The sequence below is a fragment of the Phacochoerus africanus genome, chromosome 2, assembly GCF_016906955.1.
Source record: "Phacochoerus africanus isolate WHEZ1 chromosome 2, ROS_Pafr_v1, whole genome shotgun sequence".
NCBI classification, from domain to species: Eukaryota; Metazoa; Chordata; class Mammalia; order Artiodactyla; family Suidae; genus Phacochoerus; species Phacochoerus africanus.
The window spans coordinates 55092923-55237101 of NC_062545.1; the positions used below are offsets into that span (position 1 = coordinate 55092923).

The window sequence follows — 144179 nt, forward strand, 5'->3', positions numbered from 1 at the left end:
AGACATTGTGTAACAGCTGTCAGATCTTAGATAATTATAGCACTCTCCAATCCACTGTTTCTGCTCATCTGTCCATTTAAAACAAATAGAAATCTGATTTCACTCTGAGTCCAAGGGGCATGCCCTTGAAACACTCTACTCAAGCCATCTGATTCTGCTCTTGAAAAAAAACCCTGATGATATTTTAAAGACCTAAGTGGACAAAACATTGTGTTCAGCACTATTGTGAGCAGAGAAGGACTACAGGCAGAATCTCCTCTCAAAAGAGTTAACAGATTGGAGGTAAGGGCAGGTGTGACACCAAAAACAGAGTAATGGGCATGTGGAGAGAAGAGGGATGGTGGGCAGATGTTTAAGTGGATGTTGTGGGCTGAGTCCAGACTCAAAGTGAGAACAATGGCATCATGGTTTGTGAGAGGTACTTCTGAACTGTCTCAAGGATAAAGGAATAAGCATGCCTTAGCTATAAAACAGAAGCAACCAATTCACAGGGAGAGTTTTAAATGCTGTAGAAAAGTGTCTCATCTTTGGCCCACCACATTATAGATACTTAATAAAAAATACTTCTCTCATTGACTGTTGTTTTTATAAAAGTGACTGTTGAATTCTCATGAGATGGGAGAAAAAAAAAAAAAAACATTCTCATGAGCTGAAAACCCTACAGTTCATTATCTGATGAGGTCATCCCAGAATCTAGAGCACTGCTGATGAAACACTGATTAAACACAATAAGCTCTGGCTCCAATCCTGGTTCTGCCATTCCCTTGGTGTGTCATCTTGGGAAAACTGTCATAACTTTCTAAAATTCTGGTATCTTCTCTGTCAAACAGATAGATTAAATTATCCCTTAATATACTTCCAACTACATTTTCTTCTTTTTCTCTTGGCCCTTACTTTTTTTTTTGAAAAAAATGACATTGTCAGATAGCATGCTTTTTCTTAAATTTGTCATTCTTCAGAATGTGTAACAGACCACATATTTGTCTCATTATTTTTCTTTTGGGTTCCATCTCTATATAGCTAAACACATAGATTGTGGCGAAGTACCTCCACTGAAGAAATGGGTACAACATACATGGGAAGTTAACTACCTTGATATCTTCATGTATGAACAGAAAAAAAGAGTTCAGGACATATATTTCATTTGCATTATGGGCAAATATCCTGTCCACTTAAATGTCACACGTACCAAAATAGATTGTAATGGAACTTCGATGTTTTTCTGTTTATTTTCTATAGTCTTCATTTATATAAGACACTAGATAATATTTTTTCTATTATTTTTAGACATCTCAATTTTCATAGGCTTAGTGGTCTTCTAAGTAGATTATCTACATAGAGTCTAAATTTCTCCATAGCACTGAAACTCCAGAGGGTTCTAGGTATCTATATAAGTCCCACGTGCTAACCAATTGCACCACTGGAACTCTGGGTTCTAGGTATCTAGATAAAAGGGTCAGCACTTTCTTTTTCCGCATTTTACAGATATACCGAAACAAATGACCAGAAAGCATGTATGAAACCGAATATAAGCCCCCAGAAGATCTAGAGAGATGGTTATTTTATACTAAGTGACTGGCACTAACTCTGAATTCACAAAGTGCATTTTAGAAGTTCTGTTGTTGTTTTTAAGTTTTCAGCAATTTTCTATAATATTTGTCAGGAGGCCTATGTCAGCATTATGAGTAGGGAGTTAGATGAATGAAAAACACCTGTTTCAGGTCCATGTAGCCATCACGACCTATTTCAATACTGCAGAGAAGCCCTGTTGTGTCACTGGACTACAGTCTCCCTGGTACACACTATCTCCATCACCACTTTCAGCCTCTGTCCATCAGAACTATTACCTAAATTATACTGTTCTTCAGGAACTTCCTGTCCTTATAGATGTTTTTTCCCTGTGTGACCTTCCATCTCTGTTATTGCCTGTACATTTTGGAACTTACGTCTTTCCAATTGTCTTATTTAATAGCTAACACTTATTGAGTACTATGTGGCAGGCAATATTTAATTTTAACTCTTTTTGATTTCCATAGTTATCCTAGGAAGTACGAAGTGTTACTAATCCATTTTGGATGTAAAAAAAATTTAAGACAGAGAGCTTAGGATTCTAACCTAGCACTCTAGTACCAAAGCCTGGTGTTGTTCTTAACAATGCCGTACTTTTTTTTAAGAATTATCTTCTAAAAATACTCATTTATATTAGCCAGTTTAGCTTTGCAAGTCAAGCTCCTTAACAGATGTTGATGACACATTGGAGATAGAGTTTTTGAAACTCCGGGTAAGTGCCAACAGGTGAAGGATGCTGTCATAAGTTATGATGCTGTCAGTCATTTTCAACTACTGAAAAATTTCCCTCAGTGATATCATTTGAATCTCAGACACTGAATCAACTTTATTGTTTGTTTTCAATAAAGATATAATTATCTATTAAGTAAAGAGGTAACATTTTTTCCCCACATATATATATAATGACTTTATTCTGTTGTGGATGATCTGCTTCTTCACGTTGCTATTTTTTTTTTAATTGAAGTATAGCTTACTCACAATATTATATTAGTTTCAGGTGTACAATATAGTGATCAATATTTTTACAGGTTATAGTCCCTATAAAATTGTTATAAAATATTGCCTATATTCTCTGTGCTAAACATTATACCCCTATAAGTTTTTATTTTATATATAGCTAACATCATACTCAGTGGTGAAAAGCTGAAATCTTTTCCTCTAAGATCAGGAACAAGACAAGAATGTCCACTCTTGCTGCTTTTATTTAACATGGCACTGGAAGTCCTAGCCACAGCAATCAGATAAGAAAAAGAGATAAAAGCTATCCAAATTGGAGGGAAGTAAAACTGTCATCATTTTCAGATGACATAATACCTAAAGACTCCCCCCAAAACTACTAGAATTAACAACTTAATTCAATAAAGGTGTAGGATACAAGATTAACATACAGAAATATGTTGCATTTCCATACACTAATAATGAACTATCTGAAAGAGAAATCAAGAAATGATCCCATTTAAAAATCACATCAAAGGAGTAAAATACCTAGGAATAGCCACTGTGCATGTGTGTGTATCTGTGCATGCGTGCACACACAGGCCGCACCCATGGCATACGGAAGTTCCCAGGCTAGGGGTCAAATCAGAGCTGCAGCTGCTGGCCTATCCCACAGTCACAGAAACACAGGATCTGAGCCACGTCTGTGACCTTCACCACAGTTCACAGCAACACTGGATCCTTAACTCACTGAGCAAGGCCAGGGATCAAACCCACATCTTCATTACTAGTCAGGTTCATTACCACTGAACCACAAAGGGAACTCCATGTAGGAGTAACTTTAACCAAGAAAGTGAAAGGCTTGTACTCTGAAAGCTATGACTGATGAGGAAAATTGAAGATGATTCAAATAAATGGAAAGATATCATATGTTCATGACTGGAAGAATTAATAATGTTAAAATTCCCATATTACCCAAATGATCTAGATTTAATGTAATCACTATCAAAATACTCATGACATTTACATAGAACTTGAACAAATAATCCTAAAATTTATATGGAACCAGAAAAGACCCCAAATAACCAAAGCAATCTTGTGATAAAACAACAGAGCAGGAGGAATCACACACCCTGACTTCAGACTATATTACAAAGCTACAGTAATCAAAATAGTATGGTGCTGACACAAAAACAGACACATAGATCAACGGAACTGAATAGAGAGCCTAGAAATGAACCCACACACATATGGTCAATTAATCTATGACAAAGTAGGCAAGACTATACAATGGAGAAAAGACAATCTCTTCAATAAGAGGTAACATTATGACCAAAATAACTATTAGGTGTATCTTCATCACAAATTTAAATAAAAACAAAATTCGGAGTTCCCGTCGTGGCTCAGTGGTTGACGAATCCGACTAGGAACAATGAGGTTGTGGGTTTGATCCCTGGCCTTGCTCAGTGGGTTGAGGATTTGGCATTGCTGTGAGTTGTTGTGTAGGTTGCAAATGCGGCTCGGATCCTGTGTTGCTATGGCTGTGGTACAGGCCTGTGGCAACAGCTCCCATTAGACCCCTAGCCTGGGAACCTCCATATGCCAAGGGAGCAGCCCAAGGAAAAAAAAAGGCAAAAAGATAAATAAATAAATAAAAACAAAATTCATTGATATGTAACTTCCACCTAGTATAGTGCCCAATATGTAGTAAGAACCCAATAAATAGCTGTTAAATGAATGTAAAAAAAAAATAGAGCAGATTTTCAAGAAATGTAATTTCTCAGGTACTATTTACATACTTTTTCTCATTGGACTCCAATATTAGCAATCACTGATTTTTCTAAATAAACTTCCTCTATATTAAAATAAAACTTACCATTTTTGTCTTGAACTTTGCCAGTCCTCAGCTTCCAACTGGTTACTTCTTTGTTACCCCTTCTGGCATTTTGGAAAATTTGGCTACAAAGTGATATAAAAGAATATATATTCTTGATTTAGGTAAGAATTTTTACTTTATTAAAATCAGTTGTTTCTAGATGACAGATTTCCCCTCTCACTGGTACCTCTATATTTCTTTTTCAAAAAAGCAAATACTCTTTTAGTCTTTTGTGCAGTTGGTTTTTAACAACCACTTCCATGGATAATGGGAAGGTTTTGTAAAATACAAATGCTACACTTCTTTCCACTTGATATCTTTATGGACTATTTTTTTTCTCTTTGGAAAAACTGTTCATCTAGCCCTCTCTCCAAATATGGTGCTTCAGGATGTTAGCAAGTTTCTACTGTATAGAATATGAATATTTCTCATGGAGATCACAGGCAATGACCACTGGTTCATTTATTAGACCCAAGAACTTAGAAAAGGATCAATATTTTCTCCCACTGGGATACACACAATAACCATTTAAAAATATAATTATGGAATTCCTGTTGTGGCTCAGCAGTTAACGAATCTGACTAGCATCCATGAGGATGCAGGTTCGATCCCTGGTCTTGCTCAGTGAGTTAAGGATCCAGTGTTGCCGTGAGCTGTGGTGTAGGTCACAGACACAGCTCAGATCCTGTGTTGCTGTGGCTGTGGTGCAGGGCAGCAGCTATAGCTCCGATTCGACCCCCAGCCTGGAAACCTCCATATGCTGTGGGTGCAGCCCTAAAAAAAACATTAAAAATACAATAAAATAAAAAATAATTATATGATGGTTTCCACACATTCATGTATTTATTATCAGAAAATATCTTTCTACTTTACTTTTTACTTCACACAGACTTAGTGCCCAGCAGGAATTCAGCAAATACTTAGAATTAACAGAGTCATTTTATTTCAATAGACTTAAATCACTAAGAAATAAACTGTTTTCTCTTGTATTTTTGACAAACAATGAGATACATTAACTTATTTATATTACTTAATAATTCAAAATCAAGTTTAATGTAAAAGCTAAGTTCTTTAGATCTTTTGTAAACAGGTGAAGTGTTTTTAATGCTTTCATGTTTCTAAATGCATTGAAAAATACATGCAGATGATCAAGCGAATTTGCCCTTTTCCACAGCTAAAAGATGGATTAACTGTAAATTCATATTTATATACTTTCTTCTATTTTCATAACTTAGTTTTAATCAGAGTTATTCTATGGACACAGTAAGAAATTTAAGACAGTAGAGAAAGCATGATATAAAGTATAAGACTTTTTGTTTTCTTATGACAGCTCCTCTGCTCCACTTCCACAGATGGAATCCTTGTTAACCTTTTCCTCTGACTTGGTTCTCTTTATTGTTTATATACTTCTATTTCTGGATTTATAAACTTTAAACATTATCTATTGATCTTCTGCAATGAAACTTGAAAAAGCTGTCACATTAATCTTCCTTTCTCCTCTTTCTCAGTCAAATTCCCAAATATTTTTTAGCTGTATCTTTATTTTTACTCTTCTAAAGTTCATAATAATCTACAAATCTATCTATATCTATCATCTATCTATCCACTTATCTTTCAAGCTATCTCTACATTCTCTTACATAAATATGTCTTCTGTGCTCAATCTGTAGGATTATTTAAAAAATGAAACTCCAAATGGCATGTACAATGAAACATGTAAACATTATTCCCTGTAGAATCAAATATTATGGAAAAACCCTTAAATGAGAACTCCATATCAATAAAACTTTCCCACTCATAGGAGAAGCTTCCAAGAATCAAGACCTAGTGAATTCTTTAAATGGATTGCTATTTTCTCTATTCTGAGTGACAGTAGCTATCAATATTTCTTAAACCCCACACTCCCCTCACCATGAGATGCTTGTTTTATTTGATTATACTCCTTTCTTGACAAATTAATATTTAAAGTGTAGGATATATGCATAGTAAACTTTCTAAGTCCTTATTTGCCTGCAAATATGTTTGAAAATAAATTTGTGGTATACATTTTTTTTTTTTTTTTGGCTGTGCTCATGCCATATGGAAATTCCTGGGCCAGGGATCAAACCCACACCACAGTATTAACCAGAGCCACAGCAGTGACAACAACAGATCCTTAACCCACTGAAACACCAGGGAACTTCTAAAATTTTTTATTCAAAATCTTCACCTTAAGAATTTTGAAAATTTTGCTCAAATCTCTTTAGCATCCACTGTTAGTGACAAGAAATCTCAAGTCAGTCTGGTTCTATTCTCCTACAGGTAATCTGATTTTTTTCTCTCTGCTTTTATTATTTTCTCTTTATCCTTGGGGTTATGGATTTTTCAATGGGATACCCCTACAAAGGAATTTTTTCTGATGCTGTTTGGCACCTGGTAGACTGAAGACTGAAGACGGAAAACAAAGACGGTTTCTTCTTTTATCTCTTTGATTATGTTCTCCTATCTGCTGTCACTCAGAAATCCTACCTCTAAGACATTGTGTGCTATGCTATGGGAAATTTTGTCTATTCCATCATCCATATTACTAGATCACAGATAAGTAGTCAGATGTGTGCATTTAATAATTTATTCAATCCAGTGATTACTTCTTAATTCAACAATTACATACATATTTTTCAAAACTTTTTTTCTCTACTGCTCCTTTCTAAAAAAGCACTGTGTTTTTATTAACACAGCAGCCTCTTGGGTTTTTCAGGGAATAGACTTTTTAAGAAGTTAACTTCTGGTACCAGAATTCTCTTTGCTTTCTCCAAGGCCAACTGTTCTGTTTGTTCACCTTGGTGCTCCTTTTTCATGCTGTGGATTTCCTTTAAATGTTTGGAGATCTTTGGTGATTAAATCATATTGGATAAAGGACTTTGTTGCTTAGTACAAATGGCTGGAAAGGGTTTTTCAAAGATTAATAATCTATTTTCTTAATGGATCCTTCTTTTGACAAGATGGGCTCACATATGCTTTGTGTGATGGGACAAGGCATTTTGATGAGCAAGTTTTCTTCAAGGCTAAATAATGGGCGATAGAGATGCAGGCTGGGGAATCACCACCTCTGCCTAATTCTAGTAGTATTTTAGTCTTGAGTGGGGTTGCTTATGCCTTTCCTTCCCCTCTTCCCTTTTTCCCCCTCTTCATTTCTTTCTCTTTTTTTTGAAGTTTGGAATGAACTGCTATGCTTTTTTCCTCTGGCCACAAAACTTCTGGTGTATCAGGCTGTAATTTTCTCTGCTCTGATTTCTCCAGAAATGTGTCAAAAATGTCCAGCCCATTGGTGGCACCTTTTCTGTTTTAGAGTGTTATTATGAATTACTTTTTAAAGAAATATTCCTGTTATTTCAATGGAATTTAGTAAGGGGGGGTGGAAGGTAAAAGAGGAGGATGAACTCTTGTACTCAAACTGATATTTTGAGCAGAAGGTCTGGGGTTCAGACAGAAGTACCTACCACTTTGTGTTAAAATAAATGGATTAAGTTAAAAATATATCTTTCATTCTCATTCAGTTGTGGACTTTTTCCAAAGTCCCACTTTCTCTTGAAAGTGCCTGAACGAGGAAAAATAGTTTTAACAAATATATTGAATAAGTTAAACATTTCCAACAACTATTTTATGAACTAATATTTGAGTGCTAGAGGGCAAACTGAAAACAATAAATATTCTCCCAGTGAAGAAACATTTACACGTCTTACCTCATGTCCTAGTTTCAGACGCTGTAAAGGTGAACCCACGGGGGCTGGCTGGGGAAAAAAAGGAAAGCTTGTTTCAGAAGGAACTGTCCAAGCAATTGTAAGAGTTTCTAAATATGCAGAAGGGGAAAATAAATTACTCATTGTAAAGACAAAGAATATGATTAAAAATTTTCATGACAACTCATTATTATTCTTCCTCTCAGAAACTATATTTGACATCTCTAGGCTTAGATTATAGTGGTACCTTCCAAAGAAAAGACCTATTTTCTACACACACCAAAATACAAGCAAAAACTAACTCCCTAAGTGACAATATGATCAGTGCTGTTTACTAGGATCCCATAATTTCCTTAATTAAGTCACTACACCTGAAATTTCCTTTGTTTCCCTTTACTGCTCCTGAAGTAAGTCCAATAATTGGCTTTAAGTATTATTTCTACATTGAGAAAATGAACTTAGTCTTGTGTTGAAGGACCCAATCTCCCTCACAGATTTGCATTTGTGTGGGACACTGATACTTTATTCCCTTCCAAAAGTATTAAACACAGAACTCTATGAAAGGCACAGCTTCAATAAAACTGTGAAACCACGAAAACAATGTAATAAATGCAAGAGGTAGGCTCTGAAAGAAAGAAGAGGCTTGGGAGAGATGGGAATGAGAATTACACAGAAGACTCAACCAACTAAAGGGAAATGTCTACCGTGATCACACACAGTAAAGCATCAATTATTTCCCAGCATTGATGAAGGATCTCTGCATAAGAGGATAACAGCCAGGTAAGGAGGAAAGAGCTGCTTATTCCCTGTCCATAAAGAGCATCAGCAGGATGGTCAGCAGTGAGTGTGAGCGAGTGCACACACACATACTCTTTGTCAAGAGATCAGTTTTACTGAAGATTCTTCTCAATAGTTTGGAGGTCTTCTCTTCCTCCCAGCATTCCCAAGGAAACTGGAAGAGGAAAACCCATCAGTGGGGCCTCAGTCAGTGACCAGAAAGGAGCAATGAAGCTAGGCTTCCGGTGAGCCAGGCTGTGAAGTAGAATGGACTCTAAGTTCTAACTGTCCTATAAATCTCTCTTATCCAAGGCATACATTTTGCAGATGAGAACAATCTAGAGTTCACAATGGCTCTCTTACCCTTTTCCCCAGATTACCAGTGAAAGAAACGGAATAGTCCCATATACAGAGTTGTTATGGCAGAAGGAATGAATTTAAGTGAGCTAGCAAAACCTCTCTTCTTTTTCATGGTGATTAGCCCAGTGTACTGGAATTTCAGACGTAAGGCTTCAAATCCAGAGAGAAGAAAACTGGATTTCTAGGAAGCCCAGCTCAAAGAGACCTATGATTCGAGTCACTTTCAGATGACTAAGGAATCGTTTGCTGATGGCTTTCAACTTTGGAAAGTTAACCTGGAAAATCCTCCTTCGTCCTTCTGGCTTTTTTGGCCATGCCACCATTTTCATGATCGTTGTCTGAAATAACAATAATGATAAAAACAACTTCCATTTTTAAAGGTCAAATATTTGTTAAGAACTGTGAAGGGTTTGCAAACATTACCTCAATTAAACTTTATTAATAACTTTAGGAAAAACATTTTATATAAATGATTCATTTTGCTGTACAGTTGAAACACAACATTGTAAGTCAATGATATTCCAATAAAAATTTTTTTTTAAAAAAAGTACCATGTCTCTTTCTGAAGGGAAGTCACTAAAGGTAAAGGGATTAAACAACTTGTCCAAGCTCACCAGCTGGTACATGGCAGAGCCAAGATTTAGAGTCCCCATGTATACCTCTCATCTCATCCCAAGTGAACACCACACAGAAAAGGTCATTTATTCAAATATGCTCTAGCTTCAGAATTTTGGAGCTTGAGAACTCAGAGAAAGCCCCATCCAAACTCCTCATTTGATAGACAAGGAAATGGGAGCCCATGGAAATGAATGATGGATGGAGACGTGGCAGCAGCTGAATCACAGTTCTGGGCTCTTGAGTCCTAGGGGAGGAGAACCATTTCCAAAACACCATCTTGCTAAATGGGAAAGTACTTAACTAAGTGAAATGACCCTATGGAAGTTTACCAGGAACTTTTAGGGCTTTTTGTTTTAGCTTTCATGGTTGGATATGTTCAGTCCTCAAAATGGAAAAGTGTTTTTCCTTTAATTCAGGAGAGAAAATTTTAAATACTTTGACTAGAATCATCAACACCCGGCAGGGTTCCAAATTCAATTATTTTTCACATACTAAGTGTAGTTCAATTTTAAATTCCATGATTCAGTTCAATGAACGGTTTCTATCCAGATTATTCTGGTGCTTCTCTTTGTTGCTTGCTTCAATAAGCACCTTATCTCATCTCCCTGAAAGTGCTCACTGAAGTGGCCCCTTGAGAGTCTTCATCTTCTCTTCTATTCAGAAAGATGAATTAGCAAACAATCTCTGAAACCCTGATCAATCGCTATTTTCACCATGATTTCCTTCAGGTGTTTTCCTCTAATTTTCACATCAGTACCTTCAGAATTTGTTTATTGTCTCTCCCAGAGTGCTCCTGGATTCTGAAATCACAATCAACAACTTCCTAGAAATGCTGTTTGCAGGACCCAGCATCCAGGACAGCTCTGTAGCATCTCAATAAAGAGGTTTGCTTATTACATGCAACATTACATGTTATTACAACATTACCATATTGTCAGCTGTCTTTGGGACAAATGTGTTGGAAAAAAATACCTCCCTCCCTTGACTTTAAAAAAAAATTGGGGGAGTATAGTTGACTTACATTGTTGTACTGGTTTCAGGTGTACAGCAAAGTGAATCAGTTACACATATACATATATCCATTCTTTTTTCCCTGTCTAGATTATTACAAAACATTGAGTAGATTTCCCTGTGCTATTGAGTAGGTCTTTGTTGGTTATCAATTTTATATACAGTAGTGTGAATATATTATTCCCATCCTCCTAATTTATCCCCCCCCATTTTCCTCTATGGTAATCTTAAATTTGATTTTGAAATCTGTGAGTTTGTGTCTGTTTTATAAATAAGTTATTATGTATCATTTTTATTACATTCCACATAAAAGGGATATTATATGATATCTGTCTTTCTCTGTATGACTTACTTCCCTTAATATGCTGTGACAATCCCTTAGCTTTTGTTTTCTCTAAAGTAATTTTGTGTTCTATGAATATGCCTTTGAAATATACCATTATTCAAATATGTCATCAACATGATGATTTCCTTTATTTTTTATTGCTTATTAATATTTCATAAGGAATTTTTTTTAGGGCCACACCCGCGGCATATGGAGGTTCCCAGGCTAGGGGTCTAATCGGAGCTACCAGCCTATGCCACAGCAACACGAGATCCGAACTGCATCTGCGACCTACATCACAGCTCACGGCAACTCCGGATCCTTAACCCACTGAGCAAGGCCAGGGATCAAACCTGCAATCTCATGGTTCCTAGCCAGATTCATTTCTGCTGCACCACAATGGGAACTAATTTATAAGGAATGTTATTCTTTGGTTTTTATCCCTTGCCCCCAAAAGTCAGTTTTTCATTTAGCTAAGACAAGATCTAAATATAAGATTTTTTTACACTAACTCATGATCGATTACTCTTTACTACATACAGCACAGAAAAAGTAACAGAAGAAAGGTATCTGTTCCAAGCAAAAATTGATAGTGATTCTATACTAAATTATTAAACAATTTTGCCTTTTCTACTTCAGCCTTCAACTAAGTTAGAAACTTGGGGTCCTCCTTAATCCTTCCTTTCCTTCACATTCTTTCCAGCCACAATTATGTTCTGTCAATTCTGTATTCAAAATACCTCCCAAATTCATCTCTTCTCTTCTTTTCCCATCATGATGCAGTTGCTTGCTCTGATTGCTGCATCAATCTCCTTGGGGCTCCCTTGCCTCTAGGTTTGTGCCCTGCCACCCACAGGAGCCAGGGAGACCTCTAGACTGCAATTTAGGTCATATCACTGTCCTTTGCAGTACTTTGATATCTCGGCTTTTGGGTTAAAACAAATTTCAAATGCCTTCAAGACCTGACCTCTGCTGCTTCACCTTCATCATCCTCCCTCATCCTCTGTATCCCAGCCACCCTGAAGAGACCACCTCAACCTCTCTGGGCCTTTGTTTATGTGCTATGACTTCCTTTTGGAGCCTTAGCTCTCTTCTTTTCTCCCAGACCTCCTCTCCTATTTTCATCACTTTCTCTTTTGTCCAACTCCCTCTGAGCTTTCCATCCTTAGGCATCTTTTCCTTTGGGAAGCCTTCCTTATTTCTCCAAGATTGAGGCGGGTGTTTGTCTCAATATTCCCTAACCCCTCTTCTGCCTATGACTGTCATAGGCTTATCATACTTGAGAATCATTGCTCATTGCTTGCCTATCTCCTCCTCTGGACAGAACAGGCTTGTTCACCACCTCCTACTGATTTAAATCAGTAATGTCAGGAATCATGAGAATATAGTCTGACCCTCAAATTATAAAAAAGTTTGCTTTTACTTGAACTGATTAATCAATTCAGCAAAGTAGCAGGATATAAGATTAACATTCAGAAGTCTGTTGCATTTCTGTATACCAGCAATGAAATATTAGAAAAGGAATACAAAAATACGATACCTTTTAAAATTGCACCTCACAAAATCAAATACCTCGGAATACACCTGACCAAGGAAGTAAAGGACCTATATGCCGAGAACTATAAAACTTTCATCAAAGAAATCAAAGAAGATGGAAAGAAATGGAAAGGTAGTCCATGTTCCTGGATTGGGAAAATCAATATTGTAAAAATGGCCATACTACCCAAAGCAATCTACAGATTCAATGCAAGCCCTATCAAATGACCCAGGACATTTTTCACAGAACTAGAACAAACAATCCAAACATTTCTATGGAACCACAAAAGACCCAGAATCGCCAAAGCAATCCTGAGAAACAAAAGCCAAGCAGGAGGCATAACTCTCCCAGGCTTCAAGAAATACTACAAAGCCACAGTCATCAAAATAGTGTGGTACTGGTATCAAAACAGACAGACAGACCAACGGAACAGAACAGAGAATCCGGAAATAAACCCTGACACCTATGGTCAATTAATCTTTGACAAGGGAGGCAAGAACATCAAATGGGAAAAAGAAAGTCTATTCAGCAAGCATTGCTGGGAAACCTGGACAGCTGCATGCAAAGCAATGAAACTAGAACACACCCTCACACCATGCACAAAAATAAACTCCAAATGGCTGAAAGACTTAAATATACGACAGGACACCATCAAACTCCTAGAAGAAAACATAGGCAAAACACTCTCTGACATCAACATCATGAATATTTTCTCAGGTCAGTCTCCCAAAGCAATAGAAATTAGAGCAAAAATAAACCCATGGGACCTCATCAAACTGAAAAGTTTTTGCACAGCAAAGGAAACCAAAAAGAAAACAAAAAGACAGCTCACAGAATGGGAGAAAATAGTTTCAAATGATGCAACTGACAAGGGCTTAATCTCTAGAATATATAAACAACTTATACAACCCAACAGCAAAAAAACCAATCAATCAATGGAAAAATGGGCAAAAGACCTGAATAGACTGTTCTCCAAAGAAGATATACAGATGGCCAACAAACACATGAAAAAATGCTCAACATCGCTGGTTATAAGAGAAATGCAAATCAAAACTACCATGAGATATCACCTCACACCAGTCAGAATGGCCATCATTAATAAATCCACAAATAACAAGTGCTGAAGGGGCTGTGGAGAAAAGGGAACCCTCCTACACTGTTGGTGGGAATTTGTAAACTGGTACAGCTACTATGGAGAACAGTTTGGAGATACCTTAGAAATCTATCCATAGAACTTCCATATGACCCCGCAATCCCACTCTTGGGCATCTATCCGGACAAAACTCTACTTCAAAGAGACACGTGCACCCGCATGTTCATTGCAGCACTATTCACAATAGCCAAGACATGGAAACAACCCAAATGTCCATCGACAGATGACTGGATTCGGAAGATGTGGTATATATACACAATGGGATACTACTCAGCCATAAAAAAGAATGACATAATGCCATTTGCAGCAACATGGATGGAGCTAGAGAATCTCATACTGAGTGAAATGAGCCAGAAAGACAAAGACAAATACCATATGATATCACTTATAACTGGAATCTAATATCCAGCACAAATGAACATCTCCTCAGAAAAGAAAATCATGAGCTTGGAGAAGAGACTTGTGGCTGCCTGATGGGAGGGGGAGGGAGTGGGAGGGATCGGGAGCTTGGGCTTATCAGACACCACTTAGAATAGATTTACAAGGAGATCCTGCTGAATAGCATTGAGAACTTTGTCTAGATACTCATGTTGCAACAGAAGAAAGGGTGGGGGAAAAAATGTAACTGTAATGTATACATGTAAGGATAACCTGACCCCCTTGCTGTACAGTGGGAAAAAAAAAAAAAGTTTGCTTTGAAGGGCCATGAACATACCCATACTAACAAGTCTTTTATTTATTGTGTGTGTGTACACATGGCATACGTATTCACAGATATATTTTATCACTGACTAAAGGCTATACACACTTCTATGAATCTTGAGTTGCAGCAAAGCCTGAAGAATTCCAGGGATTCCTCAAAATTCTAGCACCTTGTTGGTGCTGAAATTTCTCAGGTTTTCTCATACCCTGGGCTCCTGAATCCTGAACACACTAGGTCTGTGCTTTAATGCATTGACCTACATGTGCAACTTAATGCATCTTTGAATCCCACCAAAAAAAATTCTTTACACACAAACTTTAGTACACAACGTGCACTTGGCTGATGACTTTGTACCAGAGATGAAGAGTTTTTATTATAGACACTGTACCAAATCTTTTTCAAACACAAGCCAATGAACACTGCTTTGTCTGCCCCTTTGCCCATGTAGCTGCCACTTTCCCTTTCACCCTCACCACCATGCACAATTCACTTACTGTGCACAATTCACTCACCTGCATGGAGTAGTAGATGAGGGTGGGGGTTTAGAGGATGGGGACTTAGAGGATATGTTTTGTCACTTTCATCTATGTGACCTTGGACAAATTACCTTAACCCTCATTAGGGCCTAAATTTCCCAACTGGAAAATAGGAATAGTAAAAGTACTTATTGCATAAGACTGTTGTAAAGATAAATAAATTAATAGAGAGGAAGTTCTTAAAATATGCCTGGCACATAAAGCACTCAACCAATGTTAGTGGTTTGTATGGTTATCAGTCTTCTAGAGAATGACTCTCTAGTTTAGAAGGAGCAGTATTTTTCTTTGTCATATTTATTAACCTACTGAGGTAGTTATTAAGGGTTACTACAATGTGCATAATCTACAACTGAAAGTGATCGGAGTTTACTTAGGACTCAGATTCAGCACTCTCTCACTGAGATACAAATGTCACTCAAGTGCAGCACTCCTGTGGTGGGTGGGCCCAAGTAGCTGGAATACAGTGTTCAAGTGACTCCCTTCCCTCCCATTTAATGTGCTTCATACATGATCTTCGTAGGTGATTTGCTGCTTGTCACATGAGCTGTTAAGATGAGTCACAACACAGCATCCACATATGTTAACAGAATGGCTTGGTTATTTTTAAGTCAATAGCTAACAAGTTGAGTTTTATAACAAAAACCATGTATATGATTCCACAATTTTAATCAAGTAAATGACAAGCCACCTGTATATGTTGCAGGCAAAGAGTCTACCAAAACTTGTCTACTTTTCCCTTTTCTACTTCTTTCCTATCACTTAGCATTTTTAATTGGAAAATGAAAATGGGTTAGATAGATGGACTTTGCAATTCTAGCTGTGTAGGCGGTGGGTCAGAAAAATCTCAAATTCCACTTCTCTAGTGCATAATACTATATTCACACTAGTGGATAGTCAACAAATATTTCTTGACACTAGAAGTGAAACATAATATGCTATTTAAAAAAAAAAAACTCCCTACAAACAAAAGTCCAGGACCAGATGACTTCACAGGCAAATTCTACCAAATAAATATTTATTGAATTAATACCAAATTTACTTAAAAAGAACCAAATTATTCCAGTAGAAAGAAGCACATCTAGCACCCACATCTTGGTTTCTAATACCATTCTCCAATTAAAGCAACTAGGGCTCCTTAGAGAATGGCTGATTCTAAGATTTGGGCAGGTAATGTTTATATGAGCCTGGAGCATCTGTAGTACAAGAAAGCAAGGAAGTTTTCAAAAATAAGAAGCTCCCAATGATGAGGCTATTTAAAAGGAACGTGGGAGCCAACTGGAAGAGTTCCTAATGGTCAAAGCTGGAACAGTTTAGAGCAAAATAAACAACATAGTTTTTGATTGCAATCAGAAGCATAAAATCAATAACCATGAGTCCGTATCAATATAAATAAATGATTGGCTTAAGAGGAGAATGGAAAAATTTCAAGTGCAGAGTTTATAGTTATGCTAAAGGAGCATAACACCCCAGTCCTTTAGGTGTGGGCTATGCATAGTAACTTCGTCCCAAAGACTACAGTATAGAACGAGAGGAGAAAGAATAATTTGCATTGGAAAAACCTGAAAAACACTACCTCAGCCAGATGATCAAAGTTAATATCAACAGTGACAAGACATACTGATAATATATATCCTTTGTATGATATTATGTGAATGACACCATATCTCTGTGGTCTTCCTCCCAGAAACTCGTAACACCAAACTAATCATAAGAAAAGTATTAGAAAAGTCCCAATTGAGGGACATTCCATAAGCTACCTGATCAGTATTCCTCAAAAGTGTCAAGATCATCAAAAACAAGGAGAAATCTGTGAAACTGTCAAAATCAAGAGGATCCTAAGCAGACATGACTATGGAATGGAATGTGATATGCTGGATGGGCTCATGAAACAGAAAAGGAATATTAGATAAAAACTAAGTACTTTAGTTAAAATATTTAAAATATGGACTTTAGTTAATAAGAGTATATTTATTAATTGTTGGTCATTAATAATGATTTATTAATTTTGACTAATGTACTGTACTAATATTAAATATCAATAATAGATGAAATTAAGTGTGGGGTATATAGGAACTCTCTGTACTATCTAGGCAACCTTTCCATAAATTTAAATTTATTCTGAAAAATTTTAAAGAACCAAATTAATTTTTTACTTCTTTATATAATTCAACTGATGGTCAATAGCTGTGTCACTTTCATTCTTAACCTAAAAACCCAAAAGCTTTAATTAAACTTCTTTTATGCTTTCCCTTAGATGAAAATAATTAATGTTCAGTCATAGCATTCTTTTACATACTGACCTAACTACTTAAAGTTGATAAAGACATTTTTATTTCAATCCCTTATGGTGAAAGTCATCAAAAAGAAGACAGAATAGAAAAGAGGAAAAAACTGGATCTTTGATAAAGCAAATGCAATCTTAACATATTTTAAGTGGAGCTCAAGTGTTTCAATCCAAAAGCAGCTCTGCTGGTGTCTTGGCTGTTCACTCCTGAAGCCAAGTTCCTCCCTGTCCCTTTGGATGAAAATGCAGACAGATTCCAGAGGTCTTCTGGTCATCTTCAGATAATTACATGTCCTCTGATATCTTTAGTAAAACTTTTAAAAAACTATATCATTTCAATAATTATTTTCTCCAGCTCAGTGTAGTGAAAAACTGGTCTTCAACCAAGGTTAAATTCTCTGTTCTAGGGCAAACTTAAACCAGCTACAGGGAAGCAACTAGCATAGGAAAGGGCAGGAATTGCTTCTCCTTGCCATCTCTGCCTTAGTATTTCCCCTCTTCCCTCTTCTCACTCTCCATGCTTTCTGCCCTTATAGGTCAGCAAATATAGGATTAGACTGGCCTTGTCTGGAGCAAGTGCTCCCTGGGCCAGGTAAGTATTTAAAATTTACCCTTAATCTCAGAAGGCACTTAAGGGATCCAGCTTGGGGACACATTTCTGAAGCTCTCTCATTTACCACCCCCTTGATTAAACACTGCCTCTCTACTTTGGTCGCTAATGTCCTTCCTTAGCACTGTGCATCCTCTCAGCCCCTGCCTGCTCAGGCCTCCTCTCCCTTTAAGCAGCTATCTTGAACTAGATCTAATAAAAGTCACCCCCTATCTCTCATTTATGCCCATATCTGACCCAGGGAGACACTCATACATCTTGACTCCAATAAACTCTGGAAGCTTACGTTGTACCAAGGCAATTTTCTCATTTATTCACTCTGCTATCAGAGCAGACTGCCAGAGTCCCACTCCCTTCAGATCTCTTAAGGTGTGAGCCAGACACCAGTCCCCTGGGATGCTCCAGGCCCAGACAATCTGAGTGGATCTGGTCAATTTCCTTGCCCAAGGCTTAGTGTGAGGGATCAGTCTTCCCCCTTCATGCCTATTGCAGAGAGTAGAGGCAAAACTGAGAATCCCATCCTGCTACAGTTCTCTCCACAAGCCCTCCCCTATTCTTAAAGCTTATTTTATTGTCCTAATTTTTTAAAGGCTAACAGTGAGTGTTCTTCTAAGAGTTGTAAAAAATCTGCTTTTTGACCACCGCCTCCTTTTGTGAGTCCTCCCAGTGGCTAGGCACCTCGCTTTGGAGTGTGCTATCACTTGCCCTGAGGTCTCGGCCAAGACTGAGACTCAAACAGTTCCTTTTACACATTCTCTTATATAAGGAGATAAATATAACCAAGGAAATAAGCAGAATATCAAGCATATCAGCCAATCACTACGAAATCTGGACCATAACAAAAGAGGAAGTTAAGAGCTAACATCTAAGTAAGGGATAGAATTTCCTAATCATAAGTGGCACAGTTCTAAAGACTAATCAATTGTCCTTCCAACAGAACAAGTTGTAGGGGTGTAGGTTATCCAGGGAGAAATGGAGAAAGTCTCTGGAGAGATCCAGATTCACACAAAAGAACAGGAGGAAAGGAAAAACAGCAGAAGAGGAAAAACCAAAGAGGAATTATACCCACCAACCTACTCAACTGTTCACAACCTAACCTCATTAAGTCTTTTGTGTTTTAACTACCAACACAGAAGAAGCAACCGAAATGTTAATAATAATCATAAGTAACACTTAGAAAGTTTTTATTGTGCCAGGCATTTCTCTAAGTGGATTTACATGTTCTAACTTACTTAATCCTCGTAACAATCCCATGAGGAGGGCATCATTCATTACTACCCCACTTCAAATTTGACAGATGAAGAAACTGAGTCACAGAGACAGGAAATAAGTTGCACAGGCTTATACACCAAGCAAATGTTGGAGCTCAGATTTTAAATCAATCAGGCCCCAAAGATTACTCTTAATCATGACTCTAATATTACAGATCTTTAAGATTGAAATAACTGAACTCATTTCATTTGTTTTTAAAATTTTCCAGGAATAGTCTATAGCTATGAAAAATTAAGGAAGGAGTTTGCTGGTGGCTCAGTAGGTTAAGGATCTGGCATTGTCACTGCGTTGGCTTGGGTCGTTGCTGTGGTGTACATTCAATCTCAGGCCCTGGAACTTCCACATGCTGTGTGCACAGCAAAAACCAAAAACCAAAATACTGAAAAACCAAAACCAAACAAACAAAAACCCTCTCCAAGTTTCAGCCAGTAGTTTTAGAGCTTATGAAACTATGATCAATTTTCTGGAAAAATACAAAGATGGCTAAGATATAGCATCTGTCTACAAAGAACTTTGAATTTTTGAGGAAATAAAACTGAGATAACCCCCTGCACCACACAATGTCCAATCTCTTCCTCCACTGTGCTGCATGGTCAGTAGGAGGGAGGTGTCTTAGCAGAGGAGAACAGCAAAAGCAAAGTAAGGATGGCAGTAAGGAATGAGCAGGTCTGCAGGACAGTTGGGCTTGAGCATGCAATGAGTTCAAGAGCACGGAGAGGGAGATAAAATCCAAGAGGTAGATGGGGTCTGGACAGAGGCCACTGTGGCCATAAGACTGGAGGACCTGACATGGTGAACCATGGGGAATCACTGAAGATGTATGGGCAGGGAGGCAATTTGCATCTAGAAAAAGTAAATGGGATAAGGTGGAGACTCAGAAGAAAGAGGCACAGTAGAGGCTACTCTGACCAACCCCATTGTTATAATGAACACTGGTTTTAAAAAACAAAAACCAAAAAAACAAATAAACAAAAAAAAAAAAACACCCAGCATCTCAGTAATAGTTAAGCTGTACAAAGACTAAAAGGCAAATGATAAACACATTACAGAGATGTAACATTTGACAGAGGCACGAGACATCTCTAGTGCTAAACTAGAAGCTGCAGAATAAGAACTACTTGCTGTGTACCTAAGATGGGACTATGACTGGTACATATATGTCTTTGAGAATTGTAGCCCTACCCTGATATAGACAAATGGAAGTGGTGGGGCACAATAATTTGAATTTTCATATAAATATTACTTAGAAACAGAAACTTAGCAACAATTATTTGCCCCCTATTCTTTTTTTGTACATGGGTCAGCGTTTGAGGTTCCACAGTTTAATACAGCCAAGGGAAAGACTACATTCTGATGACAGGGACCAAAGGAGAGGCTCACATGCTTGATTATATATAGCACATTTGATGCCTGTGCTTGTTTGTGTTTTCTCCCCACCCACAATGTCTGGGGTCCTTGAGGACAGAGCCAGAGCCCTGCATTTCTTTTGCATCCCTCACATGGCTGGAGGAACAGCATGGGCTTAATAAATGCTTCTTTAAAGTGGAAAATACACCACACAGACAAAAAAGAAGTTAACAGCTAAAAGGACAAGTATGACATTTTAGAGCATGAGTAACACTTATATAAAAGGGTCTTATTCTCTCCTTGCCAGAAAAATGTTCTCAAACTGTCACATACAATGAGGATATTCAGAGGTAAGACCCTTTAATGGATTGGACCTGTGAGAAAATCGCAAGTTCCCTGCTCCCACATCCAACAGAGGTGCGCTTGAGGAGTAGGAAGGGGCGGGGGAGAGAATGAAAAAAAAAAAAAAAAAAAGAGTAGAGAAGAGTAAGACTTCTTTCTCTTCTTTACCTGGTACCCAAGTTGATTGAGGCAGAGGAAAGCAGACATTTGCAACTTTATTGCAGATGCACAGACCATTTAACTGTTTCTCTCCAGTGCTCAGAAACTTCCTCTGCATTGGTTGTCATACTACAATTCAGTTTTTTATAGAGAGAATCATAACACAGATCTGGAGCCTTCCAATATCACAGAAATTGTTAGAATCCTTCCCAAATATGCCCACATATCAACTGTCTTTCAGTGGGATTTTTTTTTTTTTTTTGCTAGTCATGTTGTTGCCAATAAATGATTTCTCATACACATTTACAGAAACATTTCCTGAAAGTGACTGATGTCTTTGAATGATTATTCAATTTGGGAATATGCGTGGAGTGCCTACTTTCTGCCAAGTACTGTGCCAGATGTTGAGAAGCAAAAATTTTTTAAGATTCAGTCCTTCCCTACAAGTAATCCCAGATCAGTGGGGGAGACTGGCACACATCAGATTATTCCATAATGCAGCAAGCATAACATTTGTGATTTCCAAAAGGGTAATCAGGAGAAAAGCCTAATCTGATCTGGGTGGATTGGGGAAGAAAGGCAGCCAGGGAAGGTTTCCAGACCTCATGACGCCTGAACAGATCTTTAAAATGGTGGAGTCTTAAAAAAAAAGAGGTAAATGAAAGGAAGGGATGAGAGCAGAGCTCATTACAAGCAGAGAGAAGATCATAAGCAAAGATTGGCATAAAGGTAAGAAACAACCTTGTATATGTACCCAATTACAAATATTTCAGGGTTCCTGGTACAATAATTATGAGCCGTGCTAAGGAGCTAGGACTTTCTCCCACTAGGAGAGGACAAGGAGTCAATGAGGACTTTTAAGCAAGTTAACGTATGATCCCATTTGTTTTTAAATAAGTCTCTCTAGCAGTCATCAGTGTGTGGAAAGTTGGAAGAAGACAAGAATGAAAGCAGTGAGATTATCCTCAAAGTAGTGGCAGGGGATAAGCACGATGTGGGTGGTGAGTAAAAGGATGGACAACAGAGACTGGAGAAAGGAATGGATATTGGGTATTAATCTGACATTAGGGTAAGGAAGAGGGAAAAGTCAAGACTTCAAGGTGGATGCTAAATCCAAGGCCACAAAAGGAGGTGATGGGAGGGGGAGAGGGCTATTGAGTTAAATACCTGACATGTGTTTGAGGTGCCTCTGAAAGATCTCAGTGGAAATATCCAGCAGACACCTGGATAAATGGATATGGAGTTTGAGATAGATTCTAGATTACAGCATAATTTGGGAGCCACTTAACCACTTCTGCTTGTGACCCACTAAAAATATCCTGCTTGCAAATGCTGTGCAAACTCACTCTCCTTAGTAAAAAAAAGACATATGACTGGCTCACAATGACATTCATACTTGGTTCTCTCAGGGTTTGTGGGACTGTGATACTTTTAAAGAACATAAATTCTGAAAGAAACACCCATTAATAAAAAAAAATAACTTCCTCATGTACTCATGAGAAAAGAATTTGAAGATATAATTACCATGGAACTCACTCTATTTCTCTAAAACTCAGTGTCAGGTGGGGCTACAATGCCTTGACTAACTGACTGCTTAGCTGGATGTTGAGAGAATCAATTGGAATAATATAACCTCAATTAGTTAAAAGGCTTTTGCTGTTGATAGACTTTAAAATACCAAGAAGTTTCATATTTTTGACTTAGGCATCTAGCTATTTATAAATTCTTCATTTCTTTCAGAGACAACATGAGAATATTATATGAAAGAAACTGAAACTAGAAAAAGAAAGAAATCTGCAGCTGTTTTATTTTCATGAACACAGAGGCCTATGCTTCATTAGACAGTGAGTGTGTCCTCGGGGAATCTCCATTAAGTCATTGGTGACACCGACTCTACAACCACAAATAGAGTCTGGTTTCTATAACATCAGAGTATTGAACTAATGCAATCTGAAGGGCAAAATGCCAGGAGCTAAGAGGATTTGAAGGATAGGAAAAAGCATAATTAGATAAGCTGCCAGATTTAAAATATGAACCATCATTATGGCCAAGAATATGAGGGATGCAAATCTAGAATAACCACCTATGTCATTGGGAGTCTGATGACATTGTTGTCCAATGTTAAAGCCACACAGAATGAAGTTAACATCCCTTGGTTCCACTCAATCTCCTCATGTAGAAATATCACCCAACTTCCCACTCTGCAAAATGACCTTACTAATCTAATTTTTCTCAGAGTCTATAGAGTTTTTATCTACTTATTTGATTTTTGCACTTGTTTAATACATCCAGCCACCAGGGTGCCCTCTAAGTTTTCTTTTTGCTGTTGTTGTTGTTTTGCATCAGTGTTTTGTTAGATTCCATTTTAAGCTTGGCCTTGGAGTGGTTCACAAAGGGTGTCCGGCAGAAGGCTCTCTCCTTGTGGAGCAAGGATAAGGGAGGCAAGGTTTGGTGATCAAATAAAAATGGAAACTACTGTATTCTGCATTTCCCCATTGAGGTTCAGAATGAAAATTAGCATGCTAAGGCTATGCAAAAAAGGAACACGGCTCAACCTTTTAAATCTAGCATTAGACTTGTTTGATCACAGACCCTTTCTCCTGGAACAACTATTAACAACCTCAGAAACCAGTGCTCCAGTGGATCTACTCTGGGAAACAGCCCTGGAGGGTGGGCAGAAGATGGATGCCTCACACTTCACGTTTATAATATGAACTGGATACATGTTTTTGTCGTTGTTGTTTTCTTAGGCCTGCATCTGCAGCTTGAGGAAGTTCCCAGGCCATGGGTCGAATCCGAGCTGTAGCTGCCAGCCTACACCACAGCAATGCAGGATCCAAGCTGCGTCTGAGACCTACATCACAGCTCCCGGCCACGGTGGATCCTTCACCCACTAAGTCAGGCCAGGGATCGAACCTGCATCCTCATGGATACTAGTCAGGTTTGTAACCTGCTGAGCCACAATGGGAACCCTGGATACATGTTTTAATACAGTTCTGTCTGTCCTATTGTCTGTATCCAGAGAACAGAGGAATGATAAGAAGCCTGAGCTTCCACCCTTAATGTATGGCATTGAGCATATTACATATTTCACTTCTCTTTTTCTCCTCACGGGTAAGAGTCACTACATATTCAAGTACTCTGGGAAATAATAGAGGTCATTTATTAAGTGCTTGCTGTGTGCCGGTATTATGCTAAATACTTTAAAACATTGCTTTTTGAATTCACATAATGCCCCATTACTGTTGTAAGTTTATACATTTAAACATTTAAAAACTGAGGCTTAGGGAGGGAAGTAACAAAGCCCAAATCAACCCACTAAAAAATATATCAGGAATTTAAAGCCAGTCTGTTGGACTCCAGAACACAAGCTCCTAGCCACTCCTGATACCCAGGCTTAGTAACTCAGGGAAAGGGCAACATAATTATTTAGATATTTCACATATTTCAGTTTGAATTCCTCTAAGATAATTTATCTAAAAAGCTGTTCTCCATCCCTGAGGGAGAGAAGAGCAAAGTTTTTTCTGCCCAACCAGACAGTGTCTGCTTTCCACCCTGTCTCAGAAGAGACCGGTGTCGAGCAGGAGAGGTGCAGGGCAGGCATGGGTGGTAGCTGGCCGTGGCCATGGCGCACCAGGTCTGCAGTGCCACTGTGGCCCCAACATGAAGTAAGCAGTATGTCAATACTGATGCTGCAATTTGTGAGAAAAGCACATTGTTTAAGGAGGCCAAATAAACTACAGGCATTTCATTACAAAGCTGAAAATGTCTTCCATTAGCCCACAATCACTAGCCTGCAAGGACTATAAAAGATTATTCAGTCCATGTCATTTCTCTTTGACACAACAAAGCCATGATCACGAAGGAGAGGCTGGGGTTGGGGAGGGTTTTTTCTAGCAGAGAGAATGGAGCTAATCCATCAAATAATGTTTATTGAATGCCTGCTCTTCTAGGCCTTAAGGTTACTACAGAAAAAGAACCAAGTCATGGAATGTATATTTTTTGGTAGATTGGATTATTGTTCTTAAGAATAGGATTATTGTATCTAATTAGATCCCCATTTATGGTCATGTGACTTGGCCTTGATCCTATGAGAAGAGCATATGTTCTACTTGACTTTTTGACTTTGTGCTTGGCTACATGACATGCTTTGGCTAATGGAATTTGAGCAGATGTGACTGTCACATCTAAGCAGAATTTTTAAATGAAATTTCCTGCCTTGGCTCTGTTTCCTTTTATATTCCTGCCCTTCACCACAAGAACAGTTTATCCTAGAGAAGGAACAGCTTTTCTTCTCCTTCCTTTTTTTTTTTTTTCCACACCGATGGCATGCAGAAATTCTTGAGTCAGGGATCAGACTCACACCATCACAGTGCTCAAAGCCATGGCAATGAAAATATCAGATCTTTAACCACTAGGCCACTAGGGAATTTCAAGAAGGAATAGATTTGCAACTCAAATCCTGAAGAAGCCAGCCTAGCTGAGCCTGGATCTGCTCAGGAGAACTAAATAATGCTGAAGCCTACCCATAGCCATCATGTGACATAAGCAAGTGATAAATGTTTCATTTTACAGGCCACTGGAGTGCTGGGGCCATTTGTTGCTGCAGTAAACATTGACTGATACACATACTATTTGGGGATATAACGATACATAAATATTTAATATGTCAGATAGTAAAAGTTCTATCTGAAAAGTAAAAAGAATAATGATTTGGGAGTGGAGCTTCCTATGTTATTGAGATAGCAAGTGAATGCTTCTCTGTCAGAGTTGCATTTGAGTAGAGACCTGAGGGAAGGGGAGCCAAGAAAAATGCAGATGATTATAAGAAAAAACATTTTAGGCAGAGGGAACATCAAAATTAAAAGCTCTTTGGGGCATAAGGAATATAGGGGATGAGTACACTTTGAATAATTTTCAGATTCTACAGGCTATCCAGCTGTGGATTATTTATGGTATCTGTAAATGTGAAGTGAAAGCTGGAAGCCATTATAGGATGGCTGCATTTGATTTCTGGAAAAATCTTGGAGGTTGTCATCTTATTTTATGAAAACAGGAATCACAACTCTGAAAGGTTAAGATATTTGCCTAAAATCACACAAGCAGGTAGATCTTAGATTAGAACCCATATTTCCTGACTTAAGTAGAGTTCAAGAGCATGTGTGCATGCAGCTTGGCAATTGATGTGTGAAGAGACAGAACAGTCAGCTGTTGAAAGGAAGCAAGTGACACTATCTATAACATTATATGAACAGGCTGACACCAAACTTGAAGTCCCCTATACAAAACTATGTTGGAAACATTGACCACTGACCTAATCATAGCTACTTTTAAGGTAAGTGCACTTTTCTTGTTTCTTTTTCTTTTTCTTTTTTTTTTTGCTTTTTAGGGACACACCCGCAGAATATGGAAGTTCCCAGGCTAGGGGTGGAATCAGAGCTACAGCTGCTGGCCTATGCCATAGCCATAGCTACGTGGGATCTGAGCCGCATCTGCAACCTACACCACAGATCACAGCAACACTGGATCCCCAACCCACTGAGCAAGGCCAGGGATCGAACCCACATCCTCAAGAATACTGTTGGATTCATTTCTGCCGCACCACAAAGGGAACTCCAGTAACTGCACTTTTAAATAATTGAAGAGTTACAAAATATTTAGTTGGCTAGATCTCTACCCCGCCATCAAAATATATTTCTGGAAAATCAATATGAAATTTTAAACTATAAACACACTAGAAAAATATTGTTGATCTTAAAAATAATCTTGCATGGGAAGGTCTTTTAAAATATGATATAAAAGCCTACCTCATAAAAGAAACATTGACAGATTCAGTGATATTTTAAACATATGCATCAAAAAAATTATAGTAAAGGCAGTAAAAATAAAGTATAGAGAAATAGCATTTGCAACTCATTTGACAGGAAAAAAGAGCTACTTTGTTTAACATAAAAGAAATCTTTAAATTGTGGCTAAGAAATAAACAACTCAATAATAAAAAAGGGCAGGAGATAGGAATAGACAATTCATTTAAAAAGGAAATAAACTGCTCAAAAGCAGAAGAAAAAACTGCTCCTTTCCCATAATCAAACAAAAACAATATTAGACATGTAAATACATTTTTTATATCTCAATGACAAAACTTAAAAGCTTGACAAGAGCCATTGTTGGGGAAAATGCAGGGAGCCAGACACCTTCACACATTTTTGGTGGGAGAAGCAAGGAGCAGAATCATTTTGTAGAAACCCTTGGCAATTTCCATAAAAATACATGTTTTTGTGGCCCAGCAAGTGCACACACAAGAACATGAACTTGACTATTCGTTCTCGGACTAAATATTTAGTGAGTACTTTCTGTGTGCCATGTTCTGTGCTGGGAGCTGGAGACTAGGATGACAGGGAAGTGTGGTGAGAGCTATGACTGGATGAGGGTTTTTCATGTAATAGAACTTTGGACTAATGTAATAGAACCCACCTCAACATAAGAATTAGGAAACTGAACCTTAGTTTTGGTTCTGTGGGCAAATTAATGTGATAACTTTGAACCTTAGTTTTTATTTCAGTTAAAACAATAGGATTTGAGTAGATTATGGCTACAGTACCTTTTACCTTTAGAATGTTTGTGATTGAAGGATCCACCCTGAGGCTTAAAGCAGAACCCCTCTTTAGTGACTAGGGGAATGGGTGTCTAGGTCTTGCTGTAACCCCAGACTTCTCAGAAATCACAGGGGCACCGCTTCATAATGCAGCACTTTCTGGATGACTTTTTTAGAGTTATAAATTCTACTTTTACATTATTATGTAAATAATTTAAAACATAACTTATAGTATTTAAAAATATATATTATGCACAAAGCAGAAAAACAACATCTACTTTTTGTTGATTTTTTTTTTTTTATGGCCATACCTGTGGTATATGGAAGTTCCTGGGCCAGGGATTGAATCCGAGTTGAAGCTGCGACCTATTGCACAGCTGCAGCAACACTAGATCCTTTAACCCACTGCACTGGACCAAGGATGTAACCCATACCTCCGCAGTGACCCGAGCCACTGCAGTAGGATCATTAACCCACTACACCACAGTAGGAACTCTACCACATCTATTTTTAAAATAACACAATGTACATCACACATTTTCTGTTATCTGTTAAAGCCTGTTTCACTCACCTTAGTTGTTGCCATAACTGAGTCTGTTCTCAGTGGTAAGGACTATAATACTGGAAACCTTTCAGAAGTGCCATTCGAGTAATATTGCTAGCTACTGGTCATAGAGTTTTAGGCTGCCTTTATTAAGCCTAATTTTTAAAGTTTGATTCTGGCTAATACTTTTTTCCTTGAATATTAGTTCCTGAAGAAAGACTTCTAGCATCTGTTCCCAGCTTAACCTTATTCCAAACTGTTCCCATCCATGGAACAAAGTATATCTTGCCATTTGGCCAGCAGATGGTCACAGTGTTTAGGAAGCAACATTTTTCTACACTGACTGGCTTCTCTCATCATTACAGTCTTCACATGCTTCTTATCAGACAAAGATCCCAGAGCTCAGACCCTTCATGATAGGCCAGGATCCCACAAAGTCCACATGAGCTCCATACAAGTTGTTTTTTTTGTTCTTATGTCTCTTGTAGTTTTCATATCTCTTTTTTTCATATGAATTTTCTTTTTGGTTCAGTAGGCACATCCTCAGTGATAAATTTCTTGCTCCATTAAGTATGATGCATAAAACTTTCCCTGTCTATTAAGATCATTTCCTTTGACACTCTAATTCCCTTTGTGTTCTAGTAGGGAGCTAGTCAAGGAAATAGAAACAAGAAGGCTGCCCTTTCATCTGGGAGCCATGCAAATTTACTCTATCTTTGAGGTTTTAAAGATGTGCTCTGAGTACAGGTTATTATTGTCACCAATTGATCAGAGTATTTTAAAGCTAGAAAAAATAATTTTTAAATAATAAATTCATTGGCTGTTACTGTGACAGCCTTTGTAAGTATCCACAATTGTACTTTAATCATCCTGAAAATTATTTCGGTGATATAAGGAATGTTTGGCTGGGTCAATGCATACACAACCAGAATAATTTCTACCATTTCTTAGTTAGACATTCTGTACACTTAGAAATCAATTTCATATTTTAACAAAATGAAAACTAGTTTTACTCTTTTTTAAATCCCCCCACATATCATTTTTTAAAAAAGTGTTTTATAACATTTATTTTATTTTTTTCAAATTGTTATTTCCCCAATACAATTTTTTTCCTACTGTACAGCATGGTGACCCAGTTACACATACATGTATACATTCCTTTTTCTCACATTATCATGCTCCAGCATAAGTAACCAAGACATAGTTCCCAGAGCTATACAGCAGGATCTCATTGCTAATCCATTCCAAAGGCAATAGTCCACATCTATTAACCCCAAGCTCCCCATCCACCCTACTCCCTACCCCTCCCCCTTGGCAACCACAAGTCTATTCTCCAAGTCCGTGATTTTCTTTTCTGTGGAAAGGTTCATTTGTGCCATAAATTAGATTCCAGATATGAGTCATATCATATGATATTTGTCTTTCTCTTTCTGACTTACCTCACTCAGGATGAGAGTCTCTAGTTCCATCCATGTTGTTGCAAATGGCATTATGTTGTTCTTTTTTAAGGCTGAGTAGTATTCCATTGTGTATATATAACACATCTTCCTAATCCAATCGTCTGTCGATGGACATTTGGCTATTGTGAATAGTGCTGCCATGAACATGTGGGTGCATGTGTCTTTTTTAAGGAAAGTTTTGTCCGGATATATGCCCAAGAGTGGGATTGCTGGGTCATATGGTAGTTCTATGTATAGATTTCTAAGGTACATCCATACTGTGCTCCATAGTGGCTGTACCAGCCTACATTCCCACCAACGGTGCAGGAGGGTTCCCTTTTCTTCACACCCCCTCAGCATTTGTTGTTTGTGGACTTCTTAATGATGGCCATTCTGACTGGTGTGAGGTGGTATCTCATGGTAGTTCTGATTTGCATTTCTCTAATAATCAGGGATGTTGAGCACTTTTTCATGTGCTTGTTGGCCATCTGTATATCTTCTTTGGAGAAATGTCTATTCAGGTCTTTTGCCCATTTTTCCATTGGGTTGTTGGCTTTTTTGCTGTTGAGTTGTATGAGTTGCTTGTATATTCTAGAGGTTAAGCCCTTGTCAGTTGCATCATTTGAAACTATTTTCTCCCATTCTGTGAGCTGTCTTTTTGTTTTCTTTTTGGTTTCCTTTCCTGTGCAAAAGCTTGTCAGTTTGATTAGGTCCCATTGGTTTATTTTTGCTCCTATTTCTGTTGCTTTGGGAGACTGACCTGAGAAAATATTCACTACAATGTCAGAGAATGTTTTGCCTATGTTTTCTTCTAGGAGTTTGATGGTGTCTTGTCTTATATTTAAGTCTTTCAGCCATTTTGAGTTTATTTTTGTGCATGGTATGAGGGTATGTTCTAGTTTCATTAATTTTTTGATTTAAAAAAAGCCACATATCTTTTCTTCATCTTATAAATAAAACTTTCAACATTAAATCAAAATTGTTAACATTTTAAAACATTTCAATTGCTTCTTTAAAACATTATTTGGAAGTATCATAAATGAAGAAAAATAAACTTTATTTCCTCCTCAGACCTTCTCCCACTTACTGTACACTCTCTTTTACCATCATCTGTCACATACTGGCATAATCAGGCAATTCTATTTTAAGATAAAATTATATTCTTTTGTTCTTGTTACCAGTTAAGTGTGTGTCCCTAAACATGATGGCTTGGCTTTACCAATTTTGGAACTTCTATAAATGAAATTTTATATGCATATTCTTTTGTCTATGGTTCCTTTCACTAACACTGTATGAGTATTATTCAGGTTTGTTGTGCGTCACTGACGTTCATTCATTTTCAATGCATTCATTACATTCACTGTGTGATTCTACCAAAACTTTATCCATTCTACTCTTGATAGACATTTATGCTGTTTATAGTTTTGAGGCATTTAAGAGCAATGCTGCTATAAATAGTTTTGAAAAACCTACTCTCGTTTGTATATGCCTGAGTTTCCACATCAAAGTGGAATTGCTGGGCCAAGAGTAGGTTCATTTTCAACTTTACTAGGTCAGGTTGAACTGTTTTGCTATGTGTTTATACCATTTTAACTCTTGCCAGCAGTGTGTTACAGTTCCTGTTTCTCCCCACTCCTCTCAACACTTAGTACTGTCAGACTTTAACTTGAATGTTACAAGGCAGCAGCACTGGTTATAATGGCTGTGATAACCATACCCCTAGCAAGCAGCAAGGCAGTGCGATGGTACCTCTAAGATGGCTCAGCTGTCACCAGGAAACTCGCCCTCCCCCCACCCCCCGACTCCTCTGCAAACTTGCTCCCTACCTCCCACCACCCTGGGCTAGCCTCTGTCCCGATTCTCACTGTTTCTCTGCCCCCATTTCCTTTCTTCTCTCCCACCAACTATTGTTCCTAGAATCTTCTTTTCAATTAAACCTTCTTTTCAATTAACTCCTTAGCCTGACTCCATCTTCTTTCAGCTGCTACTACTTATTATACTAATTATAGGCTTTGTTCTTTGCTTAATTTCAAGAGGTAGAGAAATAGAGCCAATTTCATATCCCTTAAATGTCTCTGGATTAGACCCATCAATCATCATGTTGGGTCAAATATTCAGCATCCTTCTAAGGGGGGTAGCCTCTGCCACAGCCACTTAGGCTATTGTGGTTTTGGATTATGTGACTCATATGATCCCTTCTCTGGTCACAGGCCATTGAATCAAATGTGGTAGTTGACCCAAGGTCAGTCAATCTGTGAACAGCAGTCCATGACCTGGGTCTATGAGAAAAGATGAACCAGGCAAGTTTGATTCTTTCTCTTAGGCATTTTAATAGGGAAAATGGAGTTCTCTCATGGTTTGGCAGGTTAAGTATCTGGTGTTCACTACTATGGCTTGAGTTGCTGTTGTGGAATGGGTTTGGTTTCTGGCCCTAGAACTTCCACAAGCCACATGTATGGTCAAATGTATATGTGTGTGTGCCACATGCCATGTGTGTAGCCAAATATGTGTGTGTATATTTTTATATGTTAAAAACATATATATATGTACATACATATGTGTACGTATACATCTTTTTTTTTTTTTTTTTGGCCATACCTGGGGCATGTGGAAGTTCCCAGGCCAGGGACTGAATCTGAGCTGCAGCAATGCTGCAGCAACACTGAATCCTTAACCACTGCACTACAGTGGGAACTCCTGTATCTTTATTTTAATAGAGAAAATGAATTGAGAATGAGGACTTTATCAGTAGAAACACAGCAAAAGAAAGAGTTTATAAAAGTCATGGTGGTCCACGTGCACGCCAGAGATAATGAGGAAATGGAAATTATAAATAAGCAAAGATTTTGAAACAGAAAGAAGAGAGTAAGGGTGATTGGTGGTAGTAGGTGATTAAGAAGTAATCATTAAACCTTAGAGGAACTGTGACCACGTGACCTATGCCTGTGGTCTCAGGGGCCCTTTGGACCTGGTTGTGGTTCCTGAGAAACCTGACTGTGATCATGTTTCTGGATGCCTATAAGGACTCTCTCTTGCCTTCTGCCTTGTGTCCAGCCCTGTGTTAAACCTTTTCATTGCTTGAGATAAGCTGAGAAAATTTTCTCTGTATATTGCAGGCAAAGAGTTCATCTAGAAAAACTAAATTAGTCATATTTCTTCTCATGTGCGACTTTTAACTGATGTTTCCTCTCAGTAGGCACTTGGCCTTCAATGGAGGCTGACCTTCAAATGCACTGTCACATCACCTCTGCTCTTATAATTCACCTTAGTCTCCCAGGACAGAAAGTTGTTATGTTCAGTTTGTTAAGGGGCCACTGGCTGTTAGGTTTTTACATTTTTATCCATAATTTTTATCAAGAGAAACTATTTTTACTGAAAACACTACTGAGAAGGATGTAGCACTGTGTGTTCCCAAATGGGAGTATTTGCGTCTTCACACTTCTCTACAACAGGCACCCTTGAAGCCAAAGGATAAAAATACAACAGCAAAGATAAGACCCGGTAAAAATAAACACTTACAAACATGTGATCCTGGGGGATAACATCCTTGCTTTTAAACTAATGTACTCCAGACACTGAATAATGATTTTAGATGTAAAACTCCAGCCTCTCCCTGGTTTTAATACGAAATAGGTATTCTACAGGTTGGCTTACTAGGACCTTCTCCAAATATCTTCACCCTGACTACGCGCTCTCACTAGTAACTCTGATGTTATAGATGAATTCGCCACTGAACTTTAATAAATCTGTTGGTGAAAACTATTCAGGAAGAGATTGGATCAGCCAACAAAACAATTAAATAATCACAGAAGCTGTTTCACATTTGAGAAAGCATAAGGAGCTCAGCAAATGAGGCAACAGGGTCATTGAGTTCAAGTGACTTACCTGAGTTTACATCCCTCTAGAGGAGCCAGAACCAAAACCCGGTTATTGTCTCCCTTTTCTCCAGGGCTTTAACCATTTATTCAAAAATCCCATCCCCCCCAAAAAAAACTTACTAAGTCTCTGCCAAACCTTTACCTCTTCCTGTCAGTTTGATTCCCAGGGTATAGAGCCTTTGTGATGTGTCACCTCAATATCAGCATCCTCTAGTCATTGAGAGTAACCATGATGCTATATCTTACGGAAGGCAAGTGAGCTGATGTGAAAACAGGACAAACACAGATCTAGGGAGGCATTCAGATCAGTAAGTACAAGACGCAGAGAAGCATGAATGGGGAAAAAATGCCATCAGGGAAGACGAGGGATGGTATGCACAAGATTTGGCCTACTTCCTAATTTTTCTTAGGCCTTAGATGATATAATTATAGAGGCACATGATTTTGTAAGATGTGGATGATGAAATTAGGAAAGCCAAAATAAATTCTAAGTTTTGTGTTGCAGGAGATATAAAAGGAAATGTGAAAGCAGTCTTAATATAGAAGACCCAAGAAGAGAATAAAGAAAAACAGTTTATACTCATTGGAAGAAAGAGAGTTTTTTTCTTAATGCTTTTTTAAAAAAGTATCTTATTTGAAAAACAGGAATTGTGGCAACCTGGGAAGAGGAGGAAGACGCTTTCTTGTATAAGAAAGAAAAAATTCAATTATTACAAAACTACTCAAAGTAATCTTTTCAAAATGTAAATCTGATAATGTATATTGTCCCCCAAGGTTGTTAAAAGACCAAAATCCTAAATACATATACAAGGCTTTGTCCCACTTGATTCCTACATACTTTTCTAGCCTCCTATTTATATTCCATTAATTTCCTTCCTCCACTTGCCCCCAAACCATGAAGATCATTTTGGCCATCTGTCAATCCATCAATGAAAAAGTTCCTTTTCACCCCAGGGCCTTTGTAAGTGATCTTTCCTCTGCCTTAATATTCCTCCCTCCACCTGAACTCTCACCTTCACCTTGTCAGCTCTCACTCATGCTTCATATCTCAGCCAACACATCAGCTCCTCAGGAAAGGCTAGTTCCCTAGTCCTCCCGACGCTAATGTGAGTCACATGTTTAGGTGCCATGTATATTCCCCTTATACCAGTTACGACACGTTGCATGACCATTTGAATTAGTCTATCTCCCCTACTCAACTGCAGGCTCTGACTGCACAGTCCTCACTTTTCTTTCTGCTCACTAATGTTATCCTAAATGACCATGATAATATCTGCTACATATTTGTTGTGCCAATTAATATTTGCTCCATTAGTATTAAATGCTATGGATCATTTAAAATAGTCTAATAAATAAAACCTGAAATTGTTTTTTTCCCCCATAATACTAGGAATGGAACACAATGTGAGCATTATCAATCTTTTGACCAGCTGTGAGGTTAATGATTCCAGAAGAGCAACCAATAAGAATGAGGTTGGAGGGATTTATTCTTGGAAACCATATGAGAGGCCTCTCTTATAGAATTTATTGTGAAGATTAAATGAATTTAAAGTAAGCAGAATAAGTAAATGCATTATTAAGTGTAATATGTATAAAATCTATAAAATAGTACCTGGGCCCACAGTAAAAACTGACTAAATGTTTTATTGTTACCACTATTGTTTTTAAAATCCAACTTCATGTTTTCATCCCTAGCTTCTCACATAATGGGGCTGGGTGAGTGAGATAGAAAGATGCTAAGAGATTTTAATAAACTTAAGAAAAGCCATTTCAAAACCTAAATAACACGAGGGGTCAAGAGACTGGTTCTGATCTAAGACTGGTTCTGATCACTAATGCCCTGTGTGCTGACATAAATTCTCTGTTAGATAAAACTTTAGTTAGTGTCCTGACCTTCTCTTAGGCCCAGCTATGCACTTCCTAGAAAATTTCCAGTTTTAGCAAGAACTCTGTCAATTCAGTTTAACAAGCTAAATGACAATAAAATCATAGTAAGCAAAGCAATAATAAAAATACAACATATAAAATTTGAGGGCTTTAACTAAAGCAGTAGTTAGAGAGAAATTTATAGCTTTAAATGGTTATATCATAAAGGTAAATAAATCTAAAGCCAACGACCCAAGGTTAAACCTTGAAGCTAGAAAAAGAAGAGCAAAGTAAACCTGAAGTAATTCAAAGAAAGAGAATAATAAAGGTAAGAAAACAATTAAAGAAAAAATAAAACAGACAAGAGAGAAAATTAGCAAGGCCAAAAAATAGCTTTCTAGAAAGATATTTTAAAATTTGAAAAATTCCTAGGTAAACTGAGTAAGAGAAAGAAATGCTAATGACTGATAGCTAAAATGAAAAGGACATGATCACCTATGATCTGATACATATTCAATAGGTAAGAGCACACGAAGAATGACTTCATCCCAAGAAATTCAACAACTTAGATGAAATGGAAACATTTATGTTTCGGGTACAACTAGTTTGACAAAAGAGAAAATCTAAATGGCCTTATATCAGTTAAAGGAGTGAATTCATGATCAAAAGCCTATTGAGAACTCCAGACTCAGATGTCTTTAATTGCGGATTAAAAATCAAACATTCAAGGAAGAAGTCACAACTATCTTAGACATTTTCAGAAAATGCTAGAGGAAGGAACAATGAACAACTCTTTTTAAGAGGCCAGCTTGACTCTAATTGTTAAACCTGTCGAAAGACATTACAAAAAGGAAACTACAAGCCATTACCGCTTATGAGTACAAACATGTTTTTAAAAAGTCATCAGATAAAATCCAACAATTTATAAAAAGAAGAGTATGTTATGGTCAAGTAGGATTTATCCAAGAAATGCAAGATTTGTTTATCATTTGAAAATCAATGTAATTCACCTTATTAATAAAGGAGAAAAATCCTATGGCCTTCTCAGTAGATGCAGAAAAAAACTATTTGCCAAGTTTCCATACTCATATGAGTTTTAAAATTATCAGCAAACCAGGAATAATAGAGCACAACTTCAATTTGAAGGACAATCTGTGAAAACCTACAGTTAACACTATACTTAATGATAATACAAAGGATCCCTCAGAAAAATCAAGCCCTGCTAAGAATTAGCTCACTCTCCCCGAAGTTAAAAACACTTTGGCAAAATGAAGGAAAATCAGCAGATGCACAAATAAATAGAACTAGGATCTGCAAATTTTGGAGGACTTGAACAATAATTTGAAAGACAAAAAATTGTGTTTTACGAAGATTAAAGACAGATCAGCCACTGTGAATAAAGGCAGACAATTCTGAAGAAGAAACAGCTAAAAATGAAAATTAAACTTATCGAAATGTTTTAAATCTCAGAGGATAGATTAGGTCACAGATTAGACAAAGTTCAAAAGAAAATCAGTGAACTAAAAGCTATGTTTAAATAGTACGGAGATTAAAAAGTTGGAAAGATAAAAAGGAAACAAGAGACATGAAAGCTAGACTAAGAAAAGTCAACATGTATCTATTGAGAGTTCTGGAAGAAGAAGAGAGGGAATAGAAGAGAGGGACTATACGTAGAGATGATTGTTGAAAGTTTTCAGAATTAATGGAAGATATGAATTCTTTCTACTTTACTTAAGACTCTACATTCTCAATCCTTACTTGCATATTTGTGCCTTATCCTTTTTTTTTTTTTTTTTTTTGGTCACTGTTGGCCTAAGCTCCATCTCTTTATTGAACTGTTCAAATAATCAGTTTTTGGCTTAGTTCAAGTAGTCAGCAAACTCTTTTATAAAGAGAGAGATCATAATTACCTTAGGCTTCTTGGAACATATATAGTCTCTGTTGTACATTCTCCCTTTTTTTTTCCATCTATCATTTTAAAAATATAAAAACACTCTTAGCTTCTGAGCCATACTAAAACAGACTGCAGGCTCGATTTGGCCCATGGGGTTGTAGTTTGCCAGTTTTGGTCTCTGTGTTTTCTATTTAATTAATTTTTGCTCTCATCTTTACTATTACCTTTTCCCCTATTTTCTAATGTCTACTCTTTTTTTTTAATTCTCTATCTTATTTTTGTCTGAAATCTGATTTTCACCCTAACTCCTTTTTTTATATACTTTTTATTTTATTTTTTATTACTCAATGAATTTATTACATTTATAGTTGTACAATGATCATCACAATCCAGTTTTATAGGATGCGCTGGGGTTGTGGGATGAAATTCACCCTAACTCCTGAATGTTAATTCTCTATAAGTAGAGAAGGCTCTTCTGGAAGTGATTTTACCTCATCGCTTTGAAGATGTTATCCCATTTTCCTCTGACCTCTACTATTACCAGTCTTCTGTTTTTTTAGTTATTTTTATTCAGTGAGTATTCTGCTTATGTATAGAACTCTTTTACACTGGAAGAATGCTAAATAGTCTTACAATTTCTAATCTACATCAAATATGCTGTTATGTTTCTTTTCCCATTTCTATTATTTATTTATTTATTTCCATATGAGGCTTTCTAGAATTTTATTTCTATTTTATTTAAAAAATTTTTCTGCAACATTATTTTCACTGGGAGTTCCCATTGTGGCCCAGCAGGTTATAAACCAGACTAGTATCCATGAGGATGTGGGTTCGATCCCTGGCCTTGCTCAGTGGGTTAAGGATCTGGCCTTGCTGTGAGCTGTGGTGAGGTCACAGATGTGGCTTGGATCCTGAGTTGCTGTGGCTGTGGTGTAGGCCTACAGCTGTAGCTCTGATTTGACCCCTAGCCTGGAAACTCCTATATGCCGCATGTGCAGCCCTTAAAAAAAAAAAAAAAAAGAAAAAAAGAAAAAAAAGGCAAGAACCCCCCCAATATTTTAATTTATTTTATTTTTTAAATTTTTTATTAACGTGGTAGTTCCCATTGTGGCACAGTGGTTAATAAATCCGACTAGGAACCATGAGGTTGCGGGTTCGATCCCTGGCCTTGCTCAGTGGGTTGAGGATCCGGCCTTGCCATGAGCTGTGGTGTAGATGTGTCTCGGATCCCATGTTGCTGTGGCTTGTGGCTCTGGCTAGGCTGGTGGCTACAGCTCCGATTCCACCCCTAGCCTGGGAACCTCCCATATGCCGTGGGTGTGGTCCTAGAAAAGGCAAAAAGACAAAAAAAAAGTATTAAAAATAGTTGATTTGCAATGTTCCTTCAATTTCTGCTGTACAGCAAAGTGACAGTCATATCAAACATATATATACATTCTTTTTTTTAATACTATCTTCCATCATGTTCTTACCCAAGAGACTGTATATAGCTTTCTGTGCTGTACAGTAGGACCCACTGCTTACCCATTCTAAATGTAATAGTTTCTATTTTATTAAAAATTTTAAGGAAACTGCTTTTGTTTTCATAAATTGTCTCCTATTTGTTATTATTTGTTTTCTGCTTTTCAAAATAAATTTTTCTTTTATCTTTCATTTTTTCCAGTTTCTTGAACTATTAGCAACTTTTTTTTCTTATTTTATATTAAGTCAATTTAAAGTTCCTCATCATCCATGAAATCTTCAGTGACTTTACTCTCTTTTTCTAGGGTTGTTTTGGCTCTAATAAATTTTTTATCCAGTAAAGTTTTTATTTTAAAAGTAATTTTAGGTTTACAGAAAAGTTGCAAAGATAATACAATTTCTAAATCCTGCACCCATTTCCCCTTACTGTTACTTAGGTGTGGTATATTTGTCACAACTAACAAATAAATATTGATACATGATTATTAAAAGTCCATGCTTTACTCAGGTTTTCTTGATTTTCACCTAATTTCCTTTTACTGTTCCAGAATTCCAAAAAAGATACCGCATTACTTTTAGTCATCATGTCTTTTTAAATTCCTGCAGACCGTGACATTTACTCAGACTTATCTGTATTTTCATGACCTGGACATATTTGAGGAGTCTGGCCAAGTGTTTTGTAAAGTGTCCACCAGCAGGGATTTGTCTAATTTATCACAATTAGACTGAGGTTAGGGCTTAGGGAGGAAGGTAACATGACAAGGGGATATATCCATAGATACTGGCGCCAACTGAGAGAACTCCCTGTCCAAAGCTGAAACAATTTGAACAAAAACATGCATAACATGGTATTGAACTGTAACCCAAAATACAAAATAAACATCCATAAATCCATACTAATATAAAGAAATTATTGATTGAGTTAGTAAATAGGTGGGGATGGGAGACAAATCTTCCATCAGAAGAATTCCAAATAATTTATGTAGATACAGTACTTTCCTTTCAAAGAGCATAACTCCCTGTTCTTTAAGTATGGGCTGCACCTGGCAACCTCCTTCCAGAGTAAAGCACAAGAAAGAAATGGAAGACCCACAGATACACCTCTTACTGCTCTTTCAGGTTATGCTGGTCTCAGGTGTTTTCGGTCACACAAACCTGCATGTTGAAATTTGCGGTTTTTCTCTTTTCAATTTTCATTAAATTTGCAGTTTGTGAGTTGTGTGTTTTTGTTTTGGTTCTGTGTTTTTCTCTATAGTTTTCTGCACAACCAAGGTGTAGCCATGAGCCCACCGGACGATGTTCCTGAAAGTTATATGAGTGAGGTGACCACATGGCTGCAATTTGCTTTTGAAAACATTTCCTTTGGGGGGCCAGCTTCTGCTCCTGTGTTGAGTGGAACATTTAAGACTCTCCCTTTTCTCACATGTCTCTGTAGAATCCGCCCCCCCACCCGTTTTACCCTAACCTTTTAATAGAAAAAGAAAAAAAAATGTCTTTTGACAATAAATACCATGGTATAATAAAACTATGGCTTTCACCTTTTCACTTATAGTTTTAAGGAAATTTAGATTGTTTAGTTCTATATCTAAGAGCTGAAACCATCACTTCAGTAGCTGATTTTAAAGTGTATGCTCTGATATTAAAAGCAGGATGACCTTTCCTGTATTCAGAACTATAGAATATAACTTTCTTCTTGTATATTGAAAGTGACACAATATTATTTGCATAATAAAAATCCAAATTATATAACCTTAGGGAATACGTGACCTACTTTATGACAAATTTTGTATCATTGTCATCTAAGCTGTCATCTAAGCTATCATTGTCATCTAAGATGCTAAACAGATACGGAAAAGGAAATGAATTGATCAAGGCTGCAAAATGACATGAGGAGTTAAGGAGACCCTAGTGGAACACACAGTTTTAGGTCTTAGGAAAAGGAGTAAGTGTTTTACAATGGAGTGGGCTGGTCGCATTTTTGTAAAGCTACTATGGAGAGATTTGCAAAAATATATTTGACTTAAGAATAAAATAGACCAGAGGGCATTTAGAGTAACAAAAAAGTAGGCGTTCCCATCGTGGCTCAGGAGAAATCAATCTGAATGGTATCCACGAAGATGCAGGTTTGACCCCTGGCCTCGCCCAGTGGGTTAAGGACCTGGTGTTGCCATGACCTGTGGTGTAGGTCGCAGATGCAGCTTCGATGCCACATTGCTGTGGCTATGGTGTAGGACAGAGGCTACAGCTCTGATTTGATCCCTAGCCTGGGAACCTCCATATGCTGCAGGTGCAGCCCTAAAAGACAAAAAAAAAAGTTATAAAAAGTAATGGTAGTTTGGTTTTTTTTTTTTAAGTGATTAAAATAAAACTTTTGGAGTTCCTATTGTGGCTCAGTGGGTTAAAAACCCATCCAGTATCCATGAGGATGCAGGTTCAATCCCCGGCCTCGCTCAGTGGGTTAAGGATCTGGCATTGCCATGACCTGTGGTATAGGCCACAAATGTGGCTTGGATCCTGAGTTGTTGTAGCTGTGGCATAGGCTGGCAGCTGCAACACAGATTTGACCTCTAGCCTGGGAGATTCCATATGGCATGAGTGCAGTCCTGAAAAGAAAAAAAAAATTGAACTTTCTTCTACTTAATGTAATATTCTGTGATTAAAATATTCTGGACATTTTATTTTATTTTATTTTATTTTTGCTTTTTAGGGCTGCACCTGTGGCATATGGAAGTTCCCAGGCTAGGGGTTGAATTGGAGCTACAGCTGCCAGCCTACGCAACAGCCACAGCAATGCAGGATCCAAGCCACATCTATGACCTACATCACAGCTCACGGCAATGCCGGATCCTTAACTCACTGAGAAAGGCCAGGGATCGAACCTGCAACCTCATGGTTCCTAGTCGGATTTGTTTCCACTGCTCCATGATAGGAACTCCAGGGACATTTAAAAATAGACTTTGGAAAAAAAATAAGCCCTCTTCTTCTTCACATAGCTTGTGATTAGGTTCAATGCATATCCCTAGACTGGGAGGTACTTCAAAATTTCTGTGATACAGAATAATGACTGACTTCTTCCAATGAGACCAAACTAATTTATGCTCCATTGAAACCTAGTGTAGTCACATGGTATCATGTCGGTCCTATGTCTTCAAGTTTTCTCCATAGTGTGACTTCAATTTGGGGCAGATGTTCTTAGATAATATGCTTTTTATAATATTGCCTGCTTGGAGACAAGTACAAAATGTGAATAGACTCTGAGTGAGCAAAATGATTGGTGCAAAGAGTATGCCTTGTATTATTTCTTCACATGTATTGGTTGCACCAACAACGGCTGCCATTGGATTCTCCTGCCTTACTTAGATATTTCACAGTGGAATTATCTGTCCCTGCTCAGCCTGCTTCTCTTCCTGAAGCCAATGCAACTGCTTTGGCTCCTGGGAAGAAACACTGAGATGATTGTTGCCTGGATTTAAATGATGGAGAAAAATATCCCTTTGGTTGTTGTGTACAAAGACCACTGGTGTACACATGGAGCTTTTGATTTATTTATGAGAATAATAGGAAAAGTGATGAATAGAGGAAGAAAGCTTAGGATGAATATTTTTACCCCATCCTATTTCTCCACTAATACAAATAGTTCAGACCCTTAGAAACTTTGAAAGAACTGCATGTCTATAGCAGAACAAGGAGTGGAAAGGGAGTATATCAGATGAAAGGTCTGTTTTTTTAATAAATGAAGATACAGAAGAAGAGTGCAGAGTAGGACAACCACAACAAAGTAAGCTAAACACTAATGCAGACAATTTTAGTTGGCCAGCAGCCACAGAGGGACCAGAAGAAGAATAAAAAGGGTGGCTGAGAAATCAAGTAGGGCTGTTTCAAATGCATTTAACAACTTCCTTCTGCTGCCATCTCCTCACTCAAATCCCTGTCTTCCAGAATCATCCCTAAGATCCCCCAGGAAGGACCATGTTTTTTTGTAGTAAAAGGGTAGATCACATAGTATAACTCAGATATCTGAAACCCAAGGATGCTGCCCCAAAACAATTAGCCTCCTAGCCTTACATTCCCTTGTATCAACTGCCCAATCTCTCCCCCACCCTTTTTTCTTTTTCAGCTGCCCTGTGGCACATGGAGTTACCAGGCCAGGGATCAGATTCAGATCCGAGCCATAGCTGTGACCTATGCCACAACTATGGCAATGCTGGATCCTTAACCCACCGTGCCAGGCCAGGGAATGGAACTTGGGTCCCAGCACCGTAGAGATGCTACTGATCCTGTTGCGCCACAGTGTTGATTTGCTTCTTTGTCTTTCTTGTCTGAATTTGTCTCTCTCAGCAGTTACTGTCTCCACTATGGTTTTGGTTTCCTGGGCAATAACTCCCAAGCAGAAAAAGGAACCTTCCTTCCTGACCTTGATACTTTGCTAAGGACAGCCTCTGTCAAAGCCAGCCTGCCTTCATCATGGCCCAGGAATTTTGTCTGGACAACCCTTACATCAGCCCCTAGTAATATTCCTCTCGTCAACCCTTCATTCTGTTTAGCGTCTGTTTACCCACCCAACCAGTCCACGTCTCTGGCTAAGCTTGCAGGAACTCAGGTTTTTTTGCATGGATTCTCAAATCCTGTCCTGCATCATCCCCTTATCTGTCTCCTGCTCAGGCTCCTCACAGTGCTTTTGTCCTTCATTCTTAACCCCTCTTTGCCTATAAACTAATCACAGATGCTGAAGATCTAGAGCTAAGAAAATCTTCACTCTTACTCTTAAAGGAGATGGGGTGGAAGGATGAGATAACTGCTTTTGGAATTCCAAATGAGATCCCTACTGAATGCAGTTGCCTATGGGAACATTATTATAGGTGCTTTTAAAAAAACTTTACAAATCACATATATTAGAAAGCTTTTCATGAGCCATCAGAAGCACCTAGTCAGCATAACATTATTTCAATTGGAAAATATGTTCTGTGTTCCCAGAAACTGGCTTACAGATGAATGTTTGGAAAATAATCTCATCATACTTAGGGACATCAGAAAACACATGAAAACAGGGAGCATTTGCATTTGTCTTTGTTTTGGACACACCCACAGTATACTGAGGTGCCTGGGCCAGGAATGGAACCCAAATCACAGCAGAGACTTGGGCCGCTGCAGCCACAATGGCAGATTCTTAACCTGCTGAGCCACAAGGGAACTCCTGAAAGTAGGGGTTTTCCCCCAACATATTAGCTCTTGAATTAATCTACATTCATCACTACAAAGTTCAGTTAACACATTTCTATTTTCATTTAAAAAGAAAATTTGTGAATAAGTTCCTGTTGTATTAAAATTAAGAGCAGTATTATACTGTGGTACCTGTTTAATGATAATCCTATGATTTATTCATTGAAAAGATTGTTCAGGTTGTAAATCTCCTTTGAAGGAGTTCTCATTACTTAAGCAGATGCATGTTCTCTACTATTGGCTTAATGTTTACGTCTACTTCATTCTTTTCTGCTCTATACCTAGTTTTCTCAAATCACCATAAGAATCCACACAAATATTTAAGTCCAAACAGAGGCAAAATTCTAAAATAGCTCTAAACCAATTTTGTTTTTCAAAGTTTTGTGCCTTTTAAAAATGGAATAAGAAGTGTTTTGAATCCTGCACATGAAAGGAATAACTTGTAATGATGGAAATAATCACAAACTACATTATCTATGTTGAGTCAAATGTATAATGAATTGGAAGAAGAACTATAGTCATCATATAAATGTACACTGGGAAATTCAGCACCATGGACATCTGTTGTTTCTACCTGCCCAGCATTTGTCCTCTCTTTGTTTAACAACAGCATCCCTCTTTTCCTCTGCAAGACCGCACTTCCATATGGGTTGCTACTATAGTAGTGTCCCCTCCATACCCTCTGACACAAAAGTGGTCACCTGACCCTGGCTGGCCAATCAGAGTATTCATGTCTCTCCTTACAGTGACCACTGTGAAAACAAGGAGTGGAGGGGGAATATTTCAGGTGAAAGGTCTGTTTCTTTAATAAATGAAGATACAGAAGAAGAATGCAGAGTGGGACCATCACAAAAAAGTGAGCTAAAAACTAACACAGAATTGTAGCTGGCCAGCAGCTACCCAGGAGCCAGAAGAAAAAATAAAAAGGGTGGCTGAGAAATCAAGCTAGGTCTGTTTCAAATGCTTTACCAACTTCCTTCTGCTACCATTTCCTCACTCAAATCCCTGTAAGATTGTTTGTCATACTATTTGCTCATTGGTACTAGGAAAAAGAGTCTTTTATCCCTTGGCTTTCAAACTATAACAACAATAAAATCCACAGATGTTTCCAGTTTCTAGAGTAGGAAAAATGAGGTCAACACCCAAAGAGAAGCAGAATTGAAGCAAAAGAGAGGAAAAGAAGGCACGGATGGCACTGATACCCTGAATCCAGCTGGGTCTGAAGCCATGTCCCACCTGAGACTTCCTCACAATTTGGACTAACAAATTCCCATTTTTACTTAAACTCATGTGATTTCCATTTTAATCCTGTATAGCCACATGAATCAATACACTAAGAATAGGGAAGGGAAGAAGAATTCCCATCCATTCAGTTCAGTGTTTCTCCATTTGAATGTGTGCTCATCTGAATTAGTCTTTCCCAGCCAGCACCTCACAGAACCTGTAGGTCCTTCTCCTTGTTCATAATGGCAAAAAGTCCATGGCCAAGGGGCCTCAAGACACAACAGTGGATGGAGTACACACCTCCTTCTTTCTATCACTTTCTCTCTCTGCAACCCTGTGTATGTTGCATATTTTTCTAAACCTCAGTTTCCTGATGTTTAAATAGGCATCATCACAGTATCTGGTTCACAAGTGGCCTCAATGAGATATTGTATGTAAAATAAAAGACACACGATACATTTTCCACGAGTCTTAGCTACTAGCATACAAACATGTGGAGCATAAGGCAATGAATTAGCTGCTACCATCAAAGTGCAAATCAAGACGCTGGAGCCACACAGAGCAGACATTCTTCCTCTCCTTGTGTTGCTCCTCTAGGACTTGTAGAACCACTTCCCTCAGTGTAAATACTCCTCATTAGCCTAATTCAGAAATTTTTGCCTTGAGTCACATAAAAGCCTGTGATAGAGAAGCTTTGAGCCAGTGAACATTCAAATGTTTAGTGGTAAAGACATAACTAAGTGATGATGGAGGAATCAGAGTAGTCCTTGAGATGCTACTGTGTCAGTTAAAAGCACTGGAAGTTGATAGATTTGAATTCCATTTCTGCCATTGTTAAGCATACATTTTGGATAGTTTACAAAAGGTCTTTGAGTCTTGCTTTCTGGATTTATCAATAGGGATAATAATAACTTCTTAAGCCATTGTGTGGCTAAGTAGGACAATGCATGTAAAATGCTTAGTATAGACCCTGTCTGTCTTAGCCAACCTGTTCACAGTGCTTGTAGGGAATAGTGGTGTCTTGAATTCACTAGTTGGGTCACAGAGGGTAGGATATTATTAGCAAGATGTTATTGAGTCAGCAGGCTAAATTGGAGGGAAGAGTTTGTGAAACAGGACAGATCCAGAGGTACAGGCTGTGGTCTGAGCTTCTTTAGTCCCTGGAAGCTAGAGAGACCCTTGACCACAGGGCATCCAGAAAAACTATAAAAGACGTTGGGCTACCCGCTCTGTGCTGAGCCCCAGGAAATAGTTGCTGGGAATGTTTATTTGTCCAAATAGGGCCACTTCTTTGTTTTGTGTGGTCCTGGGGAACCTGTGAAGGTGGAGGCCTATTGGTTCCCAGAGTGAGGTGACTGGACAGTCAGTCTCTTGGATGGCAGCCTTGACAGCGGGCATGCAAGATGTGTGGACAGACTTCTCCCAGGGAGAAGCCAGAGACAGTTTGACTGGGGACTTAATTTTACTGCTGGAGTGAGCCAGGGAGGGGCAGGAGAACAGACAAGGGAAGGGCTCCAACTGCTTCTTTTTTCTTTTGCTATGGTTCTGTGGGGCTTATGAATGCAAGCCCTGTTGGATCCCAGAGCTGGGTGGTTTGGGGGTCCAACCATCATGTGGCAGCCTTAAAAATGGGCTGCTAGAAGTGTGGTCCAAACCCTTCACTGCTTAGAGAGAAGCTGGGATTTGAGAGTTCCTTCCAAACTTCCTTTTGAGAAGGGTGAGATCGGGAACAAGGACCAGCTTGGGAGTAGCAAGTGAAGTAGAAATTATTAGACCCATGAATGATGAATGAAGCAGAACTACAGAAAGTTTTGATGAACTACCAGAAAGGTTTGATGAACCTCTGGACGTAATTTACCATTGTTCTATCCAGTAAAGACTCCTCCCGAACCCACCTTGAGGTGTGCTATGAACTGACAACAAGGGTACCTATGAACTAGGCACAAGGAGGTACCTGGCAGGGATGGGCCAAGGGGATGAGAGGGGCACAGGAAAGGGAAAGCCTACGTGGCAGAACTGAGGGAAAGGAGTTTCAAGTTTTTTCTTCATAAGAACTATACAGTAATGGAGAGATCTAAAGACAATTTTCATTTTTATGCTATACTATCTTCAATTATCCATTAGTGTCTTTCTATACTGTGCTCACAGCATGCAGAAGTTCCTAGGCCAGGGATGGAACACACACCACAGCAGTGACCTGAGTCACAGCAGTGAAAATGCTGAATCCTTAACTGCCAGGCCACCAGGGAACTCCCTATTAGTGTCTTTTAAAGATTAAAAAGCTGATTGCAAAATTCACAAAAGGACATTTAAAAAATTTTAAATTCACTGAAGAGCAGTATTTGTATAGATCTGGGCTCTTGTGTGTAGAGCATAATATAATAGACAATTTGGTGTTATTTAAAACATGTAACGGAATACTTACAACATGAGTCATTTTTTAATTAAATTATTTCTTTAAAAAAATCAACCTACAATATAACTTTGGCCTCTAGTTGATCTTGCAAAGACTTAGACTACAGCCCGCACACTCTCTTAACAGAGAAACACAAGAGGCTGCAAGTGTGGGGCCTTGGTTTGGATCAGGAAAGTCACTATGAGCAAAGACAGTATTTCTTTTGTGAATGCCTGCTTATCGCTGTGCTTGTGGATAAGAATTAAAGTGACAGGGAAATGGTCTTACTTCAGTCTTACATTTAAAAGTTCATGAAGATATACTATTAATAAGGAAAAGAAGTTTATTTTTAACACTTAAATTATCAGATTTTATAGTTCTTTTGATTGAAAGCATTTAGTGATAAGTATAACTTTCAATGACCTGTAACACCCAAATTGTAAAAATTTCCCCCTAAAGAAGTGAATTTAGGCCAGACTTATGAGCATTTTCTACACCTAGGTATCTGGAATAAAGGAATTCCAAAAAATAATATTTGTATTAGGATTAAAAAACAATAACTCTAACTCTTATTATGGTAGTCCCAACTTTTATGTCTAAATTCCAGGTAATGGTAAGTCAATTTTTTTCAAACTATAAATTGAACTTCTCCCTTCAGCCCCCCCAAATTAGTAAAAAATAATACCAAAGTGTTAATTTCCTTAAATAGCTTTTATGCAGACATAGAAGAACCTGAAAGCAAAATTATGTTTTTCTAGTTGGCTAGCTTTTTTTTCCCCTGAGATAGAAGCTGACACTAGGACAATAAAATATTTTTTTTAAAAATACACAAATCATCAGCTTTATGAAGTGAAAACAACTTAGATCTTGTCTTGGCCAAACTTTTGATTTTCATATAATAAAACTAAGGTTCTGAAACATAGGACTCTAGCCCTTTCCCTGAGAAAGCTGTTCTTGTGTTGTATTATGCAATGCATAATTCCTCTCTACGGAATTACTGCTCAACTGTATCCTGAATTAGAGCTTTTTGATTTGGGGCAATTTTATTACAATATGACTAAATGGATCATGAGAAGAGTTCCTTCCTACTTGGTCCATTTGCATAAAAGTGATGATTGAAGCTCAAGAAACAAAAGTGATTACTGAAAGATAGAAAGTAGCTCTAGGAGTTCCCACTGTGGGACAACAGGCCCAGTGGCATTTCTGGAGCACCAGGATGTAGGTTTAATTCCCCAGCCCAGCATAGTGGGTTAAGGATCAGGCATTGCTGCATTTGTGCTGCAGATGGATTTGATCCCCTGGGAACTCCATGTGCCACAGTGTGGCCAAAAAAAGAAAAAAAAAAGTATCTCTAGAAGGGAAAGGCTTGGATAGATCCTAGGGGATACTTATATTGAAGGTCACAGAAGAGAAAAGAGCCTGAGAGGCAGGGAGAGAACCTGTGACATGGTGAGGGTTGGAAGTCATCCCGACTATCCATGATGGGGGCGGTCAAGAAGAAGTGAGGAAAACAAGAACAAAGGAAGTTTGAAGAGAAAGGAAGGAAAAAAAAAAGGGGAGGGGGAAGGGGAAGATCCAAGAGTAGCTAAAGCAGTTGCGCTAAGAAAATATTAGAAAGCACAAAGGACTTGACTGCTTATCCATATATGAAAAACAGACTGCAAAGCCAGAGTTACAAGAGAGAAAAGAGATCACTGATGAAATGAGGTCCCAGAGGAGAAAGAGGAAGGGATCATGCTCTGGAGGAGGGATCGTGGCTTCTCTGGGGGCAGGCAGGAAGGAGAGGCAGGATGAGGAGATGGGTTGGGAAGAAGCTCTCACCCAAGAGCCTGGGTCTCAGGAAATAAACTACTGGATGAGGTTATCTTCTGGGAGTGAGGAGGGGGTAGAGGGGGCGGCAGACGACGGAAACAATCACCATCAGGTTTTGAGAGCAGCTGCTCCCGCTTGAGCCAGACAGTCTTGAGGTGAGATTCCTATTTATTCGATAATGGGCTTGAGGGAGGGAAGGGAGCAAACCAAGGAGATGGATGTCTGGGCAGAGGAAGCCAAAGAAATGAAAAGCAGCCTGTGCTCCCAGCATTTCATACACTGATTTATTGGAGTCGAGGTGTTGAGAATGTGGCTTTGACCAAATTGTGATGATCTCAACACCCCTAAGAGAACTCCACCTCCTGGTTACACTAGTGTACATCCAAGGCAGTGCAGTGAAGGAAGGAAAGGGGAGCAAGGAAAGGAGAAAGCTCCAATCCAGACCCCAGGGCTCCCCTATTATCATGTCTACAGGAGACAGGGTTTCTCACTCAGGCTGCGTGAGGGAAGGTGGCTAGATGGCTTTTAAAGATCAGAGTGGATGCAAATTAGGAACTGCTAAACCAATAAACATCTAGATTTAGATTTTTTTTTTAAAAAAAAGAAAGTCCTTCACAGAACCAACCACTGAGTCCTTTGAAAATGTTGACCAGCTTAGTCAAAAGCTAATTAAATCCTCAAAGCATTGTCTGGAAGGAAAAAGAGCATGAGCTGCTTTTCAAAAATCCTGAAGGTTGGGGGAGCTGGTGCCAAGACAGTGTTTGAAGATTTTTCTAAAACTTGAATTTAAAATGCAGTCTTTGACAGACTGTGTTAAGTATAAATCCTGGGGTGGCACCAGCCTACAGAAGTTATAACTCTTTATGGAACACAACCTCACAGCAGGTGAAATTTTCATTTATGTCAGCTGAAGTGTTTTAGCCCCATCTAATTTTCAACCATGGGGGGAAAAAAAGTATAGCTGAGGGATTTTGACCGACATCCTTGACAACAATAAATGTAAATTCTGACTTTCTGCTATACTGAAAAGGGTGAATTTTAGACCATAATGAAAGAGGTTTCAACTGGGCTGGACTCCTGCTGAAGAAGAAAAAGACACGTTTCCATCTGAGAGAGATAACAAGGTTCTCGTCGCTGGGAAAGGTTTTGGAAAGAAACAGGAACATGTTTGGATACAGAAACATTAATTCAGGGCTGTGGAATGTTTGGTTTTTTTCCTCCACACCTTAAGCTTCATACATCTAAAGCTGTTTGTTTCCAGAAAGTTATTTTGTATCACCTCTGGAATTTTTCTTGCATGTAAGCTCATAGGAATGAACACAAGGTAGCTCCAGCGTTCTTGCCTTCCCACTCTTACCTCCTACCCTTTTGCTCTGTGAACTTAGTACTCCTGTGGTGGAGAGTGCTAACTGTCCACAAGCAATTTGTTCGCATCCACATTACAGAGTACTTTCTAGGACATGGCTGCCCAACAGAGAATCACACTTCCAAGCTGTCCTTGTCAGTTGGAGTCATCTGGAGAAGCAGGACTAATTCTCACCTCTGGAATGTGAGGGCTGGTGTTCTGAGTCATTTACCCTCAAGGAAGCGGGGTGATAATGCCAAGTAAGTGTGCCTTCTCCATCTCGTTTTTCCCATCCTTCAGTTGGACGTGGAACACTCCGAGGTCCTGGGTGATGGTACAGCCACCAAATATGAGCAAGCCTGGGTCCCTGGATTTACCATGTGAAGGAAAACCACCAGCCAATCAGGACTATCCACACTAGGCATTTACAAGAGTGAGAAATAAGCTTATTGTGTGTGACATCACTAAATCCTTAGGGTTTCTTGGTTCTAACAGCTAGTATTACCTTAACTAATATATATTAATCACTCTCGTTTCTCTTTTCTCAGTTAATATGTTTCTTCTGTTTGGAAAGCTCTTGCCCTTTTCTCTATGTGTCAGATATTGTTTGGAGATAAACATGTGAGCTGAATAGCCTGTTTTCATGGAGCATACAGTATAATGGACTACATCTTATCTTTCAAAGAAAAGTTTAATGTCCCTTTCCTTTAATTTTCCTTGACCTGTTCTTCTTTCTTCATCTTTTAAGGAAAATTAATTTTCTCCTTATTTGAATTCTAGTAGAAATTAGGATCAATAACAAATGATACAACTCCAGGTGGCAGTTCTGGTCTCATGGAGGAGGCTATTATGCGTCTAGACACAGTGACTTAAAATTATTTGCTTATACACGTCATCTTCTGGGTTGCTGGCTCGTATGTATCAGAGACCACGTCTTTTTGGCTTTTTTTTTTTTCTTTAGATGCACCCACAGTATATAGAAGTTCCCAGGCCAGGGATCAGGGATCCAATCCAAGCCACAGCTACAACCTATGTCACAGCTGTGGCAATGCCAGATCCTTAACCCACTGCACCACAGTGGGAACTCCTCTTTTTGGCCTTTATAAACATAGTTTCAGACATGATAAAGGCTTAGTAAGTGTTTGTGGAACTGATTTACTTTTCATATGCTATTCTTTCTCAAAAAGGGTTTTATAAAGTGATATTCCTTTCTCCTTCCTGGTTTTGAGATACAGATACTGATGTTCCAAGTACAGACATCCAGCCCTCTCCCTCCTTCCAAAGCACAGTACCATTTTTCAGAACTGGTTATCAGCTAGTAACTCTTCATCAGATCCTGAGGATGGGTACTTTTTCTGTTTTGGGCAGATGTCCTTAGGGTTGCCATTTATAGCAACCTTTATTTATGAACATACACTAAAAATATCAAACAAAAGTATTGTTCCCTAATAAAATTATGCATTGTTTCCATTTACAGTCAGATTCTGACTACTCATCACCCCCTTAACAAGGACAAAAGGTACATCAGAATTTCAGCAACAGGGTTGGGGTGAACATCTAGGAGGGGGCTTGGACTGGAGAGTGAACCCAGTGGATGTGGACTGAGCTGGGCTCACCAGCATTCTTTACTGCCATATTGGAGGGGAAGAGTGAACTTGGTTTGGTTCCAAGCTGGTAGCAGTCACCAAGGATCTGATCTGACCACTGGGGTAGAGTAGTTGGAACTCCACATGATGGTGATCCTTGTAAGCAGATGTTGAGGTAACAGGGACCCATCCAGGAGCACCTGACCATGGACATCAGGATGGCCAAGGATGTCCAAGAGAGCCAGCATCCAGTCAAGAGTGGAGGGCAGCAGTGCTGGTCCTGTGCCCTCCCAGCTCCCCAAGCCCTGCCACTATGCCTCACTCTCCTCCCATGCCAGTTCAAGAGAGTAGGACAGGGCATCTGCTTATTCCTTTATGCAATTTGGTCCACTTTTGACATCAAGAAGTTTTCTTCCCCAGTTTTCTACTAATTTGTCTTTTGGTTTAGAAATAAAAGATTTATATTTTAAAAGTCCTTGCTGTATTTTCACAGTTGTTTTAAATCTGTCCCTCCATGATGCTCAACTATTTGCTTTATCCCTCCCATTTTGTTCTATGCCCCTTCTGCCCTTGGTATTGCAGTTTCATTACCCCTGCCATTTGATTGATATTTTTCCTCCCTATCACTATAATCTAATGAAAAGAAAAGAGAGGAAAAAGGAAAACAGGTTATCCATATAGAGACAACCCTCATTATTCCTTTTCATAAAAGAAAAATAATGATTTTAGAACCATCTTCTTATTAATTTAAAAGATTCTTGGTGGAGAAAAAGGTCATTAAAATTGCCAAGACAGCCTGCTATGGAAGGAAGAATGAGAAGGGAAGGGGTGCAGCAAGACAAGGCAACAATGAGGCTACCATGTGTGCAATGTGCCAGCCCTTTCAAGTCCTACTTTCGTTCATTCATTCACTCACTCATTCATTCATTCACTCATGCACTCATTCCCCCATTCCACAAACCTTGACCGAGTCCCAAGTGCCAGGCATGGTGATCCCCCATCCTGATCTGATAGCCCTTTTGTTCCATTTCACCCTGACTTTTGCCAGATCAGCAGTTCTACAAAGTCTTTAGAAAAGTCAAGTCCATTTGTTTGGAAAGGAGGGGACAAAAAGAAAGAAAAGAAAGGAAATCCATCTGGTTATAAACAACCTTCCCTAGGGACAGTCCCCTGACAATCACCTAGAATGCATGCCGTCTACCTGGCAGCCTCTGAGCCCTGGGCAAGTGGGAGTGGGTACCCACAGGTCAGGAGGTATGCCCTGTTTCCACTCAGAGCCGCCCTGTAGGATCAGCAAGACGGTGAACGCAATCTTTATAAACGTGTTTTTATCACCTCTGTGGCCTCACTGCATCTATTCAGATTTTTGGGAAAGCCTGGGTGTACACAAGACCAGCAGTTTTCCTCCTTAAGGGGGGCAACAGTCGGTGCAACCTTAAGGGAGAATCAATGGAACCAGAGATTTAAAATGCCTTCTCCTCTAACTTCCTCTTAGACCCTGGCTTTATAAATGGTACATTTCAGAGAGCGTTCAGCCTGACTGGTGCTTGCCCTCGTTCTCCCTCAGGCGCTGAATTTATGTGCCATAAACATAAATGACATGCAGCTTCTCTAAAGAGTCGCCTGCCACTTCATCTTACCTTTTGGCGTCCTTTTTTTTTTTTTTTTTTTTTGTCTTTTTGCTATTTCTTTGGGCCGCTCTCGCGGCACATGGAGGTTCCCAGGCTAGGGGTCCAGTCCGAGCTGTAGCCACCGGCCTACGCCAGAGCCACAGCAACGCGGGACCCGAGCCGGGCCTGCAACCTACGCCACAGCTCACGGCAACGCCGGATCGTTAACCCACTGAGCAAGGGCAGGAACTGAACCCGCAACCTCATGGTTCCTAGTCGGATTCGTTAACCACTGCGCCACGACGGGAACTCCCCTTTTGGTGTCTTTTGACCTTCCTGGCCCTACTCTCTCTCCAGCACCACTCAGACTGCCTGCTGTCTTTTCCAAAATCCTTTTTGGTTGGCTTCCCACTCTTCCATTGTTCATTGTTTCTTTCCAGGCTCTCAAGGAGGCCCTGTTCCCTCTGTCCTTCCCTCAAATCTTGCTGTCCTCAGATTTCTGTCCTGGCCTCTCCCTCACTCTCCTTGGTGACCTACAGTTTGAGCCTCATACTTTATGCTGATGGCACTAATGCTCTAGTTCAACACTGGCTTTTTCTCCTGAGCTCCAGACCCATTTATCCAATTTCCCAATTAGTCAATTCCACAGCTGTTTAACTCAATGTGCATAAGACTAAGTGTGCCATCTTCCCACTCCTTGCTCTTCCTGAAGCACTGAACTCAACAAATAGCACCACATCTACCCAAGGTGTCCAAAAAGGAACCACCTGCTAGTCTTCCTTGTCCCCCCCATCCCACCTCTACCATGGCACCCAATTAATCACTGCATTCCCTTGATCTCTAGCACCTTCCAAAGAAGCTGTCCTCCAGTGCCTGACCCTACCCCAACCACTACTGCCCCTGCTCAGGCATCACCAGCTCTCCACTGTGTTACTACAGCTGCCTCTTAGCTGCTCTTCCTGCTTCCTCTTTTACTCCACTGTCAATGTTCTGCACACTGATGCCTGTCTTCCCTTAGCACAAATCTAACTATGTCAGCCCTCTTCTGTGCCCCCATACTGTATTAAAATGTATCCAGAATTTGTTTTAGTCTGGTGTGGTGAGGCCAGCAAATCAAGAGACAAAGCTGCAGGCCAACACAGGAAGCACCAGGGTTGGTAGCAGACAAAGTAGTGAGGGGAATGCAGGCTAGAGATGTAATTGGAGGTTGGCAGGGAAAAAAAATGGGCAAGGTGGGATAAGTACACTAAGTTAGCTTATGATTGGCCAGCTTGAATAATGTTGGTGGGCTCTGAGGTGGTCCCTTGTCTAATACCTGGACTTGGTATGATACAGGGCAGGGAGAATATTGGCTTGGTGTGTGAGAGCTTAATAAAGGGGATGGGTGAGGTAGGGGTTTTGGATTGGTTGGTTTCATATCAAAGATGTGCTTATTGTTTGCCATTTCTAGGAATTAGCTAACTCCAGGAGGGGCAGTCCCTCCTGGGGTCCACAAGGCTTCCAAGATATCAAAGTATCATAAAATACAGAAAATCTTAAAACATGGTTAACACACATGCACCCTCACATACACTTAGACACAGATATGTAGGCATACCCATATTCCCAAACATTTCAGTTGGGGCGTAAGCAACAGGAAGCAATGGAAGGATCTTAAGCAAGTGAATGGCACGATCAGATTGGCTACTGATTCTGGAATAAAGATTTTGACTATCATATTTTTGAATAAAGTCAGTCTTCTGCTAATATTTCCAATCTTATCCATGTATCATTTCTTCTTTCCACCTTGGACTCTGTGCATTCCCCCCAATATGCTCCACTTTCTCTTACCTATGGGACTTTGTGTGTAGAGTCCTTCCGTTTGAAATGCCCTTTTCATCCCTCCTCACCTGGTTAATGCCAGAACTTCCTTCCAGACTAAGCTCAGATGTCATCTCTCCCTGAAAAGTCTCCCATTCCCAAGGGGCTGGACTGGTTACCCTCAGTGTCCTCCCATATCGTCCAGTACATCCTGAACTGCAGTGACCTGGTGCTTGTCTGTCTGCTTAGTTTAACTAAAACTTCTGTGCAGGCATGGAGTGCACATTAATCATGTCTGCATCTCCAGGGCCTGGCCCAAATTATAGCAAGCAATGCTATAAATGTTTGTGAAATGTTTGCTAGAATGTTTGTGGAATTTATAAGTGAACAGATGATTGGGTAGGGAAATATTCTTATAATTAGAACTAAAAACATCACAATAGAGAGCTGCCTTCTCCATGAAGCCTTTTATGTGATCCCCAGGAAGATGTGAGCATCCTAACTCTGAGGTCTTCCCACGCCCATCTCCCCTGGAGCAGTGACCACATCACACATCACATGGTCTCCATCAAAAATTATTAGATGGCAGGAGTCTTGTTGTTTTGTTTCTGAATTTTTAAGAGTGCTGGGCACATAGTAAAGATTCAATAAATATTCTATTTAAAGTTGAAAGTTAAACAAGCTATGGATACTAGTCCAAAGAGAAATAGGGTTTTAATCAAACTATGCTAATAAACATACTTGGGCTTTCCTAATTCAAAGCCATCACTTCCACTTTCTGTTACCAAAACAATGTATGTCCCATAGGATACAACCAGATGCATTAACAATAAGAGGCAAAGAAGGTATCATTTATGTTTGTTGTTTTTGAAGTCTTATCTTCTTTCATATGCCAAACAATCAAGGCTATAAAATGACTAAGGTCTCCAGTTGTACCAATGTCCCAATAGGTGCCACCCTATTTTAATCCCTATGTACTTTCTCAATTTTCAACATCCATATTTCAAAAATCTTAAGTTATTGGAGTTCCCTTCATGGCTCAGTGGTTAATGAACCCAACTAGGAACTCTGAGGATGTGGTTTTGATCCGTGGCCTCACTCATTGGGTTAAGGACCTGGCATTGCCATGAGCTGTGGTGTAGGTTACAGATGTGGCTCGGATCCCGTGTTGCTGTGGCTATGGTTGTAGCCAGCAGCTGTAGCTCTTATTCAACCCCCTAGACTGGGAACTTCCACATGCAGCAGGTGCAGTCCTAAAAAAATAAAATAAAATAAAGCAAAAATATAAAAATAAACCCCCCCCCAGAAATCTTAAGTTATACAGATGTTCTAAACCAAAGGGGAGGTTTAGTTTCTATTAGGACATCTATAAAATATTGTTGATAAGCCATAAAAAGAACAAAATAATGCCATCTGCAGCAACATGGATGCAACTAGAGACTCTCATACTAAGTGAAGTAAGTCAGGAACAGAAAGACAAATACCATATGACATCACTTATATCTGAAATCTAATATATGGCACAAATGAACCTTTCCACAGAAAAGAAACTCATGGACTTGGAGAACAGACTTGTGCTTGCCAAGGGAGAGGGGGCAGGAATTGGATGAACTGGGAACCTGGGGTTAATAGATGTAAACTATTGCCTTTAGAAAGGATAAGCAATGAGATCCTGCTGTATAGCAATGGGAACTATAACAAAGTCACTTATGATGGAGCATGATGGAGGATAATGTGGGAAAAAGAATGTATATATGCATGTGTGACTGGGTCACTTTGCTGTACAGTAGAAAATTGACAGAACACTGTAAACCAACTATAATGGAAAAAGAAACCATTTAAAAAAAGGAAAATTCAAAAAAAAAAAAAAAAAAACAGGAAAGCACAACAAACCATGATTTAAACACTAAGCTTCTGAGCTTTGGGAAAGAATTCCTGAATCCCAGCTATGACTAGAAAAAAAGGAAAGCAAGTAAGATTCTAAAATTCACTGCAGTTCTACCTGAATGTCAAGTCTCTGTATGGTTAGTATAGGGTTTCTATAATATGAATATTTTAAAAATATTTTGCTTTTGTCAGTAACTAAGAATCATATCCAAAATAAAAACTAATTAAAGGCAATAATAAAATAATAAAAACCAATGACAGTACATGTCTGAATTGGGGCTTTCTGTAAAATAATGACTCTTTCAAGCTCCAGAATTTAGTGCTTCTTCAGTTACACAAAACATAGGCAAGACCTTGGCCATTTACCCAACCCAAGAGTAAGGTGACAATGAGATATATATATGGCCTGTAAACTGGCCATTACTTCTTGGTAAACTCCCATCTTGCTGAAAGATACGCTTTCTCCATTGTGATAAGCATTAAATCTAACCTGACTGTCCATCCCTAACACTCTAGAGTTCCTCTCTCCTGGACTTTGTCTTCTCTTTACTCCTGGTGTATCATCCTTGCTCCCACTAACTCTCTTAAACTCCCTCAGCTACCAATCTCTTCTTACTAAATGATGTAAGAAGAATGATGCGTCTGTTTAGTGAATTAAACTAAAAGTCCTCAAAAATGACCACCCCTCACTCTTTGGAGCACCCTTCCTTTCAGTTTGACATTCACATACAAATAACAAAAATAGTTCTTAAGTTTGGTTCTGGCTGGAGAAACTGGTAAAAGGGGAGAATGCCTGTTTATGTTAGAATTCTGGTGGTTAGTAGTATATAACAGGTACCTGATAAACGGAGCCCAGGGAGAGTAGTACTCTTCTTAGGTCACATAGTACACTGAGCACAGGACAATGGCAGGATTGACTGGAACCCAGGTTAGGCCACTTCTTATCATAAAACAGGACAAATCAAGGTCATTACTGAGAGGCCAGAATTTAAGCTTCCCCAGCATGCTGACAGGGCGGAGCAATTGAGGAACTTTCTGAAAGCACGGCAATTGCTCTTACTAAAACCTGAACTACCAGGGTTGAAAAGAACCTGAGGCCTCCTCTGGTGCCATAGGCCTCTGTGATAGCCAGACAGCTATGGGCACAAAGCCCAGCATGAGCCTCAGAGCCTGTACTGTGTCTGTGAACAGCGGGGAGCCCACAGGAGTGTTGGGGACACTGGTCCAGCACTGATGGGATGGGATTTATAGTGTGTCTAAGATACTCCTCCCCATGTGGCTAGAGAATTGCCCCTAGGTGCAATTCCATGTCCTAGGTTAGAGGGCGAGAAGTGCAACATATAGCAGAGCCCCTGTGCTTTTTCTCCCAGAGCACAAACAGTTTAGGTTCGCTTCTAAAAAGAAATACTCCTTTCCTCAATTTTCACATACCTGTCATCAAAAGATTAGAGGAATTATTACCAAGGAAAGAAGACATGTTGGATTTAAGGGCAGATAAGCAAGTTTTCTTTTGTTTTGACTACCTTGACGAATATAGAAAGTCAAAAGTTAGCTTGTCAGCAATCCACGGGAAACCTTAAGAAGGAAATAAAATCCACTTGCAGGGAATCAATATCACATCTGTGTGTGTGTATGTATGTTCACAGGAATGTTTTGAAAAACACAGAGTATCCTGCCAGAATAAACATTCAGTGTGGGTTGTGCATCATTGCTTTTTTTTTTTTCTTTTCCTTTTAGGGCTGCACCTGAAGCATATGGAAGTTTGCAAGCTAGGGTTTGAATCTGAGCTGCAGCTGCCAGCATACACCACAGCCACAGCAACGCGGGATCCGAGCCCCGTCTGCAACCTATTCCATGGCTCATGATAACACCAGATCCTTAAACCACTGAATGAGGCCAGGGATGGAACCTGTGTCCTCATGAATACTAGTTGGGTTTGTAACCCGCTGAGCCACAACGGGAACTCCCATTTCTTTCTTTCTTTTTTTTTTTAATTAAACCTTATTTATTTTGAGATAATTGTAGATACATATGCAGTTGCAAGAAACAGTACAGATAAGTCCCTTGTATTTTTTTTTTTTTGTCTTTTGTTGTTGTTGTTGTTGTTGTTGCTATTTCTTGGGCCGCTCCCGCGGCATATGGAGGTTCCCAGGCTAGGGGTTGAATCGGAGCTGTAGCCACCGGCCTACGCCAGAGCCACAGCAACGCGGGATCCGAGCCGCGTCTGCAACCTACACCACAGCTCACGGCAACGCCGGATCGTTAACCCACTGAGCAAGGGCAGGGACCGAACCCGCAACCTCATGGTTCCTAGTCGGATTCGTTAACCACTGCGCCACGACGGGAACTCCCTCCCTTGTATTCTTTAAGCAGTTACCCCCATGAAAAACTACAGGTGAAATCACAACCAGGACACTGACATGGAAACAGTCAAGAAACAGAACGCTTTCGTCAACACGGTGATCCCCGGACTGCCCTTTCGTAGCCACATCTGCTTCCCTCATTCTCTCCTCAACCCCTGACAAGAACTTATCTGTTCTCCATTTCTGTAACTTTGTCATTTCAGGAACGCTATATAAAAGGAATGACACAGCACGTAACCTTTTGTCTTTCTTCACTCAGCATAATTTTTTGGAGATCGGTCCAGGTGGCTTCATGTGTCAACACTGGAGTTGAGTAGCATTCCATGGGATGAATGTACCCAAGTTTGTGTTTCACCTCCTGAAGGTCAGTTTCACACTCCCTGCAGGAACTCAGGCAACCCCATGTTTTTAGTGTTGAGAGAAATTTTTCGATGTAATAGTTTCAGAAAAATCTTCTGAAGTAGAATGTAGTATAACAACAAGGGCACATTTTCTGGGATTTAGGTAACCTCTGTCAAATCTGGAGAAAACATGGTAACAGCCCATCAGGGGGCTCAAGCAGGAGGATCATCCTGAGGACAGGAGGTAAAAATGCCTAAGTGTCATTAGTCATCCTAAATAGTGTTTCCCTATAGGTATTACCCGATGCCTTCATGACAAAAGAATGACCCCAGTAGCAAGTGAGATTAGGCATTTCCCTCTAAAGTGTGCAATATGTAAAGAGCTCTGATATGTGAAATAGAGGAGGATGAGTTTGCATAAACGAGCGGTGATGTTTATAGGGCCCTGTGGCCCTTGATGTGATAACCACCTCATCATAAAGCCTTCAAGACCAATTAATAAGCTGAAACCAAACAGGGAGGTTGAGGTGAAGGAAAAGATTTAAAAGACCATCTAGAGAAAATGGGCAGTTCAAAGAAAAGGGGTAAGAAATAATTGGAGTGGTTTTCTAAGATCTGCAAAAATTGAAAACCAGAAAGAAGAAAGGATTTGTTCTCTGTAAGGAGACAGTCTTTAATCTAATAATAAATAAATAATTTCTGTCAGAATAAAATCTACCACTTAGTCACTAAGATAAAGGAAAAACTTGTGAAGTTTGGAATAAAACAGTTATAGTTTCCTTCTTGTTTCACTGTATGTACAGATCTCTGAATTCTTTGTCAAAAGCAAGGTTATCACACCAAAAGATGCAGAAATGAAAGGACATTACACTGTTCATATTAGACAAATATTTCGTCTTGGGTTTTTTTGTTTTTGTTTTGGTGTTCATCTTCTGAGAATGAGTTCTAGAAGGGTGCATTAAGAAAAATCTGTACTGACGAACAAATTCAAAATTTTGTCTGGAAATATAAAAGGAGTGAAGGAGTCAATACCTTTATGGAAAAAACACTAAGCAAATCAACTATGCCCAATGTGCCCTGAGCACATTGCTTTTAGAACCACTAACTGTCCTAATCCTGCTATTTTGGAGAAAGCCAGCCCTGGACATGGTCTGACTTTGCTCATTACTCTGTAATGACCATGGCCAGACAGGCAGGCCAGGAGTCACAGCCAAAGTCTGTTTAAACACTGATTGTCTGGCATCCCAATCACCTGCTTTCTTCTCTTTATCCACTGTCTGAATGTCTTAGAACTCAGCTTCAATAGATAATTATGGTTTGGTTGATTCAGTTAAAATATAAAATCATTTTATCAGTTTCATCTTTGAGGCAAGATAATGCCCAAGACCAGGTAAAATGCTCATATCTCCAAAAGGTCTTTGTAGTAAGTAAGAGGGTTGTTTGGTCCCTAGAGAAGCTTGTGTAGGAGAAGTGCATGGTAGGAAAAAACATCCAAAGTACTCCTTAGATTATCAGTCATTCAACAAGTTGAATGGGCCAGTTTTCTTCTCATCTACTACCAAGTCACTAATGGATACCTTGCTCCCAAATATCAGGGCAGTGATACTTAGTGATTTCCAATGCTTAGACCCTAGGCAGTGCATCTGTTTTCAAAGAAAGAACCTAAGGCAGTTTCTATGTAGTTGAGCCTGTTTCAATGATACTTTCCTAAGCTTTAGAAATTCTGATTAAACTCCCAACCTTCAAAAAGAAATAAGAAATATTAAACTCAAAATATGCTATAAGTTGAAATTTAGCCTCATAACCCAATCCACCAGACAGTTATTGAGTGATATTGATAAAAGTCTTTAATGGACCAGAGCTAGGCATTTTTTCCTCTAGACAGACTAACTGGTGCTTTGGCCTGGGTGTTTGTGACCTGGAATCAAGTTGCCTCTTCCTTTGGGATATTATCAAATATGTATTTTCCCCTGTATCAATAGGTAAAGCAGTTTAAAAGGACAACTGTTTCAACTGGACATAGGCTATAAGATAATAAAATTAAAAGAGACCAGATTAAAGACTTGTGAAAAAGAACAGAACAAAAAGTGTCACTCATCATCCAGTTCTACCAGAGTTAAGTCAAACCCACAGCAGCTGGCCACTGACAGTGCACCCTAAGGGAATTCAGGATGGAAAAAACAGGTTGAGGTACTCTGCTTTGGATAAATGGACCCCAAGATGGTTAAGATGCACATCTCCAGAAGAATTTCAATGATTCCAAATTCTTGCACCTCCCCATACACAGGAAAATACTAAAGTCATTAACTTGAGATACCTATTTTTAGTGATTTGCAGTCATCTTTTACCAAGATGTATGCTTGACTGCATTTGTTCCTTAGCCAAAAATTATATATAAACTGGCTTCTCCTCTGCCTTGTTAGATCAGTTTCTCAGAGCTACTAAGAGATTGTTTCCCAAGCTACAGTCATCAGTAGGACCTGGAATAAACTTTTTTTTTTTTTCTTTTGGGGCCACACTCACAGTCCAGGCTAGGGGTCCAATCAGAGCTATAGCCACTGGCCTATGCCACAGCCACAGCAACATCAGATCCAAGCAGCATCTGTGACCTACACCACAGCTCACAGCAATGCCAGATCCTTAACCCACTGAGTGAGGCCAGGGATTGAACCCGAAACATCATGGTTCCTAGTCGGATTTGTTTCCACTGCACTGTGACGGGAACTCCTGGAATAAAGTTTAAACTCACAATTCTCATGTTGTGTGCTTTTCTGTAAGTCGACAGATTGAATCCATGACAAAAATAATTCTACCTTACATTTTTTTCAGTTCTATGTACTAGATTCTATGTTAAGTGCCCTATATACCTCAGGTAAATTAATTCTTACAACAAACCTCAAATTGAGTTATTTTATGTCTATTTCACAGATGAATAAACCAGGACTTAAAAGAGTTCTAATAACTTGCTTAAGGTCCTATAGGATGTCAGGATTGGAATCCAGTTCTCTGTCTCTAAAGCCCAAATTTTGGAGTTCCCATTATGGCTCAGCAGGTTAATAACCAGACATAGTCTCCATGAGGATATGGGTTTGATCCCTGGCCTCACTCAGTGGGTTAAGGATCCAGCATTGCTGTGAGTTGCAGTGTAGGTCTCAGATGAGGCTCAGATCTGCAGTTGCTGTGGCTGTGGCCTAGGCCAGAAGCTGAAGCTCTGATTCGACCCCTAGCCTGGGAACTTCCACATGCCACACCTGTGGACAAATAAAAGGAAAAAAAAAGTCCAAATTTTAAATTATCTGCATAATAATCATTACTACTCTAGTAGTCATTACCAGTAAGACAAAAAAAAAGTTTCTTCCTTTCATTAATAAACAGACTGAGATTTTTTTTCTATAAGTCAGGGATTTTTTAAAATTTTGATTCATCTGCAATACAGAATGTCCAAAGATGCCATCCTACAAAATTATGCTTATATTTCAGACATTTAGTATATATTATAATAATCTTTGAAGAACGAATAAATGAAGAAACTGAGAAATTAAATATAAAATTACCACCTCAATATTCTAGTTTTATTATGAAACAATGACCTATCTGAAATAACCATGGTGACATTACTTAGAGAAACTAAATTTGTGTGCCCAAAACACAGATATCGCAACTCTGACATTAAATACTTGCTCTGTTGAAAAAATTCTCCTCTACTTCATGAGCAAAAGGAAAATAGTGAACTATCTTTAAGGAAGAATATTTCCATTATTTCCCCTAACAGCCCATAAACCTTGGTCAAAAAAAAAGATAAATCATTCTAGCTACAAGTTATCAACACTAGAAAATAGACTCAGATTCAAGTAGTTTAGGTGTATCAGTCAGTACATTCTAGGTAATGCTCAGTAACACTAACAATTTCAAAACATAAAATTTCAGTGATTTAAACCAACAAAGATTTACTGCCTTCCTTCAGATCAATAAGGAATCTCTGTTCATCCTAGTCATTCAGAAACTCATGCTGATGGAGCAATTACCATCTCAAATGTTGCTTGCCCCAAGCCAGATGGAAAAGAGAGGGCCTCTCACTGGAATTAAATGTTCAAGCCCAGAAATGATGTAACTTCCACTCACAATTAATTGGTCACTAGGGGACCAGAGCAAGTGACATTATCATGTGCCCATGCCAAGATGGGATGAAGAACAGTGTCACTACTGACTGACAGAGAAGTTATTTTTGTTTACCATTTGTCCTTTCTTCTGCCTCTTTCTAGGGCTGTCTGCATTCTCCTGTGACTTTATGCTCTACATCAAGGAAAGCCTAGCCTTGATCTTATTTTATGCAATACCAGTTTTCTACATCTACAATAAAATGATTATTAGGAACTATTTAGAAGTGCATAGCTGTCTTCTAAAGGTTTCCTATGATTATTGTAGTGATGTAAACTCTGATATAGTTCACAATAAAATGTTCATACTGAAGTTCCTGCTCTATCCCAGCATGTTAAGGATTCAGCGTTGCTGCAACAGCTGCAACACTAGTCACAGCTGCAGCTCAGATTCAATCCCTGGCCTGAGAACTTTCATATATTTTGGGTATGGCTGAAAAAGAAAAAAAAAAGCCTTATACTTTCTATCTATGTACTCATCCATGAAAAAGAAAGCAATCATATTTGGAGATTGAAAACTATTACTTTAAGATTTTGCATCTAGTTTTATTATGTAGGCTAGTTCTTTATTCCATTACTAAAATCATATACCATACAAGGGTTGGCAGAGGATTGAATTCAAGAGCTATATTATTAATTTGAATTATTTTCTATGGTGATTATAGCTATATTAGGCTTGAACATTTGACTTTTGTGTCCAACACCTCTGTCCTGACTTTGGTAGATGCTCTAAGTCCTCAGCCTCTAACCCCGGGAATCCCCTTTGTGTTGCTATGCAAGTCAATGTGACTTCCAGAGATCAAATCTTGTATTTCTGTTGGAGGGTTGCCCTCAGGCTGTCAAGAACCATTTTGTCTGTTGGCATGGAGGACCATAAGTGATTCCAGTTTAACAAATTAACATCACCCCCAGGGCCTTAACCAAAAGTGCTGGTATAAGGGTATAAATATATTAGCAACCTTATCCTTCAGCTGAGATAATTCTGAGGCATGTATAAATTGCCAGAACTTCCCAGGGAGGATCAACTTTTAGCTGTCCACTCTGGGTGCTGGATTCATAGAGCATCCGTTACTGGTTGTCTACACTTCTCTAAGTCACCCGTTACCACTCCCCTGATGGTTCCTGCATTTTCCAAGTAAACTATATCCACTCCATCCTTGCCTCAGAGTACAGCTTCTATGGGAGCTCAATCAACATAATAAACAAGTGCCAATTTAGAAAAAAAATTTTTTTTAATTAATACAGTTTTGGAATTAAGACAAAGGAAGAAGAAATATCCTCATCATGAGTTCAAAGGAGTCCTATGGGGTAATGACGGTGAGAACCTAGGAAAAGCAAAGAATTCTTGAAACATTTTCTATGTGAAAGACTTAGAGGTAAACACATTGCACAAATGGTTCATAATATAACCCTCTTTCAGAGATTCAAAATTTACATTAATGCAGTATCAATGGTTCTATGAGGTCAGGAAAATCTGTTTAATGTCCTTTAGCTGAGAATTTTACAAATACATTTCACCATAGAACTTTTTCCCCCCAGAGGATCCCAATTAATTGCACTTAAAAATGCTTATATAAGCTGCATTGTAAGGGAGAATAAAATGTTCTCCTTTTTAAAATAATCAGATTCCACCAATTTAGAATTTGAAAATATTCAACATAGACCAGGCTAAAGGTTATTACTTTTTCAATGAAGAATAAATGTGGTAAGCCTTAAACAGATTTCAAGAGGTTATTCTTAACTTAGCTAAGAAAATAGCCTTAAAAAATTAGTGAAATCCAATTGTTATCTAAATGGAGGATGCCAATTTCAAAGGAATCTTGTCTTCCTATTAAAGGAGTCTGTTTACATAGGAATCTTAGGATGTGACCAAGATAATTCGCTTGAAAGAACAAACAATGAAACAGACCTTTTCAGCCTAATAGACACCTATTTCGAAAAAGAGATAATGAAAATACTGAAGGGATTAAGAAGGGCTATCAATAGAAATGCAGAGTACTATAAAAAAAGGAACTAGAAACTATAAGGAGAAGTCATGAAAAATGATAAAACTCATTTGCTGAGATGAATGCTGAGCTCAAGGCAGTGAATAGCAGAATGAATAATGCAGAAGAACAAATAAGTGATCTGGAAGATAGAATAATAGAAATCACCCAATCAGAGCATCCAACAGAAAGCCAAATTTAAAAAAAAATGAAGGCAATATAAGATACTTATGGGACAATATAAAGTGTGCCAATCTGTATATAATAGGGTTTCAGAAGGAGGAGAAAGAAACAGGGGATTGAAAAATGTGTTTGAATAAATTATGGCTGAAAACTTCCCAAAACTAAGGAAGGAAATAGAAATCCAGGTATGAGAAGCACAGAGCATCCCAAGCAAGATGAACCCTAACAGACCTACCCCAAGACATATTATAATAAATGGAAAAAGTTAAAGGATTCTAAAGGCAGCAAGAGAAAAACAAAGAGTTAATTACAAGGGAACCCCCATAAGGCTTTCAGCTGATTTCTCTACAGAAATGTTGCAGGCCAGAAGAGAGTGGTAAGATACATTTAATATCCTAAGAGGGAAAATTACACAACCCAGATAACTCTAGCCAGCAAGATTATCATTTAGAATAGAAGAAGAGATAAAGAATTCTTCAGACAATAAAAACTAAAAGAATACAGCAACACTAAGCCTATTCTTTTTTATTTTTTTATTACTCAAATGAATTTATCACATCTGTAGTTGTATAATGATCATAACAATCTGATTTCACAGGATTTCCATCCCATAACCCAAGCACATCTCCCCACCCCTCAAACTGTCTCCTACGGAGACCATAAGTTTTTCAATGTCTGTGAGTCAGTATCTGTTCTGCAAAGAAGCTCAGTCTGTCCTTTTTTCAGATTCCACATGTCAGTGAAAGCATTTGATGTTGGTGTCTTATTGTATGGCTGACTTCACTTAGCATGATAATTTCTAGGTCCATCCATGTTGCTAAAAATGCTGGTATTTCGTTCATTTTAATGGACTAAACCTATTCGGAAAGAAAAATTGAGGTGTTACCATTGTGGCTCAATGGTAAGAAACCCAACTAGTATCCATGAGGATGTGGATTTTATCCCTGGCCTCGCTCAGTGGGTTAAGGATCCTGTGTTGCAGACATAGCTCAGATTTTGCCTTGCTGTGGCTGTGGTGTAGGCCCACAGTTGAAGCTCCTATTTGACCCCTGGCCTGGGAACTTCCATATCTGTGGGTGACACCCTAAAGAGACAATTTGAAAGATCTTCTCTAAACAGAAAAAAAGCAAGAATCTGTAGGAAAAAGAAAGCCATAATTGGAAAGTAAATCACTTAAGTAAGCTAATATGCAGAATTTTTAAAAATCAAAACATTTTTTTGAAAATGATAACCATAATGAAGAGCAAAATCACAAATATAAAGATGTAAAAGATGAGATGAATCAGTTATTTACAAATTTTTAAAAACAATGGCAAACAAATATTTATTGAATGGCTATGATGTATTGGGCACAAAATATTTTCATAAATGCTTTATATTACAGATGAATTTTCAAAGAAGCTTTCCCATGGAAAGGAAGAGAAAAAAATGACATTGAACTTAAGTCAGAGACACTTCAGTTATTACTGTTTTTGGTTTTTATTTTTAGCATTCAACTAATGAGCTCTGTCTGTCAGATACCGAATCTAGATGAAAGGTTGCATAAGGTTGCTTTATGAAAAGTGTTTCCAGCTATCACTTTTTAAAGAGCTAAAAATGATTAATTTTGTTATTATAAAATTTAAAAATATGTTTAGCAAAAGTGTGATGAAGGTAATTCTCAAGTTCAATTGGAAGAGAGCAGGAAAAAGCCAGTTTTTGGCATGTAAATATTCAGATGAGAAGACAGGAATACTATATGATACAAATTCCAGCAATAAGGGAATGGGATTTTTGGTGTCATGGATATTTTAAAATGGTAACTTATGTGACTTAGGATCTCAATTAACAAAAGTGAAGTAATTTCTAACTTATCTGAGCAAAAAAATTAAATACCAATTGAGTGAAATATTTCAGAGGGTACTTAGAGCCATTAAAGCACTCAGTGGAAACTTCCGGGACTTTTTTCCCTGCAGCTATTGAAAATTCAGATGATCACATGATTTAAGATAGTTTCAATACGACCTAGCTTATTTGGTTAAGATAGAGAGCTAAATATAACTTTGGAAGTGACTTAATGACTGTAACATTACAGCTATGGTCAAGTATAAAAAATTACTGGCCTTAAAATCAGAATTTGCCTATTAAACTCTATGGACTGATAAACCTGATAGCTGAATAACTCAATTTCTCTATATGTCAATTTCCACATCTATAAAATTATATACACACATATGCATACACATGTGTGTTTACACATACATACATATTTACATATGTGTTCACATATACATGCATACATATTCACATGTATATACACACACATAAACACATATATATCAATTGAGATTTTTGTGAGGATTAAAAGACAATGCATATAAAAATGACCTTTAAATTTTAAAGTTAGAAAGACATATGTGATGATTATTATTAGATAAAATCACTTGATAAAATTATATTTCTTTATTCTCCATTAGAGAATAACACTGAAGATCTTCTTACCTCTTCAGATTTTCTATAGCACTTTAACTGCTGGTTCTTTTTTTCTTTTTTTGCTTTTTAGGGCCACAGGTGCAGCACATGGAGGTTCCCAGGCCAGGGGTCAAATTGGAGCTACAGCTGCTGGCATATACCACAGCCACAGCAACATCAGATCCGAGCTGCGTCTGTGACCAACACCACAGCTCATAGCAACACCGGATCCTTAACCCACTGAGTGAGGCCTGGGATAGAACCCACAACCTAGTCGCATTCATTTCCGCTGCGCCAGGACGGGAACTCCACTGCTGGTTCTTAAAAGTCAAACACTAGAAGACTGAATGATATAATCTTAAATATCTGCACCGATTAATTGACCTTGTGTTGTTTTGTCCTTATTATAAACATTTCACATTTATAAATGAGTCATCAAATACTTGGATTCAGACTTGAATTCAAATGCCTACCACTACTGAGTAAATGTAAAAAAGTAAAAGTAAATGTCACCTCACAGATCTGAACTTCAATTTCAGATCATTAGAAAGGGCAATAATAATAAATGACACCTCCTGGAGTTTTTATAATGGTTAAATGAAATGATATATTCAGCATGTAGTGAGTGCACAGGCAAGCACATAGCAAGGGCTCAATTACTGTTAATTTTTTTCTTTTCCCTCCTCCACTAAGAGCTTGCTTATTGTCTGAATTCTCTGGGTCCAATAGTGTTTCAGTTATTGAGGATTACCTGTTGGTTGAATGGATGAATGACTTGCCAACCCAGGTTTTCAGGGGAGCAGATGCCCTTATAGGTCAAACCTAGACTCTTTATTATTTTTTTTTTGCCTTTTCTAATGCTGCTCCTGTGGCACATGGAGGTTCCAGGCTAGGGGTCCAATCAGAGCTGCAGCCGCAGGCCTATGCCACAGCCACAGCAACACGGGATCCAAGCTGCGACTGCGACCTACACAGCTCCGGTCAACGCTGGATCCTTAACCCACTGAGCAAGGACAGGGATCGAACCCTCAACCTCATGGTTCAAACTTAGACTCTTGTGTCTGACTCTCCACATCCACGGAATCAAGCATGATGGTCTCCCCAGGAGGCATGGCAGCTCTTAAAGCAAAAGTCCCCCATGGCCTCACACCTTTCAAAGCCTAGTCTCCATCACTTTAAAAATCTTTGATTTACCTCGCTAAGCCCTCGCTAGTATTTCTCCTTTTCTTTTATTTCAACCTCAATATTTATATTAAAATATTTCAACATAGAGTCAGTGCTCTGTGTTTGTGTGTGTGTAAGAGAGAGAGACAAAGAGAGAGAGTGGTTTTAATCCACATTCTGACGATGGCTACTTAATTGGGAAAACACTCCAGGGAGCATTATGTAGAATTTAATCAAAAGCCTCCAGCACTCAGCTCTCTTGATTTTTGATCAGTAACAGAGGTGGTTTTGTTTTTGTTTTGTTTTGTTTACCTAATAGACATTAGCCAAGTAAAATTAGCCATTAGTAAAATGTATGAATTGGCTAGAATAATTTTAGCGACACTGCTCATTTACTTATTTTTTTTTCATAAACAGATGTTAAGAATCTAATAAGCCCAGCAGCCTTTTACTCTCCAGAATGGCAGTTGAGGCTTGATTCCAACAGATGGTATATCCATCCCCATTACAGATGATGCAGTCCACAGAGTGAGCAGAATCCAAGCCTTGAGTCAACCTTTCCCATGAGGGGTGCTTGGATCTCCTAAAAGGAAGGGTGCTCACCACAGTTTGGATGTCTGGTTTTGTGCCTTGATGAAAAGAACTGCTTGCATATGTGGTAAAATTCGTTTACGTTCTGACTTCATTGCCACTTGGGACAACTGTAAGGAGAAGCCCTATAACCCTCACCAATTTGTAAAAGCCCCCCCCCAAACGCAAATAATTATGAACAACCAAGTTGGCTCAGATCAGTTGTAAAATTTGGATCAGAGAGCAAGCTGGGATTTACATGGATTTTTAAGTAAAAGCAAGGAAACAAACATCTTTTCTAGGAGGCAAGACCTAAAGATGAGAAAACAGTATGGACTTCTCACCGTGTTCATCTAAATGCATTTGTTGTATAAGAGTAACAGAAGGAGAGTTCCCATCATGGCTCAGGGGAAGCGAATCTGACTAGTATCCATGAGGATGTAGGTTCAATCCCTGGCCTTGCTCAGTGGGTTAAGATCCTGCTTTGCTGTGAGCTGTAGTGTAGGTCGCAGACACAGTTGGGATCTGGCATTGCTGTGGCTACAGGTCCGATTCAACCCCTAGCCTGGGAACCTCCATATGCCATGAGTGCAGCACTAAAAATAAAAAAATTTAAAAAAAAAAGTAACAGAAGGAATCCTGGGGGCTATTTCAAAACAGACCATGGTGCTCCATTGGTGAAAAATTAGAACATCTAGAGCAGCAAAATGGCCTGAATTGAGAGGGGGGTTACTTTCCTACTTCATATTTGACTCAGCATACATATTTAGGAAGTAAAACAGAGAAATATATTGTTGTCATGGCTAGTAATGGAATGCTTATCAATATTTGAAAAACTATATATCTATATATCTATATCTATATCTACATATATGCCCAAGTGATTGACAAAATGAAAGATAGTTGTCTCCTTATAACCCCCAGCTAAGTGACCTACTTTCAGGAAGATCAAGACAAGTGAGAGCACATGGTTGACAGTTCAAATATCAGAAGTCACAGGGATTTCTTTGACATAGAAGTGAAGCTACCAAATGAAGATGTAATTTACACAGAAGTTAAAATTTGTTAAAATAAAAAAAAATTGTCCAGAGAAGGGAAAGAGGTGTTTGACTTGGTTACCTGATAAGAGGCAGACCCTCTCAGAAGTTTGGTGTGTTGCAAATTAGTTCACCCCTGCTATCAGCTCTGGTCCAAAAAAAAAAAAAAGGGGGGGGGGAGGTTGGGGGAGTCAATTTATCACAGAGATATAGGATATAGGCCAGGAGAAGGCAGTTTCTAGACTCAATAACGAATGACGGTGGTACTGAAGAAAGGTTGCTGGTTGTGATTTAAATTGTAGAAGTTATGTTTGTTGTCAGATCATGACAGGACTTGAAAAGAAAATCAAATATATTTTAAATGTGTAAACAGGTATGATTTGTTTGTACACGTTAGAGTGAATGCATTTGTAAAAAAGACGAAGTATCCATTAAAAACTCCTTTAAAGCAGGTTTTTTTCTTTCTTTTCTTTTCTTTCTTTTTTTTTTTTTTTAAGGCCTGCACCTGCAGCACATGGAAGTTCCCAGGCTAGGATTGAATTGGACCTACAACTGCCGGCCTGCACCACAGTCACAGCAATGTAGGATCTGAGTGGTGTCTGCAACCTACACCACAGCTCATGGCCACACAGGATCCTTAACCCACTGCGCAAGGCCAGGGATCAAACCCACATCCTCATGGATACTAGTTGGGTGTGTAACCTGCTGAGCCACAATGGGAACTCCCAGTTTGTTTGTTTTTTTTAATGATACACTTACAAAAAGAATAAAAATACTTGTAAGTTGAACTTAAAAATGTAATAACAAAATAGATTTAATTCATAGATCAGTGAATTAAAATAAACAATCCTGAAAGTAAAGATGATCTTCTCTATAGCCTTTTCAGAAGTAACATTAGCTTTTCTACTACAGAGTGTGCCTTTGAGTGGCCAGAAATTAATTAGAATAAATAACTGTTTGGCCTAAATCCAGGAAATTGCTAGTCCATAGAATAGAAATGTGTGGCCTCATTTGAACTAAAGAACCCTAATCTAGAAAAAGGCAAGAAATAGAAAATGAATAATATATCTATCTGTCAAAAAATTCTGGTTAACATGTAAGACAACTTTGTTTTATAAAGATCTTTATTTACCTAAAGTGCCATAAATCATATACATATATATATTTGTAGATTTTTAAATGATGTTCAAATATTTTGGGCTTGCAAAATGGAGTGTATTTGGAAAGATAGAAAAGCAATTGATTGACATCATGAAATTTAACTTAAAGTAAAATATGAAGAAATAAAATTTTGATTAAAAAGTTAAAGGTTTTATTAGTAAGGACAATTGTTTACCTGTTGTGTTTATATTTGGCCCAAAAGACTTGGTAATCTATGAACATGTTGGCATGCTGAAAGTGTCTTATCTGTAATTGTGTTTTAAATAAACTATTCTCTTTTTCATCATAGTCTCAAGCTCAATAGCAATACAACAAACAAACCCTGTTACTTTAACATCCACATAGAAAGCCCTTATTATAAATCAACCAAAAAGATGAGATTAGAATGGACCATTCCCTCTTTTTCAGTAAAACTTAACCTATACATTTATCTTTTCCTAAAAATAAATTTTAAGTTTGGAGATTTGTACATAAAATATCTTTTAAAAATTTAGAATTAAATTGAAAATAGTATATATTGAGAGGCGATACATATGCTAAAGAGCAATAATTTAGTGTTTTTCTTTGTGATAATAATCACAGTTACTACAGAATGCGACATTGAGAATTTAAGGTCATGATACATCTACATTTCACAAAAAGTTTAATTTCTGGATTAAAACTAAATCATACGCTGTAGTTACATTTGATCTAAGTATGAGGTTACAACTAAAATTAGTATTACAATTATAGTATATTAAAAGTTATTTAAAAATAGTTTCTTAATGAATTGATTTTAGGGAAAGCCAGATAGTAATCTAAAAATATGCATCTATATAACAGTTTCTACTAGAACTTTTAAGGTAAAGTTTAATGTAAAATACCTTACACATTTTTAAGTAATGGTTTACTAATTTAATGGAACGTTATCTTGGTTTAGGCCACATTTCCTAACATTTGTAAGTGCTTTTTAGATATCTCGATTTTTATAACATTGGATTAATGTATTTAACCCAAGGATCCCGAGAGTTTGCTGTTTTCTTGCTATATGCCTAAAATTAAAATCAGTATGTTGGTTATATATCTGAAGTGAGGTTTCCATTTTGATCCATGACCTAAAAAAAAAGACTTCAAACAAATCCTCAAGAGTTCTTTGCAAAACACATGCAATTCCAAGATAATAGTTTTCTCTTAGATGCCTTTGAAAGACTATGAAAGACCTCATAAGTGAAGCTGGGTCAAGATAATATATTCCTGTTGGTGGGAATGTAAATTGGTGTAACCACTGTGGAAAACAGAATGGAGATTCCTCAGAAAATTCAAAATAGAATTACCATTTGACCCAGCAATCCCACTCCTGGGCATCTAGCCAGAGAAAACCATGACTCAAAAAGATACATGGGAGTTCCCGTCGTGGTGCAGTGGTTAACAAATCCGACTAGGAACCATGAGGTTGTGGGTTTGGTCCCTGCCCTTGCTCAGTGGGTTAATGATCTGGCGTTGCTGTGAGCTGTGGTGCAGGTTGCAGACGCGGCTCAGATCACACGTTGCTGTGGCTCTGGTGTAGGCTGGTGGTTACGGCTCCGATTAGACCCCTAGCCTGGGAACCTCCATATGCTGCGGGAGCGGCCCAAGAAATAGCAAAAAGACAAAAAAAAAAAGATACATGTAGGCCAGTGTTCATTGCAGCACTGTATACAATAGCCAAGACATGGAAACAACCTAAATGTCCATCAATAGAGGAGTGGATAAAGAAGATGTAGTACATATACACAATGGAATATTACTCAGTCATTAAAACTAAAGAACTAATGGCATTTGCAGCAACATGGATGGACCTAGAAATTATCATGCTAAGTGAAGTCAGTCAGATGGTGAGACATCAACATCAAATGCTATCACATGTGGAATCTAAAAAAAGTATATAATGAACTTCTTTGAACAGGTACTGATTCACAGACTTTGAAAAACTTATGGTTTCCAAATGAGACAGGTTGGGGGGTGGGGGAATGCACTGGGAGTTTGGAATGGAAATGCTATAAAATTTGGTTGTGATGATCTTTATACAACTATAAATGTAATTGTGTAATACAAATGTTATAAAAATAAATTTTAAAAGGAAAAAAAAAAAGATAATAGAAACTGGGAGAATGCTACCATGATACTTTAGGCTGATAGGACAATCCTTTGCAAGATAAGAAAAAAGAGGTATGACTCAGATAAGGGAGCAAGGTAAGTTAAGAAATTACATTAGCAGACAAAATATCAGTGTTAAAAATTGTATTGACTAGAACTTGTGCTTCCAAGAAGACAGACATACTTTTCCCTATTCTCCCCATTAAGCACAACCAAAAACCCTGAATATTATATGTAAAACAAAAATAAAGACATTCAGCAGAAGATAGACTGTCAGGACCTGAGGAACAACATGGTGTTGAATGTCCTGGTTCCCAGGGTTTTCTTTAGTCCCCTGTATCATAGATGTGGTGCTGAAAAAAGCAGAAAGCCACAAATGCCAAAGGGCACACACAGAAAAATCCATTAAAACTTGCTCTCTCTAGCCAAAGGACTAGGGAAAAAAAAAAGGAACAACTAGCAAGACAGAAACCTTTAGGCAATAAGGATTCCACTTCAGCAAAACAACACAGAAAAAACTATGGTCCAACTCATTTATGCCAGCAAAAGTCCCCTGAGAAACCTTGACTTCTTTCCTTGCAAGGCTACCCCAGCTCCCTGCTGGAGATGTATCAGAGAGCTGGAGTACAGAGTCAGGTGGTAACAAGGACCCTGGCCATTGTGGTCACAGTGAGGATCACATAGGGAAACTCTCTGCCTATTACCCATTCTGCTGGGAGAAAAAAGTTCTTGGAGAATCAGTACTTTAACCTGTCGAGAATAACAAAGCCACCCCACCCCCATGGTGGGGTCAATGGAGGCCATAGGGGAGCTGGAATTCCCAAACCCTCTGGCAGTTATGAGGAGCTTCCTCCCCATCTTCAGTGTCAATAAAAGGTACAATGAGAACCTGGACTTCTATCTCTACCTAACAGTAACAAGAAAAGCAATGCATCATACTCCTCCCCCTAGAGTTGGGTTAGAGGAAACCATATAAAACAGAGATTTAAATAAGAGTCAATATCTCATAACATAAAGCCCAAAATGTCCAGGTCACAGTCAAAAAAGAATCATCATACAAAAAACCCCAGAAACATCACATATTTAATGAAAAAGAAAAGTGATCAATAGATGCTGCAAGATTTTTACCAACTGCCAAGTTAGAGGGAACAGGATGCACAAAAGATAATCTTCACTTATGATACCAACTGCAAGACCAGAGGTTTACCAAAACTACCCTCAGTTTTGATAATTGACTAGGACTCATGCAACCCATTGAAAGTTGTTATACTCGTGGTTATGGTTTATTATAGACAGAGAAGAGAAATTAAAATCAGTCAAAAGAAGAAGTACATAGGGCAGAGTCTAGGAAAAGTAACAAATGCAGGACTTCCATTATCCTCTCCCTATGGATATCCTTATTTCCTGACATCAATGTGTGACAACATGCACAGAGTATTGCCAACCACAGAAGCTCATCTGGGTCTTTGGTGTACAAAATTTTTATTGCTTAATCACACATATGGCTGCCTTTTCATCTTTTGCCCTTTTAGCAGTGGAACTGATACCATGTAGCCCAAAACCCCCATCATAAATCACATTGTTAGACTCTCAGGTGATCAAAGCCCCCAAGGAAAGACATATCCATCAGACAATCGTGTTCCAAGGGCCTAGAATACACTTCCCAGGAGCTGAGGGAAAGCTCAGCCCTCTCTTTGGGTAAGGTTAATTCTTCATGAGGTGACAGAGATGTTAGAATTATTTGATAAAGATTTTAAAACAGCCATGATAAAAATACTTAAACAAGCAATTGTGGACACACTTAAAACAAATGAAAAAATTAAAAACCTCAGCAAAGAAATAAAAGATAGTAAGAAGAAACAAATGGAAAATTTAAAACTGAAAATTATAGTAACTAATAAAAAGCCAATGGATGAGTTCAAAAACAAAATGTAAGGGACAGAGGAAAGAATCCATGAACTGAAAATTAGAACAACAGAAATTACCCAGTTTGAATAACAGAAAAAAATAGGCTGAAATAGATATAAACAGAGTTTCAGGGACCTGAGAGGTTGTAACAAAAGATCTAATATTCATGCCTTCAGAATTCCAGAAAGGAGAGAAGAAAAAAGAGGCTCTTAAAAAGTACTTGGAGAAATAATTGCTCTTAAACTTCTCAAATTTGGTAGTGAGGTAAACCTTCAGATTCAAGAAGCTGAACAAGTCCAGATAGGGTAAACTCAATGAAATCTATGCCAAAACACAGCATACCCAAACTTCTGAAAACTGAACACAAGGAAAAACCTTGAAAGTAGTGAGAGAGAAATGATATCTTACCTAGGTTGGGAAAACTACTCAAATACAGTGTATTTCCTAGAAACCACAATGAATGAAGTGGCATGATGCTTTTCACACGGTGAATGAAAAGAACTAATCCTATACTAATCCTTAAGCCTATATCAGTGAGAATATCTTTCAGGAATGAAGAGGAAAACAAGATATTCTCAAATGAAGAAGTAAGGATTTTCATAAGCAGACCTAATGTCCTTTTGTAATGACTAGAAGATGTTCTCTAAACAGAAAGAAAATAGTAAAAGAAGGAAACTTGGAACAATAGGAAGAACAAATATGATAAGTAAAAATAGGATACATATAATAGACTTTCCTTTTCCTCTTGAGATGTCTAAATTATGTTTGACAGTTAAAACTAAAGTTATAGCTTGCCAGATATGACTATAAATGTATGTGGAGAAAACATTTTGACAATTAAATCATAAATATGAAAAGATAAAGTGATATAAATGGTGATAAGGTGTCTACAATTTATTTTAACTGGTTAAATGGATGACACAGACTGTGATACGTTATATACATATGACATAATAACTACAGCATATACTAAAAAAGCTAAACAAAAACACTATATAAGGAACAAAGTAGAATTCTATAAATGTTCAAGAATACCGGAAGGCAGATAATTCAGCAGAATAAGAGAACTCAAATATACCCACACCAATACTCTCAACTGAGTTTTGGCAAATTGCAAAAGCAATTCAGTGGAGAAAAGATAGCCTTTTTAATAAATGGTGTTGGAACAACTGGACATTCATAGGCAAGGTGGGAAAAAGAAGCTGAACTTAAATCTCATATCTTACACAAAAATTAACTCAAGTGGATCATGGACTAAAATATATAAATAAAACCATATGACTTTAAAATGTAAAAGAAAATCCTCAAGATCTAGGGGTAGGCAAAGAATTCTTAGATACCAAAAGCATGATTCACAGAAGGAAAAATGGATGAATTGGACTTAACCACAATTAAAGACTTTTGCTCCACTTTTGAAACAATTTAGAGGATGAAAAGACAGGTTAGACTGTGAGAAAACACTGGCAAGCACATATCTGACAATGGACTATTATACAGAATATATAAAGAACTTTCAGAACTCAATTGTAAAAAAACAAACAGTCCAATGAGACAATAGGCAAGACATGAAAGAGATATTTCACTGAAGAGGCTAAACAGATGGCAAATAAAAGATATTCGGCATCACTAGTCATCAGGAAAATGCTAATTCAAACCACCATCAGACTCACTACACATCTGTCAGAATGGCTAGTCTTTTTTTTTAATAACATCAAATGCTGATAAAGATACTTACACACTAGATTATTGCTAGTGGGAATGTAAATGGTATGGCCACTCTAGAAAACATTTCGGTAGTTTCTTAAAAGCTCAATATATAACTACCTTATGACCCAGCTATTGCAGTCCTGTGCGTTTATTCTAAAGAATTGTATATTTATGTTCATACAAAAGTCTGTACATGATTGCTTTATAGCAGCTCTATTTGTAATGGCCTTAAACTGAGAACAACACAGTTATCTTTCAACAGGTGAATTGGTAAACTGTGGTATTCCATACAATGGAATACTCCTGAGTAATAAAAAGAGTCAAATAGTTGATAAACACAATACCTAAATGAATATCTAGAGAATTCGGTTGAATAAAAAAGCCAACCCCAAAAGGCTACAAGCTATGCGATTCCATTTATATAACATTCATGAAATGACAAAATTGCAGAAATGGAAACGAGGTTAGCAGTTCTCATGGGTTAAGAGGGTGGTGAGATGGGAGGGAAGTGGGTGTGGCCATAAAGTATCAGCCAGGGTGATCCTTGTGCTGATAGAAATCTCAACTATTTTAATGTTAATATCATGGCTGTGAAACTGCACTATAGTTTTACACGATGTTATCACTGGGGGAAAAATGTTATCACTGAAAGGATACAGGATCTCTCTCTGTTGTGTACAAGGGATCTTTCTGTGTTATTAGTCATGACTACTTGCGAATTTATAGTATTCTCAAAAGGTTAATTTAAAAATTGCATTGACTAATGAAAATATGCAATTATCATCTGATATGACTGATACTGAATAGGAAAAGGCAGAATCAGTTTGCCTGGCAAAATTTGTATTTATGAACTAGTCACTACAACTAAACATTGAGTATTTTTTGGTGAGCCAGATTATGGTGAAAAAATAAACTGTTATAAAAAGCTACAGAGATTATATTTAACTTTCTCAAAATAGACTGGCAAAACTGACCCCCAACCAAAATATTTCTAATTGAATATCTTTACCAAAGAAAGGTTCGTAGCAGGTAAAAACTATACTCTTCCATGTACTTAGAAGGGTATTAAACCCTAAACTTAAAACACTGTAAAGCAGTTACATCATCTCACTTAGTAACCAATTATTTCAAGTAGCTCTAGAATGCAGTATTTTGCTTAAAGTTAGTAGAATAATACATTCTCATAATAATAATAAATGTTTGAAGTGCATTGAATATTTCAAGTGATAGTAGAAATATTAATACTGTTATTTTAAAACCTTTGTATTGTTGGATAAAATAATCATTAATAATTAATCATTACTTAATTAAATATAGTGCTATTATTTTGGCCACATAAGATGACAATTTTATTTTTAAGAGAAGCAAAAGAAATATTTAGGAGTAGAAGTTTATATTATTTAAAATTAAATTTGGGAGAGAGAGAGGACAAGATGGCGGAGGAGTAGGGGGACACGCTCACCCTCTCCCACAAACAAACACAAACAAACACAACAAAAAAAGCACATCTACAGAATAAATGACTCGCACAGAACAGCAACCAATCGCTGGCAGAGGAACCTAAACTCCAGTAACGGCAAGAAGTTCGTGACATTACTAGGCAGAACGGGAGAAAAGAGGAGAGTGAGAGAAGGTGAATCCGAGCGGGACGGGCGCTCCCAAAAGGGAACTGAGGAGGAGAAAGGGATCCCGCACCCTGGAAAGTCACCTACTCGGGGGAAAGATCAAACGAACCGGAGGAATCTCCAGATGCAGAGAAGACTGTAGCAGTAAGTTGGAGTACGGAAAAGCCGATCAAGAACCGAAAGGACCATCTGAACTACGGGCACAGTCACCAAAAATTGAGACGCCTGGGTGGGGGCTGGGCACCGAATCCTCGGCTCCAGAGGTTGGTCCCCGAGAAAGGGCAGGGGGACGCCTGGGTGGGGGCTGGGCGCCGAGACCTCAGCTCCAGAGGTTAGTCCCCTGGCTGGGGGGGCGGGGCGGAGCAGAAACTGCTTGGGAGGTCTAGAAACCATTTGACGGGGCAGAGACTGCCTGGGAGACTAGAAAACAAAGCTGTCACAGAGGAAGGGAGCAATGCTCTAGGGGCAGGGAAGTGGAAAGACACATCAGAGGGAACCTGGGAGAAGAGCCTGGTCTGCGCCCGTGCTGGGGAGGGGAGAGAAGAAGGGGTGGGTCCCCATAGAATACCCCCCACACCACAGCAAGCTTACAGGCCCGCTAGCTAGCTGAAAGCTGTGCTTCCCAGTGCATCCCCTCCCCCCACCCCAGCCACCCCCTACACACTTGCCAGACCTGGGGCTGTCTGCCTACCAGGAGGGCTGGCCTCAACAATTGCCTAAAGCCTACCACCGCAGGGGCTGTCCCTGCAGGCCTGCTTGCCCTTTGGAGGGGCTACACTTCCGCAGAGTAGCAGCAAACACCACCAGCCCCCGAGAAAAGGCATGCAGCCCAGAAAAGCTAGAACAAGCCTAGCCAGGCCATGAATAGATCTGCCTAATTCTTGGATGGTTTTTCTGAGTCGGGCTGCCCCGGGGAGGAGCCTCTTGGGTTTCCAACGGCTACCAGCCCAAGGCCCCAGGAGGTGCCCTAGTGGATCAGCTGCATAGGACTGCCAGCTCCAGGCAGGACCCCCTACAGCCCAGAAAAGCTGCAACAAGCCTGGCCGAGTCGGGAAAAGATCTCAGACGGTCTTTCTGAGTCAGGCTGCCCCGGGGAGGAGCCTCTTGGGTTTCCAACGACCCTGCTACCCACCCAAGCCCCCACGGGGTGCCAAGACCTAGTGGGCCAGCTGCATAGGACTGCCAGCTCCAGGCAGGACCCCCTACAGCCCCGAAAAGCTGCAACAAGCTTGGCCAAGCCGGGAAAAGATCTCAGATGGTCTTTCTGAGTCGGGCTGCCCTGGGGAGGAGCCTCTTGGGCTTCCAGTGGCCCTGCTACCCGCCAAAGCCCCCAGGGGGTGCCCCACTCCCACGGAATAGCTGCTCAGCACCACCAGCCCCCTGGAAGAGCACCTGCTGCCCAGAAAAGCTGCAACAAGCTTGGCCAGACTGTGAAAAGATCCGCCTACATTCGCAGGCCGTCCTTCTGAGTTGGGCTGCCCTAGGGAAGAGCCTCTTAGGTTCTCAGTGACCCAGATAGCTTCTCCAGCCCCCAGGGCATGCTGCACTCCTGAGGAACAGCTGCCCAACACCGCCAACCCCCTGCAAGAACCCCACAGCCTAAAAACACCAGAGCAAGCTCTGCATGACCAAGTGAAATCTGCTACCATCGTGGTGTGGACCTCCCAGTCCTGTCTGCCCGCAGGAAGTCCTCCTTTGCTTCAAAGAGACCCTGTTAGCTCCATCCACATTCCAGAAAAGCCGCACTGCCTCAAAAAAGACTGACCAACAACACCAGCCCTCAGGAAATATTCCACAGCAGTGACAAGGCAAACACTGCCCGGTCACAGAGAGTACAACTCCCTCAGGAGAAAGAAAACAACAAGCAAGATGAAGAAGCTGAGAAACCACCCCCAGTCAAACCAACAGGAGAACTCACCTAAAACAGTCAACAATGAAACAGATCCCTGCAGTCTGACAGACCTGGAGTTCAAAAGAGAAATAGTGAAAATACTGAAGGCATTAAGAGAAGATATGAACAGTAATGCAGATACCCTCAGAAAGGAACTAGAACATACAAGGAGGAGCCAAGAAAAACTAGAACATTCATTTGCAGAGATGCAAACTGAACTAAGGGCAGTAAAAACCAGAATGAATAATGCAGAAGAACAAATCAGTGATATGGAAGATAGAATAATGGAAATCACTCCATCCGGTCAACAGACAGAAAACCAAATCAAAAAACAGGAAAGCAATATAAGAGACCTATGGGATAATATAAAGCAGGCCAATCTACACATAATAGGAATTCCAGAAGGAGTAGAAAAAGATAAGGGGATGGAAAATATATTTGAAGAAATTATCAATGGAAACTTCCCAAATCTAAAGGATACTGGGTTCAAGATACAAGAAGCACAGAGGGCCCCAAACAAACTGAACCCAAATAGACCCACACCAAGACACATCATAATAAAAATGGCCAAAGTTAGTGATAAAGAGAGGATCCTAAAGGCAGCAAGAGAAAAACAGAATGTTACCTACAAGGGAACCCCCATAAGAATATCAGCTGACTTCTCTACAGAAACACTACATAGCCAGGGAGGGAATGGCAAGAGATATTTAAAGTGCTAGAAGGAAAAATATGCAACCTAGAATACTCTATCCAGCAAGAATATCATTTAAAATAGAAGGGGAAATAAAAATTTTTTCCAACAAACAAAAACTAAAAGAATACAGCAACACAAAACCCAGGTTAAAGGAAATATTGAAAGGGCTTCTCTAAACCAAAAAGAAAGGAAGGAAAGGGAAGAAAAAAGAAAAGAAAAAAAAAAGAGAAGAAGAGGAAGAACTAGGACTGAGGAAACCAGCAATCAGGGAAGCAGTCACTCAAATAAGCCAAGCATACAGATTTAATCATGAACATGCTTCAAACAAATAAAATTAAAAAGAAAAAAATAAAAAAGAGTCATCAAAATCATAAAATGTGGGCAAGAGATGTTAGGAAAATAAATAACCCTTTTGTTTGTTTGGTGTATGTTTCTCTTCTTAATTTTAATATAGTAATGAAGGGTTTGAACTTACAGGACCATCAGGCCTAAACACACAATTATGGGAAGGGGTTAGCATACTTAAAAAACAGGGCAACCACAAGCCAAAACCTAATATTGCATTCACAAAGAATGAGAAAAAAAAAAACACTCAAGCAGGTAATAACAGGAGACCATCCAACCAAAAAAAAAAAAAAAAGAGGAAGAATGGAGAACCATAGAATCAACTGGAACACGAGGTTCAAAATGGCAATAAATAATCATCTAGCAATTATCACCTTAAATGTCAATGCCCCAATCAAAAGACACAGAGTGGCTGAGTGGATAAAAAGGCAAAAACCTTCAATATGCTGCCTGCCAAGAAACTCACCTTAGGACAAAAGATACATTAGATTGAAAGTGAAAGGGTGGGGAAAAATATTTGACGCCAATAGACATGACAGAAAAGCGGAGTCGCAACACTCATATCAGACAAAATAGACTTTAAAACAAAAGACATAAAGAAAGACAAAGAAGGACACTACTTAATGATTAAGGGATCCATCCAAGGAGAGGATGTGACTATCGTCAACATATATGCCCCAAGTACAGGAGCACCCAGATACATACATCAAATATTAGCAGACATAAAGGGAGATATTGATGAGAATACAATCATAGTAGGAGACCCTAAACCCCCCCTCACATCAATGGACAGATCCTCTAGACAGAAAACCAATCAGAACAGAGATCCTCAAGGAAACAATAGAAAAGTTAGACTTCATTGATATCTTCAGGACACTACATCCAAAAAAGCAGAATACACATTCTTCTCAAATGCTCATGGAACATTCTCAAGAATCGACCCACATATTGGGACACAAAGCGAATCTCAATAAATTGAGGAGCATAGAAATTATCTCAAGTATCTTCTCTGACCACAATGCCATGAAATTAGAAATCAACCATGGGAAAAGGAAAGAGAAAAAACCTACTGCATGGAGACGAAACAACATGCTACTAAAAAACCAATGGGTCATGAGGAAATCAAGAAGGAAATTAAAACTACCTTGAAACAAATGAGAATGAAGACACAACCTCTCGAGAATCTATGGGATGCTGCGAAAGCAGTGCTCAGAGGGACATTTATAGCAATACACGCCTTTCTCAAAAAAGAAGAAAGATCCCAAATGGACAACTTAACCCTCCACTAAATGAATTAGAAAAAGAAGAACAAAAAAGTCCTAAAGTCAGCAGAAGGAAGGAAATTATAAAGATCAAAAAGAAATCAATAAAATAGAGACTCAAAAAACAATAGAGAAAATTAATAAAACCAAGAGCTGGTTCTTTGAAAAGGTAAACTAAATTGACACACCCCTGGGCCAGACTCACTAAAAAGAGGAGAGAAAGAACCCAAAACCAAAATTATAATGAAAAAGGAGAAATCAAACGGATACACAGAAATACAAAAAACCATAAGAGATATACGAACAAACTCTACGCAACAAGTTTGACAATCTGGAAGAAATGGAAATTTTCTAGAATCTTACAGCTGCCAAAAACTGAAATCAAGTAGGAAACAGACCAACTGAACAGACCGATCACTACAAATGAAAGGAAGAGGTATAAAATCCACTCCCTACAAATAAAAGTCCAGGACCAGACGGCTTCACAGGTGAATTCTATCAAACATATACAGAGGAATTGGTGCCCATCCTCCTTAAACTCTTTCAAAGGTTGAAGAAGAAGGAATACTCCCAAAGACATTCTATGATGCCACCATCACCCTCATTCCAAAAACCAGACAGAGATACCACCAAAAAAAGAAAACTATCGCCCAATATCATTGACGAATATAGATGCAAAAATTCTCAAACAAAATCTAGCCAACCGAATCCAACAACATATCAAAAAAATTATACCAATGACCAGGTTGGCTTCATCCCAGGTTCACAAGGATGGTTCAACACGCAAATCAATCAGCATCATATACCACATTAACAAAAAAAAAATCAAAAATCATATGATCATCTCAATAGACGCAGAAAAAGCATTTGACAAAGTCCAACATCCATTCATGATCAAGACCCTCGCCAAAGTGGGTATAGAGAGGAACATTCCTGAACATAATCAAAGCCATTATGATAAACCCACAGCAAATGTAAGACTCAATGGGGAAAAACTGAAAGCCTTCTCACTCAAATCTGGAACAAGACAGGGATGCCCACTCTCACCACTGCGCTTCAACATAGTTTTGGAAAGTCCTAGCCACAGCAATTACGCAAACAAATAAATAAAAGGCATCCATATAAGAAGAGAAGAGTCAACTGTCACTGTATGCAGATGACATGATACTATACATAGAAAACCCGAAGGACTCAACCCCAAACTCCTTGAACTGATTAATCAATTCAGCAAAGTAGCAGGATATAAGATTACATTCAGAAGTCTGTTGCATTTCTGTATACCAGCAATGAAATATTAGAAAAGGAATACAAAAATACGATACCTTTTAAAATGCACCTCACAAAATCAAATACCTCGGAATACACCTGACCAAGAGGTAAAGGACCTATATGCCGAGAACTATAAAACTTTCATCAAAGAAATCAAAGAAGATGGAAAGAAATGGAAAGATAGTCCATGTTCCTGGATTGGGAAATCAATATTGTAAAAATGGCCATACTACCCAAAGCAATCTACAGATTCATGCAAGCCCTATCAAATGACCCAGGACATTTTTCACAGAACTAGAACAAACAATCCAAACATTTCTATGGAACCACAAAAGACACAGAATCGCCAAAGCAATCCTGAGAAACAAAAGCCAGCAGGAGGCATAACTCTCCCAGCTCAAGAAATACTACAAAGCCACAGTCATCAAAATAGTGTGGTACTGGTATCAAAACAGACAGACAGACCAACGGAACAGAATAGAGAATCCGGAAATAAACCCTGACACCTATGGTCAATTTATCTTTGACAAGGGAGGCAAGAACATCAAATGGGAAAAAGAAGTCTATTCAGCAAGCATGGCTGGGAAACCTGGACAGCTGCATGCAAAGCAATGAAACTAGAACACACCCCTCACACCATGCAACAATAAACTCCAAATGGCTGAAAGACTTCAATAACGACAGGACACCATCAAACTCCTAGAAAAACATAGCAAAACACCTCTGACATCAACATCATGAATATTTTCTCAGGTCAGTCTCCCAAAGCAATAGAAATTAGAGCAAAAATAACCCATGGGACCTCATCAAACTGAAAGTTTTTGCACGGCAAGGAAACCAAAAAGAAAACAAAAAGACAGCTCACAGAATGGGAGAAAATGTTTCAAATATGCAACTGACAGGGCTTAATCTCTAGAATATATAAACAACTTATACAACCCAACAGCAAAAAAACCAATCAATCAATGGAAAAATGGGAAAAAGACCTGAATAGACTGTTCTCCAAAGAAGATACAGATGGCCAGCAAACACATGAAAAAATGCTCACACTGCTGGTTATAAGGGAAATCAAATCAAAACTACCATGAGATATCACCTCACACCAGTCAGAATGGCCATCATTAATAATCCACAAATAACAAGTGCTGAAGGGGCTGTGGAGAAAAGGGAACCCTCCTGCACTGCTGGTGGGAATGTAAACTGGTACAGCCACTATGGAGAACAGTTTGGAGATACCTTAGAAATCTATCCATAGAACTTCCATATGACCCCGCAATCCCATTCTTGGGCATCTATCCGACAAAACTCTACTTAAAAGAGACACGTGCACCCGCATGTTCATTGCAGCACTATTCACAATAGCCAAGACATGGAAACAACCTAAATGTCCATCGACAGAGGATTGGATTTGGAAGAGGTGGTATATATACACAATGGAATACTACTCAGCCATAAAAACGAATGACATAATGCCATTTGCAGCAACATGGATGAGCTAGAGAATCTCATACTGAGTGAAATGAGCCAGAAAGACAAAGACAAATACCATAGAATCACTTATAACTGGAATCTAATATCCAGCACAAATGAACATCTCCTTAGAAAAGAAATCATGGACGTGGAGAAGACTTGTGGCTGCCTGATGGGAGGGGGGGAGTGGGAGGGATCGGGAGCTTGGCTTATCAGACACCACTTAGAATAGATTTACAAGGAGATCCTGCTGAATAGCACTGAGAACTTTGTCTAGATACTCATGTTGCAACAGAAGAAAGGCTGGGGGGAAAATGTAATTGTAATGTATACATGCAAGGATAACCTGACCCGCTTGCTGTACAGTGGGAAAAAAATAAATAAATAAATTTGCCTTAAAAGTGCTTCAGCATAGTAAGTATGACTTGTATGCCTATCAGTTGGTTTTAATCTATATGATATTGGTGTTCAGTTACCTTAATTAGTAATATGCTTTCCAGGGGTAGTCAGCTAACATTTCATGAAAGGCCACACACCACAGGCCGCTACTAAAAATATCTAATCTATTTTTCAAATCTCCAATCAACAATATAAGGTTTTTTCAATTAGCATCGTAGATATTAGAAATGAAATTTGCTGTTAGGGATATGTTGGCTTGGCTAAAATTATTGCAGAGGAATTCTCGGCTTTTATGTGAAAATCATATGATAGTAAATTCAGTGATTTGAACCTTAGCAATGGTACTTTATGCTTGTCCTCAGTATGATACTGGGCTAGAAAAGGTAATTATCCTCCTTTTAATGCACCATTAATTCACCCTTAGGAACCATACTTTTTGAAATGCACAGATTTGGCAAAATTATGATCTTATATTGACTAGAGAATTAGCTTTATAATCAGTTTTCACTTCTTAGTTGTAGATATAGTTCATCATGTCTCCTGAAACAAATTTTGATATTTTAAAACCTCTTTGTTCTCTGTTATGCTGATGTTTGAAACAGTAGAGATTTTCATCATATGAAAAAATATCTTATGGGAAGTAAACAGCAAAGTGGTTCATTAATTATTTTGTAATCATTCTTTCCTTTAGATTCATATTTCTTTTTTTCTTTAAGTCCCAGATGATTTGAATTCACATGCTTAGAAATCACTTTGTGAAATGTAACATTTTTTTCCAAAAAAAAATCTTTCATTAAGTTCTTTTCACTTCTCACTATTCAAACAAATATAAACTTACATAAAAATGACTGTTCCTACTTGACTTCTTTCTTTATATTGGCTTTTTATGAAATGTAAACTTAGCTTGATAATAGCTTAATAGTAATTAATGATAATATAACAGAGCTATCATGACAGTTGTTTTCTTCCGTGTCTACATGGGAAGATGATTCACTAGGCATATAATTGCTCACTCCTAGTTGGTATAATTTTTGTCTAAAGATTTAGAAATTAATGGGAATGCCAAACCAATAGATTTCAATCCAGGCACCTAGTTCCTATCATACTGGTTAACAGGCTTTGTATATTCAAGGGTTACACACCATTTGAAGCCTTGATAAAAACTGCTGACACTCTCCAGAGAAAACATGTGCACATACACTCAAAACTTTGTATCAAAAATCCAGGGACTCACAGATCATTTGAAACCCATCCATAAATCATAGAGTAGAGGAGTAGAGAAAAACACATTTTGAAGATATGGTACAACTGATGCTTCAAACTCAGAACTGTGTTGATGCCAGTAATAATCCCCTAGGAACAGGAATATATATACTTCCTTTTCTCCTCCCTCCTGTTTATGGATTTAACAGAGATTAATTAAAACAAATAGGGATAAAGAACTTAAAGACCATCTACTCCCACCTCTTTACATAATAAGTGAGGGAAAATGAGATTCAAGGAGTAAATCATTTCCCCAAGATGGTACCATTAGTTAATGGCAGAGCCAGATCTCAAGATTCATGGACCCAAGTTTATAGGCAATGATTTCTCTTCAGAAAAAGGAAGACCAGATTCTCAGCAGCCTGAGTCCTGTGATTTCTCCTCTCCAATGTTGGTGCTCATGTGTCTGGAGTCACGAAGTTGTAAGGGTTAGAAACACTGAGGTATACATCTACTTTTCCACTTATTTCTTGGAAATATGCTTCTGAAAGGTTGCATATTTTAGGGGCTGAAGGTTAGTAGCATCAAAATCTAGCTGGCCAGTGTAGGAACTGACACCAGCATGAAATGGCTGTACCCTCTAGCCATGCAGAGAAGGTGTCTGCTCTTGCTGGACAAGTTTAGCTTGCTGGTTTTGAGAGGTTGCACTGCTGGCATATACAACCTTGATGAGCTGACCATGACTTAGGCATAGGTGCTGCAGACTTGCAGGCTTGTAAACTGAATCTGACAACATTCCTAGTGTAATCCTCTCTCTCAAGGGCTGCCACCTATTAACCAAGTTCTCTGAAAGGGAAGCATAGAATCAGAAAGTCAATTTGTAAATTACAACGAGAAACAGACTGTCACAGGATCTGCCCTGAGGGCAAACCCAAAGAAGTCAAATCCTAATCAAAAAGTTGTTTCTGAACTTGGTATCCAAAAAAAGGAAGCTAGATGAATTCAAGGCAGCAGACTAAAGCCGTACAAGTTCTCCAACTCATAGTGGGGATGGTGTTGCCTATGGAAACCAGAAAACTTAAATTTTATTTTCTCTCTAGGGGCTTTGTAATTTAAGCCTTTGGGCTTTATTCTCTACTGTAGGCAAATTCCAAGTAAGTTGGGGTCTTTCTCCTTGACCCTGTGCTTAAAATTCAGCACAAAGGTAGGTATATAATCTGAGCAACAGCAAATTCTGCCTGTGTATAACCTCATCTGTGGAGGAAAGGAATTTTTTGAACCCAGCTCCTAAAGTGTTCATTCCATACCTGTCCTCAAACAGAAATCCAGAACTAACTAACTGGAAGCAAGACTCAATTTGATTACTAAGTGCCAACAAGATTGGGACTTTTAAAGTTAATTTACTATTTTTCTTTCTCCAAAAAATCCTCATAAGTAGACTTTTACCTATATTTTATTGTATCTATTTTACTATAAACATACAGGATTGTAGAGTCTTTGGATTATATGACTGATTGTTGAGTTGATCACTTCATCTTAGAGATGATGAGACAAAAAACCTAGCAATATTCAGCCACTTGTCTAAAGACACATACCAGTCAGGAGTCAATCAAGACTGAAGCCTGGGATTAGTTCTGCCCTTAGACACAGGTGAGCAGCTTAGGAGATCCCCATTCTTTAGTCACCTCTAGTACCTCAAAGTGACTAATAGTGCTGCCTGGCAAAGGTATTCTGCTCCTGAACTGGGCACTACTTGGATCCCATTGTCCTTCTCATTTCCAAGACTCTGTCCCTCTATCCTACATAGAGAGTCAAGCAGTTGTCCTGAGGCCCTCTGGGACTTGAGCCTGTGGTGGGGTATCCCAGGTTCACATGGCTGGGTGCCAGTTCCAGGAGGAATTCTGATAAGCAAATTGCTCTTACTGTCCAGCATGGTTCTCCTTTTGCAGGATCATGCAAGTTTAGGCATCAGTATGGTCTTGGCATCAGGATTTGCTTAATTCTCACTCACAGTAGACATAGGATGAGTTCATGATTCTGGTCTATAAATAATCTACTATTGACCCTTTGGATTGAGCCATGTATGTGGATCCATGTTTTGACTACTGCTTGTTCCTGTTCCAATCATGGTGATACCCCCTGCCTATAGCACCTAAGGGTGGCAGGGGTAGCAGCACACATTCTTTACACTGTGCACCTTTTGCCACTGGAACCCAAAGCAGTCACCCCATCCCCTTTGGATGCTCCAAGCCACGGGTCAGTGAGTCCTTGGGGTGACTTCTATCTCCTTTGATGACTTTCAAAACCATTGCTTTGCAAAGCCTATAGACCTTTCCAATTGATGTCCCTTTTGCCACCAATCGATATGGTGATGGCATGCTGAGACCATCATTCCTTGTGCAAATGAGATTGCTCTTCTTACTCTACCTAAAGGTTCTTTACCCATCCTCCTCATTGGCAGTGAGTGGAAGGCAGCAGCAGTATGATCAACACTGAAACAGATCACTTTCAGACGTATAGTTATTATAGCCTAAATAGCTCAAGAGAAGGCAAAACTGGAACATATGTTCTGAGTTTGCATAATAAAACTCCAAACATAAAAACTTATCATGAACAGAAACAAATTATAATTCACTTTTTCTCGATGTGGAAGGATATTAAATTGGTCGGGAATGAAGGATTGATGATAAAGCACATGAGATGCTTACTGGACCTGAATAGGAAAATAAAAGATGTGGACACAATAAAAAAATGTTTATGTGCACTGATTGGCCAATATGTAAATATCAAAGTACCTCTATTCAATATTCATTTTTCTAAGTCTTTATTGACAAATCACAGATACCAATGAACATCATAATATATTTTATATTGAATGGTTTATATAAATAGAGGCCCCACAAATGTCCGCCTCCAGGGCCTCCCATAATCTTGGGACAGTCCTGCCTGGAATTCCTCTATCTTATTCAAAGGCTTTCAATTTTTTGAGATATTACCTTTTATATTACATCTTCCAGGTTTCAGTTATAGCACTGACAGTAATTTACTGTGAGCAGTGCCTAGGTGTTTATAAGGTTCCAACAAGATGGCAAAATATTTGTGAACATGAACCATGTTTATTTCTTCTCTGAAGTCTCCAAGTTCCAGTGCTTTTCACAGAATCAAAATTCAGTGGAGACTTTGTGATTCCAGAAAGATGGTGTAGACATCTTTTCCCTATTCCTCTCAGTAAGTACAAGTAGAAACCCTAGACATACATGCAAAACAAACATAAAGGCATTCTGAAAGGTGGAGAGAAAAGGCAGACCAGCTAAGGACCTCAGGATCTTAGGAACTACATGTTGGTGGGCTCCCTGGGGTTTTCTTTTTGCCTTGTATATTCCAGATGATCCACAGAAGCTAGCAACCCAGAAATGCAAACCAAAAAGCCCCGAAAAAATGCTATTCACTCTAGTCTAATGACCAGGGTAGGGGCAGCTTAACTACAGAGAAATCTTTTAAATAATACCTGCTTCCTTTGGGTAAACACCATGGAATAAACTGTGGCACTATCCCCACCCACACCATAAAAAGCCAAGTGGGAGGCCTAGACTTCTACTGTTGTGGTGCTGTAACAAGGCTACCCCAAATCACACCAGGGTAATGTCAGAGAAGTCCAAAAGGGAATCAGAACTTTTATACCCCACCTCTCAAATAGTAACAAGACACCTCTATTCCTGCTGTGGTGGTGGTAGAGGAGGTCTGGTGGAGAGTCAGGAGTTTAACCTTAACACATAGTAATGAAACACCCTACTGCACTATCAGTGAAGACCACTTGGAACCCAGAACTCTCCCATTCCCACCCAGCAGTAACAAAGTGACCCCCCCCAACTTCCCCTGCCAAAGTAGTATCAGAACCATGCAACTAAAACAGAGGATTTAATTAAGATCCAGATTCTTACAGCATGATGCCTTAACAGTATAGATTTCAATAAAAAATAAGTCATGATACCAAGAACCAGGAATATCTCAAACCAAATAAAAAAGGCAACCAATAGGTGCCAACACCTAAATGACACAGGTATTAGAGTTATCTGACAAAGATTTTATAATAGTCACAATAAATAAAAAAGCTTCAGTCCCCAATTATAAACACGTTTAAAACAAATAAAAAAATAGAAAGCTTAAGCAAGGGAATGTAAAATATCAGTAAAGAAAGAGAAGATGTGGCTACAAGTCAATTATATTTCAATAAAGCTGGGAGGAAAAAGAAATAGAAGATATAAAGAAGAATCAAACAGAAATTTTAGAACTGAAAAATAAAACAACTGAAATGAAAAGTTCAGTGAAAGGGCTCAACAGCAAATGGTCTCTAAAGAGAACAGAAGAAAGAATCAATGAGTAAGAAATCAGAACAATAGAAACTACCCATTAGAATAACAGGAAAAATAGACTGAAAAAAATTAATAGAGCCTCAGGCACCTGTGGGACTATAATATGAGATCTAACATTTGTGTCAGTAGAGACCCAGAAGGAAAGGAGAAAGAGTGAGACTGAAAAAGCACTTGTTAAAATAATTGTTGAAATTTTCTAAAATTTGGCAACAGATACAAATGCACAGATTCAAGAAGCTGAAAAAACCACAAACAGGAGCAACTCAAAGGAATCAATCCCCAGAATAAATCATAATTAAATGGCTGAAAACTTTAAAGAAGGAAAAATAATTCTTTACCTGTAAGTAAAATAATAGCCTGAAGAAAATAATTCTTTACCTGTAAGTAAAATAATAGCCTGAAGTCCAACAGATTTCTTATTAGAGACCTTGAAAGTCAAAAGAAGTATTTCATAAAATGACCGCAGTGACACAAAATAAGTTTAATCAATCTAAACCAGAAAAAACATAAGTGTTTCAATATTATTCAAGAGCTGAAAGAAAAGAACAGTGAACCCAGAATTCTATACCCAGCAAAATATCCTACAGGAATGAAAGAAAAATCAAGACACTCTCAAGAAGAAAAAAATGGGAGAATTCGTCATAAACATCAAAACAAAAAGAATGGTAAAAGGAAGTTCTATCAACATAAAGGAGACAATAAAATAAAGACCCCTGGAACATCAGGAGGGAAAAAAGAACATGTAACAAAAATATATGTAGGTACAATAGGCTTATTTTCTTCCCTTGAGTTTAAAAATTATGTTTGACAATTGAATCAAAATATAACACTATCTGATACAGTATTCAGCAGGCAAATCCCATATAGGTTTTGTTAGGTTTATACCTAAATGTTTCTTTTTTTTAAGCAAACACATTTTCAATTTCAATGTCCGTGTTTTCATTACTAGTGTATATAGTATATAGAATTCTATTGATTTTTACATACATATCTGTATCTAATGACCTTGCTGAACTCATTTAATAATTCTAGACTTCTTTCTTCTTCCTCTTCCTCCTCCTCTTCCTCCTCCTCTTCTTCCTCTTCCTCTTCTTCTCCTTCTCCTCTTTCTCCTTCTTCTTCTTTTTGCCACACTCGTGGTATGCAGAAGTTCCAGGCTGGGATTGAACCCATGCCGCAATAGTGACAATGCTGGATCCTAAACCACTGCATCACCAAGGAACTCCCTGGGAGATTTCTTATAGATTCCTTGGGATTTTCTATGGAGACAACCATATCAACTGCAAATTTGGAATAATTTTATTTCTTCTTTTCTAATTTGTATGCCTTTTATTTCCTTTTCTTGCTTCATTCAATGTTTAGAGTTGACAGAGGATAAAAATTACTAATACGAGAAATGAAAAAGGGGTCATCACTACTGATCTCATTTAAAAGACATTAAAATTATAATAAAGGAATACTGCGAACAGGTCTATGCTCATAAACTTGATAACTCAGATGAAATGGACTAATTCCTTGAAAGACATAAACTACCAAAACTTATACAAGGAAAAATAGGCAATATGAATAGTCCTATATCTAACAGAGAAATTGAATCAATAATTAACTACTTTTCCAAAAATGAAGCACTAGGCTCTTTGATTTTACTGGTAAATTCTGCAAAACATTTAAAGAATAAGTAATATAAATTCTTCACAATCTCTTCCAGAAAATATATGCTGAAGGAATACTTCCTAATTCAGTCTATAATTTACTCCATACAAAAACTAAAGATATTACAAAAAAGGAAAAGTGATTAATATCTCTCATGAACAAAGTTTCAAAATCCACAACAAAATTGTAGATAATGAAATACAACAATGTATAAAAAGAATTACATAGCATGAACCAGTGACATTTACTCCACATATGCAGGGCTGTTTCAATATTGAAAAATCAATTTATGTATTTCACCACATCCAGAGGCTAAAGAAGCAAAATCATGTGATCATATCAGTTGATACCAAAAAAAAGCATATGGTAAGATCCAACACTTATTCATGACTTTAAAAACACTTTTAGAAAATTATGAATGAGAGGAATGAAATCCCTCAACTTGATTAAGAGCATCCACAAAACCCTAGTTATCCTACTCAATGGTGAGAAATTGGACTCTTGATCCTTAAGATCATTGATAGGACAAGGATATCCCCTCTACCTACACCTATCCTACATCCTACTGAAAGTCCTAGCCTAGTAAAATAAGACAAAAATAAGGAAATAAAATATTAAGACAGAAGAAATAGAACTGTTCTTGTTTGCATATTACATGTTTGTCTACACAGAAAAGTATAGACCCTTCTCCTGCAAAATAAAACAAAACAAAACTTCTGGATCTAACAGATAATTATTGCAAGGTCCCAAGTTACATAGTTAATACACAAACATCAACTACTTTCCCATATACCACCCAAAAAAACTGGAATTCAAAATAAGCTCATAAAACTTGAAAAGAAGGGGGAAAGGAAATAGTCTAATTAGAAATGGGCAAAAGATATGAAGATACATTCATCAAAGAAGATACAAAGATAACAAGCATGTGAAAATATGTTCAACCTCATTAGCTATTAGGGACTTGCAAATTAAAACCACAATGAGATACTACAACATACCTATTACAATACTAGAACAAAAAATGGTGATTTTGGAGTCACTGAGGATGTAGAGAAATTGTATCATTCATATATTTCTAGTAGAAATGTAAAATGGCACAGCTACTCCAGGAAATCTTTTGGCAGTTTCTTTAAAAACTAAATATACAACTACCAGAAGACCCAACAATTGCACTTCTGGGCATTTATCCCAGAGAAATAAAGAATCATATTCATGGAAAAACCTGTATATAAATGTTTATAGAAGTTTTATTTATATTTATAATAGCCAAAAACTGAAACAATCCAGATATTCTTGAATCAGTAAATGGTTAAACAAACTGCTCTACAATCATACTACAGAATTCTACTTGGCAATAAAAAGTAATGAACTATTGGTATATGGAACAATTAGTTGAATCCCTAGATAATTCTACTGACTAAAAAAAGCTGGTCACAAAGGTCATATATTTTTTTATTTCATTCGTACAACATTCTTGAAATGACAAGACTATAGAAATGGTGAACAGGTTAGTGGTTCCTAGGGTTAAGGGGGGTTGGGAGTATGAGGGAAGTGGAAATGGCTATAAAGAGTGGCAGGAGGGATCTTGGTATTGATGTAAATGTTCTGTATCTCAACTGCATCAATGTCAATATCCTGCTTGAGATACCGTACTATGCTTTGTCAAGATGTTACTACTGGGGTAACTTGGGAAGGGTACATTGGATCTCTCTTGTTTTTTAAAATCGCATATGAATCTATAATTATCCCCAAATTAAAAGTTTAATTTAAAAAGTCAATAAAAGCATATTCATTCAATTAAAGTAAATCTAAAAGAAACCCCATTTAGCCATTTTCTCAAGGACACACACATTTTGAAATGAAAATGTTATACTGCATTTGTGATCAATTTGTATCACCGGAGGAAAATTGTTATTTCACATATGAACATATCAGTTTAAAAATAACTTTGTATACCTAGAGCCTAGGAGACATAAAGAAATCAGACAATGACTTAAAATTTAATTGAATAGACCCCATCTCTTCTTTCTACTCTTATTCCTAACTTATCTTTATACCTTTAGATATTTCAAGTATGTTTTCTATAAGCTGAGACTTATGACATTTTCCCAGTTTGACAATATTCACAATAGTAAAAAAAAAAAAAAAAAAAGAGATGGCGTGCCTAAGAAGATAAATATCTAGTCACTTATAATGGAGCATGATAATGTGAGAAAAAAGAATGTACACATATATGTGTGACTGGGTCACCTTGCTGTACAGTAGAAAATTGAGAGAACACTGTAAATGAGCTACAGTGGAAAAAAATAGAAATCACTGAAAAAACAAAACAAACAAAAAAATAGAATGAAAATACTTAATACACTATAGAGTGAGAAAAAAAATACTTGTGGACTTCAGTCTAGAGGATTACAGTGACAATAAAATAAAATAAAATAAAATTGAAATCAATTAATAAATGACATTCAGAAAATTCATCAATTATGAAAACTTTTAATCAAAGAATAATATTAAAATAAAAAACTCTTATACCTGGCCCTCCCCCCATAAAAGAATAAAATAAATTTAAGATTGAGTGGCTGGTTCTCATTGTATACTCAATTCTAAACACTCCTTCTCTTATATTTTTCTCTTTTAAAAATGTGAGATAAAATACACTAATTTAACTTTGAGACAGGAAAAAAATTCAAAATTCTTCAAAATAATTTTATTAATTCCCTCAATAATTACAGTGCACCAATTATGTTATAGGCATTTAAGATATGTTAGTGAAAAGAAAAGACTGAAATACCTGCTCTCATGGAGCTTAAATTCTAGCAGTAATCATTCTAGAATAATTATTCTTATTTTAATATATTGACAGGTCTGTAAGCATAGGAAAGTTGAATTCCTGTTGCTTTGGAATCCATAAATTCTCTAAGTCCTTTCCATTCTTGTTCATGATAGCTCAAAACTGCAAATGTCCATCAATAGGTGAATGGATGAAGAAACTGTGTTATATTTATACAATGGACTAGACCCCAGGAATGAAAAAGAGAATGAACTGCTGATACAGGCAACAAAAAGTAAAGTACGAATCTCAAAAACATTATGCTAAGTAAAAGATGCCACACACAAAAGAGTACATGTCATATAATTCCATTATATGAAACTCTAGAAAAGATAAGTCTATAATGACAGAAAGTAGATCTGTGACTGCATGGGGCTCAGCATGGGGAAAACTGACAGGGAAAGGGGGTAAAATAAATGTTCTACATCTTGATTATGGTGTTGGTTACAAGGGATATAAATTTGTCAGAACTTACTGAAATGTAAACTAAAATGAATGCATTTGATAATGTGTGAATTGTTCCTCAAAAAAGCAGATATAAAAATGTAAAATGAATGGATAAAGATGATGTGGTATTTACAGAATATTACTCAGCCAAAATAAAGAATAAAACAATGCCATGTGCAGCCGCATGGATGGATCTAGAGGTTATCAAGCTAAGCGAAGTTACGTCATACAGAGAAAGACAAATAACATACAATATTGCTTACATGTGGAATCTAAAAAAAGATACAAATTTAACTTATTTACCAAACAGAAATAGACTCATAGACATAGAAAACCAACCTATAGTTAAAGTGGAAAGGTGATGGGGAGGAATAAATTAGGAGTTTGGGATTAACATACACACACACTATATATAAAACAGATAACCAATAAGGATCTATTGCACAGCACAGGGAACTATACTCAATATCTTCTAATAACCTATAATGGAAAAGAATCTAAAAAAGAATATATTTTATATATATTTACACACACACACATATATATATGTAAAATGGAATTACTTTTCTGTACACCTGAAGCTATTACATTTAATCACTGATACTTCAATAAAATTTTTTAAAAGATTAATGTAATATGTTATAGAATAAAAGAGATTAACAGACTATTATTAGAATTAACAGTATAAATAATAAAAGCTATAATCATGAAATTAGATGCAGAAAAAAACATTTGACAAAATCAAGTCAAAACCCACTGATGATTTAAAGAAAAAAAATCACCTTAACAAATAGAAATAGAAGGCTATCAAAAACCAAGCCAACTGGGAGTTCTTGTTGTGGCTCAGTAGTAACAAATCTGAATAGTATCCATGAGGATGCAGGTTCGATCCCTGGCCTTGCTCAATGGGTTAAGGATCTGGCATTGCGTGAGCTGTGGTGTAGGTCACAGAGGAGGCTCAGATCCTGTGTTGTTGAAGGCCAGCAGCTGTGGCTCCAATTTGACCCCTAGCCTGGGAATTTCCATATGCTGCGGGTGCAGCCCTAAAAAGCAAAAAAAAAAAAAAAAAAAAAAAAAAAGACAAAAAAACAAACGAACAAAAAACAAGGCAACCAAATATTTCCCCCTTGAAACTGAGTATGACATAATATCTACTATCACCACTTTTTATCACTACCGAATTGGAAATTCTAGTCAGTACAATAAGGCTAGTAGAATGTGAGTCTAAAATTATTTCAAAATAAAGTATTTACTTAAAAATCAGCGAAGCATGGTATTAAGAATTCATCAGCTACATGAATTTACATTTAAAATGTATATTTTTATTCATTAATTGTGTGCTACACATTCTTTATATCAGGTAAATCTATTATAAACATACATGCACATCAGGGCCTGGACTAGGTGCAAAATTTAAAGGAGGTATTTACTCTCTGGGGCATGAAGTGTTTCACCCTAGTCCCTGCATTAATAATTCTCTCACTCCACCCACCTCACTGGAGGACCAGTTGTTAAATATTTACCAGCACACCACCACCTTCAAGTAAATACTAGTTTTATTTGTTACCTGAAGAAAGACCACACCATGAAAGTGTCCTTAAAAAGATACCTGACTTGTAACTATCTCAGCTTGTCCCTTTCTTACTTAGTTCTAGCCTATGAGGACTTTTAAGGACTGAAATATGGGGTGCTTGATCGCTGTGAACTTGAGGCTGGGCATTACTTAAGTGGAAGATGCTGTATGGCAATACAAATGGAGAAAAAAAAACAAAAGAAATGAGGGATGTGAGGAAGTCCAGCAGGTTCTGCAATAAATTCCCCACAGTGAAGAAGGATCACAAACTGGAGAGACTGAATCAGGCTGGGCAAAAGATACATGATGTATCATAGAAGGATAAGGCAAGATTATGAAGTCAGTTCAAAAAGAAAAAAGAACTTTAAGGGAGAAGAATAGAAGTGCAACTGTTGGTTCACTGGGAGAACAGAATAAAGGAACATGTCTTGAGCTCTGAATAATTGAAAAGGAAAGAAAAACTCATTAGGAATAATGATTTTTCTCATAGAAGAAAAGCAAAATGCAGTTTTCCATTCTTTATCTGTGTCTAAGAAACCTGCCTAGGCTTTACTTTCCTACAATCATTATTTATGTTACAGTCAATCATTGTTCTTAATCAAATCCTCTTCTATATGAATATTCACATGAAGTATATGCTTCTTGGCACTATCTATCTTAAAATAAGTCTAAAAATAATTTGGGGCCTCGATTATTGTGAATATAAGCAAACTTATTTCTCGCCTGCATCCATTTCCTCTAGCAATTAACATCTCTGTCTTGACTTTCCTCCAGACACCAGCCAAAAGAAAAACCACTGTGATTAAATGAGCCTTCATCGATGCTCTTTTGATCATAAAAATCTAAACTTAAAGGGTAGGTCATTAATTGAATTTCCTTTTTTTTTTTGTAGTTACAAAGTAATGACAAATGCATATTTATGAAAATCATGTTTAAAAAGAAGTTCAGGTACTTTTTCTTTTTCTACTTTATGCCAGAGTAAAGATCAGTGCTTCAGGGACTGGCATCAGCGGTTTCTGACGTTTCCTCCATTCTTTGCATTGTCAGTGGGATTGCATGTCTAAAAGGTGTCTAAATGGGGTGTTGGCTGTTCAGTTACATTTCACTTTTCTCTGGTGGCTACTTAGCATCTGGTGAGCCCTCCCAATGGTATTGGCAAGGCTCATCCTTCTCAGAGTGACTGGAAATGTACAACCTGTTATTCAGTGACTGCCAGCAAATAAAGAACTTCTCTTGTTTCCCATTCTGCTTCCACTGCCAAATGAGTGTGTTGCTCTAATATCTAATAGCCTTTACCAGCTGCTGGGTTCTGTTCTTCCCAGTTATGATTACTTGGACTTCCCAGTTTCCATATTGTCCTGCCATTTTCACAGCAGGGGCCCCAGAGACACTGCAAAAGAATTTCAAAACTATTACCTCTGAAGCCTCATTAAACTGAAGTGGTCATACTGTCCATAGTTCCCAAACTGCAACATCTTGGCAAAAAAAAAAAAAAGCCAAAGTTTTTCTCCTCAGTAAATTTTGGAGCACTAAGGTCTTTGTTTTCTTGACTTCCCAACTCAGGTCTTTAGTCAGAGGTATACTTCACTTTATACAAATGATTGTTTCTTTACTAGTGGTGTGGAAATCAGGTTGTTAAAATTAAAATATATAGTAAACCTACCAGGGATAATTATTGCATAAGAGAACTCTATTAGAATTATTTGATAAATCATCTCTTTTATATCTCAAATGACCATCTCTAACCTATGTATGTGAAAAAAGAAATGTTCATATATCACATGCCCTAAGCTATTAAGTGCTCCTGTAGGATATGTTCCCATTACAATCTCCAATTTCAGGGCATGGATGTGAATGCTGACCAATCAGAGTCAATATTGATTCCCATTGTTTGGAAATCATTTCTCTGTTTTTCTTTTTCCTTGTTTTTGAAGTAAAAGATCAATAAACCTCAGTCCTGGGTTCTTTTTCCCAGAGCCATTTTCAACATACTATTTCTTATTACTAACCACCACATACAGAGCACAAAAATTATCTACAATAATATTGAGATTACTGAGTCTTATTTAAAAATATAGACTTCCCTCAGAGTATTAAAAAATACTCTTTAAAAACAGATGGTATAATGTGAAATATATGTAAATTCCAAACAACCTAAGATCATAAAAACTATGTAAGTTTTTTTCTCAGACGTGCGTTTTGCTTCCTTTTTTTTTTTCAGCATTCATAGTAAAAACAAAATGTCATTTTTAACACTATTAATACATTGCTAAGTATTTTTTAAAGGATGCATCCTTGGTCAAACAATTATAAGGAGTTTTGTCATTTATCTTTGAAGATTCACTGGGCCCTGAAGAGTCTATGAAATTTTAAAACAAATTAGTGGATATACATTTATGTGAATGACTTCTAAATGTATATATCCATGGAATATTTTATTTAAGGTATGTTTAATAACAAAGCTTTGGGTAATGCAGAACAAATACTTGCTCTCTACCTTGAGGTCATTTGTTAACAATTAAAATCTGGCACAAAAAATAGCAAACACTCTATACAGTATCTCAACATTTGCAACATTATTAAATCACAGAATCCCCAAAGAAAGACAGCCCTTTTATTTGTTAGATGTTATAGACCCACTGCATGAGATGGAAGAAGTAATGCTGGCAATTTAATTATTTTCATATGATTTTCATGACCTGGGGACTTGGGAACATGCAAAGCAGCTCCAAAAAGTAGAATGAATGAGCCAGTGCTGACCTTGACCCTCCTAGTAACATGCCTATGTAGCAAGGGTGACCCGTACAGGATAGCAAGGATAAAAATGAATAAAGGCTGTGTGGCTGACTCCATTCTGTTAGGTCCATTTCAGGTCCACAGTCCTACCCCTCTTTCTGCATGACTTAAGCTTTGGCCTACTCATAGGAAATGTGTCCAAGCCAGATAAGCTCCCTATCAACTTTTACCCTTGCCTTCATCTGGTATAAAAACAGGAAGAATGTCTTTTGCTGATGCAGATGGTTAATGGTCCACGAGGAATAATCGTTATGAGACATCTTGGGGGGGAGGAAAAAAACCTCGGTTCCAGTTGATGCTGGTGGTTCCTCTCCTAGTAGTCAGATTCTGTCTTTAGCTTTGGCCCCTTAAATCCCCCTGTCCCGCTTTTGGTGGCACAAAGTGCAGCTGCAAATGCCTCTGGTTCACCATCTGCCCAATCCTACCTGTATGCTAGTTATCCACAATAAACTTCACATTTGTACTTTATGGAGTTGCCTGCTTTGTTTTTTGGTCTTAATGTTCCTTTCTTAGTTCAAAGGATATTAAAATCTCCATCTTCTAACATATGCACAATGGTATTTACTTTGAGATTAAGTTTACTTTGACATGCTAAAACTAGTGCCACTTCCTTAGATTAGAATTTTCCAAATGCTCCCTTCAACACATACCTTATCAACAAATTGTCCTATATCTCCATATCCCTGCAGTGAAATTAAGGAACAGACTCTATATGTGGTAGTAAAATGAGGGCTACAATTAATGTATGCAAAATACCTGATAATTTGTTCCTATTAACAGAGCCAAAAGTAAAGGAAAGATGGATCAGTAAAAACAATTCTCAGATATTCCTGGAAGGTTACTTCATAAAGTAATGATGAGTAAAAACAAGAGCAAATTTAGAACAGACATATTTGCCTGCTCTGAATGATAACTGTCCCAAAATGTCTAGGCTTATGACACATCAAGAGGAAACTGGGATAAAGAGACCCTACAGCATGGTAGCTCTGAATTTCTGGAATATCTGAAATACCTGGAAAAATCTTGAGCTTTCTCAAATGGGATGTGAATCCCTAACTTTGCCCAACTACATTTTGTCTGCTATTACCATGTCCTGATATTGTATTTTTTAAATTTATTCTATAATTTGGAACACAATAAACATAATCTAATTAAGTTAGATCTAGCTTAATTCCCTTATGCTAATATAGCTACAGTTTTTCTGTGTGCTATCCTTACAAAAGACAAACACTAATATTTTATATACTCTGTATTTTTCTAAGGCAATGCTTTCAATTAATTCTTTAATAAATATTTATTGTACACCCATTATGTGTCTCACATACACTCTAGGAACTTTGAGTATATCTGTTAATAAAGCAAAGATTCCTGGTCTGGAGTTCTCATAGTAGGGCAAGATAGGCAATAAACAACCAATTTAAGTGAAAGATAAGGAGGAAAAAAGAATACATGAGGACAAGGGGTGTTGGGAATGTGTGGATGGCACTTAATACAGGTAATTAGCCAAGCAGACTCTGGGAAAAGGAATGTCTGGCAGAAAAAATGACAACAGCACAGGCCCTAAGGTAGGGCATGTCTGGTATGTTGGAGGAAACAAAGGCCAATCTGGAGCAGAGAGACTGGGATGAGGAATAAGAGAGGGAATCAGAGGGAGTGCTGGATCAGGAGAGACCACTAAGGGACTGCAGGCCACAGAGAAGACTTCAGTGCTTACTCAGAGTAAGATGGGGTGCCACTGGATGGTTCTGAGCAGAGAAGTACTCTGATATGATGTACATTTTTTAAAGGATCATACTTTCTGCAGTAAGGAGAACAGACCACAGAGGACTAAGGGAGATAAGCAGAAAGACCCTTTAGAAGCAAATGTCACAATCCAGGCAAGATATACATCAGTGTGGAGATGGACAGTAACATGGAGGGGGTATAAGGGTGAGATAAAATAAAGGCTCAAGGATGACTCCAAGGTTAGTGGCCTGAGAAACTGGAAGAATGAAGTTGTCATCAATTGAGATAAAAAAATTGTGGATGGAACTAGTTTGAGGGGAAAGATTAGGAGTTCAGTTTTGAATACATAGAATTTAAGATGTCTTTGAAATAGTCAAGTGAGGATATGTAAGGAGGAAGCTGGATATTAACGTCTAGAGCTTGGAAGAAGAGAGACCAGAGATTCCTTGTCATTTATGATCTAATACTTCATTCAAAACTAATAAAACCCAGTTTCACCCAGGAAACTAGCACATTTCCATGTGGACACTGTGCAAGAGGGTGAATTTTGCTGGAAGCCTTGAAAACAAATTCTCTGATTCTTGATCTTAACTAAAAACATCCCAAAACACAATTTGCTTTTGATTTGATTCTCTCACCTTGACATTCTGGGCAGTGAGTGAAATTTCTCTTGATGACAATGGCTTTCTGCCCATGAAAAACCACTTATTCATACATTTGTAATTTAAATATTTATTCAGCTCCTACAATGTGTGAGACTTCTATTCTTTCCCATAGTCCATTATCTTGTTTGAGCAGCAAAACTAGTCCAAAGCCAGTGAGGGTGAGAAGGAGTGAATTTGAAAGCAACACCTTGTAGAATAAAAACTGGAAAGACAGCCTGGCAAATCCCTGATTTTGAGAAGAACTACCCCAAGGGCGTCCTGATGAAGGGCAATAGTTCAGAGATGGTAACAGCAGCAAACAAAGCACTGTCTGGGGCCATGGAGTTTCTGCTGCCCACAGAGGACTGTTAAAGAAATATCTTACATGTAATATATGTGTTTTATGTCTTAGAGTTCCTTGAAAACTAAAAATTGTCCTCACATATTGAGGGTTTTTTTTTTTTTTAATTGGAGAAAGCAGAAGGTGAAATCAAGAAATGAACCTAAAAAAATTATATTCTAGCATTTAAAATTTTCCTTTTTACTTTAAATTTCATGAGACATCAATATTAGGGTTAAGGACCCTTTTGGGTAGAATGTAGCAGAGAGACACTATAAAAAGTCCATTAAAAGACTTTTAATTTAAGAGATGGGTATTGAACGTTGCCCCCCACATGCAATTTCCAGATTGGCCGGAAATATAAAGAGCAATGAGTAACAGGCCTTCTTGCCAGTATTTATAACATAATAGGATAGAGAACTTTACATATACACATAAATGACACTAACACTAGACAGACTTGCTACATAAGAAAAGATTAATTATGAGAGTGGTATAATTATGCTTCTGTGAAGAATAAGGACTTCTGCTAGGTTTTAATGAAATACTACTAATAAAGGCCAGAAACCAGGAAGGAGAAAAATTTCTACTCAGAGAGAAGTTGAGCATGGATCTAGATGCAGGTATGTAAGGCATGCATGGGACAGTTAATGGTCCAGAGCATTAAAAAGGTAGGAGATAATTTAAATGTATGCATTTACATATATATAAATAATATAATATAAGTGAAAACACCCAAGCCTGGTCCCTGACATAGAGCAAAGGCTCAATACATTAATCAGATGTTAGCTTGCATTTGAATATAATTCAGAAAGTGTGATAATTAGATGAAAATGGTTCCAGAAAAGTGAATATTAGTAACTTTGCCATATTAGTAACCATGGAATATGTGCAGCTTTTTCAGGTTGCATGCAATTAGAGATAGCTTTTGAAGTTATTTTTGATAGCTTTGTTGATGTAAAATGGACATACAATAAATTGCATATATTTAAATTGAACAATATTAAAGATATATACACTCATGAAACCAATCCCACAATCAAGGTGGAATGATGAACGTGTCCATCATGCCTCCAAGTTTTCCCATGTCCCTTTGCAACCCCCCTCTCCTACTTCTCCTCCTCCTAATCCCCAGGCAGCCAATGATTTGCTTTCTTAACCTATAAATTACTTTGCATTTCCTAGAATTCTGTATAAATGGAATCCACAAGTATGTTTTTTTTTTTTGTCTAGATCCTTTCACTCCTAAATACTTTGAGAGGCAACCATATTGTAATGTGTATCAATAGTTCATATCTTTTATTGTTGAATACTATTTCTTTACATAGATATACCACAGTTTATTTCCATTCACCTGTTGATAAGACATTACAGCTGTTTCCACTTGGAGACTATTACAGGTAAAGCTGCTATGAACATTCATGTTCATTCAAAGACAGTCATGTTTTTGAAGGAATATATGCTTTTACTTTTCTTGGGTAAATATCTAGGCCTGGAATGGCTGGGCCATGTGGTAGGTGCACATTTAACTTTTTAAGAAACTGTCAAATTCTTTTTCAAAGCTGTTTTATACCATTTTTACATTTCTACCGGTAGTGTGTGAGAATTTCAGCTCCTCCATATCCTTGCTAACAATTGATATGGTCTGACTTTATAGAAATGTACTATCTTACCCCAAACAACCACACACAAAGAGTCCTTCTCCACTGATAGGATAAGTTCAATAGAAAATATTTTCAATAAATTTTAAAAATAGCAAAAATCCATATTATTCAGAAAAATAGATAAATTCCAGGGAATACAGCCAAAAAGGTTAAGAGGATGGACTTCTAGAAAGTGGCTTGAGAGGTAGAAAGATAGGGGACTGGATACTACTGGTATGTAATACATTTTTAAGACTATTAAATTTTAAAACATACCATAGATTATTTTAACAGATAATTCAAATATTTTTAAATGAGTACACCAAAATAGTCTCAGAGTTTTTTCCCTCAAGAGCATAAAGGACCCCACTAGCTGTTTTAATTGAAACTGACTATTACATGAAATCCTTATTAGTTACTTTGTATTTAAACACACTGAGGATTAGTCACCATAATTAATGTATTTTGTAGCCCTTAGATCAAAAGCAGCATTGTTACAGATAACTTGGAGATGATAAAGTGTTCAACAATCTGTTTATCCTGGGGAGAGTTCACACTGAAATGATGCATAAATATTATGAAGAAAAGTACTTTTAACAGTCATTAGCCACACTTCATTAAATGTTTAGCTTTTGGAAGCTATTGGCTTAGATTAAATAACTGACAAAGGTTAGAATCACTTATAATTAGACATACAGCTTTAATTCATGTGTATTAATCATTATAGAGTCTCATCATTGCTGCTGTGACTGCTCTGATTACCAAAAGGATATGACCTTGGAAGACAGTGTAATATAAAAGTTGAGCACGTGATCTTTAGCTACAAAAGATTTGAAATTAAATCCTGACATCACCATTTACTAGCTATGTGACAATATATGTAAAGCAACATTACAAAGCCTCGATTTCTTTATTTTTAAAAATAGCATTCAAATGATACTTAAGATTGTTTTGAGAATTATGTGATGTAAACTCTAAACATAGTGCCTGGCATATAAGTGCTCAGTAAAGTTCAGCTATTTTGTTATTACCTGGTATAAAATGTTCCAAGAGCTAAAAGTTAAGTATGATAGGGGTTTTAACTGGAAAATGCTTGGATTTTATGAACACTCATGCCAATTAAAGAAGTGAATTATTAAAATCCTAAAAAGACTTGAACAATTTTACAATAAGGAGAAGCAGATATCAACCTTTTGCTGATTGTTATATGCTAACTGCACTAAAGTTCTTTTGAATTGCTATGCTCTTTTTCTAAATGAATGGCAGGACATATTTTCTAGTTAAGATAATGGAGCTAATGCTAGTTCATCAAGGATTTTTAAAACATGGTTTAGAGTTGAAGACATGAGATTATAGCAAATTCTGTAAGCAGTTAAGAATACTGACATTAATTTTCAACTGATTTATCTTCAGGTTAACCAACTCTTTCTTCTGACATCTCCATTGTATTGTAAAGCCCACTCAATAAATTTTTATAATTCATATACTATATATTTCAGTTTTGGAATTTCCATTTGGTTCTTTGTAAAACTTTTTTTTTTAATTTTTCTGCTGAGAGTTTCTATCTCTTCAATCATTTCAAGCATATTTTCCATTATGTTATTGAGCACAGTTATAAGAGCTGCTTTAAAATTCTTGTTTGCTATTTTCAACATCAGGGTCTGTGTCCACTGAGCATCCTTTCTTTTGAGAATGGTATGAACTTTCTTCTCCTTGGACAAGAACTTTTGAATTACAGCCTTTTGACATTGTGAATTTTAAGCTGCAGAGACTGAGTTCTGTTATAGTCCTCTGATGAGTGTTGATTGCTTTGGTATAATAGTCAATTAACTTTATTGGATTAAAACTGTAAATTCAGTGTCTTGGGAAACAGCTCAAATTTTATTCAGTTTTTAAATTTTTAAGTGGGCTGCCTGCAGTTTACCATGTACATGTGTGATTCAGGGAACAGCCAGAGATTTTGGCAAAGGGTATACACAGAACAGTGTTTCCTTCCTCTCCTTTCTACAATTTCATCCCCACTTTTCAATGGCTTTTGGTTGCTCTGAAATCTTTCTTCTAGTCAACAGGACTGCAAGTTTTCTGCAAAAGTTTTAGTTTATTTATTTATTTATTTATTTATTTTATTTATTTAATGACCACTCCTGCTTCATATGGAAGTTCCTCGGCTAGGGGTCAAATCAGAGCTTCAGCTGCCAGCCTACACCACAGCCACAGCAACACTGGATATGAACCACATCTGTGATCTACACCACAGCTTAAGGCAACACTGGATTCTTAACCCACTGAACAAGGCCAGGGATCAGGCCCACAGAGTCAGCGTGGGGTCCTTAACCCACTGAGCCACAAGGGGAACACCTAGTTACCTGATTTTTAGTCACCAGTGACTGGAATCTACCCTCAATTTACAATCCATAAAATTCAGGAAACTGTCTTCATATCATTCCTTTTGCTCAAAGGCTAACTTCCCCCTGCTTTGTTTTCCTCCACTGATTGACTGATCTTTGTATTTTTCCCAGAGTTTATAGTTTTTTTCTGGGGCGGGGGAGGGTCAGTCTCAAAGAAGCTCATTCGGCCATACCCGAGAACACTGACTGGAGCTTAATACTTAAGTTCTACTCTCCACTGGATTTGAGCAAGATTAGTGGTAAACCCTGCAAAGATATCTGACCACTTCCCCCCTTTCCAAGAAGAAAGGACACTCATCCAGTGGAGTCAGATTTCAGAACACTGATACTCGCGGGCAGAGTTGCTACTTGTTCAAAAGTCATCCTGACTCTTTAAACTGAATTGATGCCAAATTCCACAAGTATAAAAATCAAATTAAGAGTTCCCTGTCATGGCTCAGCAGTAAACAATATCCATGAGGATGTAGATTCGATCCCTGGCCTCGCTCAGGGGTTAAGGCTCGGGCATTGCCATGATCTGTGGTGTAGGACACAGACGCAGCTTGGATCTGGTGTCACTGTGGCTGTGGTGTGGGCCAGCAGCTACAGCTCCGATTTGACCCATGGCCTGGGAACCTCCACATGCCGTGGATGCAGCCCTAAAAAGACAAAAGACAAAAAAATAAATAAATAAATAAAAATCACTGCTTTGTTTCCTTCTCTTTTTTAATAGGAGCACTTAGATGCTTTTATTGTTTCATCTTCAGGGACTTAAATGGACCTAGATTGAAAGTTCACATTTAAGTAGACAAAAAGAACCTCAGATCTAAGCCACATTCAGGAAACCTAACAGCACCACATTAGAGTTTGGGAGACTAGCACATTTGCTAATTTTTTAAAAGTATTCTGTTTCCTTTTATAATTTTCCATTGAGAATAAATTCACAGGAAGAAGGGTTTAGACAGAAGACTTCTGTGTCCCCCCCCAAAAAAATCATTTAATTTCCCCAAAAAACTTTCACTAAGGCTCTAAATAGTGACAGAGGGCATGACAAAAAGTGAGGGGCATGGGGGAGGGAAAGCAATGAGAAATGTAGTAGAGAACATTCTGTTGGGGGAGCTCAAAATTTCTTAGAAACTAAATAGAATTTGTAAAAATCTTTACATCTTGTATAATCAGATCACATCCAATAAGTTGCACAGCAAGGGTTAGAACCCAGATGTCTTTGCTCCAGTCCAGTAAGTTTCCAACCACACCATATGTCAACAAGCTGTCTATAAGTCTAAACTCCCCAAATCAAAGGACTTTATTGCTAGAAAGATTATGAGCCTCATCATTAAACTTCAACCCCACTGGAAAATCTCTGAATTTTTGTTCCATTAAAACATTTCCTATTATAATTTTGAAAAATTTCTTGCTCTAATAAAGTTCCTTATGTATTTGGGTAGCTAAAGAATCATTAAGAAACACGTCTCCCTTCTGTCTTGAATTTTTTAGTTAAAAAAAAATCCTTACCTAAACATATATACAATATTTGTAAGTTATAACAAAGTATATTTTCTGTGCCAGTTATTAGATCTAATAAAATGAATATCCCTCTGGTTATCTGAAAATAGGTCTGCTTTTGGGTCAATTTATAATGTTATAAATCCTTATTAAAGCTTGGCTGCTGTTATAGAGTAATAAAATATTCTATCTAAATTTGGAAATGCTGAAAAGCTATTCAACAACCTGGTCTTATTTAAGAGTGAATCAATTCTATAAATGCTTCACATGTTATGAAATAGTCATGAGATTGGCCCCCTTAGAAAATGCTAAGAAGACCAAACCAAACACAGAAAAAAGCCAGCTGCCCCCATATCTGTTCATAAAAAGCACCTCTCTAGAGGCAACCACACAGACTCTGACCTTGACCTACTGCTATTCTCTGACTCCATCAGGCCCACACCAAGAACCAGCTGGGCAAGGAAGTATGCTAGTAGTTTCATGACTAGCCAAAACATTCTATCATTACACTGTTCAGCCCAACAGCTGGGGGTTGCACAAAGTATGTTCTGGCCCAGAAACTTCCAGGACAACATCTTAAATTCTCTAAATTCTCTATTTCTCAGTTAAAACCCCACATTTCCCCCTATGGAAAGGGTCATACTTTTTACATTCATTACCATGAATAATCCCTCTATATAAAACTACAATGATTTTTTCCCTAAGGTTTCTTAATCTCTCCTTCTGCATCTAATTATTCTAAGGCTTCACTTCCCATCCCTTCTGCTTTTACTCAGCAAAACAAGCCATTAAGCTGTGGTACTTTGGATGTGAACCTATACCTGCTACTCATTTATAACAAGTAGAACTGTTTTTTGTTGTTGTTGTTGATTTTTCTTTTCTTTCTTTTTTTTTTTTTTTTTTTTTTGAGAGTTAAGTTTTACTTGGGACAAAATCAGGACTTAAGTCCGGGAGAGAGCATCTCAGGTAGCCTTGAGAAAACTGCTCTAAGGAACTGATGGGGGGAACTGGGGTATATAGGAGTTTTTTCAAAAAAGGGCAGGTGGTAGGAACAAAAGATTACAGAAAACCAGATATCTCAAGTTAAGGAATTCAGTGTTTTCTACAGGAAGATGCAAAGGTCTGGGCTTACTAGAATCAATCCTTCGATATGCACCTCAGCTATCCAGGCCAGTATTCTTTGTTACCTTCCTGAGTTTCCTCAGGGATCATTGGCTCACCCTTGAGAGTGGCTGCACTCTGGATGACTATGACATCTTTTTGTTTTAAAAAAAATAGCCTTGTCGGCTCCTGAGTTGCTGTGGTTCTGGTGTAGGCCGGGGGCTATAGCTCTGATTAGATCCCTAGCCTGGGTACCTCCATATGCCAAGGGTGCGGCCCTAGAAAAGACAAAAAAAAAATAGTCTTGGTGGTGGCATTTCAGACAGCATCCACATAAATACCACCCCAAAGAGGAAAGGGGAAATATCAGGATATGTGATAAAGGTGAAGGGGGAGGTGAATGCAGCCATGAACACATTTTACAAAAGTCTGCTGCTGGTCTTATGAAGGTTACTACTAGTCAAGAGGAGCAGGCATCACCATGGAGGATTTCAGTGTTTTTCTGGATATGAGTTGCAAAAATTGGGCACATAATATCTTCTCCTAAAAATATGTGACTATTTGAAGACCTGTTCTTCCAGTTTTCCCAGAGCACAGAGTGCCTCACTCCCAGACTTGAAGGCATCCCTATTTAATGATGGAGATTCTGTTCCTTATCTGGACACATTATCACCTAAAAATTCCAGACTTAAGAGGAAAACCTGCTAAAATTTCTGAACTTAAAACTTTATGTTGGAGTCATTTCTCAACTGTAACTCACAAAGCTTTAAAGACAACCATTCATCCTTTTAAAGACTTATACAGATTCCTTGATATTTCTTAGGATGTTTCTATTTATTGAACATATTTAATTAAGAGAAAACTGTCTCTCTTATTCCTTATGTAAATTTCTTGCACTAGAATTTAGTTTTACGGGTCTCTTAATCATTTCCATGGGCATTATTTAGTTGGGTGCTGAAAACATGCCAGGCATTCTCAAGTGCTGAGGATACGACAAGAGACAAAACAAACAAGTAGTTCTAAAGGAGCTTATATTTAATGAGAAAAGAAACAATAAAAAGAAAAAAAAGTACTATGCTAGATGCTGATAAGTGCTCTGGAAATAAAGCAGTGAAAAGGGGATGGGGACTCTAGGGAGGCGGAGTTAACATTTTATAAAGGGCTGCCAAGAAATACTTCATTGGTAAGTTGATATTTGAATCCACAGGGCTCTGACATGCAGAGTAAGCAAAATAATTTCTGAAGGCAGAATGTTATAGACAAAACAAACAAACAAAAAACAGCAAAGGCTTTATCAGCAACATACTTAGTGAGTTCAAGGAACAGCAGGGAATCAAGTAGAACTAAGTGATAGGGTGGGGCCAGAGGATGGAGGACCTTGTAGCCCCACCCCACCCCCCATAGAAGAACAATCATTTTTTATACTGAGCTAAATGGAAACCATTGAAGAGTTTCAAGCAGAAGAGTGACAGGATATGATTTATCTTTTTACAGGAATCCCTCTGGCTATTGTCTTAAGAATAGACTGTAAAGGGGCTAGGAGACCATCAAGGAGATTAAGTTATAACCCAGGCAAGAGATCAAGGCTGCCTGGCCCTGAGTAACAGTGGGGGAATTGGTGATTACCTCTAGACATATTTTTAAGACAGAGCCAACAGAAGTTGCTCATGGACTGTAAGAAATGTCATGAATGACAGGGTTTTGGTCTGAGAATCTGCTAGAAAATCACTCTCATCTGCTGAGGAAGGAAAGACCATGGAGAGCAAAGCAAAGCATGTAGACCATTTTCTGACCTGGGGTTTATTGCTCCTTTGCTCATTTTTTCCCCCAAATGGCAACTCTTGCATAAAGTTCATAGGTGCAGTATGAGACCCACAAGCTGACAAGACCAGGGTTACCATGATGCCCTCCACAAGCACAAGAACAAGCTTCCAAGAGCAGTTGCTTTCCTCTCTCTACCTCCCATCCTTCCCCTCAGAATACAGAACTAGAACACAGGAGCTTGGGAATTGGCATGCCATTTCTAAAACGTGGTGGACATAAAATTCTCATCTTATTAAACATATTTGGGGCTCTTTCTTTCGTATCAGGTAAATATAAACCCTTTTCTCCCCCCCCTCCGCTTTTCTGATTGCTATTTTTATTGTTCTTTCTGAACTCTAGGTGTGCCCTTTTGGGAAAAGAAAGGTTCTGGGAATGAAGTGTCCCATTCAGGGTACAGGTTGGTTCCACGTGACCATGAGGGCTCAGGCTCTTTGCTGAGCTTGCACTCCTTTTGTTTTGCAGGCATAGATGCTGTAAGTAGTTGCCTGTAACCTAGATGTCAGAAGTTCAGAATTTCAGACCCTAGAAACATGAGGTTGACTCCTAGCCCTAACCTGAGAACGAGGGAGGTAAATTCTTTTCAGACATAGATCATAAACCATCTCATCCACCAGTTATCACCGCATTTCTCTTTTTCTTTGAAATAAATACACCCAGTGATTTTGCTTCTAAGATAATGTTTTCAATCTTTATTCCCAGTGCATGTTTATCTTACCTGTTTTCCTTTATCTCTCTTGAAAGGCTCTGCCTCATCCTGGTTGGGCCTCTGAGGGAGCTGTTCCCTGCCAAGAACAAGTAGTTCAGTTCATTTGATCATGAACTTTGATCCTCCATAAAGAAATGTTTTTTGAGTGAGTACAAAACTGTTTTCAAAGGGTTACTGTGTACAACACATTGTGCTAGATACTGTATAGGATAAGATATAGAAAAAGGCTTACTCTCTTAAAGGCATGACAAACCTCACAATCTTTTTTGAAGACATACTGATTACTTTAGGTCAAAATATTTAGTGTTTTAAGTAGATATAAGGTAAGATCTATGGGAACTAATTGCCTACAACTGTTTTCTGTAAGAAACCAGACTACCTCAGTAAGGAAGCCAAAGCCAAAGTCCCTTCTTGAGGTCCAGATAAGTCTGGTCAGGTACCACTTGAATTTGGGGCAGAAATACAAACCTGTCAAACAGAAAGGAGAGGGATGACCACTGAGGCACCTCAGTAAGAATGAGGTTCCCAAGGAGCCAGGCTATGCGTGGACAGCCTAGGGGAAAAGCATGCATCAAATGCCAGGTGTGGTGGTAGGACAGAGAGCAGGATGGGGCCATGGAGCAAGGGTAAGTCAAGGACAGAAACCTGGGCTGAGCCTGTAGAAGAGTAGGTACAGCAGAAAGGCAGGACTCATGCCTGGCAGTAAAACCATTCCCCTGGGATTTTTTCCTGAACCCCCTCCCACAGCTTCTCAGCCCCCAAGCAGAACTTATGCCTCCTTTGGCATCACCACATTCTCAGTACACTTTGGAAGTAAACATAGAAGTAAGCATGTTTGTATGTGTGTTTATGTGCCCAGCATTTCACACAGTGGAAGTCCAGTCAACACTTAAGGAGTGAGCTGAAGGCGGGGTGGGGGCGCAGGAAGAAAGTCAGGACAGTACTTAAGAGTCCTCGCTCAGACAATTATACTGGTTTCCTGTGGCTGCTGTAACAAATTGCCACAAATTTGGTGGCTTAAAACAATACACATGTATTTTCTAATAGTTCTCAGGGCCAGAAATCCAAAATCAGTTTCACTGAGCCAGAATCAAGGTTCCAGGAGGGGCAACCCTCCCTCCAGAGGTTCTTGGGAAGAATCTCTTCCTTGCCTCTTCCTGCTTCCAGTGGCTGAAGGTGTTCCTTGGACTGTGGCTGCATCACTCCAATCTCTGAGCATTTTTTTCAGACTGCAGGTGTGAAATCTCTTCCTGCCTCTCTTATAAAAACATTTGTGACTGAATTTAGGGCTTATCCAGGTAATCTGGAATAATCTCCCTCTACAGATCCCTAATTCAATTATATCTGAGAAGATCCCTTTTTGTAACATTCGCAGTTTCCAAAGACGAGGATATGAACATCTTTTGGGAGGCCATTATTCAATCTACTACAACAATAACCTTGGTTACATATAAAGGCAGAGATAATGAAGTGGAAAGGATATGAGAGAGACACTTATCTGAGAATACCTTGTATAGTTCTGACTTTGGGAAACATTTGTATTCATATTTTAAAATAAATATATAATTAAATATTTTAAATATTTGAAAATAAAATTAAACAAGAATGAAAAAGGATCTCATGAGATCCTGGTGTGTAGCACAGGGAACTATATCCAGTCTCTTGGAATAGACCATGATGGAAGACAATACAAGAAAAGGAGAGAGAGAGAGAGAGAGAGAGAGAGAGAGAGAGAGCGTGTGTGTGTGTGTGTGTGTGTGTATGACTGGGTCACTTTGCTGTACAGCGGAAATTGGCATGGCATTGTAAATCAGCTATACTTTTAAAAAAGAATGAGAAAGGGCAAAAAACCTAAAGCCAAAAGCAAACTGAAAAAAGTTATCAATATTTCAAATAACCACATATCCACACCTAAGGAGGTGGAAAAGAAAATGCTAATCCAAGCAATGTATGTTCATAGTATTTGACCATACACCCTCAGTCCTAGGAGGCATGGGATGCCAAAAAAGTCTCCTTAAAACAAATAACCAAAAACAAATCCTGACCTATTTTTGTAGGGCTTTTTGTTTGTTTGTTTTTGGACAACTAATAGCCTCATATTTTGTATGGAGAAAAAACAACCTCAGAGATTTTGTTCTTATTCAGTATGGAATTGAGTATCATAGCGCTACAGCAAAAGTGAAATATCTGCATCATAATAGAAAAAAATCACTTTTCTGATTATGATTCATAATTTACCATGGCCAAAAATAGTTGTGCAAAATATTGAAGGTAAGCCTGAATATAGTCATTGAGTCAGAAATTTGCAGGTAACATAAAATAAAATCTACACAGTGCCATAAAGTGTTTTTTTTTTCATTTTTAAAAATTTTATTGAAGTATAGTTGATTGACAATGTTGTCATAATTTCTGCTATACAACAGAATGGTTCAGTTCTACATAGATATATGTGTGTATGTGTACACACACACACACACTCTTTTTTGGATTCTTTTCCCATATAAAGTATCACAAAATATTCTGTAGGTTTGTTTTTTGTAATGGTTTGGAGAAAGAAATTCTGAACCTATTTTAGACACATTATAGGAATGAACAAATAAGTAAAAATATTGATGTTTTTGAGAACCCGAGTTTTCACTGTGGAAGAACGAGTATGCAAATATGAAATGGGGAAAAGTAAAAAAAAAGAACTTTATGTGGAGAAAATAGAATTAGTGGTGCTGATGTGAATTATAATTTCTAAAATATGTATATGCCTGTATATGTATACATGTATACTTATGTGTGTGTGTTTAGGTATGTGTGTTTATATACATATGCATATATTTCTTAGATCTTCCCACTACAGGCTAGAAGCAAAGGCACCCCAGTAGCAATAAGCACAGGAAACATCCAGACTTTGATCTCTAATACCATTCTTCAGTAAAAAAAACAAGGACTCCTCAAAAAAAAAAAAAAAAAAAAAAAAAGACTGATTCTAGAATTTGGGGATTCTGAGAAGAAACTGGAAATGTGCATTACAAGAAGAAGCTGGAAACTCTTACACTAAAAATTAAGGAAGTATTCAGCAAATGATAGGGCAGGTCACAAGACACAGAAGCAAACCCTCTGGCTCCCACTGGTTATACCTGTGATAATTTGGGCACTAAAATCATTAAGGACAGTAAAGAATTACAAACCAATGAAAAAATGGATTGCATGATACATTTATCTAAAAAATATATCAAGGATAGATCAATAAATGGAAGAATGGCAGGTTCTTGCTTATAGAAAATGCAGAAGATATGGAGCTAGCAAATAATGATTTTGTAACCATCATATTAAAGTTGGTTAAGGCAAGCACCATGGCTGCTGCTAAATCTAGGGGAAATTTTTTATTAAATTTGAGTTGTCTTAAAGCATCTCCCCTGGATTGCTTATTAATTACAAGGAAAAAGACAGTAACTATAAGGTGGAGAATTGGACATCTTGAGTGGGCTCAAAAACTAGCATCACCATTAAGGACAGTTGAGCAGCAGCAGCCTCAAGATGCAATGCCCCGACAAGGACACAACATCACATACAAAGCATTCTGACTATTAAGTTCTGGTGTTGGTCCTCCGTTTTCTTCACCTTATGAACATTTATTTTTATATAACCAGAAAGGACCACTGGGTTTCACATCTGGCTTTTAGTTGGTATACTGCTCACTTTCATTTGTTCCTGTAATAAAGATAAATATTCCTGGAGTAAAGATAAAAATTTATTCTGTACTTATTATTTTATTCTGTACTTATTTTTATTCCACACTTATTATTATACTTATTCTAAGGCAGCCAAAGTGAAGAAAATTACTACTAGAAAACTTTAATATCTTGAAATAAGAATTTTGGTATGTGAATTGAAGTACTTAAAAGCTTCTGAGAAGAGTCAACTACAGAATAAAAACAAATATACACAAGATGATTTCTGTATGACTACATCTATGAAGACCAAAAAAGAGAATCCCGGAAATGAGAAGGTCAGAAAGAGTTCACTGCAGCTCTTTCATCACAAGACAATCAGAACCTGAATGCAACACAGCTGTTGGCCTCCTTTCTTCCAAGCATGCTGTTCCCTTGGCTGCCATACTGCATGCTCTTGGTTTTGCTTCTTCTTTGCTGCTTCTCTGTCTCTTTAACTCACTCCATCTCAACAGAATCTTTAAAATGTTCCATTCCTCAGGGATCTAGTCTTATGCCTAAATTGACACTGTGTCCCTGGATAATCTCATTCATGCTCCTGGACTGTGATTTTCATTAAAGTGGCAGTGACTCCCAAACCAGTGACTCCAATCCATATGGCACTCTCCAAGGTCCTGATCACATATCTAATTTTCTACTGTCTATTTCCACCCACAAGTGATACAAACTCATAACCAACTCCCACAGTTGCTTCTCTGTGTTTTCTAGTTCAGTAGATGGCATCATTAAGCACTCAAATACCTGGGAGTCAACTTTGACAGTGCCCATTACAAACATCTGTTCCTTTGTAACCCCCAAGTGCTGATGCTCTTCCCACTTAGTATCTCTTAAATATGTCTACTTCTTTTTATGCCTTAATCACCTCCATTTCCCACTCACACTTTCCTAGCTTATCTCCCTGCATCTGTTTTTGGCCCCTTTGAACTGTTCTCCATATAGGAGCCAGAAGAATCATTTAAAATGTGAAATTGATTCAGGGCAATTTTCTACTCAAAGCCTTCTGTGATTTCCTCTTCCTCTCAAGAAAAAAACCTGAATCATTAAGATATTTTATTTCATGCCACAGTTTTCCTGATTCATTTAGACCAACCTTATTCTGTGTTTTCAGTTCCTTGAAAGTATCTTGCTTTCTCACGTCAGGACATTCAAACATTCCATTGTCCATGTTTACAAACTGCAGTTGCCCCATTCCAGTCCTCCATTGGACTGTTCACCCACTTCTTTTCTTACACACACTGCTAAGCTTTATCTACTTTTACTGGTCCCACAAACTCCAGCCATCCTCCAGGAAACCCATACCACTCATCTCACACATCCACTGCCACTGCTGCAACCAGACTCCTACTGTACCTAATCCAGGTAGGATTCTCAGGTACCCTCAATCCATACATTGTCTCTATGAGGCTCCTGTGAATGTTGCTGCTGCAAGAATTATGGTGTCACATAATTGAGCTAAAAAGAAATCTATTAAACCCAGCTCAAGCCTTCTGTTTTAGGGACAGGGAAGTTAGACCCACAGAAGCAAAATGGCTTGCTTGTCTCTCAGAGTTGGAAAGTAGTAGGCAGAAAGTGTCAGTTAGCAAGTCACTGAGTTTGCAAGCAGTTCAGTATATGGTTCTGTAGAGGGGAACCTCCAGTGTGGAGAGAGTCTATGACTTTGCCACATTTTTAATATAATTCATAAAATCATCTCCTTGATCTAAAAGGTGAAATTTACTTTTTCTGCCTTTTTTCTCAATATTCCTCTGCCCCGCCTCCATACTACTCCCTTCCTCCTTCTCTTTCTTTCTGCTCTGACTTTACCTAATTTTTCTTTTAAAGCACAACAGGTTCATTGAAGAAAACAGTTGGTATATTTCTTCTAGTCATGTTTCTGTGGGAATCTGAATTTATATGTGTATTGTCCCAGCTTGAATCTAAACTGAGCATCCTGCACTCTGTAGGGCCTGCATATCAACAAAGAGACCTGAAGTACAGGAAACCGATAGGACTCTTTGAAAGTTCATATGAGACAGCCTGGAGGGACTCCTAGGCACAAAGAGTGAGGCTGAATGATACAAACTGCAACATTTGTGACAGGGCCTTCCATGAGACTTCATTTACACACATAGGCTAGACTTGTTTCTACTGAAGCCTGGAGAAATTCAGCTCACAAACATATTAAAAACTAGATCATACACTATGTACAGTTTTGTATCCTGCATATTTAATGTTTAATAAGTTAAGTGGTATTTCCCATCATCAAAATACCTTAAAAGCAGACAGTGACTGTTCATCTATACCATTTGACAGAAGCAATCACACAAAGACTGCAATGACCACAGAACAGGGTTCCAGATGTTGACACGCTCTTTTGGGCCTCGGAGGGAGGGCTGCAGAGTAACAAGTAGATTCTTTCTCTTCTCAAATGAAATTAGACTAGAAATATTGGAGAATGCGTTTCCACTTAGAAGCAAATATTGATTTCTGAAGATGCTTAGAGGATGATGCAGTTATTACCCTGCACTGTTCAATGCTTTCATGGGGCTTACATCAGTATTCCCCGACCATATTTTATGATGCATTTTATTATTTGTAATGTTGCTCTAAATTCCCCTGCCCTGTATTCCTACAGAATGTGCTGGTCTTGTTAAATAAGTGTTACCTTAGCATTTGAAAGTAAGAAAACATTTGGCTTAAAATGCTTATCTGAATTATTCTCATCATTTCCTCTCTCAAGTTTTTTATCCCCAATTATATTTTATATGTATGGAGATATATTGTTCCTATCTTACACCCTATTCAGAAGAAGGTAGAAGGATGAGCAAACTAAAAAGACAAAATGAAAACAGGGAAGTGTGAATGCCAGCGTCACATTTGTGCATTTACCTGCTCAGAAAGCACATCCATGCTGCATTGCAAATGGCTCTGGGCACTCTGACTTCCCCCAGCACTTCTCCTAGTTTTTTGTTTTGTTTTAATTGACTTTCTTCGTTATAACAGTTTTTGATTCACAATAAAAGTGAGTAGAAGGTACAGAGAGTTCCCATATCCCTTCTGCCCCCATCTCAACATCCCCCACTGGAGCAGTACATTTTTTACATCTGATGAACTTACATGGACTAATCACTCAAAGTCCACAGTTTACACTAGGGTTCATTCTTGGTGTTATACATTCTATGGTTTTGGACAAATGTATAATAACACAGATCCACCATTATTGTACCGCACAGAATAGTTTTACTGCCCTAAAAATCCTCTGTGCTCTGACTATCCACCACTCCCTCACCTCTAACCCTTGTCAATCAACTTTGTTTGTTTTTTTTTTTTCTTCATTATTTCCATGGTTCTTTTCTAGAACATTATATAGTTGGAATCATATAGTATGTAGCCTTTAAAGACTGGTTTCTTTCACTTGGTAATATACTTTTAAGTTTCCTTCATGTCTTTTCATGGCTTGAAAGCTCATTCCTTTTTTAGACTGAAGAGTTCTATTGTCTGGAGGTACCACAGTTTATCCATTCACCTACTGAAGGACATCTTGGTTGCTTCCAAGTTTTGACAATGATGAATAAAGTTGCTATAAACATCTGTGTACATATTTCTGTGTAAATGTAAGTTATCAACTCCTTGAGCAAACACCAAGGAACATAACTGATGGATCACGGGGTAGAGTTTTAGTTTTGTTTGAGAACTTGTTCTCAGGCTCCTTTGGGCCCAGTACAAAGGTTTCTCCCTGAAGGATGGCTTCCTTGAAGAGTCAGCGGGAGTTAAGTCCTCCAATTACACGGTCTCAGGACTCCTTAAACTTCTTCATAGCACATATCTCAGAGTTAAACCTGATGCTTATCTCTCTATTGGTCCCAGGGACCAATCTTCCTTTTTTCAGCAATGGATCCCTAACTGCTAGAGCAGAGCCTTCACAAAGTAATCAATAACTACTTGTTGAATTAACTAATGGATAAATAAAAATATGTCCACAAATGAGGATTCGTGCCTAGAGTTCCTTTAATAACCATGTAAATAGGCCACACCAGTGAATGCTGCTGTAGAGAACTTCATTAAGTATCTCTACTTGTAATCTTCTGCTGGTTTGACATGAAAATTTAATGCTGTAAATGTTATTAAATGTATGAATTTCAGAGACTAAATCTTAGAAAGAAAAATATTTTTAAAGTATTGTGAGAAAAAATAATATTGTGAGATAATGCCTATTATACAATTTTAAAAGAATGAATGGCTTGATAAAAAAAAAATCCCTCCAATATCAATACCCTTAGTAAATGTTGGAAAAATGCTCAGAATGCAAGGATCGAATGCTTGCTTGCTTTCTGCTCAAGAATGCTCAGAGAGAAAAGGAAATAAAGCACCACTGAGTTTCCTGTATCAAGCCCCAAACCACTTGAATCCAAAGCCAGGCTGTGTTGTCCAGCAAGCACACACAGTTCATAGGGAAAGTAGAACACAGAACATAGGGAAAATATTAGAACCACTATTAGAAGTCAGTTAAAAGAATCATACCTAAGCAACCACTGAACCTACCTGTTTTTTTCTGCCCCAGATGTCTTCAGTGAGGTCTCTTGTCTGCCCCTTCCTGCCCAGAATTCAGCTTTTCCAATTAGGTTATATCTCAAGCACATCCTGTACTAGAGTCTGCAGTGCACACACTGCCCCCTAAAGCACAAGCCCCTCATGTGAGCTGGCACAGCACATGGGAGGAAAAGAATAAATATAGGTACAGAGAGTCATCCAAGTTGATGTGGGAAGAACATCCTGAGATCAGGTGAGTTCCTTGGGAGAATGGTATCACTGAAAGAACAAGAGGAGGCTCAGGAAAAAGGGAACTTGGGAAAAATCCCATGTGTCAGAGGAAGAGCCAGTAAAAGAGATTTTGGAGGCGTCAACAGATAAGAGGGAAAAGCACAAATGTTTGGCAGTGACATGACATCCAACATCCTGACAGAAGATAAACAGTAACTGATGACAAAACCAAACTGTAGTGCAGGAGTCAGAAGGGGAGGTTGACGGCAGAAGAGTAAGCTGAGGTCCTTGAAAGACAGTACTGTAATTCAGGTAAATGTACAAACTGAACAAGTGAAACCCTTTTTGTGCCTTCTGGATACTTCCCTTAATCTACTATTTTGGAATTATTGATCATACTAGGATAACCTGTGAGAAATGCAAACAGGATCAGAACTCTGCGGATTCAAGCAAGAAGGAAGTGTTAGTAATCTGGTATAATAGACAGAATTCTAAAGATGGCCTCTGGGTTCTTCTCCCTGGCTATTCAATCAAATGCTTATCTTGTACACCTAGGAGGTGTTTTGCAGATGGAATTAAGGTTACTAATCAGCTGACTTTCAAATAAAGATATCATCTTGTACTATCTAAGTGGGACTAATATATTATACGAGACCCACATGAGCCATTAAAAGCCAAATATTTAAGGCAGAATAGTCAACAGAGAAATGAAGCAGAAGGGGAGGCAAGAGAGACTCAAAGCCTGAAAAGGTCTTAACTCAATGTCACTGGCTTTGGAGATGGGGGTGGAGGCCATGAGCCAAGGAACGTGGGCAGCCTCTATAATCTGAGATTGACCTCTGGCCAACAGCCAGCAAGGAAATAGGGACCTCAGTCCTACAGCCACAAGGAACTGAATTCCACCAACAACCTGAATGAACTTGGGAAGGAATTCATCCCCAGAGCCTCCAGAAAAGAACACAGTCTATCAAAACCAAATTCAGCATCATGAAACCAGGAGCAAAGAAACCATCTGAGCCAGCTCAGATTTCCAACCCACAGGACTGTAAGATAATAAATTTCTGTTGTTTATAAGATACTAGGTTTTTAGTAACTTGTTATGGCAGCAATAGAAAACTAATACATCCAGTTTGCCTACTGACACAAAATTAAGCTTTTTTTCCAATTATAAAAGATATAGATTTTATAGAAAATTTAGAAAAGATTTTAAAAATGAAAACCAGATTCTTCACATCAATGGTAAGTTGAGATCCATACTGTCTTGGAGTTAACGTTTAAATCAATCACTGCTGATATACCACAACCCTAAGTTCTCACTGGTAGAGAATACACAAAACAAGTAAATCAGAATATGTTATGTTCTCGAGGAAGAATTTCTCCTTCTTTGAGAAATCTCAGTTTTTGCTACTAAAACCTTCATCTGATTGAATGAGGCCTTCCACTTTATTAGGAGTAACTTCCAACTCATTGACAACTGACTATAGATGTCAACCACAACTGCAAAATACCTTCGCAACATCTAGATTAGCATTTGGCCAAACAACTGGGCACCATGACCTAGCAAGTTGACATAGGAAATATAACCACTACAATTACCAACCACAAAGAGCCAACCACAGACCTAAGAACCTCTTCTGAACACATTCAATACCAAAAAAAAAAAAAAATCCAATTTTATTTCGTATCTGCATACAAAAATTTTTGGAGCACTTCATCTAAGATATCTGTGCATTTGGCCATTTGTTTAGAAATGAGGACCTAAATAACAGCTCAGTGATTTTGGCTATGTCTGATATTAACAAGCTGAAAACTCATTCTAGCAACTGATTTTGCCTTTGGGTCACTTGGATGGTCCTGTTAAAAATAAATTCAATTTCCTGCTCATGTGTCAAAATCCAGCTCAGCTATTACCTTCTAAAAGGAGTTTTCTTGATATTCCCCCCTGCAATTATTCCCTTTGCTTCACATGCCAACCTCTATTATTTTACTTATCAAGGCTTAGCTGATGTCAGGTCGTTGGATATGTGTCTGCCTCCCCCCCACTAGATTATAAGATAACTCATTGGGTGAAGGCCTAGCCAGGACTGAGCAGAGCCCCTAACACATTATAAGCAGTACTTAATGAACATGTACTGTTTCTTTACTCCCAGAGGGAGGTGGTGTCTAATTTATCTTTGTAGACTTCCATGACCCTATCAGCATCATGTAAATGCTCAGAAAGCACTTGCTAAAGAGGATTGTATTTAATTCCAAATCTTCAAATTCTAGATGTACTGAAAATCACAACATTATGTCTTAGATTCATGAAGAGAGGATTGGCTTTTTGATAAATTAGCTTTTTAATGGGACCTATAAATGTCATGTGTGACTGAGCACTTGACCCATTGTAATAACAGCCATTGGTCATCACAGTGACAATGGTGATAGTAGTATCTCCTCTGTCTTATCTGATCTATAGAGGCAAGATGTAGCTGCTTATTATATTCCTTTCACTCTCCAAAACATGACTACTTGATTCGTAAAAATTATAGCTATTTTTGTGTTTCTCCACTGATAAAATCAGCATGCATAATCTCCTCTTAATGTTACATATATCAGACCCTAGATTGCCTTTATTTGCTATACATATATATGTGTGTGTGATGTTTATACATTATATACATAGCAAATAAATATATGTTATATACTTCCACTTTTACTTATAACAATGAATATATATTTCCACTTTTACTTATATAAATGACTAGATACATATGTTATGTATATATTTACACTTTTACTTAGATACTTAGATGGAGAGAGGAAAAAGGAAAAATCTGGCTGCTAATAATTAAAATGTTATTTATTTTTATATTCAAATTTTACTTCATCTGGCCTGTTTCTGTTAGACTGCCTGTTTTTTTTTTTTTTGTGTGTGTGTGTGTGTTTTTTTTTTAATTTCTCCAAAACATTATCATTTTTTTTCTATGGTACAGCATGGTGACCCAGGTACACATACATGTATACATTGTTTTTCTCACATTATCACACTCCATCATAAGTGACTAGACAGAGTTCCCAGTGCTACACAGCAGGATCTCATTGTTAATCCATTCCAAAGGCAATAGTCTGCATCTGTTAACCCCAAGCTCCCAATCCATCCCACTCCCTCCCCTTTCCCCCTGGCAACCACAAGTCTATTCTCCAAGTCCATGATTTTTTCTGTGGAAAGGGTCATTTGTGCCGTATATTAGATTCCAGATATAGGTCATATACCAAGGAGGTAAAAGACTTACATGATTAGAACTATAAAGCATTAATCAAGGAAATTAAAGAAGACGCAAAGAAATGGAAAGATATTCCATGCTCCTGGGTTGGAAAAATTAATATTGTAAAAATGAACATACTACCCAAAGCAATCTACAGATTCAATGCAAGCCCTATCAAATTACCTACAACATTTTTCACAGAACTAGAACAAACAATCCAAACATTTATATGGAACCACAAAAGACACAGAATTGCCAAAGCAATCCTGAGGAAAAAAACCAAGCAAGAGGCATAACTCTCCCAGACTTCAGGCAATATTACAAAGCCACAGTCATCAAGACAGTGTGGTACTGGTACCAAAACAGACATACAGACCAATGGAACAGAATAGAGAACCCAGATATAAACCCAGCCACCTATTGTTAATTAATCTTTGACAAGAGAGGCAAGAACATAAAATGAGAAAAAGACAGCCTTTTCAGCAAGCATTGCTGGGAAACCTGGACAGATTCCCTGTTTTGCCTTGTACTTCTATGAGGATAAGCCTTCACTTTGTCTTTCTAGCCTTAGTTGCTCTCCTGCTCACAAACCTACATGGTCAATTGCACACAGCATATGCCCTCTTGAACTTCCAGCCAGCCCCATTTAGGAAGAGATGAAATAGTGTCCTCTCCTTACTCCCAACTCCTCACTAATCAGTGATGTCATCAACTCCCCTGGGTCACCCAGGCTCACTCAGGATTAACATCCTTCTAGTCTTTCCTCTCACTGATGTCATCAGTATTCACCAAGTTCATCCCATTCTTTACTTTTTCTCTCCATTATTACTCTCCTTTTTTATACCGCCTCGCATATTTAATATTCTTAGTCACTCCACACATACACACTGTGTTATAACAGCATCTAAACAATTTCTAAAATGGCAAACTCATCATGTTGTGTTCTTGTTCCAAAATGTCAATGACATCTCAAAGCAGGGACAAAATCTAATGTAACCTAATGTGTGTACTTCTGCTTAAATTCTACTAAAACTTCGCATCAGTCTCAGTTTTTTTCCTAATAATCTCCTTCAAAAATCAATTGTTTTTCAGAAATTAACATGAAATTGTAAATCAATTACCCTTTAAAAATAAAATTATTTTTTAAAAACCCATTTTTCTCTTCCAGGAAATTTTTTCCCCTTGTACTTTAGCTCAAAATTCTTCTCCCTCCTAAAGCCTTCCTTCTCCCACCCACCTGGAAGGACCTCTTCTTCCACAAAATTTCTCCCCTTTAGCGTTTATTCCACCCATTCAGCAATAATTACTAATTATCTGCTGTGGTTCAGGCTGTTACCATACTCAGATTTCCTCATATGAATGTTGTTTTTCCAATGGAATGTCAATGCTGAGTCTGAGAAATAGAGGGGACCAGAGACTTAAATTTCCTTGTATCCTTCACAATCTTATCATGATATTTGACACATAAATAGACACTAAATCAATAATTATTGATTCCATTTTTATTATCCCTTTTATTGCTATTAGATATGCTGGTCTCTGGATCTAAAACATCCTCAATGTTTGGTGAGGTTTGAATAACAAAGTAATTTAGGAGAAAATGAGAAACTAATCCATTTCCCCCTTAGGTATTGTCTGTTGTTTACAGCCAAAGATTCTTGCTCATATTGTGAATATAAGTGTGAAAGCCAGACATTGCATCACAATTTCTCATTAGCCATTCCCAAGAAGCATAGCATGCTAATGGTGTCTTATTCATCAGAGGTATTTCCTGGAGAAAAAAAAAATCTCCATCATTTATGTACCTCTGTCTTTTATTTTGAGACATATGGAATGCTGGCCCTTGCACATTTGCAGGAACTTACCATAATAGATGAGGCCCAGGTCAGCGATTTTATTAATATCATAAATCAGATGAGATGGCTGCTCACAAAGCAGAGAGCAATGACCAAAACTGTCCCCTTGCTTGTTACAGGCCCTTTTGAAAAATATACAGTAACAAGGATCCATTTGCATATCATTCCTCTAGGTGATGAAAACGGCACGGACTTTAGCTCTACTAACCACCTCCAGCTAATATTCTCATTAGTCTCCCAGGTTTGTCATATACTCTGTCAGGGTGTCAAGTGGTAGGCAAGTGATAATCTGAGTGGGAAAGGTTATCTAGGTGTGAGTTGTGCTCTGTTATGAGCTGAATTCTGTCCTCTCAAAATTCACAGGCTGAAGTCCTAACCCCAAGTACCTCAGAATGTGACTGTATTTAGAGATAAAAATGCGGTCATTAGGGTGGACCCTAATCCAATATAACTGGTGTCTTCATAAACCGAAGAGATTAGGACACAGGTGCACAGAGTGAGAAGACCCCCAAAGACACAGGGAGGCAAGCTGTTCACAAGCAAAGGAGGGAAGTCTTAGAAGAAACCATCCCTGCCCATACTTGTTTCTCAGGCATCTGGCCTCCACGACTATGAGAATATACTTCTGGTGTTCAGCCCATTTGATTCACATCATTTTGTTATGGGACACCTAGCAAACCAAACATGGTCCAAAGGGGGAAAAATAGAGAAGAGGCAATGAAAACTTTACATTGGTTTGTCTGCTTCAAATTTCTGGAAGAGTGCTATGAAATTCTTATTGATAATACAAATCTCCTTGGTGTGTGAAATTGCTATAAGTCCTGGGCTCCTTCCAGGAAAGTTAGATGATAGGACTCATGCAGGGTGAGAGGAAATCCCCTCCATGCCCTCGCTCACTCTGCCTTTCAGGGGCCTCACACTCCTGTCATCCCAAATGCCCACCTAAAAGAGGGTTTTCTCCCCACTGCACAACATGTAAGGACAGCATCAATGATTTCCCATCTCCTAATGCCTCAGCACTGCAGTCTAACCATAACTTGAGTCTTGTCAACTCAAGGCATCATTCCTAGTAAATGCTGCTCACCTGGTTCTACCCATTGCAGCAAAATCTTGTCTCTAACTGGTAGGGCCCACAGGTCTAAATGTGGTAATTCCCATTGAAAAGGATAAAAGAATTTATAGAAAATGACTTTACCAATTTGGGGCAATGAGATTACATGTGTTTTATACTATTTTGCTTTTCTGTCTTTGCATGTTTTTCCTCAAAATATTTTAGATGACTAAGCCTACACTCCCTAGTTGAAAGTGTATACAGGTTATTTTGTTATTTTTTATGGTTGAGTAGTATTCCATCGTGTATATATACCACATCTTCTTAATCCAATCATCTATCAATGGACATTTAGGTTGTTTCCATGTCTTGGCTATTGCGAAAAGTGCAGCAATGAACATGCAGGTGCATGTGTCTTTTTCAAGGAAAGCTTTGTCTGGATATTCACCCAAGAGTGGGATTGCTGGGTCATATGGTAGTTCTATATATAGTTTTCTAAAAAAAGAGCAAAATAATGTCATTTTCAGCAACATGGATGGAACTAGAGACTCTCATCCTGAGTAAAGTAAATCAGAAAGAGAAAGACAAATACCATAAGATATCACTTATATCTGGAACCTAACATACCGCACAAATGAACCTTTCCTCAGAAAAGAAAATCATGAACATGGAGAACAGACTTGTGGTTGCCAAGGGAGAAGGGGAGGGAGGGGAATGGATTGGGAATTTGGGGTTAATAGATGCAGACTATTGCCTTTGGAATGGATAAGCAATGAGATCCTGCCATATAGCACTGGGAACTATGTCTAGTCACTTATGAGCATGATAATGTAAGAAAAAATAATGTATACATGTATGAGTAACTGGGTCATCTTGTTGTACAGTAGAAAGTTTACAGCACACTGTAAACCAGCTATAATGGAAAAAATAAAAATCATTATAAATAAAAAAAGAAGAAAATGTATACAGGTTGCCACACATACATTGTTAAACCAACTAAATAAGATATATCCAGGGTTCTGACACCTTCTTTGCTTCTTCCCCACTAAAGATTTGGAGATAAGTTATAGACAGTTTCCAGGACCCCAAGTCTGCCCCAGAATGAATCCTCTTCACTGTGCTCCTCACTGTCTGAGCAAGTAGGTCTGTATCTGCACTCCTGATCACCAGCAATCCTTACACTTGTCTTATTAATCCCAGCAGTGCTTTGTAATGTTGTAGCACTGTCTCTCTAACTGGCACACTGTCTCTGAATCTCTCTGGCAGCTGCATTCCCTTTATAGAATCAAGCTTTTACTGCACTGTGATGAGAGCAGAGAAAATTTAAAGCTTGTTTACTAAGTAAATGCTCCTGCAGCTTCAAGTCAAACTAAAAACAGATTCCCACTTGCATGATGCTTTGTACTTTCAGGATAATACCATTAAACATCCCCAGGCAGCAGTAGCTGAGAACATTGCTTCATGCCCAATACCCTCCAAGTTACACATAAAACATATACAGGGTATAAAAGAAAATCTCTAACTAAAAAAAGAAAAATTGTTTATATTATCAGATATATCTATTCAGCACTTGACTGTCTCTAAAATGAATAGTAATTTTACTAATGACATAATAATATAAACTTATTAGCAACACCTGATATGACACTAACTAGATTATACAAATGTGATAACAAAGAGCCCAATTTAATATTTTTTTATGGCTGCACCCACAGCACATGGAAGTTCCCAGGCCTGGGACTGAATCCAAGCCACAGCTGCTACCTACACCGCAGCTGCAGCAATGCCAGATGCTTTAACCCACTTCACTCGGCCAGGGATCAAACCTGTGCTTCCACAACGACCTGGGCCACAGCAGGAACTCCCTAATTCAATTTTTAATGAATATTGTAACAGAAAAACTGAAAATTAAGTTTAGATAACGACATCAATGAGGAAATAAATTGGAAAGAATAAAAGTTCTCAAGGTATCATTCATTATTACAGAATTCTGTGATTACACGACAGTTTAAATATGTGGAAAATTGTCAAAGGATGGGACAATTAGAAAAAGGACTTCAACAAGGCTCTATATCAGAGGACATTCTTCTAGAGAAAAGTGCTGAATTCTACCAATAGAGCAAGTCATTGACACACAGAACATGTCCAGAAACCTCATTCTACCTCTGTGTAAATAATAGGATAGGAATTGGGAGGGTGGGAATAACACATACACATTAGTGCATAAAATAGATGATTAACGAGAACTGTATAGCACAGGAAAATCTACTCAACAGTTTGTAATCACCTCTATGGGAAGAAAAGAATGGACATATTTATATGTGTGATTGATTCACTTTGCTGTACACCTGAAACTAAAACAACACTGTAAATCAACTATCCCTCAATAAAATTAAATTTTTAAAAAGATATGGGGTCATTTATCAAGACCAAAGGATCTTGCTAAAGATCATCAAAATCTTCATATCAAATTTCTTAAAAAGTGTGAATGTTGAACACTAAATTCATTTTTTTTAATTTTTTTAATTTATTATTTCATTTTATTTTTTTGTCTTTTGTCTTCTGAGGGCCTCACTCATAGCATATGGAGGTTCCCAGGCAAAGGGGGTCTAACTGGAGCTGTAGATGACGGTTCTTTAACACACAAGACAGAACTGTATCCCCATCTCTGCTCCTCTACAGCTCTACGTAACTCCACAGCTCTACGTAACTCCACAGATCTAGGTAATTCACCTATAGTTGTGATAAATCAGTTCAATAAAAGCATGAAGGTGCCTATGAGTGGATATATTTGTCTAGGGGAAAAACTTGGAATTAATAAAACTGTTAAAGCAGCTGGGGGAAGAGGCTATGGGGAGTTACTAATCAGTGAGCATTAAGCAAGATGAATAGTTTTTAGGGACCTGTTGTAAATAAACATTGTACCAATGTCAACAATAATGTATTGTACACTTAAGAACTTTATTAAGAAGGTAAATCTCATGCTAAGAGTTCTTACCACAGTAAGTAATATTAAAGAAATAAAAAATCTGTAAAAACATAATTTTTTGTCCTTGCAAGAAATTCTTAAACTTTCTTCCCTGAGCTCTAAAATTGTAGAGCTATCAATTGCTATATTAGGCAATTTCCCAAATTATCCAAATTATCCAAACTTCCCCAGTCTCTTCCAATATTATCTCTAATGGGTAACAAATTTACCATATCATGCTCAGATGTACAAAGAAAATGTAATTTCTTTTTTTCTCTACAACTGTATTAATCTTTCTTACATATGTCTATACATGGGATAATATAAAGAAATATTAATGTAAACGCTGTTCACTGCAGTAAGTCAAGCAGTTCCTTTAGCTAAATTCTCTATCACTTTAAATAATATGATTAGTCTCTCAGATTTTTCTCCCTTCCACAAAAGTAGAGGGTAGGTAAAAGAGAAATAGGAAATAAATTGTTAGAGGGGCTAGTTGATGAAGGGGTCTATATCCTATGCTAAGAAATGGGAATTTTTTTGTGGGACAACAGGGATTGAGAAGTTTTAGGCTAGAGATTAGTTGATGAATTTGCAGTAGACACTGCTAGTCAGCCAGTACAACATCTATTTCCATCTTCTTTTCTCCCTGCCCACCTCTCAAAGGTTGGGGGAAATGAGACACTTCCTTGCTAACCCACCTTATAGCTAAGAGGGCTATGTGACTCAATTCTAACTCAAGAATTTTGAGGGGAAATCTGTCAGGAACATTTTATGAAAGTTCTGTCTTCCTAGAAAAAAAAAATTGAAGTTCACAGGCTTTGTCATATAAAGGCTCAGAAATAAGACACACTGCATAGAGTGGTAGCTGCCAACTTAAAACCATGAGGCTTCAAGCATGAGGACAAAAACCCAATAGTGAACAACAGAAAAGTAGAAATTAAAAAAACAGGGTCCTTGATGGTATCATGGAACCGCTGAACCAGCCCTGAACTGATGCTTGCAGACAAACCCTCAATTTTGCAAAAACTTATGTTGTAGAATTTAAATCATCACTACTTGTGTTTTTTCTTATTTGAAGCTGAGAAAAGCATTCAAAATTGATACAGTGCGACACAGAGCACTCTAACCTGGAGCAGGGATTTGAAACATAGCAAGATTAAAGTCAAAGAGACCATTTAGGGAGCTAGTTTAATAATTCAAGCAAAAGATGAGAATGGGATCTGAAAAGAGAGGACAGGTACACAGATATGAAGAAAGTGAAATTTCTTTAACTTCACTCTAGTTAAGAATGTAGGAGTTCCCTGGTGGTCTAGTGGTTAAGGATTTGGTGCGTTCACCACTGCAGTTCAGGTTTAATTCCTGGTTGGGAAACTCAGATCCAGCTTCTTCTAATCACTGCATGTTGTGGCAAAAAAAAAAAAAAAAAAAAAGTAGGACAGGAAATTTAGGTTTTGGTTTAGGTTACTAAGCCACAAGCTATAGAAGTAACAGACTGAGTGTGAAGATTAATTTTGTTTCAGAAGCATCAAATCTGAGGTACCTGTGTAACATCATGTGTAAATAACCAGGGAACAGATGAACTTATAAGTAAAATCTTTTCTACCTAGCTATATAGATTTAGGATTCCTTAATATCACAGCTAAAACCACCAGAGTGGAAGAGATCTCCTAGAGAGTGTGAGGAACTGAAAGGGCCACAAAACCCTAGAGGACATGAAGCTATAAGAAGGGCAGAAGAGAATAATAAGTAGAGACTGAGTAGAAGCACCAGGTCTAAACCACTAGAAAGTATGAATCTTGGCAGAGTCATCAGTGTAAACTTATCAAGAGATAAAACCATTAGGGGAAATCTGAAACAAAAATCAAAGCTGAATGTGTTGCTTTCTGGAGTAAAGGAAAGCTATCCTGGTCATATTAAGGAAAGCAAATTGTTAATCTTATACAGAATTTGTGAGGATGAGTTTGCGTTTGAGTTGGTCACAGGGGTAAGAGTGACTTGACTTAGCAGCCTTTGAAGAGTGTTCCCCTGGAACAAGTCCACCTCCAATTGTTTGACATTGTATGTGTCCGTCTTGTCACTGTCCCGTTGGCTTTCAAAGATACGTTCAATGAAGTGAGTTGTCACTGACATATGGAGATGCTGAAAACCTATTCTGGAGTTTTCTTGTTAACACAGTCACAGTCATAGTCATGTAACTGCCATTGATGAATGTAACAGTTTAAAACTTTTTCTGGTGATTGTGGCCATATCTATAGAAGAATCAGACTTTTCCTAGAAATAGGGGGACTTTTTTATTCTCAAAGTGAAATGCTACAAAGATCAAGTAAGGTAAGAACTGAAATATGTTCATCAGTTTTAGTATATTAACCACAGGTGCATTTCAGTGGAATTGATGAGGGACAAAAATATTATCCCCTTCTGCACTAACCTAGCCATGCTCCCCATTTTCTCCCAGTGCAGGAATTCAAAAGGAAAAAAAATGGATCAAGGAAAATATGCAGAGCAGTGGTAAAGTAAAACTAGCATTTACTGAGGGCCAGCCATACCCTAGAAATTGCAGTAGGTGCTTGACATATGTGAGTTCCTTTAACTCTCACTTAAGGCAGCTGTTAGGAGCAGTAGTACTACTCGTGTTTTACAGAAGATAAAATTGAGGCTCAAAAATGCTAAATAACATTTCCAAGGTCACAAACCCAGTGATTGGCAGGTAAACAGTTGGAGACCAGGCTTGTGCAAACTCAAAGTTTGCCTTTGTACGTGTACAAATGTGTGCCTTTTTACGATGTTACTGCAGGAGAGATGAGGCGCGCTGTGAGAAGCAGCTGCTCTACCCCTTCCCATTTTCTCCTTCTCCCCTAAACTATGCCCTCAACCCTGACTCCTCATGGCAGGGTTATCCAGGAATGTACATGGAACTAGAAGCCTAAGAGAACAGACCCTAAGAAATAGAGCACAATAAAGCCATGGCATTGCTCCCACATGAAGAATGACTGAAGAGCAGGTATTTCTGTTCACTAATTATACATTTTTTAAATATTCCTTTTCTCTGAATGTTTTATGTTGGTAGCCATTAAAACCATGTGCATTTGGTCAAGTATCATGCAAGTTGTTTCCTTGAGTGACCGCTACTTATGTGTTCATTTCCTTTTTACCAAATACACTTTCTATAAGAGAAATCTATAGCTCATAAGACAATGTTAGCAGTCTTGAAACTGAAATGAGTCACTCAGTAAACAAAATGTATATTGGTAACCTGGTAACTGTTTATTATATACTTCTTTATCCATCCTGGGATGGTAGAGTTTTCCTTCTATTTGTTTATATATTACAAACATAGCTGAATACCAAAAAAAGATTTTTTCAATCATAGCTGAATTAGAGAAATAAAACATTCTCTAATTCCTCAGGACCTTCAGTCTTTAGGGACTTTTGGGTTGATACTGCCCTTAAAGAGGGTGACATACCAATTCTTAAAGCAAGTTATTCTGGACTACTGTCTAGTGGGATCAGTCACCAAAGAAAAACACCATGGACTGAGATGGCTCTAACCTTCAAGAACACCCATGGGGATTTCTCATATTCTCACGGGAAGCTCCTCCAACTGATTATCTCACTTACTGAACCATTTACCTCCTCCTGACTGTGTCTTTGGGTGATGGTAAGGCATTCAGCGTCATCCTAGAACAGTCTGTTTTCTCATCAACAATGACAGCTTCAACTACAAAAAGCAACTTTTATAACAGCATGTGGGAAATGCTTCCTTCATGTTCCTTATCATGAACTTCTACTGTCCAGAATACACAAGCTGCTTTGCTCTATAAAGAAATTTGCTGTAACAAATTCCAATCACCATGGCATTTCACTTTGATTATGTATTTATAGCATGTTAGAAGGAGACTAGAGAAAACCCAAATATGAACATCTATAGCAAATTCCATAGGAAGCATTACTGAAATGTACCATTTTCATAATTAAAAAATACCACTCAATCCCACCAAGTTCTATTTATAAATTAGCTGAGAAATTTCCCATTTAAATTAATATAGCCATCTTTCTACACATTCCCTATGGAGATATAATCCTTCAGTAGCTCCAGATAGGTCCCTATTAGATACCCTAAAATGGTTAATTCCACCAGAGTTTGGAGAATATTTATTTAATCATGAAAAGCAAATACCTGAATTCAAAGGCACCATACATTTTTTTGCAAGAACAGCTTGCGCTGAATCTAGATAAGAACCAAAGAAAAAGATCTTCTGCCACTAAGCTAGACAGCCTGCTGCTGGCAGATGTGTCTACAGTATTCATGCAGCAAAGTGACTGTCACTTTGGGACAGCTGAAGGGAGATTCTCAAAGTATCATCAAGAAAAAGACATAGAGTGGGACAGAAGTAGCTGCACTCCTTAACCCAGAGAGAAGCCTTCACGGGGAAAATGATTCCTGAAAACAGATGGGTACAAGCCAGGTTAATTAGTGATTAGCAGGGCCAGTCCCAAAATGGAATAGAGTTTTCCCTCTCGATGTGGTTCTACTTGAATTCCAGCAGGAGTCTCTAAAAGGATGAAATCACGCCAGAGCAGGGTTATCTCCCTATGACCTGATCCCAAAGGTTCATCTTGTTCCCCTTCATGGAATCCAAAGTTCCACCAAAGCTTTCTGCTCCTCTGAGTAGAGAAAATAAGGTCAAAAACTCCATGCTTCTTAATGGGTCCCTCCACCAGTGAAACAAAACGGAGTGTCTGAGAACTAAAACTGCTTGAAGATGATCCCAGTATCTACTATGTAGGCTATCCATATGGAACTTTCCCTGCATCACCCTTTTTTAGAAAACAGAACCCTGGAGAGAAAGAAGTCACTGTTTAACATGTCACAAGGGGGATTGTAAGGAAAAGCCATATATAACAATATTGGTCAGCAATTGAATGGAGACTCCTTTTGAATGTCTTAAAAGTTCAGTTGGGGAAGCAATTTCCCCCTAGACAAGAGAGCCTGGAGGCTTCCCCCCCCCCCGCCCCCCCGCAGTATTTTATCTAACAAACACAGTCACGCAAACAGACAAGTAAAAACAAAACGAAACAAATTTATGAGCTCTGCAAAAGATATGCATGGTTAAAAATCTACTGAATACACACAACAATATATAAAATAGACAGCAACAAGGATCTACTGTATAGGACAGGGAAATATACTCAGTATTTTTAATAATCTATAAGGGAAAAGAATCTGAAAAAGAATGGATATATATGTCTATGTGTGTATACACACACACACACGTATATGTATATAACTGAATTGTGCTGTACACCTGAAACTAACATGATATTGTAAATCAACTATACTGCAATTTAAAAAAAGAAGTTGGGAACTAGATCTAGTCACTTGTGATGGAGGATAATGTAAGAAAAAGAATGTATATATATATGTGTGACTGGTCACTTTGCTATACAGTAAAAAACTGACAAAATACTGTGAACCAACTAGAATGGAAAAAATAAAAATCATTAAAAAAATAAAATAATAAAAAAAGAAGTTCACTGAGCCAGCAGCTAAGAAGCCAAATCAAAACCCTTTTGGCTGATTTCAGTTTTAAGCCCCACATCTGCGACCCATGTACCATTTTAGGAACTGAAGAATTTCAAATGCACTATTATCCCCTTCAGAATAAAGCGGTACTTGTCATATATCTTTTGTTCTTATTTTGCTATTCTCCAGAAAAACATATTTTTCCATATTTGTCTTCAAGTGAATGCTATACATAGAACGGAAGATGAATAGATGTACTTCAAGTCTATGCCAAGATTAAGACAATAAAGGAAATTTGAGTTTTGTGATATTTGTACTACCCACTCATCGGCTTCATTCCTTAAATTCTGACATAAAATGGAATCATTTAATGCTTGCTTGAAAATTGCTCTCAGATTCCCCATGAAACTAATATCAACATAAAAAGAACTATGAAGCAACAGTTAATAAATTGCACAACAGAGGTATCCCCTTTCCTTTAGAGTCAAACGCAATGGTCCCTTGGCCATCATTAACCCCCAGGAATGGTTCAGCAGTCTTCTTTCTGCTTTAGTTAAACCTTCATCTGTTCCTTAGATGTCCTTGATGACCTTCAGAATAATTTTGTATTGTTTCTGCATGCATTTGCCATCCATGTAAAATTCCCTTAGCATGTACCATGAAGGGTTAATTAGCCTCATTTCTCTCAATGCTATATTGTTTTTCACAACCACAGTTACCACATTTCTAACAACCTTTGAACCGGGAATTCTTTAGCATTTCCCCATTAAACTAAAGCACAGAGGAGTGGATTTTGAGCAGGAACCACCACTCCTACACCGACTCCACACTCCTGTGGGCCCTCACCAAGGTGCCAACTTTCTGACATATCGCTGGAAGGTCCCAGCTACATCACCACCCTCCCTACCTTCATTGTACTCCAGACTCAGGCTCTCCCCTCTTCTCTGTCCCAGTTCTTTTCTCCTCTCTTAAGCCCTCTCTCTCCCCTTCCTTTTGGCCCCCTGAAATGTATGATCTGAGTTACTCAGTTGGTTCAGAGGCTCACCACAGGCTTGTGATTTGGATTTTGGGGAAATGGCTCTGAGCAAAACCAGGAGAGCTTAGATTTTGCTGGGACTTTAGATTTTGCTTAGAATTCTCTTACCACTCAACATAATTAGCGAGTATTTTGTTGAAATTCAAAGATGTCTGCTCTAAGTAAGCATAAAATATCCTGAGTGACTATGAATATAAGTGGCATAATCAGTTAGCAACACATGGCTTCAAGATGTAACCATTAATGGCAAAACATAGACTTCCAACCCACGGACTTGCAACATAGGGAGCTGTGTGTCCATAAACTGCAGATTTAGTCTTTTATTTAAAAGAAGACCTCATCTTATCAAAATTAAGATATTCTGTTTTAATAACTTTGAAAATCTCCATTAGCAGAAGGAGCCAATCGCTGGAGATCATCATGATCTTGGTGTTTTAGCAATGAGTTATTTTTTTTAATTTAATTTTTATTGACTTGTAGTTGATTCACACTGTTGTGATAATTACTGTTGTACAAGTGACTCAGTTATACAAATATACATATTCATTTTTTTCAGATTATTTTCCCATGTAGGTCATTATAGAATACTGGTTAGAGTTCCCTGTGCTATACAGCAGGTCCCCATTGAGTTCTTGATGGCCATGTCTGACTCTCCATCGTAATCCTAGTCATCACATAAAGCTGAGGAACTGAAACATGATTTTTTTATCCCTTCTTTCCTTTTTTTTTTTTTTTCCTGGCTACAATTGGGGCATATGGAAGTTCCTGGGGCTAGAGTTCAAAGTGAAGCTGCAGCTGCAGACATATGCCACAACCACAGCCACAGCAGATCCAAGCCATGTCTGGGACCTATGCAGACGCTTACAGCAATGCTGGATCCTTAACCCGCTGAGCCACAATGGGAACTCTACTTCTTCTTCAATGCATTATATATTAAACCCATATTTACAAAAAATAAATCCTTACGGAAAGAAAATTTTAGACATCTATTTGTAGTATTGAAAAATGTCCCAGACACATGAGGTACTCTGGCCATACCACTGCCTAAAGTATCTGATGAAGGTGGTCCATGATGGTCACTGGATTATTTACTGTTTTAATAGTAAGTCCTGGCTCCCTCATCTTTTTTTTTTTTTTTTTTTGCATACTCCACAGTTGTCATCAACCTGCCTTTACTATCATTTTGACTAAGTCTGCAAGGGTTGGCAACAGATTCTCATTGGAGTGGAATTCTATAAGTGTGGTTGGAAGTGGTGCCGGGATAGAGACATGACCATTGACTTTAGCAACATGGAAGTAATTCATGACTTTGATAAGACTAGTTGGAACAGAGTAAAAGGAACAGAAACTCAATTAGAGTAAATAAAGGAGAAACACAGTGTAGAAATAGCAAATATTGACTGTATGAGAAATTATGCTGTAAATGAGGAACACAAAAAAGAGACCAAAGTTGGAAGATGATATATGGTAGAATTATTTTAAGTTTTATAAGTATAGTTGATTTACAGTGTTGTAATAATTTGTGCTAAACAACAAAGTGATTCAGTTATATGTATACATACATCCATTCTTTTTCAGATTACATTCCTATATAAATGGGGGGGAATTTTTTAAATTAGATATCATGGAGTATATTTGCATAAAAATATCCATTAAAATATGTATATTTTTTTCTTTTTATGGCCACACTTGTGGCATATGGAATTTCCCAGCCACACCACAGCAACACCAGGTATGAGCCACATCTGTGACCTACACAGCAACTTGCAACAATGCCAGACCTTAACCCAATTAGCAAGGCCAGGGAGCGAACCATCATCCTCACAAACACTATGTTGAGTTTTTAACTCACTGAGCCACAACAGGAACTCCAAAATCCATAAAAAATATTTACCTAGCATTTTTTATAAGAAAAAGAAGAAGAAGGAGAAGAGGCAGAGAAGGTTCCCCCTAAAAATGGGCCAAGAATCCATAAATGTGAATTCAGGTCTCTACCTCTAGAGAAAGCGGAGGAGGTGGGAAACAACTTTAGAAACTCTTTTTTTTTTTACTTTTCTAGGGCCTCACCCATGGCATATGGAGGTTCCCAGGCTAGGGGTCCAGTCGGAGCTGTAGCAGCTAGCCTACGCCACAGCCACAGCAACGCAGGATCCAAGCCGCGTCTGTGACCTACACCACAGCTCGAGGCAGTGCCAGATCCTTCATCCACTGATTGAGGCCAGGGATTGGACCCAAAACCTCATGGTTCCTAGCCAGATTCGTTAACCACTGAGCAACGAGGGGAACTCCTAGAAACTCTTAAATATTAAAAATTTACCACTTCCATGTACAGATGGCCAAGAAGCACATGAAAAAATGTTCAACATCACTGATTATTAGAGAAATGCACATCAAAACTACCATGAGATACCATCTCACGCCAGTCAGAATGGCCATCATTAATAAGTCCACAAATAACAAGTGCGGGAGGGGGTGTGGAGAAACGGGAACCCTCCTGCACTGTTCGTAGGAATGGAAGCTGGTACAACCTCTATGGAGAACAAAATGGAGGTACCTTAGAAAACTATACATAGAACTACCACATGACCCAGCAATCCCACTCTTGGGCATATATCCGGACAAAACTCTACTTTAAAAAGACACATGCACCCGCATGTTCATGGCAGCACTATTCAAAAGAACCAAGACATGGAAAAAACCCAAATCTCCATCGACAGATGATTGGATTCGGAAGATGTGGTATATATACACAATGGAATACTACTCAGCCTTAAAAAAGAACAACATAATGCCATTTGCAGCAACATGGATGGAACTAGAGACTCTCATCCTGAGTGAAGTGAGTCAGAAAGAGAAAGACAAATACCATAGGATATCACTTATATCTGGAATCTAACATAAGGCACAAATGAACCTTTCCACAAAAAAGAAAATCATGGACTTGGAGAATAGACTTGTGGTTGCCAAGGGGGAGAGGGAGGGAGTGGGGTGGATGGGGAGCTTGGGGTTAATAGATGCAAACTATTGCCTTTGGGATGGATTAGCAATGAGATCCTGCTGTGTAGCACTGGGAACTATGTCTAGTCACTTATGATGGAGCATGATGATGTGTGAAAATAGAACGTGTACATGTATGTGTAACTGGGTCACCATGCTATACAGTAGAAAAAAACTGTATTGGGGAAATAAGTATTATTATTAATAATAATAAGAAGAAGAAAGTATTTCCCTCTCCAACTTAAAAAAAAATTACCACTTCCATTGAAGCAAAATAAAACAAATATTTGTAGTCCAATTTCAGCAAGTGAACCTCCTCTTACACTGACAAATCAAACTTCCTAGTTTAAAATATTATTATCAGATTTAAATCTAGTAATTTATGAGGCATTAATTCAAAAATTGTATTCAATCCCTTCAGTTCTAGGTCCTCAGATAATTACACGGAACTAAAAATGAGGCCTTAATGACATCTGAATTTTGTAAGGGAAATAAAACTGAGACAAAAAATTAAATGCTAGTAAAGATAAGAATACAAGAGATGTCAAAAGATGGTTTTGAGAAACTGGTGCAAAAGCATTTGGAAGGGGATTGCTCATTTGCTGGAAGGTCTGAAAAGCCTACTTAGAAGTGGGAGTAGGATTCAATCTGCATGTTGAGGGAGAGTAGAATTTGACTAAGTAGAAACTAATTATTTATTTATTTATTTGTCCTTTTTTTGCCTTTTCTAGGGCTGCTGCCTCGGCACATGGAGGTTCCCAGGCTAGGGGTCTAATCAGAGCTGTTTCTGCCAGCCTACCCCAGAGCCACAGCCAGCCAGGATCTCAGCAGCGTCTGTGACCTACACCACAGTTCATGGCAACACCGGATCCTTAACCCACTGAACAAGGCCAGGGATGGAACACGCGACCTCATGGTTCTAGTCGGATTCATTAATCACTGCTCCACAATGGGAACTCAAGTAGAAACAAATTAAAGCCAGGCTTATTAGGTAACAAGACTAACCAGAACAAGGCACATTTCAGGGAGATCTATGTACACCATATCACCATATTGGGAAATTATAAATAAGCCAATCAACCAGAACTGGTTAAGTCCAATAAAGGACAGTAAAGTGGTTTCCATAGCACAACCACGGACAATTTATTTCACATAACATTTAATAGAGTTAGAATTTAGGATAATAAAAGGAAGATTTTTGCCCCTAATTGTTCTGAGTATTTAAATTTGACACAAATTCTGCATATCTAATACTTTGCAAGGTTGCCTCACTAAATGGTTGGTTTTTGTTTGCTTTGGCTAAATGTCTAGGTAAGCTTCAGTTTTCCTTACTGGACATGGCTTCTACAGTTTGCAGCTTCCTATTCTTTGATTATAGTATCAAAGTAGAAAAACAGAAAATATTTCATTAAAGTAACACAGCCTTATTAGGAATGCTTTCAAATTTGGGAAAACTTCCATTAAGGTTTTTGTGGTTGGCAGGAGTAGTGCTAATACTCTCTGTGTGAATATGTGCATGTGTTCTTCACAGATAACACAAACAGATGGAAAGGTACACTGTGTTCATGGATTGGAAGAATTAATATTGTTAAAATGACCATACTACCCAAGGCAATCTACAGATTCAGTTCAATCACTATAAAAATACCAATGGCATTTCTCCCAGAACTATAATAAAAAAATTTTTTAATTTTTATGGAAACACAAAGGACTCCAGATAGCCACAACAAGCTTGAGAAAGAAGAACAAGACTGGAAGAATCATGCTCCCTGACTTGAGACTATACTACAAAGCTACAGTACTCAAAACAGTATGGTACTGGCACAAAAACAGAAACATAGATCAATGGAACAGAAGAGAGAGCCCAGAAATGAGCCCACACTTTTATGTGCAATTAATCTATCACAAAGATAACAAGAATATACAATAGGGAAAAGACAGTTTCTTCATAAATGGTATTGGGAAAACTGGACAACTACATGCAACAGAATCAAACTGGACTACTCTCTCACACCATGCACAAAAATAAATTAAAAATGGATTAAAGATTTATGTGTAAGACCTGAAACCATAAAATTTTTAAAAGAAAACATAAATAGTAAGCTCTTTGACATCTGGCTCAGTAATTTTTTTTCTTAAATCTGTCTCCTCAGATAAGGGAAGCAAAAACAAAAATAAAGGGAACTACATCAAACTAAAAAGCTTTTGCAGTAGAAGGAAAGAAATCATAAATATGAGAGCATAAATCAATGAAAAAGAAACAAATAAAACCATAGAAAAGATCAATGAAACAAAAAGCTAGTTCTTTGAAAAGATCAACAAAATTGATAAACCCCTAGCCAGACCTATCAAGCAAAAAAGAGAGAGGACGCAAATCAACAAAATTAGAAATGAAAAAGGAGAAGTAACAACGGACATCACAGAAATACAAAGGATCATAAGAGACTACTATATGCAACTATATGCCAATAAAATGGAAAACCTAGAAGAAATGGACAAA

At 38.0% G+C, this 144179-nt stretch overlaps 1 long non-coding RNA gene and 1 other non-coding gene across 2 annotated transcripts; one reads left to right on the forward strand and one right to left on the reverse strand.

The window, feature by feature from the left end:
- Nucleotides 1–4386: 4386 nt before the first annotated feature.
- On the reverse strand, nt 4387–114622 carry LOC125121022 (uncharacterized). The gene is made up of 3 exons (XR_007133376.1): nt 114547–114622; nt 8103–8150; nt 4387–4464 (listed from the first exon to the last, which is right to left on the reverse strand). It is a non-coding gene; the product is annotated as an uncharacterized LOC125121022 (long non-coding RNA).
- Nucleotides 8073–8198, forward strand: LOC125121710 (small nucleolar RNA SNORD22). The gene has a single exon (XR_007133579.1). It is a non-coding gene; the product is annotated as a small nucleolar RNA SNORD22 (small nucleolar RNA).
- Nucleotides 114623–144179: the final 29557 nt, after the last annotated feature.